At 49.6% G+C, this 140,608-nt stretch overlaps 4 protein-coding genes, 1 long non-coding RNA gene and 1 other non-coding gene across 17 annotated transcripts in view; 4 read left to right on the forward strand and 2 right to left on the reverse strand.

Moving 5' to 3' along the window:
• Positions 1–699: 699 nt before the first annotated feature.
• TAF12 (TATA-box binding protein associated factor 12) lies at positions 700–12,181 on the reverse strand. Of its 3 annotated transcripts, XM_044997669.1 has the most exons (7): positions 12,043–12,181; positions 8,794–8,876; positions 5,957–6,208; positions 4,194–4,271; positions 3,690–3,804; positions 2,973–3,061; positions 700–1,176 (listed from the first exon to the last, which is right to left on the reverse strand). In XM_044997669.1, exons 2-7 carry the CDS (start codon positions 8,860–8,862, stop codon positions 1,141–1,143), a joined length of 639 nt encoding a protein of 212 aa, XP_044853604.1. In that variant the 5' UTR covers positions 8,863–8,876; positions 12,043–12,181; the 3' UTR covers positions 700–1,140. The 3 variants fall into 3 exon arrangements, with proteins under 3 accessions (XP_044853604.1, XP_044853603.1, XP_044853602.1); XM_044997668.1 differs by lacking the exon at positions 8,794–8,876; XM_044997667.1 differs by lacking the exons at positions 8,794–8,876; positions 12,043–12,181 and adding an exon at positions 11,213–11,376.
• Positions 12,182–12,364: 183 nt separating this feature from the next.
• Positions 12,365–15,776, forward strand: LOC123355322. Its single transcript, XR_006575062.1, has 4 exons — positions 12,365–12,512; positions 12,982–13,264; positions 14,143–14,197; positions 15,259–15,776. It is a non-coding gene; the product is annotated as an uncharacterized LOC123355322 (long non-coding RNA).
• On the forward strand, positions 13,780–13,921 carry LOC123355612. The gene has a single exon (XR_006575160.1). It is a non-coding gene; the product is annotated as a U11 spliceosomal RNA (small nuclear RNA).
• A 3,313-nt stretch (positions 15,777–19,089) lies between the features above and the next one.
• On the reverse strand, positions 19,090–82,533 carry LOC123355320 (discoidin, CUB and LCCL domain-containing protein 1-like). Of its 2 annotated transcripts, none has more exons than XM_044997664.1 (15): positions 82,388–82,533; positions 67,049–67,270; positions 47,890–48,021; positions 42,391–42,442; positions 41,077–41,149; positions 40,304–40,437; positions 38,566–38,603; positions 37,626–37,820; positions 34,925–35,046; positions 30,496–30,664; positions 29,530–29,622; positions 27,814–27,904; positions 26,288–26,325; positions 24,130–24,252; positions 19,090–20,089 (listed from the first exon to the last, which is right to left on the reverse strand). In XM_044997664.1, exons 1-15 carry the CDS (start codon positions 82,473–82,475, stop codon positions 19,590–19,592), a joined length of 2,070 nt encoding a protein of 689 aa, XP_044853599.1. In that variant the 5' UTR covers positions 82,476–82,533; the 3' UTR covers positions 19,090–19,589. The 2 variants fall into 2 exon arrangements, with proteins under 2 accessions (XP_044853599.1, XP_044853600.1); XM_044997665.1 differs by lacking the exon at positions 82,388–82,533 and adding an exon at positions 71,248–71,351 and having other exon boundaries at positions 19,091–20,089.
• An 8,041-nt stretch (positions 82,534–90,574) lies between these two features.
• GMEB1 (glucocorticoid modulatory element binding protein 1) lies at positions 90,575–108,473 on the forward strand. Of its 9 annotated transcripts, none has more exons than XM_044998016.1 (11): positions 90,575–90,609; positions 94,048–94,212; positions 95,930–96,042; positions 97,057–97,181; positions 100,880–100,983; positions 101,507–101,664; positions 103,042–103,170; positions 104,019–104,156; positions 104,763–104,885; positions 105,940–106,607; positions 106,766–108,473. In XM_044998016.1, the coding sequence occupies exons 2-11, from the start codon at positions 94,085–94,087 to the stop codon at positions 107,393–107,395; spliced, it is 2,316 nt and encodes a 771-aa protein (XP_044853951.1). In that variant the 5' UTR covers positions 90,575–90,609; positions 94,048–94,084; the 3' UTR covers positions 107,396–108,473. The 9 variants fall into 9 exon arrangements, with proteins under 9 accessions (XP_044853951.1, XP_044853948.1, XP_044853947.1 ...); XM_044998013.1 differs by lacking the exon at positions 90,575–90,609 and adding an exon at positions 91,227–91,243 and having other exon boundaries at positions 92,756–94,212; XM_044998012.1 differs by lacking the exon at positions 90,575–90,609 and adding an exon at positions 91,332–93,896.
• Positions 108,474–116,342: 7,869 nt separating this feature from the next.
• YTHDF2 (YTH N6-methyladenosine RNA binding protein 2) overlaps positions 116,343–140,608 on the forward strand; it is a 28,113-nt gene continuing 3,847 nt past the window's right edge. The window contains exons 1-4 of the mRNA XM_044998055.1: positions 116,343–116,723; positions 117,105–117,129; positions 117,751–117,830; positions 123,144–124,730. Of these exons, the coding sequence (XP_044853990.1) occupies positions 116,697–116,723; positions 117,105–117,129; positions 117,751–117,830; positions 123,144–124,730 (1,719 nt within the window). The 5' untranslated portion in view covers positions 116,343–116,696. The remainder of the gene's footprint in view (positions 116,724–117,104; positions 117,130–117,750; positions 117,831–123,143; positions 124,731–140,608) is intronic.

The raw sequence follows: 140,608 nt of genomic DNA on the forward strand, positions 1-140,608 counted from the left end.
ATTTCATCCCTGTCAACCCAAAACTCAAGAGGTACAGATTTAGGAACACCCCTCCCCTTTCCTGTTTGCAATTTGAAGAACCTTTCCCACCTGATTAGCAGAGTTACTAGGGTCAAATTTGTGGCCTAAGCTTCAATTTCTTTTCTAAACAGTATTAAAGTGAGCTATGTGCTGGTGAAATGTGCTCAATTGACAGCCCTGGAGACTGAAGACTTCCATTTTCCATGGAATAGTACATGCTTCCATCCCACCATCCCTGATCCGCAGGGAGCCAGAAGGAAGTCCGGTCCCCATGACTCACCAAGTTTTTGGCCTCTCTGCTGCAGCTGTCAGCCAGGGCTCCAGTCGGTCTTAATGTGAACCTTTGTGCACTAGGAACTGGACAGATACCATTAGTTTATTTCAAATAGGCCAAACAGCCAAAAGATGGTAGGACTTGTGGTCACTACTCACCTCGGCCGGATTTCAACTGGCTTAGAGGCAAAATGGTCTGTGTTGTCCCTTACCAGTGCAAGAGCAATCCCCTCCGTTTTGAACCTAAACCTGGCATGTCCTTTGAACACCGCTGCAGCAAGCAGCCCCTCTCTCCTACTGCCTATAGTTTTAAATTTTAAAACTATAGGCAGTAGGAGAGAGGGGCTGCTTGCTGCAGGGGTGTTCAAAGGACATCAAATGCAGAAGCACGAGACTATGCCCAGCTTTAGATTAATAATTTCTTTATTAATGTAAAACAAATGCAAGTATTTATATAAACACTGACATTACAAAGTACTTGAACTGGCAGGAGGGAAGGGGGAAAAAACGAAAACCTCTACAGATGCTTCTAATACTGTCCCAAACAAGACCAAAATGCTCTGTTCCTTGGACAATCAATCACTTATACAATAAACCACTTTAATGGTCACAAATAAAGTCTTTGTTTCAAGATACAATGCGCTCTGATGGGGTGCTGGGGAAGGGGGCATATAATGGTTTTTGGCCGATCTCCTCAAAGTCATAGATATTGCTGCACTGTTAATAAAAAATATATGCTTCTCTGTAAAGCATTAAAAAAAATATCCCATGGATGGTGTCATGGAGGCTTCAGCTTAGAGGCAGATATCCCAAAACGCACAGTTGTCTCCCTGCTATTCCTTGGGGTTATTTCTTGGTTGTTTTGCGGATCAGTGCCATCCTCTGAAACGATAAAGGGAAAATACAGGGAACTGAGAGTCTGGAACATGGTTATTTCCAAATCAAGCTGGGAACATGGCTATATAGGAATGAGATTGAAAAAACACAGGGTCCACAACAGGTTGCTTATGCAATACCATATGTTGAAAGTCAGCTCTGGTGAACAGTGGTGATGTATCAAGAACTACAGACACAAGCCCTGTTTACAATGGCCTTTAAACACTTTGGGAACCACATTTTAACAGTTAAGATGGGCTCTACCTAAATCCATTTGTAACTTGATTTGTCTAACTTGTGGGAGAGGCCAGACTATAAGCCATGCTGAGAAATGTTCCAGCCTGGATCCTTCTCAGGCTTGTACATGCCTGTAGGCAACGTTCTACCATGAATTAGCCCGACCTGTGTTTAAACATTGTTCTTTAAGTCTATCTGAATCCTAGCTTGGATAGATCCATAGCCAGAATGTTTAAAAAAAAAGGTTTTCAGAGTCTGTGCTTCTCTCCTTGGGAGAAATTCTGTCCGGAGTCGTCATTTCAGTTTGGTGATTCTACCTTAACTCTAATTTCACTCAATCATTAGCACATTTTAAAGATTTTACTTGCATTGTGCAGTGAATCAAAATCCACTTTAAGGCCCTCTGTCCACACCCGCACAACATTTTATCCCCAGTGTCAGAAATGGAGCTGTCACATTACCATGCTGGCGTGTTTCACGGGGGTAGAGATTTTTATTGATGGCTTTGGCCTTTGACTTAAAAAACCCCAGCAACTTCCAAACTAGGAGCAAGGCAGAAACCAGTACTGAACAAGTAACTAACAGCTGAAATTCCAGGACAAGCACAAGTGCTCTTCCAAGAGGAGCCCCAGCCAGATATTTAAGGTCGGAGAGGAAACAATTTTCAGCTGCCCCTATATACAATGGCAACAAGTCACTTGTTGCCACGTTGTGCGGTAACCGTTTGTTTCCAGTGGAAAGGACTCTGCAGCTGTCCTGCAGTATTTCAGTAAGACCTGGGTCACTGCTGAATACACGCATAGCTGCTGCCATTAGCTGACAGAGCCATCAGCCATACATTTTAATGCAGCGTTTAACAGCAAGACTTGCAGTCCTAGTCACTCTTGATCATAGTATGCAAACGGTAACCCTGGACTCCTGCGGTTTTACAGACAGGGATTCCCTCCAGTCAACATGGATTTTTAAACTCTTCTGGAGAGAGAGCTTTCTGGCTATTCACATGTATGTTGGCTCCATGCAGAACGGACCATGAAAAACCAGTCATGCAGCATTGTCTCATGGTCATGGTTGTGTTTTGGCTCCTGAACTGAGTGCCTTCTCCCTGACCTCTTAACTGCCTGTGGATGAAGGGTTGTTTTGGGCTCCTCCTTGGAGCGTCAGAGGCTAGGTGAGAATTGCTCTCCAGCACTGTCATCACTAACTGCAAGGTCCACTGTGCAGGGAGCCAGTATGACAAACTAGCAATGTCTCCTATGGAGTCTCCCAACAACTGAGTCTCTACCACAACCTGAAGGGTGTGGCCACCAGTTAGAAGCGAGAACCTAGCAGCAGCCATGAATCTCCCTGGCTTAGATTGTCGCAGCCCTGGGAACACACTGCAGGGGGAGTCTAAATGAATATCCAAGGTCCACACACTCATCAGGATTCCCTTCTTCTTGGTCGCAATACAAGAGTGGAGATGAACAAGAGCAGCCCTGGCACATGTGGTGGGAGTTGGACAAGGACTCTGCTTGTATTGACCCCCCGACATTTGGCTTTTAGTGCATTCGCAAGGGGCTCCTCACCTGTTTGTGAGCTTCTGTAGTGCAGGCTTTTTTGTATGGCCGGATTTCTTCAGAACCAAAACCTGGGATCCACATGTTCCACTGGCGCTCTGGAACAGAAAGCACAGATCACTGCCTAAGAAAGCTGTGCAGAATGCCCAACACAGGGAAGCCCTCAACGTACCATAACAAGAAGAACTAGTTAGAAATAGAGTAAGAACTATTCAGTGAACCCCCCTGGTGCCAGGGCTGCAGATATTTCGTGAGAAATGGGGGTGCTGGGGAATCCGGACTCCAGTGACTAAAGGCATTTAAAGGTTATTTATTGTTTGTACTGTGCTTGCATCTAAGGACTTGAGTCAGGGTCCCGCTGGGCAAGATACTATATACACCTATTATAAACAGCCCCTACACCAGAGATCTTACAATCCAGGTTGCAGAATGGTACAAAATGGCATAACCATGCGTAGGAATAGGAGAGTTTGGAGGAAGAGAAACATTTAACGTGTCCCTGATTCCCAGCAGGACGCCTAGACAGCCATCCTAGGCTCAAGCTTCCATGTCTCTGCTTCCACACGTTTCAGTTAGACTATTTCCCTCAAATGTCCCTATTCAGGGTTTGCCCTAGTTGTGTAGTGTATCCAGATCGCTACTCCAAGGCCTAGCACGGACAATCCCCTTTCAGGTACTTCTATCCCTCAGTTCTGTCTCCTCACTGACAAGATACAAATCTCTTACCGAGATGCAGCTGGACGTCCTTCACTTCCAGAGTGTTTGATTTGCGATGCCGGGCGAGCTGGCAGGCAGCTGTCACCACGCTCTCAATGAAATCATCAGCAATCTGCAACAGCATCTGTGGGGGGAGTAGGGGGTTGAAGAAAGCAGCACCTCAAACCCCTTCACATTATTTTTCGATGACTGTTACAGTCAAACAATGTAGTGACCACTATGAAATTCAGCCCTCAGGAGCCACTGCTTGCTGAAAACAGTACACACTACAGAAAATCCCCTGGGACGTCTGGGAGAGTCACCAGCAAGAGCTGGTTAGTAAATTAGAATAAATACCTCTGAGCACCAGCAATGTATATGGACCTTCAGCACCATGTCTGATGCTGACCAGAGCTTGTGTAACAGCACCATTGTATGAACCAATCCTCCCTGTATTGGGTAAGGGGCTATGACAGCTCTGGACTGGCTCTGCATGGCCCGTTTTACTGGTACGGGTGGTCACACATGGCCTACCTCCTCCACATCCTCATCCAGCTGCTCATTGGGATCCACCTCTCGCACCAGGTCCTGCAACTTCTTCTTGGTTAAAACCTGCGGGGAAAAGGGGGATGATTTCCCACACTGCATTAGCAATCTGACTGGCAATACGCAGCACAGCAGCAAAAAATAATAAAAAAAATTCACTCAAACTGCCCCCAAAACTGTCATCAAAGGTCCAGGCTATGCACAGTACTGACAAAATGGAATGGCACAGAAACACTGGGCAATAACTAGGCGTTCTCAAACCTACTTGGCAGCTACAAACAAAGCAATGGCCAACGGGCCGGAATAATGAATACGGCCGTCCTCCCACGTGAGACAACATTTGCTACCATCTCTTTCAGACCAAAATACTGTTGATTAAAGTGTGCTGGCAAGAGAAAACAATTGCGTAACGAGAACTCTTGAAGGGTGGACTGTAAGTACAAGGATAATTTCAGTAACTGCAGGGTTATATTATGGGCGAAAGATAATATTTTACATTTCTATGGTGCCTGTCATTCAGAAGTGCTTCAAACAAGCTACATACACCACAGCTGGGCGGAGGACAGCGGCCAATTAGCACAGAGCATGCTGCACAACAGCAAGGAAGGGAGGGAGGATTTTATTAGTTATTGAGCATCAGCAGCATGCTGATTGCTGCAGGATATAGAGGGACAGTGATCACCCTGTCCCAAAAGTCTTACAAGGTAAACTAGATACATTTGGTTCAATGACACTGAGGCAAACCCCTTCTCTTTTGAGAAGTGCCAAGGAGTCGAATGTCCACAAAGCCTGAGTTTAAAAAGCACCAGAAAATCTACACACAAACTGTGCGGCAGTCAGTCTGTTTCCCAGGGTAGAATGAAAGGCGAAGTCAAAGCTACTGGGATCTGATCTGTGATTCCCACAAGATTAGGGAGTTCAGACATGATTATGCTGTTGAGCTACCCCCCTCCAGGGGAGCACGACCTTCTTTCCATCTCAGCTTCTCTCTTGGTTCTTCTGAAGCGGAGCAACAGCCTCCATTCCAGCCCCAGCATTGCCACAAGAATGGGACCGCACGGGGTGGGGGATATTTCTGCAGGAGAAGGCATGGTGTTGGAGAAGACTGAAATCAGATACCTTCCTTTTCCGGAATATGTCCCATTTTGTTGCCAGAATGCATCCAATGCGTGTGTGCGTGTGCGTGTGTTAAAAACTGAAAACAAGTGTTGCATTATATGCGTAAAATGGCAGCTGTTTGACTGTGGTGCTGCTTCCTCATTGTCCCGAGCAGGTATAGGTTACCTACATACACAGTAGGTTGGAGCCAGCAATCTGACTTCAAAAGCCAGGTTTAAACTGACCTTTTGACTGTTTTGACCTATTTCAGGGAGGCCGAGGAGGGGACTCTAGCACACTGCCCTACACTTGTTATGATGACCTACAGCATTGGAAGACAGATTTTCACTGTAGTCAGTATTTTGTTTTTCATACAAGCCACACTTTGAATGGGATTTTCTGATCTCTCCCTGATGTGCATCACTAGGAGACTAGATGCAACCTGCAGCTGATCCATACAGCCTGTATCTGATTCAGATTGTAAGCTCAACAGAGGCAGGAACCGAATCTCTGTGTAGTGCTGGGTGAACCGTGGGTACTCAACTGATCAGTTTAATTAATGTAAAACATTTCCAGGTCATTTAAGGGAGAGTAATCAAACTATGGGAGGGTCTGAACAACTCCCTGCTTGGCAAGATCTCAAGTGAAATTACCTGGTTGCTTTCAGGACTTAGGCGTCCCCCTCCACTAGGAGTCCCTGGCATCTTTGCCACGGTGGTACTGTTTGCCATGGAGCTCTGTGGTGGCGTGTTGGCTGGTTCCGGCTTTATCGAGGAGAAACTGGATAGGTTGATCAAGGTAGATGGGCCAAACTGGTTCATAATCTGCTGGGCTTTAGTCTTTAAATCATACAGCTTGTCAAGATCCTGCTTCTTTTTGGGGTTGTGAGGACCCAGACCAATCAGCTGGAGAAGGAAAGGAACACCAAAATTAACAATGGGGTAAAGGTGTGAATTTAGAGACTGGATTTCACTCCCTAAACTCCCCCTCGCTATCTGTACTAAGACCATATCCCATAGGCAGTGCCTGGAGGCTTTCAACTTAATCCGATACTTCTAAACACACTTTGAGGGGAGGAAGGACGTGGGTGGGAAAAGGAAAATATTTTTGTACATTAAAAATAAAACTTTAAGGGAAGGCAATATGGTTGCACAGATTTCACTGAATGGCGAACCGATGATGGGTGTGAAGTCTGACTGAGCCAGCCTGAGTATATCCTGAGAACGTTGCATTCCCTCTTCCAGTCTAACACCAAAATTCAACCCAGGCCTGAATCCTCCAGACCTGTGAAAGGTCTATTCCCTCTTCTCCACCTGTGCCTCTTTGGAGGTCTCCATACTTACTCCTAACTGGCAGATTAATGACAACCTCCTGAGGTATAGTTGGGAAGATTTCACTAAAGAGGAAAAAATCAGATTATAAAAACTCCTCAGGGCAGGGACTGTCTTTTTGTTCTATGTACAGCGGGGCCTGGTCTATGATTGGGGTCTCTAGGCACTATCACCATATGAGACTCTCCATTTTTCCATTTCAGACATCTGCTTAGTTGGGAAGAGGGGAAAGCCGAGTACAAGCTCCTTATGTAGCTGCACTGGTTAGATCCTAACGCAGAGCAGGAAGGCACAGTTCTAGCATCTGCCACACAACACCCACAATGCATTTCAAGTCTGACTGGTAATTATTCCGGAACCAAGATATTTCCAACAGCAGGGCAGTTTTGCAATGAGAACAGATATTGAAAGGCTGGCGTAAGCCCTAGAATTCAATTTCACCTATAAATCTTGTCAGCATTAAACCAGGTCTCCTAAAGTGACATGACAGTAGAAAACCCTCCTTTGCCTCTAATTCCATTGATTTACTTGATTCCTCACTTCAGTTGAGGCTTTCAGCTACACAACATGGAATTTAGTGGACTGTCAAGCAAAGGCCAGGACTAATTTCATACGCCTAACTAACGGCCTGCTCTTTCCAGATTAGCCATAAGCTTCTCGGATTAACTCATGTCATAGGCCACTAAACACCAGATAACTTTTGGACTGAATCCAAACTGGCAACCTAGGTTAGTAAATAAGGTGTAGAACCTTGAGACATCTACTCTTCCTAGCACACTACTACAGACCCGCCACTTGGCTTCCTTGCAGTCAGATCCATAATAGCATGGCTGTGTCCAAACTTGTGTTCTTCAGTTATCACCAACAACGGTTAAGAAAAACTGCAGTGATTAGTACTAATGCACAAATATTTATTAAATTGTTCGAACTATCAGAGTAAGAGATTTCAGATGCTTTTACAATCTTTCACTGTTCTACTATCTCAGTTCAATGAATGCAGTTGTCAATGGGATTCCTGTTTCTGCCACTATTTTGCTGATAGTTCAGACCAATAAGTAGGTGGTTACATAGAACATGCATCTCACTATTTGAAAGGACAGATATTAAGCCATGAAGTGACTTCTAAGTGGAAACTTTAATAGCAGCCTATATTAACTCTGAAAAATCTTATTGCCCGTGCATTGAGGCAAATGCATTTTCTGTGTCTGAACATAAAACTGGTTGTGATGACAATTTTTGTATTTCTGACTTTTATTTTAAGTGATTTATTTTCCATAATTAGATTTTGGAGTCTCAAATTCTCTTATACTGCAGTTTTCCTCAAACTTTTCTACAAAACAGCACCCTCTGGAAATGTCTCTTCTCACGGTGACACAAGTGATGCAAGCTGAAAACAGGCTACCAGGAAAAAACAAAACCAAAACAGATCAAGGACATTTATATATAAATGAAGGGAAATAATATTTTCTACCTTTAGTAGAAAATGTGATTTTCCCCTATAACTGCATTAAATTCTTTGTTAGTTTGTATTAATTCACACAGAAAAAAATCACTCAAAAATAATCACACAAGAACACTTAGCCAGTTGATATTTTAGTGTTTCATTCCAATGCTCAAAGTCATGCACCGCTGTAAATATATTACGTATATTTTTCTTTTTAAAAACAAACATAAATGCAAGTCACTTAATGTAGCTCTGATATCAGTTTCTAGCCCAATGTTAACAGATTTTAAAATAATGCAAAATCGCTGTGTTCGTGCCTTGGGATGTTTTTCAATCGTACAGAGCCCTATAAGCTCTTTGTTGGCATTTCTGGTGTGAGGCCCCTAGAGCATAGTGCAAGAAACAGACAAAAGGATTCCAGGATTTCTGCTTCTGACACTAGCTGGCTGGGTGATCTTGGGCCAGTCACTTAGCCCCGTGCCTCAGTTTACAAGGTAGGAAATCTTACCTACCACGGAGGGGTCAGAAGACGTGAAATGCTTTGAAATCCTTGGGCAAAAAGCACTATATTAATGCAGAGCAATTTTTACCCTCACCTCTAATTTCAACCTTTGGGCATAATCAAATCATCAGAACACAAACAAGATGTGGATGCACAGGTTTCAACGTCAAGTCCTACATGCCACTTCATGGCAAGCTCAAGCAATTTACTCACAGCTATCTGAGTGTCTAGATCTTTAATTACATCAGCAACTGCTGTGGGCCCAGTGAATGGAGCGGCCATTTTCCAAAAGCTTCCTGTAAGTAAATAGCCAGTGTTAACCTCGTCTCCCCTCCTACTGTGCTACGTACTTCTCATTCCCACAAAGATACCAGTTGTTTTGCATGTCACCTACCGTATCATAGGAAGATCAAAAGGAAACAAGCTTCAGGAGACAATACACACCACAACACAGGTATGCCTTGTCCTTATTAAAATGATTAAATGTAATTTTTCTGGGTGTTTAATATGAAGCCTTACTTTAAGTAGTAATTGTGAAGCTAGCATACCTTGTCTTCTGAAGTGGCAAGGTATTTCCCAGGATCCTCAAGGGTGAAGGGAAGTCTACGTTTATGTCAAATCTTTGTTTTTAGGTTAAAAGTTTAAGTACAGGGCTAGTTGGTATTGGAGTAGAGGGCACAAGAGTACAGATTTTTGCAACAATAGCTTTCTTCCACAGCAGGACTATGCCCCATGGCTTGTACTGATGCCACTGGCACCTGAGTAATCTGTATTGCAACTGAGTAAGTATCACTACTGCAGCATTAGACTAGAAGATGCAAAGTTACTTATAGTCTACACAACAAGATAACTTGTCGAATCATTCACCTCCAGCTCCCATTTCCAGGGAGAAAAGACATTAAGCAAAGAAATCTGTACAGAGAAATTAAAAGTAATCGGCAAAGGATTTTTTAGGAAATTTGGATGTACTTTTTTTTTGGCTTCTTTATGACGGATAAAAGCTTAAAAAGTTTTCTTAATAGCTTGCTTTTTAATTTAGAAATACAGGACTGTCAAGTCTGGTCATCCCTTGTTTTGCTAGAGGACCTCTTTGGAAGCGGTGGGTATCTCAGGAGAAGTATATTGCAAGTATTTATACATTAATTGTAAGGGCAGAATTGGCTGAATCTTTAAGAGATCTCCTTTCTACTAAGCGTTCATTAGGCATTGGAGTGATTTATGTATTAAAGTTTTTAACTGTGGCTAAAAACCTTCCTCCCTCTCAACTGTTCTGCTTTCAGCCTTGCAAAGTCGTAATTTCATTATTTCTCAAGTTATCACAGAATCTTCCAGGATAATGAAAAACAGAATTTCTAGTGTTAAAAATTAAGCAGACAGGACCCATTCCAGCCTCTCATGCTCATCAGACCAAAGAAAAGTTACAAATTCAGTTGTTTTCCCCTTTGTAGGTCACCTTTAAGGGTTTGATTCAAACCTTAACATGTGGAGAAAAATATGTCAGCACACTTTGTAAAAGAAGCCACTGAACACCGGCACTATGGCTGATTATATAGATGGTCATGGATCTTATACTAATTAATCAATATAATAATCAATCAGGTTCAAAAACCTAAATATGAACACAGAGGCCACCTATCTTTACTTTAAAAAAAAAAATCAGTTCCACCACTTCTGAAATGAAGAGCCCATTTTTTAACCAGTTTAATACATTGGACATCAGGAGAACACATTATACAATGCATCCACAGCCCTACTCAGGTTTGTATGAACAAGCTAAAAAACAGAACTGTAGAAATACATTCTGTACCCTAACATAGTTCCATAAGGTTCTTCTTTGTGTTTGAGTCAGGAATAAATCATCTCTCTCAACTCTAGGAAAATGTATACTGTTTTCTTGCGTATCACAGCAGACGTTAACTCATTTAAAAAACTTATACAGTGGGGTTCTCTGTGGCTATACTCCATTAACAAAGGTTGAAAAATTAATCTCATATCACAGACTTCTAAAACAGTCTCTGAATGCTCAACTACAGTATAATTAAGTTTTCACAGACATTTAGTCAAATCTCAGTAAATTCTGCAAGCTTCCTGCATTGAACATGCACTCCTAGGCGCAATAATAACGCACTAATTATGACTGGATAGTGTGCAATATATATTCTCAACAACTAACAAGTTCTATTTTCCAAGATAACATCTGTGGATTTGGCAGAATATAAATGCTGCATTTAACTAAGGGAAAATGTGTAGAGCCCTGTGTGAATACCAAATTTGTATCTGAATTCAATCAGCAAACATGGTCCGCTGATATCCACAGATTTGCGGGGTTCTAAAAATGTGTTTTTACTTCACATTTCCAGGTCCAAAGTCTTCTAAACAAAACACTGCAGGATTTAACATGGTCTAAGTATTTGCTTATTCAACATGTGTCACTTTGGACAGAGTAGGCCATTTTTTCCCCTTTAGAGATTTTTTTAAAAGCATACTTCCCTTGCACTTCAGGTTTTTCTCTTAGCTACCAAAAATATAATATGGCATCTCCAATGATATGCAAGGAAAAGGAACATGCATACATTTTCTAAATGTGAGAACACAGAGGGAAATTTCAGTTTCTCCTAAAATATAGTTGTACCCGCTGTCTGAAGTAGTTTTTCACTGCATGAACAACTGAATACTCCATGGGAGCTTACAGATATTCCAGTCATAGGGTAAGAGTTCAGAGCTTTCTCTTTCACTTTATAAACTCCAGTACACCACGAGTGAAGTCATTGGGCAATTCAATGGATCTGCCATCTATTTTCAAATCTCATTTGAAACCAACTTTTTATCCTTAGAGCTTTGAGGTTTTCCTTCTGTTATTTTTCCCCTCTAAGGCATTTAAGAGCTAGAGTTTGGATTGAAGATGCGATACAAAATAAAATTAGACTGCACTTCGCATTTGAATTTAGGACCCCGGGACAGGGTGACCAGATGTCCCGGTTTTATAGGGACAGTCCCGATTTTTCACAGCTGCTGTCTGGTCTCTCTACCCCAGGATGAATTGAAGATTTGGTATCCCTGACATCCCCTTGCTCTTGGCCGCACTGTACCCACCTAGACAGGGAAGAAGGGCGCCCTGCTGGGCTGGAACAGAATCCTCCAGCAATGACTTAAAGTCTGTGTCCTTCCCATGGCGTTTCACTCCCAGTTCGTGCACCCCAGGCTCTGCAAGGGGATGCTGGAGATTAACCCCTCCCGTCCCCCGCCCCCCATGCTGGAGGCGCCTCTCTGGTGATGCCGGGAGCGCGGGACCGCTCCCTAGAGAGTCTCCCAGGGCTTAGCCCGCCCGGGAGCACGGGGGGGGGAGCCCTGAATCCCCTGCTGGGGTCCTGCCTGGGAGCCCCTAACCCCCGCTGGGGCGGCTGCTCCCCCCGTCTCTCCCCCGTCTCGAGGAGCCCAGCCCCGGGCGGGGCCCGCACTCACCGGCGCCCCCGCCTATCGCCCCATGTTCCGCGGCCGGATCCCCCGGCTGAGCTGCTGCTGCCGGCTCTGCGCTGCGCTGCTCGCCCCGACCCTCCCGCAGCAGCAGCAGCAGCAGCGTCCTTCCGCCGCCGCCCGGAAGCGCTCACCCCGCGCCCAACCAGCGCCTCCCTGGCACAGCTGGCACGGAAACGACGCTGGGCATGCGCACCACGAGCAAGCATCCCAAAAGGCGCATGCGTCAACTCCCCCCCCCTCGAGAGGGCGCCTCTGCTAGTTGTTTCCCGTCATCGACTGCGCATGCCCCAGGGCTCTCGACCTCTGCGCAAACTCCCCTAGCCGGAGGTGTTTCCATGGCAACGCAACGGGTTCCCCATCTGGCCTTGCGCAGCCCCCCTCCCCGCGGACACCTAGGCCCCTTGGCGGCCCCACCGTGAATCCCGCTGGGGGTCCCGCTGCCGTCCCGCGTGCGGGTAACAGCCACCCGGGGGCGAAGGGGAGTGTGTGTGTGTGTGGGGGGGGGGTCAGGTAGATTCCCGCCCCCTCCCCCGGTCCCGCGGGAAAGGGCGGTGCGTTGGGTGTTTAATGAAAGGTTGGACGCGGCCAGTGAGATGGCTCAGGAGGCGGCGGCCGCTTCGCTTGTAGGCGCGCTAGAGCCATGTACAGCGCCGAGCACCGGGGGGGGGGCAGGTCTGTGACTGCCCCGCCTGCCTGGGTGCTACCCTATGACGCGTTCCTATGGCGCGGTGAATAATAGCGACCCATTACGAAATGTTAAGCAGAAAAAAGGCGAATCGTAGCGGGGGAGGGGCGGGGGAAGAGGTGTGGGGCAGAGCTGGGCCCGAATTCGGTTTACGTTGGGCTGGTGGGGGTCAGAGCTTGGGGCAGCAGCTGATAGCTTGGCTGGGTTCACGTTGTGCTCCCCTTGTCCCATCCGTGCAGGCAGCGAACAGACAGTGAAGAAAGGAGCTAGCGAGCTTGAGGAGAGACCCCTGGCCAAGCGCAAGAGAGATGGTGAGCGGCAGTGTCAGGGGGTAGCCAGGTTAGGCTGTAGCCACAAAAACAACAAGGCGTCCGGCGCCACCTTAAAGACTAACTGAGAGTTACTTGGGCATCAGCTTTCGTGGGTAAAAACCTCACTTCTTCAGATGCACGGAGAGAAAGCTGCTGGGGGAGAAAGCAACACACACAGGAGAGGGTCACAGCCCCACACCCGTGCAGCAAGGTGAGCAGGCTTTATGGGGAGGGAGGGTATCGCTCAGTGGTAACACACTTAACTGCAGATCAAATGGTCCCTGGTTCAAATCCAGGTACCTACTTCAAACTGCTACTTCTCCCCCCCTGCCTTGTTAGTTCCCATCTCTTACCCAGGGGCGGCAGCAGCCTCGCCAGCCTGGGGCTTGGCTGGCGCTTTTACCTTGTTTGGAAGCTGCTGCGGATTCTCCGCCTTCCCCTCACCCTGGCCCCGCCCCTCCTCCCGCTCCGCTCTGCCTGGTCTATGGTGCAGTCCCAGCGTGCCATGCGCCTTATTTGCATCTCCTCCCGGCCCGCTCTTGTGCGCACATTTGAACGATTTCTGGGTAAAGTACAGTAAAGTAAACGAAAAAGCCGCGATGGGACTCAATGGGGGTGGTTGTGGGATGTGACGAGTCGCTTCTGTGAAGGGGGCCGACCGGCATCTCGCCCTGACCTTTAAAGCGGAGTCACAGCCTGGGGAGGCGGGGCTGCCTGCTGTTCGTTAAAAAGGGCTTCTGCTGTGTATGGCACATGGAGTGGGGCGGCTGCGGCCTTACCCTGCCTCGTGCGGAATCGACATCAAGAGATTTCGGAAGCACAATTTTTGCTCCTGGGGCAGCTGGTAATCGTTGGTTCCGGCGCCCCGAACTGCGTTGTTAAAATCAGAACGAGTTTTGAAAGCTCTGTTAAAAGCTGTGTTAGAATTAGCTCTTTATGTCTTCAGTGTTTCCGTCTACCTTGCTTGGGTGTTTGGAAGTTTTGTAACTGAGAATGGACAGAGTGTGCAGGGGAAGGGATTTTCCACACCCTAAACTGTGTTTCCATAACTCCTTTAGTTTAAATGGGACTGTTTCCTTCTCTCTCAAGGGTATGACTGACTGCTCCCAGACTGTTGTCCTTCCCACTAAGGGGGTGAGTGGGTGTAAGTAATAAATACTTGAAATATATTTCTAAATTCCTAGTACTGAGAATTATTTCTACTCCAAATACAAATATCGTTGTCACCCTTGCTTTGAAGTCTTTCATAATTTTCCAGACAGGAAGTACATTTATCCTGTAGAATTTCATTTGCTTGATATAATTATTAACTACCTAGAACAGAATATGTGCATTTTCTCTTCCCCTCGCTCTGTTTTTCTGTGTTTGGCCTTGCTGTTTGCTAAATACTTAATGCTGCATTATTTATCCCTTCCTGCAGTTAGATTATATTGAAGCATTAATTACATGGGGGGGGGGCGGGGGGAAGAAAGAAGCAAGACACCATTTGTATGCTTGCAGTTATTTTAACAGAGGGCCATCTAGCCAAGTGAAATTAAAGTTGCTCCCTGCTTGAGTTTAACCCCCCACACCCACCTGCACAAGGGTAAAAATCAGATTTCCCCAAATCTTGCTGCAATCTGCAAAATATTGTTCCTGAAAGTGATCTTGTGGCTGGCAGCATTTGAATCAGAGAGAGGGAGTGGATAGGTTGCCGGGGGGTGCTGGTGAGGTAATTCTTTGGGTGCTGGGATCATTCCAGATTAATACTGGTTATCAAGAACAGGGGCTCAGCCCACCTCCCAGTGCAGACTAACACAGACATCATGCTGGGCACAGTACTATGGTTTATTAATGTATGTATTCACTGTCTGTATGTGTGTATGTAGCCAAGTGTACTGAGTTTTGCCATAGATAGATTAGATAAATAAAGGATGTCTATGAGGATTAGATAGATAGATTAGATAAAGGGTGTTTTGGGGATAGATAGCTAAGGGGGGTGTATGGGGCTGGATGAATGGATAGATAGCTAAGGGGGGTGTATGGGGCTGGATGAATGGATAGATAGCTAAGGGGAGTGTATGGGGATGGATGGTTAGATAGCTAAGGGGAGTGTATGGGGATGGATGGTTAGATAGCTAAGGGGGTGTATGGGGATGGAGAGATTCTATAAAGATTTTCTCTTTCAAATATGAATCTTTAAAATATTAAATGTCTCCCACTCAGTTGAAATGGCACAAAGTGCAAATGACAAGGACAAGCACTGACTGGATACAGAAACTAGCCCAGCAGAAACATCCTGCTATGAGGAACTGTGCACTGCCTAATGATGCTCAAGGACCCTGTCAATGTGTTCTTGGGAAAGGGGAGTTTATGTTAGAGACGTGCAAACAATTCCCAGGGAATACTGGGTTTGCTCTGCTTGCAAAACATTCAGATTGTGAAATTTCCTGGGTATTTGGTTCTCTGATATTGTTCACAAAGTTTTGCCATGGATGTCAATGGGAGTTTTGCCATTCACTTCAATGGAGACAGGATATCACCCCAGCAGTTTTCGGTTAATTTTTTTTTTTTTGGCTGAAACAAAACTGAATGTTTTTCCAGTTTTCAAAAAGCAAAACAGGTTTGTTTTTCTGTTTTTTGTTGTTGTTTCCCCTTTGTCTTTCCATTAACCCTCCCTTTTTTCCACTAAGAAAGAAAGAAAAAGCCCCCCCCAAACTGAAAAATAAAAAAGGTTCAGGTTTTTGACTGAACCAAACCCCTTCATTTTGGTTGAAAATTGATTTTTAAAAAACCCAAACATTTAGACATGTTTTCCTGCTAGTCCAAATAACTTTTATTCCCAGCTCTTAGGTAACCTACCTCCGCAGGCCAAGAATGCTGATGGCTTTGGGTGGGAGCACTAGGAAGAAAGTCATTGTAGCCAAGTGCATGGATCCTGAAACCCAGCACGTTTTGTAGCCAAGAGGGAGGAGTTGTAAAATGGCTGGCTGTTGCCTCCCACCTTTCTGCCCTCCTGGGTGGAAGTATAGGAGGTCTAGTGGTAATACAAAGGTCTGGGCATCAGGAGGTTTGTGGGTTCTTGGGATGCAATGTAATCCAGAGGAATGAACAGACAGGAGACAGGAACAACTGAGTTATATCCCTAGTTCTCTAGTCGCTGAGTGGGTGTGGGGAATTCACTTTGCCTCCCTGTTCCTCAGTTTCCCCACATGTAAAACGGGAATAATGATTCCTAGCTTCCACCCGGAGTGTTGCAAAGATTAAGGAATGAATGCTCATACAGTGCTTTGAACATGTACCGTGCAATGAAAAGGCCATGGATTAATCCCATCCGAACTTCATGGCTAAACCACAGGAATGTCACTTGTGTCTCAGTCAAATAATGTAGCAAGGTAAAAGGCACAAATCTAACTGGAAGCCAGAACTGGATGCAGCCAGCCATTGGGGAGGAGGTTTCCAAATGGAAATACATAGCTCTGACTGATCCATTCAGATCCGATCTTTCACTAGTGTGAAGCAGCATCACTCCACTGAGCAATGTTGATTTCCACCAGCCAAGGATATGGCCCATTCATCTTCAAGGGACTGGAGCCGGGCAATTAGGTGAATGGGGCTTTTATTTGGAATCAGTCAATTGCCCTTTGGGGAGATCCAGGTACTGTGACACACGAACCCTCAGGTGAGGCCTCCAGAGCAGCATCACCCAAACCTGGGGAGCTGCAATACTGGCATTTACTTAGTACCCAGTCCAAACCCCACTGTAGTCAGTGGGAGTATTTCTGTTGATTATAATGGGAGCCGGAGCAGTGCCAGTGGCTCTGCCTCTCAAGCACCAAGCATCGCAACGCTGTGGGGAAGATGGCTGTTCCCCACACTGAAAGTAAACGGGGTAGGCAACGACTTGGGGTTGGTCATGGGGTTTCAAATACAAGGGGGCTCCTCCTACGCCGTAGTATTGAACTTGCTAAGAGTCTCTCACACAGGAGTCTCTTGCAGAGCCTGGACTAGCTGCATCATTCTGTGCATGTGCGTGAGGAGTGCTGCGCCAGATGGATCTGCAGCAAAAGGCAACTAGACACACGTGCCCTGAGATGCTTGGAGTCCATGTGCTGAATATTAAAGAACCCCCTAATGGTCCTGGGGCTGCTGCCAAAGCGACAGGGCTTTATCCATGCTGTGAGGTGCTGCCAGGAGCTGTGCGTGCCTCTACAGAAGTATTTCGGAATCAATGGGGGAGTGCGTATAGGAAAGGTTGCACAGCAATCTGTGTATGAGGGTGTGTGCATCTCTGGAGGCATGTACCCGTGTGGTTCTGTACAGGGTGAGTGCAGACCATGGGTGGAGGAGAATGGCCTAGTGCAGTGGTTCTCAAACTTTAGCAACCCGAGGACCCCAATTTTGATTTAAAAATTTTCAAGGACCCCGAAGCCAGCTTCTAATTTTCCCGGGGGGGGGGGGGTACTCAACCCCTGCTCAGCCCCAGGCCCTGCCCCCACTCCACCTCTTCCCCCAAGGTCCACCCCCACACCGCTTCCTGCCCCCACTCCAACTCTGCCCCTCCACTTCCTCGCCTCTTTCTGCCCCCTCCCCCAAGCGCGCCCTGTCCCTACTCCGCTCTCTCCCTCCCAGCACTCCTGCATGCTGCTGAACAGCTGTTCTGCGGTGTGCAGTTGGCACTGGGAGGGAGGGGGAGGAGTTGATCAGCGGTTGATCAGTACTCTCGCAGACTCTCAGGGGTTCGGACTGTGGTCCCCAGTTTGAGAACCGCTGGCCTAGTGGATAGGGCACTGAACTAGGACTCAGGAGATCTGAGTGTTTTTCTTGGCTCTGCCGCTGCTTTGCTGGGTGACCCTGGACAAGTCAATGCCCGCGCTGTGCCTCAGTCTCCCCATCTGTAAAATGGGGATAAGGATACTGCCCTCATTTGTAAAGTGCTTTGAGAGCTACTAATGAAAAGCACTATTAGAAGAGGTAGGTGTGATTATTACTGTTGTTCATTCTTCTCTCCTTGGGAGCATAGGACCCAGATTTGAGGCTCCATTCCCCATCCACTGGAGGAATTGACAGCCAGAGATGCTGGAAGGATGGGGTCGGCCAAGAATGAGCAGTTCTGACAATGCAAAATGGGTCTTTTCCATTCATCTGGCTGCTGTTAGAGAAACACAGTTATTGATCAAATTCCCCCTGGGAAACATTACTGTCCCCGAGCAACACCATGGAGCTGGGCCTGCAATGGTACTTGCTTAAGAAGAGCACCACGCTCCCCATCCTCAGAGCTGTCTCGGCACTGCAGGTACTGTCTAGGATCACTATGCAGCTGTGTCCCTTTCCAAGGATCTCAGATGAAGTGCTTGTTGCAGGGGCAGAGGCAGCAAAATCACAGGAAACAGGTGCAATTCTCTAACAGATAGAAATGAGTGGCCACCACCCTTTGCAACCAGTGTCCTCTTATCCCATTACAAGCATTGCCTGCTTGATCAGCCAAGAAGCCATAGAGAGAGAGCATAGAATTGCAATTCCTCTGCTTGATTCCAGTTTCCCCTGATGTGTCCTACCATGCAAGTGCAGAATACCTGTCGCTTCATAGCTGATTTAAAAGAGCGACTTAGTTCCAGATCTTCAAAGGTATTTAGGTGCCAAGCACTTACATGTGTGTCTGCAGAAAGATATTTAAGTAATTTCACTCCTTAAAACCGACAGGACTGCGCAGGTGAGTAATGTGATTTGCCTGCATAGCATTGCTGTTTGCTGGACTGAGCCCCCGGTCAGTGAAGCGCAGGTGTAAAAAACATAGTTTGTGGGTTTTTTAAAAAACATTTTACAAGCCCTAATTTATCTGTACATATTTTCCTGCCCTTTTAATTTTATACCTCAAGGAAGAGCAGCCTTTGTTTGGGGATTTAAACACCCCCCCACCAGCTTGCGCTGGAAAGGTACCTATCTGCCAGTGACAGGAGACAAACACAGGAACTGAAACCAACTAGAAACAAAATGTGAAACCGGCCTGCCTGCTTTCACCAGGAAAGGCAGAAGAACAAACAAACCAACAGCCTTGGTGCTGACAAGTTGATGAGGTTTGTAAAATTCCATTCAAGTTTTAATACCAGAGTGAGGCGTTAGTGAGCTCATAGGGCAGCAGGGGGCGCTCTTTCACTTTATGTATAACCCATGGCACAGTATAAACGATGGTTATTAAGAAAACAGTAATAGTGATGCAGATAAAGGAGACAGATAGATATATTTATATTTCTATATGATCATTGATCCTGACACTGTCCCTGCGAATCCAAAAGGAAGGTGAAGATGATCTGGGGTATCTATTAAGTTCAAGGGAAAAAACCCAAACAAAACAAACGAATCAGGTAGTTAGAAGGATCAGCCTCTTCCACACGGATCAGTGCTATAAACCCCATGGCTATTTCATTTCCCTTTGCTGGTGATAGACAGGGCTGGTGCTTCTTGCTCTATAGGCTCAGAGCAGATTCCCCAGTGCAGCCAGATGCCCTTCTCCAGCTGCCTGGCGTGTGCCTGATGTGAATCCCCTTTCCACAGCCTCACAAAGGTTCGTGGTAAATGTGGGTGAGAGGGAAGTCTCGGAGCTGTAAGCAGTGCCCTTCTGGGGAGGTGGTGACGTCACCCCACGGGGTGGAAGTCCGCTCAGTCTGGGGCTCTGTGTACACGATGCTGGCTTGGTGGGATCCCTCCCCTCTTGTGCTGTTCGGTGTCTCGCCAAGCTGCTGAGCTGGGAAGTCATACTGTGGCAGGATCCCAGGGGACATCGGGGACCCTGCCCGGCCTTGGGTGGTGGGGACTACTTTGACACAGGTGTTCTTCTTGGCAGCAGCTCCTGCGGCCTCCAGGGCCTGCTCCGTGAAGGGGGTGGCGTACTCGGGCTCGGGTGGCAGGGGCTCTGCGTACTCGTGGTACTTGCCCGGCACGTCATAGTGGTTCACTACCAGCGGGAGCGTGTAGCCTTCATCCAGGGCAGGTTTGAAGGTGGATGGGGCTGTCTGACTGCTGGGGCTCACCTGGACCACATCGGGCTCAGCGTATTCTGCAAAGGAAAAGCAGCACAAGCCCTTAGAAAGGCACCCGAGCCCCTGAGCCAGCTGGTCCCATGCAATGGGCACAGATTTGCCAGCCTGAGCCTGGAAAGGATTCCATCACTGGCTGCTCGGGAATCCAGCTCCCAGAGCTGGGGGAGGAGAGGGGCGTGACTTGTTCCTTCAGGCCTCCCTCTCTGCCGTGAGGGATCACGGACATCTTTCTGCCAGCCCTGGTCAAGCTCCTACCCGGATCGGGAATCATTGCAGCTCCCTGTAGCTGATCCACCCTCAGCAAAGCAGCCGATTGCTCTCTCTGCCAGGCTTTCACCAGCTGGTGCAGATGCTGGCGAGATGCCCAGACAGCACCAACAATACACTCAGGGCCCCAGATCCCTGCCCTGTTTCCAGCTGACAGGCTCCTTTGTACGGATGGCACTGTTATCAGCTGCTCAAGCGTCCAGATGTTTGCTGCTGGACTGAGGCCCATTTCCCCTCCCCCTCCAGGCCAGCGCTGCTTGTTCCCCCATCACAACCTTTGAGGATGGGAAGTCCGTGGGCCAAGTGTCTCAGCCCCCCTGTGCAGGGAGGGAAGCAACTCCCTCCCCTGTGATGGTAATTGATGGGCATCTTCCCTCCCTGGTTAGCTTCACATCTGGACAATGGGAAGCCCTGCCCTGAACAAATGTCTGGGTAAACAAACCCAACTGCTGAGCCTGGGCTCCCCGAGGGGGGAGGACATCAGCTGAGATAAAACAGGGTTATGCTCCTCCCCCCCCCTTCATTTTGGTTGAAAACTGAGAGAATGACACAGCCAGGTAGACAGAGACAAGAGGAGGAGACTCTGTGATAGGATGTATAAACCCTACTCCAGCAGTGATAGTATTAAAGGGAGCTGGAGAGGCCAATTAGCCCATTGTGACACCTGGAGGGGAGACTGGCAGGTAATTAAGGATTTGATCCAGCTGGGGAGAACCAGGGTGGCTATTGGCAATAGGACTGAGACAAGAGGGTGGCTGTAAAGTCTGGGATTGGCCCTGAATAGAGCAAGGGTGACTGTCAGGGCCTTCAGCAACGGATGGGAGAGAAGATGTCTGAGAATCCAGACCTCCAAGAGGAGAGGATCCCAGAAGCTGAGTCTGAGAAATGACCTGTGGTAGGAAGCTGGGCAAGGAACCAGTAAGGGGCTGATTCCAGCCACTTCCTCTGGGGCTCTGATCTGGAACCCAGCGGTGAGTGTGGGTCTGGGGTTCCCTATTTTCCCTAGCACCGGGGGAGGAAAGCCTCCCTGAGGTCAAGGACACAAGAACTACAGAGCCCAGGCTGGGGCTGTTAATCTGATACTGGCCTGTGGGACCCTTTATTGCCCAAGAAGGGGTGAGATCACGAGGGGCCTGGCCGGAGGGCCAGAATCATGAGACAAGACCCACTGCTGCAGTGCCAAACAGCTGACACGGGGGTGGGGACTGAGGAGCATTTGCTGTAATACTGCCTGGCTGGTGAGTTTGCTTGGACATCCTTCCTCTGCCACCTACCTACCTGCAGCTGCTTTATAGCCCCTATGTTGATGTATGTCAGGTAACTATCAAGGCACCAGTGGGGACCCCAGAGACTCCCCTGACAGAGAGGGGTCCCCCAGCAGAGGCAGGGCAGCTGGTGATAACCCCCTTGGCAGGGCAGGTCCTGGTGCAGAAGGAGGTGTTGGGGAAATGTTCCTGTCTACACCGAGCTGCTGGCACCCTTGGCAACTGGCATGAGGAAGGGCTGCTGGGACCTGTACTGATGGCTGAGGTAATCCTGAGCTGACCCAGCATGGGGAAGAAGGGGCTGCCCCCCACCCCCCGATCCATACACTGAGCTGAGCTCCAATGCAGGGAGGAACCTGAACCAGAGAGATCTAAGATCTTAACCCACCCCCCATCGCTGCAGCATGTGGGGCCCAGCTCCCCAGCTGTAACGAGTGCCACAGTCCCACTGAAATCAACGGGAGCTCGGCACCTATATACCTTGGAGGAGCTGAGCCCAGCCCTGCCTGCAGCTGGGGTTTGCTCCAGGTACAGGCGCCAGGGTAGCGGCACTGGGTGTGATCCCCTCATGTAGAGAGGAAAACCCTCCCTTTGGATCGGGCTCTGCCTGCTGGGCGGGCGATTAGTGCCAGCGCCTGTCTGCAGGAAGGGCGCGTGCCATGCAGCGACTCCAATGGCCAGCTGAAATTAGGGCAAATCCACAGGAGAGGCAAGTCCTGGAACGTGCAGAGACAGGCAGAGCCCTGCGCGCACACAGGCAGGACAACAGAAGGGCAGAGAGACCCGATCAGGCACTGGGAGTGGGATCGGCTTGGGCCAAGGGCTGAGAGGAAGCCAGGCCAAGGTTTCCAGGGAGAGAGAGAGACAGGAGCTGTTCTTTGCAGCTGCGCTGGGTTGTTTCAGTGAGACCTGACCGGTGGAGCCTGGCTCAGCCATCTGGCCTGCTCTGGCTCGGGAGCTGGAGTCTGTTCAGCGCTAGGCTGGATGAAATCTGGCCCAGAGCACCAGTGGCCATGGCGGGGGAGTGAGTTTAATGGATCTCGGCCCAGGCTGCAGCAAAGCAGCAGCCCACGCTGGAGAATCCACCACCTCCAATGGCCCCCTTGCTGTTGGGGGTTGGAGGGCAGGGCTAACTGGCCGTGGAGACTGAACTCCATCCTTTCCTGCCCAGCTGGTTCTTCCAGATCAGGGTTGGCAGGGAGCTCATGGGGGGAGGTGAGAACTGGGGGTAAACAGAGATCTTTGGTCTCCAGGGCTGTCAAGCCCCAGCCCTTCCCCACCAGGGGAGCTGTCGGGAGGGTGGCCACAGAAGCCCTGCATGGCAGTATCATCCGCTTCAGCTCTGTCCCCAAGGCTGCCCACTCTCAGCCCATGCCAGGAGAGGGCTCCCTATCCCAGGCAGTGGCTTAGGGCATGCACCCTCCGGGAGATGCGCTATAGAGGTTCCCCCTCACTGGCACGGCAGGCTCCTGTGTCAACAGCAGAGATTTCCCCCTTGCTCCTCCCACCCCCTTAGTTAGCCAGTTCACTGCTGTCTGTGACTGTGGAGCGGGTCTTTCCTGAGCCCCATGGCTGAGCTGGGCTGGCTGGTGTAGGTAGTACCAGCACCCTCTGCTGGCAGGTGCAGCATTGCATTGTCTGTGCGCCCATCTTTTCTGTTTGCTGGGTCGCAAGTTCCATTCTTGGGTGGTGCACGTGTCTAGGTAGCAGACCATGGAGGCTGGTGACAGGCGCTAGTGCAGGAGCAGGGGTGGATCTGGGGGCGGGCAAGCAGGGCAGCTGACTTGGGTGCCAAGTTCCAGGGGGCTCTGTAACACTTGACTTTTTTGCTGCTCTGGGGGTGGGTGCGGGGGATGTTTTCTGCCTTGGTCAGCAAAACACCTAGGGCTGCTCTTGCCCAAGAGAATGGGAGTCACACTCGAGTTCTGTTCCTGGCAGCAGGAGGGAGCGTTGTCTAGTGGTTAGAGCAGGTGGTAACTAGGACTCCTGGGTTCTGTTTTCAGCATAGCCACTGATCTGTTGAGTGACTTTGGCCAAATCACGTCACCTTGCCGGGCCTCAGTTTCCCCAGCTGTAAAGTGGGGATACCGATACCCCTGGGAGGTGAAGCTGTTAGCATTTGTAAAGTGCTGAGGGATCCTTGAATCAAAGGTGCCACTGATCGTCAAAGTGGCCTGCCTTGCCCCACGCTTAGGGAGAGGGGTTGGTACATCAGCGCAAACATGCTGGTGCTAATGTGTGGGGGTGAGGGCTCCCCTGGGAATCTTGGTGGGTCTAGTTTGGCCTGATCAGACTGATTCTGGTAAAACAGGTCCCATTTCTGGAGGCTGAGCATTCTTGGACTGTCCAATCATCTCTCAAGGAAACCCTATTGCTTGAGTTATTTGAAAACTGGTGTGGACGATGCCTTGGAGAACGCGCTGCAGGGAACAATCCTGAGCTGTGGAGCAGGGGTAAGGGAGGGGTAGGCGATGCTCTCTGTGAGTGGCCCCCATGCTCGAATGGAACACCCAGCTCCCCGTTACCTGGCGAATGAGCCCCCCTGAGCTCGACCGGGGTCCCAGCCATGGGGAACGAGGTCAGTTCAGAGCTGGCCGGTTGCAGGCTCTCACTGGCGCACACCTGGCTAGATTCCAATTTCGGGTACCCTAAGGAGAGAGGTGGAACCCCCCCAAGCCTCTATTAGTCGGGTGGCTTTTCTTCTCTTCCCTAAGGCTGGGCCCGCGCACGGTGCAGCTGCAGCGTTAGGGCTGGCAAGCAGGGAAACAGACTGCCGAGGAGTTCTGGTAGTCGGGTGGCCCAGAAAACCAATGGGTGCAAAATGAGAGGCCGCTTCTCAAACCAGGCCATAGAAGAGCAAAAGGGGGTCAGCAAAGTACCTGGAGGAAGGACAGGCCTGGGCGTCAGGACTCCTGGGTTCTATACGCTAACTTGGCTTAATACCAATAACTCGCCCTTACAGGGCACTTTCCAGCAGTAGCAATTGAAGGGCCATACACAAAGGAGCCCAGTATCGCTAATGCCATTTTACAGATGGAGAAACTGAGGCAGAGAGGGGAAATGGGTTCCCCAAGGTCACCCACCGGGCCCATGGCAAAGCCAGGAATAGAACCTAGGTCTCTTGGTTTTATCCACTAGGCAACACTGCCTTGCAGTCAGGCAGTGTGTGTGGGGTTTTCCACATGGGGACTTAGTGTGTGGCACCCCCGGGGGACTGTTCAGGGCTCTGGCCTGCTGCTTGCTAACAGCAGTGGGTCAAAGCACACGATGGAACCCGTAAGGTGCCCCGTGCACCCCTTACACCCTCTGCCAGTTGGTCCCAGGGTCACACGAGTGCATGAAGAATTACAGCCTGGTTCGCCACAACTAGCTGGCTGTGCAGCCCTTGCGCCAGTGTTCCCAGGTGGATTTTTAAATGCAGCTGTTTACATCAGAACAGCTTTTCCAATAGAGACAACTCCCATGTGGGAATAGTAAGAGACTGGGGACGGGAAGGCAGCTAAGAGCGGACACGTCAGCGTTCGAGCTGCTTCTCCCCTGCCCTGCGCCTTTTCCCCCCATGCAGAGTGAGCATGGCCCACCGCTCGAGCAGGACGCTCTCTGCAGAGGTGTAAATGGCGTAGGAGGCAGTGAGGAATCGGGCTCCGTGGAGGCAGGTGAATTCATGTGGCGCTCATTGTCTGTGACACAAAGCAGCCATGTGCCAGGAAAGGCACCTGCCCGTCCCCCAGATAATCCCCAGCAATATCAGTGCTGGCAGAGAAGTGGGTGTGAGTGACACCTGGGTGGGGGAGGAGGGTTTCGACAAGAGCTCCGTCACAAGCTTGTAATCAAAGATTTAGGCCAACATTTGTCATTGTGGTGCCCAACATGAGACACCTTGGGACTGAGGAGGAGGCTGGCCCAGTGGTTACCTTGCCAGCCTAGGCTGTGCAAGACCTGGGTTTGAGTCCTTGCTCTGCCATAGATTTCCAGTGTGACCCTGGGCACGTCCCTTAGCTGTGCTCTGTGCCTCAGTTCCCCATCTGCCCAACAGGGATACCAGCACTGCCCTGCCTCCCAGGGGTATCTGAGGATAAATACAGGGAAGAGGCTGAGATGGGGGGACATTGTAAGCACCTAAGATGGAGAGCGAGAACCTATGACCCCAGCTGAAGTCAGGAGGAGTTGTGGGTGCTCAATGGCTCTGAAAATAGGGCCCAAGGACTCAGATCCTCCAAGGTATTTAGGTGCCTCTCCTGTTGATTTCAAGGGGAGTTAGGTGCCTAAATACCTTTGATCTGGGCCAGGGTGGCTCAAAGGAGACACCCGGAATGAGCAGCTGCATCTGAACATTGTGGCTTTTATGCATTTGTGGGGGAGTGAAATGCCTCCTAAGCAGGAGGCCAGCGCACGGCCCGAGCCCCACTGGAGCCCATGCAATATCCCCCTTAAGCGAGGAGCAGCCCGGCTGAGGGTCTGAGCTCAGAGGGGCTTGGGAAGCGCTGATCTGTCTGCGGAGGAGCCTGCCAACAGGACAGACTGAGAAACGCTAACCCAGAGTGACTCATTTCTCTGCTAATGTGGAAATAACCCGCTCTCGGAGTCCAGCCCTTCCTGACTCTCAGGGAAGCCCGGGGCAGTTTGCCAGCTGGCTACCATCCCACCCGGTTACTCCAATCCTGTGCTTCAGGGGGCACTTACCTTTCATGAGGCTGCAGTTCAGCTCAGCTGCTGTCTTCCTGCCAAAAGAGAGAGAGGAAACAAGGCAAGTCCACAACAGCACCGCACAGTCTGAGCTCCCGTGAAGCCAGCGCCTGGTGCAGGTGCTAGTGAGGAGGTTAGAGCAGCCCATTTGCTCCAAACTAGCCCAAGGCAGAATCTATCTTTGCAGGCTAATGCAGAGCATTGTTCGTGGACAGCTTCCCAGGGTGTCACATAATTGGAACTCCCAGTTACTCGAGGGTCTCAGGGGACACCCCAAATCTCAGGGGCCTGGTAAGCGTGTGCTTCAGGGGTACAGAGCTCCTAAGCTCACCAGAGAGCTCCACGCTCCTGATCTGTTCCTGCAGAGCTTGTGAGCACTGGAAGGCTGAAGCCAGCAGTTCCGCACCTGCCACCTCGTGCAACATAAGCCCTGGAGCCCAAGGAGTCAGGGTTCACCTGAACATACCGCTCAAACCCCAGTGAATTCACCAGCTGTGGATCAGCTTTGCTTTTGCCCCGTGGTTACCAGCTGAGAGGTGCCCAGGGCAGCAGTGCAGGACGCAGAGGGCCAGCTTGGCTTTGGGCATCTGTGCAAATACTGTTGCTGCCATTGTGAAGGGGGAAGAAATGGGAGAATCCGGAGGCACAGGCGTGAATGCAACTGCATGGCGTAGTAGTGAGTGCAGGGCAGTGGGAACCAGTGGCGAATTAGCCACTGGGCCAACAGGGCCTGTGCCCAGGGCCCCCAGCCAATTGGGGGGGGAGAAACATGGGCACCCCCGCACCCTGACCCACTCCCCAGCAGGAGCACCAGGTGGGCAGGGGGGACTGCAGGCGGAAGGAGTGGGGAAGGGCCCCCACTTGTTCTAGCCATGGCCCCACAACCCCCTAATCCGCCTCTGGCGGGAGCCAGGACTCCTGGGTCCTATTCTTGGCCCTCTCACTGGTTTATATGGCTGTGGGTAGCTCACTTTGCCTCGCTGAGCGTCAGTATCCCCCATCGATGAGATGGGGATCGCGATTCAGGCCCAGAGCGGAGGAACTGTGAGGAGCCCCTCATTTAGGGGCTGGGGGTGTGAGTCACTGAAGCCCACAGAGCCCCAGTAGGGGGATGCTGGTGAGCGGCTTGTGCATCTAGCATGCTGGCTACCAGGGCTCAGGAGCACAAGTCCCAGCAACCATTACGGTCGAGCGCTTTTCCCTTCGGTGCAGCCTTCGGGGCTCCAGAAGGTTGGCGCTGAGCTTTGCAAAGGGTGAGCTGCCTCCTGCTGTGGCTGGGCCTCTCGGAGGCATGTTCAGTGGGGCCTGCCGGGTGCCAGCCCAGCCTTGGGGGGTGCTGACCCTGCAGCCTGTGTGCCCAGCCCTGGCTTCTGTCAGGAGCAGGTTCGATGTCAGGAGAAACTCCACCCTGGTGTCCTTGGTGAGGGACAAGTCTGATCCCGGGGGAGAGCACCCTGCTCTGGGAGCCTCTGCAGGGGGATGATGGAGGGAAAGGGGGAGAGGGCAGGAAGGGTGTTACCCACCTCTTCTTACGGCAGAGGAGAGCCAGCAGCAAGAGGCCAGACGAGAGCAGCACAAAGCCCCCGATCAGCAGCATCACCAGTAACATGGAGCCTGGGGAAGGAAGCAGGGACTCAGCAAAGGGCTCCTCTGTCCCTCCCTCCCTCCCGGTGTCAGGGGGAGCTGGTTATACACCCCCCCCCACTGAGGATGCACGGTTCCAGACCCCTGTTACAGAGGGTCCAAGCTGTGCCATTGCAGCCCTGACTCCCAACAGGAGCCTGGTAGGTAAAGGAAAATACAGAATCTGATTTTTTGCTTCTATGCCCGTGTCACTCCATTGGGTGCAGGTCAGTGACGCCTGATTTACCCCACTGTGACTCGACTGGCTTCAGGGGCATGAGTGCCGGTTAGACCTGTCAAGAATCACAGCCCTGGACAGTATTTTTAAAAAGGCAGATTGACCAAAACCACAGAGAAAAATTCCTGAAAACTTTTAATAGTGGCTGGATGTTTTTTTAAAAAAGCTCTGTTATTTAATCCTTCTCCTTTTGATGACAATACAGACCTCATGAAACAGGCTTCAGGTCACCACATGTTCCCCTGCATTTTTGCAATCAATGGGCAGGCGAACAGCTTGCAAACTAAACGCAAGAGGCCAAATTCTGGTTAAAGGAGATTGAAAGGGGAGTGGTAGCTCCTACTGCACTAGCTGAGGAGGGGAAGGGGAGATCCCTGCTGCTTTAGCAGGGGAAGAGGAGCTGAATTCTCCATTACTTCCACCCCTTCCTTTAACCCCTGACCTCAGCTGCACCTATGTAAATCCGGAGTCACTCCAGATTGATACCACTATTAGTGCAAGCAGAGTTTGGGCAGATCTTCCTTATTGAAATAAAGGGCCTGATTCCCAGCTACGTCACTGCTGGTTTGCTCTGGCATCACTGCACTGCAGAGGATGGAGTTTTGCTGGGTCAAGCTGAAGTGATGCAGCACAAGGGCATTGGATCATGCTCAGAGTTCCTCCAACTCATTTCAGTCCATCCCTTTCCCGCCCATGTGAGTCAAGCGGCCCCCACCTCCCATCCACATCCCTGCCTAACTTTGCAGGAGTTCCAGGCAGTGGGCGAGAAGACCTATCACAGTCGGAAACAAGACCAAATAGATGCTGATAGCGCTGTAAGGGGCTAACATGCTACTTAACAAGGGGGGATTCTAAAAGGAACAGAGGGGAGTTAGGGATCCAATTCCCACTGATTGCACAGGGGGAGTTGGATGTCGAGCTGCGCTTTGAAAATTTCTTATCCTGCATGGCTCCACTGTCAAGAGAGCATTATTATCCCCACATTCTGGGTGGGGAAATTGCGGCAGAAAGGTTAACACCCTGACTTGTTTAAAAAATGTATATCCAATTGCATGAGCTAACCTGCATGTGCAATCAGGAGCCTAATTTGCATGTACAACTGCCTCTGTAGTGTGCACAGCTCAGGTGTCTGCACATGCCAGTAGCTGACCACAGGTCTAACTGGCCACTTGGGTTTGCACATCCTGGATTTGCATGCCCAGATTCATCCCAGGGTTGCCTGTTTACTGGTTCACGTGAGTAAGTTTTAAAAATTGGTCCTGAAATGACTGATTTTCTGAGTCGCACAGTGAGTGAGTGGCAGAGTCGAAGATAAGTCTTCCCCCCCCCAGCTTGGACCACTAGACCATGCTATCCCTCTGCTCTGAGCTGCACTTACCTGCTTTCTCTGGATTTATGGCGACTCCAGGGATCGGGGTGCGATCAGTGGGGATGCTGGTCAGGATGGGAACCTCCTTTGGGGCACTGGGTACTGCAAACCGCACAGTTTAATAAGCACCATTAGCAAGTAATGAACAATCAACTACTCCTCTCCAGCAAAGAATCTGGCCTGTGTCCACCTGAACCTGCCCTGCTCCCTAGACAGCAGCACAGGGCAGGACAGAGGGGGCAGAAGTGGCTGTTTTCCAGCGGAAGCCTGACTGTTCCAAGCTGATGGTAACACTATCTGACTCCATGGCAACACTCTTTGTTGTATACGGTGCTTTTCATCCCTCTGCTGCAATGCAGCTACCTCGGGAGTGGAAGGCAGCTTGTCTAACACTTTGCTGTAATGCTACACAGCAGTTGAGGACAGAAGGGAAAGAAAATTCAGTTGAAACTGCAGGGGGAATGTAGAGTGGCAGGATGCACTAGCTAAGGAGGATCTAGCCAGGCTAACCTGCCTTAGGATCTTTAATGGACACATGGAAAGGAGCCCAGCCCTTACCTGGGGGAGTGGCTCACTTCCAACCCCTCTGCACACTCTGTGTAAGTCTCCCAATTGAGGTACGAGGCAGCCCAACCCTGCTTAGCTTACAAGAGAGAAGCACAGCACAAGCAGAGACAGCTGCCGCTTGGCTCCGTCCCTTGGATGAAGTTCATCTCCAACTGCCTCAGCCCTGGCTGCAAAGCGGGCGCTTTAATCCTTAGCTAACCGGTGCAGAGCAGTCTTGGGATTCAGGCTCATCTCCTCAGCGCCCAGGGAGCCACTGGAGAGGAGGGCAGCCGCCTGCACCCAGAGCCATGCAGCAATGACGCCAACACGGGTCCATGCTGGAGGACGCTGTCGCTGGCTAGTGGTAACCACCTCTGTCTGACTGGGCAGCCCCCACTGCTCCCAATCGGCCCCCGCGGAGCCTCTCACCGTAGGGCCGGGGCGCCTTCAGACGAGCCACTTGGCAGCCTTGCAGTGCCACCTTCAGGGCGATCCTCTGGTTCCAGCTCCGGGGCACGATGCGGAGGTAGCGGGCCAGGATGGGGGGGATGAACGTGTTGGAGACCTCTTGGAGGCTGTCGGCGTTTCCCTCAAAGACCTGGGGAATGAGAGGAAGATAGCGGGGGGGGGTCATTAAAGCAGAGCGGGGTCATGCAGAGCGTCACGCCCCCGCTGTCTGAGCCCGTCGTTCCCATCCTCGAGCAATGCCGCCCTGGACACCGGCGGAACCAGTTTAAAACCACCTGCCTTGGGCCCGCCTCTGAGCTGTCACATCAGCATTGATCCACACTAGCGCCACTGAAGTCAGTGGAGTCACGGCAGGTTTACACGGGGGCGACAAGAGCAGAATTCAACCCAGGATCTGGTCTGTTCTTCTGCCACTTCCTCATCTCGCCCACAACCCGCCTCCCTCTACTCCCTCCAGGAGAGCCGGCTGTATTTTACAGAATCCTTATTGAGGCTGCAGGAACAAACCATCCCGATGTGTAGAAAGAATAGTAAATATGGCAGGCAACCAGCTTGGCTTAACAGTGAAATCCTTGCTGATCTTAAACACAAAAAAGAAGCTTACAAGAAGTGGAAATGACCAGGGAGGAGTATAAAAATATTGCTCAGGCATGCAGGAGTGAAATCAGGAAGGCCAAATCACACTTGGAGTTGCAGCTAGCAAGAGATGTTAAGGGTAATAAGAAGGGTTTCTACAGGTATGTTAGCAACAAGAAGGTCAAGGAGCGTGTGGGCCCCTTAGTGAACGTGGGAGGCAACCTAGTGACAGAGGATGTGGTAAAGCTAATGCACTCAATGCTTTTTTTGCCTCTGTCTTCACAGACAAGGTCCGCTCCCAGACTGCTGCACTGGGCAGCACAGTATGGGGAGGAGGTGACCAACCCTCTGTGGAGACAGAAGTGGTTCAGGACTATTTAGAAAAGCTGGACCAGCACAAGTCCATGAGGCCGGATGTGCTGCTTCCGACGGTGCTAAAGGAGTTGGCGGATGTGATTGCAGAGCCATTGGCCATTATCTTTGAAAACTCATGGTGATCGGGGAAGGTCCCAGATGACTGGAAAAAGGCTAATGTAGTGCCCATCTTTAAAAAAGGGAAGAAGAAGGATCAAGGGAACTACAGGTCAATCAGCCTCACCTCAGTCCCTGGAAAAATCATGGAGCAGGTCCTCAAGGAATCAATTTTGAAGCACTTAGAAGAGAGGAAAGTGATCAGGAACAGTCAGCATGGATTCACCAAGGGCAAGTCATGCCTGACTAACCTAATTGCTTTCTATAATGAGATAACTGGCTCTGTGGATGAGGGGAAAGCAGTGGATGTGTTATTCCTTGACTTTAGCAAAGCTTTTGATATGCTCTCTCACTGTATTCTTGGCGGCAAGCTAAAGAAGTATGGGCTGGATGAATGGATATAAGGCGGATAGAAAGCTGGCTAGATCATCGGGCTCAATGGGTAGTGATCAATGGCTCTATGTCTAGTTGGCAGCCGGTATCAAGTGGAGTGCCCCAAGGGTCGGTCCTGGGGCCGGTTTTGTTCAATATCTTCATTAATGATCTGGAGGATGGCGTGGACTGCACCCTCAGCAAGTTTGCAGATGACACTAAACTGGGAGGAGAGGTAGATAGGATACAGAGGGACCTAGACAATCTGATGAGGTTCAATAAGGACAAGTGCAGAGTCCTGCACTTAGGACGGAAGAATCCCATGCACAGCTACAGACTAGGGACCCAGTGGCTAGGCAGCAGTTCTGCAGAAAAGGACCTAGGGGTTACAGTGGACGAGAAGCTGGATATGAGTCGACAGTGTGCCCTTGTTGCCAAGAAGGCTAACGGCATTTTGGGCTGTATAAGTAGGAGCATTGCCAGCAGATCGAGGGACGTGATCATTCCCCTCTATTCGGCATTGGTGAGGTCTCATCTGGAGTACTGTGTCCAGTTTTAGGCCCCACACTACACGAAGGATGTGGAAAAATTGGAAAAAGTCTAGCAGAGGGCAGCAAAAATGATTAGGGGGCTGGAGTACATGATTTATGAGGAGAGGCTGAGGGAACTGGGATTATTTAGTCCGCAGAAGAGAAGAATGAGCGGGGTTTGATAGCTGCTTTCAACTACCTGAAAGGGAGTTCCAAAGAGGATGGATCTAGACTGTTCTCAGTGGTACCAGATGACAGAACAAGGAGTAATGGTCTCAAGTTGCCGGTGGGGGGGAGGGGTTAGGTTGGATCTTAGGAAAAACTTTTTCACTAGGAGGGTGGTGAAGCACTGGAATGGGTTCCCTAGGGAGGTGGTGGAATCTCCTTCCTTAGAGGTTTTTAAGGTCAGGCTTGATAAAGCCTTGGCTGGGATGATTTAGTTGGGGTTGGTCCTGCTTTGAGCAGGGGGTTGGACTAGATACCTCCTGAGGTCCCGATTCTATGATCTCACTGCCCTTGGTGCAGGAGCCTTCTCCTCTGCAGCTCTTGCCACCAAGAGCAGCCTTCCTGTGTAACCACTCCCCATCTCATGTCAGATCTCAGCTGGCAATGCCCCTTTTCTCCCTTGCCTTCCCCTCTCACTTCCTCAGCAAGGATCTGTTCCAGGGATCGGCAACCTTTCAGAAGTGCTGTGCCGCGTCTTCATTTATTTACTCTAATTTAAGGTTTTGTGTGCCCGTAATACATTTTAACCTTTTTAGAAGGTCTCTTTCTATAAGTCTATAATATATAACTAAACTATTGTTGTATGTAAAGTAAATAATGTTTAAGAAGCTTCATTTAAAATTAAATTAAAATGCAGAGCCCCCCGGACCGGTGGCCAGGACCTTGACAGTGTGAGTGCCACTGAAAATCAGCTTGCGTGCCGTCTTCGGCACCCGTGCCATAGGTTGCCTACCCCTGCTCTATTCTTTAACCCTATACTTTGGGATCTATATGGGGTAGGGGGAGGAGGGAAAGGACCCAGATGCTTTGGAGTGGATCCTTCTCTTCTACATATGCTCACATAATGGGGGAGGACACTTCCTTCCCCCAAAGTGACTCTGTGCAGGTGTCTCTCCTTATGTGCTGGTGGGGGAGGGGGTTTGCTAGGGATTTAGACCTATATGTGTGTCGGGGAGGCGGGTGCCTACATCGAAATAGACAGGCAGGCAAGTGACAGGAAGAGAACGGAGCTGGTTGAAAATTTCCCTTAAAAATGTTTTTTCACATTTCTGACCACATGGACGTTTTCATGAAGAAGTCAGTTTTTGGAAACAAAGCAAAACAAAACAGAAACCCTTCAAGTTTTCATGGGAAAATTTCAGTTCTGAGGGTTCAAAAGTTACCCCTCGCCCTGAAAATTTTCAAAGAAAAATGTTGGTGAAAATTTGCAAACCAACATTGCTGTCTACGTTTTCCTGGCGGGGGGTGAGGGGAGGGAGGAATCCTTTCCCAATCAGCTCGAGAAGGGAACACAGCCCAGAGACAGGAAGACGCTTGGAACACCTGAAAACTGTCCCTACTTTATTTTAAAACCATGTTCTCTTTAAAGCACTCTCAGGGCTTTGTATGTTTTGTAATGTCAATTTTTCTTCCCTGTTTTGGCTTCCCCTCCATGTCCCCCCAAAATTTAATTTCATGCAAATGTGACACCTCAGTAACTGGGAGGCAACGTTGTTTCGGATGCTTGGATTCTAGCCTCATCTCTGCTACTGACCTGTTGTGGGACCTTGGGCAAAACACCTAATCTCTTTGTACCTCTGTATCTGTAAAATGGGGATAACAACTGTAAGGAATGGGCTAGTGTGTATGTGCCCCACTGCCTTCCGCTGCGTGGAATCCAAACCATAGGTCATAGTTCCCATACGCCTAACAACCAAAAGGGATTCTTCTTCAGCTCCGGCGGTAGGGGGATGTGCTTTTTGGAGCAGGAAAATCCAGTTCTGTCCTTGCTGTCATTGTTAAATTCCAAGTGGCTGTGATATGCTGGATAAGGACAGCTATAAAGTCCTAACGGCAGCGATTGCTTACAACACTGACCTAGCTACCAGGAGGTGTAGAGAGGATTAATTAATGTTTGAGAACTATAGTAATGGAAAGCATCGCCAAAGGCCAGCCTCTGATCTATGTTACACCAGTGGAAGCCCACAACTCCACGGATTTAATGCTGTGGCGTTCCAGTTTTACAATGGAATAACAGAGACCAGAATCTATTTCTAAGCATCTGTATCCTGACTCCAGAGAGAAATACCCCAGCTCCTGTTGCAGGTTCTGCAACCAGACCAACCCAATAGGCTAATTTTAGAAAGATTCAGTAAAATTTCCCTTTGTAGAATTCCCACCATGCTCTCTGCTCTCGCCACCACCTGACCTCCTTTTGTCAGGCCACATAGTCTCACCGTCTCCTCCTGCCCGCTGCTGGATCTGTAGGCTTTCCAATTCTTTCCATCTCTGCTGGAGAAAACCTGGTAGGATTTCACGTAGAAGTTGTATCTATCTGAGGATCCCTTGGTGATAATTCCTGGAACATGTACAATGAAATCAGGAAATGGTAACCCCGGAACAGGATGTAGGACTCATGTGAAGGCAGCCATTGGCGGTTGGGGTCTTGAAATAGTCTTGGGGTTGGTGTCTGATAGAGACATAGACGTATGGGGCAGAGATCCCGCCCGGAGGGTGGGTCTGATCCAACTCCCATTGACGTCAATGGACCGACTCCCACTGCCCTAAGCAGGTGTTGGAATTTGGCCCCTGACACCAGGCAACGAAGAGCTCTCTCACTTTAATGGCAGAATCCCCCCATGTCTTTGGTACTGCGGCTCTTGTTATATAGCGGTTGGAACAGGAAAACAAGACTCCTGGGTTCCTTCCCAGACAGAAGCAAGAGGACGGGTCTGGCCATCAAGAGTTCTGGCCAGTGACTCACTGCGTGATGTCCCCCTCTGTGCCTCAGTTTCCCCATCTGCAAAATGGGGGCGATGCTACTGCCTGAAGGGTGTGTGTGTTGGGGAATTAATGGCTCCCCTGAGAGCCCCTGAAGAGAAGACCCAGAGAGGGGCCTAGTCATTATTAGGTTCTCTCTCTCCCTCCAGTTGTCTCCTGCTAGGAATTTCATAAGAACCTGCCATCGCCCCACATCTCAGCTCCTTTTCCGTTCTTGTCTGAATCCCTCCTTTCTGTTCCCCCCACCTGCTTTCCAGCATCTCCCACCGCAAACTGCTGAGATGCCGCCGGGTTTGAATGTCTAACCTCTGTGGAAACTGGCTCCTCTCACCCCGCCTGAGATGAACAGATAACCCCTCAACTGCCCTCCCGGCCTGCATTCCACTCAGCCTCCAGCCGCCCGCCTCACAATGCCTCCATTTTGCTCCTTCCAATTAACACAGGCATTCTGGGCCCGCCACACAAAAGCCCCAATTTTGGTCGGGGCTCTCGAAACAAAGGGCATTTGCTGGCCGCTGATGCACAAGCAAAACATTAACTTGTTCAGCCCCGAGGTGGCCAGTCCTACCCCTGAGACAGTGGGGGGAGAGAGGCGAGGAGGGGGAGAAAAGATACAGACAAACAAGGCTGCTACTGTGAAGCCAGAAAAAAGAGAAAGGAGGAAAAAATCAAGAGTGAGAAAAGGGAGACAGTGAAAAAGGAGAAAAGGCCAGAGTGAATGAGAGAGCTAGAGAGAGGAATCATATGGTCTGTGACCCTGTGCACACAAGGCCAACAACCCCCCCAGGGAGGAAATTGTGTGGGTGGGGAGGGATCTAGAAGGGACGAAAGGGGAAGGCTCTAATTCTGCTCCCTGTTAAATGGAGCAAATCTGGAGTGGCGCCACTGACTTCAGTGACGTTTTTCCAGATTTACACCAGGGTCACTTAATCCAGCATGAGTCCATTGGCTTTGCCTGGTTTACACCAGTATGAGATCAGAATCAAACCCAGTCTCTCCCCATAACTTTGTTTCTTATAACGCTGTTCATTTCTTTTCCTTTAAACAGGGCGTCCTTATGTGAAAAGCACCTGCACCCCAGAAATGTGGGTACCCCCAGGCCGTGGGCTGCCACTTGGCCAGAGAGCACCCCAAATCTATCCTCAATCATATCTCCTGGCGCGGGGTGGGGAGAAGCTGGGACAATGGAAGAAGGAGGATGAGCCAAGATTTCCCAAGAAGCGGCGCTCTGGTGCCTGGAGGCAGGGGTGAGTTACCGCATGGCCTCTGAGCCCAGCTGCGAGTGACAACCAAGGGAGCAGCCCGAGAGCCATGGCTGGACAAGGAGCTGGGGCTGATTCTGCTCTCGCTGACGCCAGGGTGAATCGGCAGGAACTCCACCGGCGGCGGCGGTACAAACCCGGCACGAGGAGAGACGCGGGTTCTCCGCGGAGGGGTTGGGTACAGCAGATCCTCTCCGCCCGCTTTAACTGACCCCGGACCTGCCTCTGTCACTCCCACCCCAATCCGGTGGGACCCACTGAACAGCAGTTACACCTCGCGTGGGCCTGGGCCAATGCCCACTGACTCCCCTCCACTTCTATGGGCTTCAGCTCCACCTACAGCTGACGTGAGGCTCACAGCTGCTGCACCGGGCACAGGGTAGGAAGCGGGAGGGGTCTGAGGCTATAGGACTATTTGACAAGGCCTCAGGCCAGCAGCACACGTGGGCCAGGTCCTCAGCTGGTGTCAATCAGCTTAGCTCCGCTGAAGTAAAGGGAGCGACACCGATTTACACCATTTGAGGCTCTAGCTCCGAATAGTCCATCAAAGGCGCACGGAGCTCGATTCTCCTAGGGAGTGCAACCGCCCCTGCGTCAGTGGAGTTACTCCTGATTTACTCCGGTGCTAGTGGGCTCAGGATGAGGCCCATGATATGACTGTGAGACAGATTCTGGAGGGACTTCGCTGGGACTCACGGGACAGCCTGTAAACTGCCACAGCTACATGGAAGCAATGGGGCTACAGTGATTTACACCCCTACATTGACAGAGCTGAGGATCCGGCCTCAAACAGACGTCGCTCTACTGGAGTGACTGGGGCTGAGCTGGTTTACACAGCTGAGGAGCTGCTCCTGTCTGCGGTAGTACAGTCCTGGAGGAAGAGATACTTACTGACCTGTGATGTTCTTCCTTCCGCCCAGATCGATCTCCAGCCATTCGGTCCCTGAGCTGGGATCGGCAGCCCACGAGCTCCCGTGGGCGCTGAACGCCGCCTGCTCCGCTGTCCAGGGCGTGTACTGCCCCATGGCGTTCACCTCGTGCCAGGAGGAGGAGGCGTTGAAGCCGGCTGCTTCGAGGGCGTGGTCACAGGCTGCAAAAGGAGGTGTAAAACTGAAAGGCAAGCGGAAGAACCGGCCGAGGTGGGACGTCACGGGGTGGTGGGGGCTTAGCCACAGAGGGAATGTGCTAGGGGGAGTCTGATGGGTCTTAATGAAAAATTCCTCTGTCTGTGGCCCAGGCCAGTGTACGGTGCAGCCCCAGCAAACAGCCGGCAGCTCCACCTGACTCAGCATTAGCCCCTGACGGTAGCTGCCTTTCTCTGGCCGTCTCCTCCTTTGATCCTCATCCCTCGTGACAAAGCTTGCCCCGCTTAGCAGAGGGGTAGCAGGGCTTCATTTCCATGCAGCAGCAGGGCTGGGTTTCGCCCATTCATCTTCCCCAGCTGGGAGCCTCTCTGTCAAGCTATTCGCTCATCGCCTGCAGCCAAAGGTCAGCGCAGCTGGCAGAGCGCAGCCCGCAGTGCAGGGTCATCACAAGCCGGGCATTACACTTGCACCTGCCTGCTGGCCCGCCTCTCCGCCCCCCTTTTAACCTGGTGTAGCTCTGCTGGGCCAGGTGCTCCGCTGGAGTAAATTGGAATAGGTCCCTCAACTGCAGCTGAAGAGCTGTCTCGTTGACTTCGCTAGAGTTCATTCTGATTCACTCCGGTGTAAGTGAGAGGAGAATCCACCCCGGGGAATCTCCCCTTATTCCCACTGAAGCTGCCAGGAGCTTTGCTATTCATTTCACCGGCAGCCGGGTTGGGCTTATTCTAGGAGAAATGGAAAAGGACGTACCTTTGTGAAAAATGAGGCGCTTTTCAGATAAGGACCCCCTGTTTAAAGAAAAATGGGTGGAAAGCATTACAAAACAGGCGGACAGAGATGGCCTGATTCTGATCTCATGCTGGCGTAGCTCAGATGTAACTCCACTGAGGTCAATGCCGTGGTAAGTTACATCAGTGTGAATCTGGAGTAACTTCCCCAACGTCAGTAGAGTTACCCCAAATTTGCCCCAGTGTAATTCAGAGCAAAATTCAGTTGTCAGGCTTCACTCTCCTTCCTGACGGTTACATTCGCTGATTTCAGCGGAGTCACTCCTGATTCACTCCGGTATGAGCGAGAGGAGAACCAGGCCACTTGCAAGAAGGAATAACCATCGCAGAGCACATTTTCCCTGCTGTGACACCTCGAGCTGATGGAAACGAAACCATGTTTGACACCCTTGGCAAAAATCAGAGTGGGTGTAAATGGGTGCTGCTCCCCAATTCAGTGGCGTTACATCTAGTCTCTGATTACGACCCCTGCCCTGATGTCAAACGCTCCCGACCCCCACAACCTCAGCCATTGCCGATTACAGTTTGGCTGCTGCTGCGGACAGCACCACATCTAACTCCCTAGGAAGGAAGACCGGTTCCTCATTCCACACGCCGACCAAGCGCTCTGCATCAGCCATGGGGGGGGGTTGGCCCTGTACACGCCAGCTGCCAGACTGGTCAAGCAGGGCTGCTGGCGAGAGGAGATTGACAGAACGCTGCTGACGCAAGTCACTGTTTCGGGAAAGCAGCAGCTAGATTGTATTGTTGGAATTGAATCAGAATTGGCTTCTATTCCCTGATTACTAATGATCTGCATTTCTATGGCCCTTTTCATCTAAGGAGCTCAAAGGGCTTTACAAACATTCATGAACATATTGAGCCTCACCCACCCCATGAACTGGACAAGTCTCATTGCAGCTCGGGAAACAGCCGCCCAGAGAGATAAGGGCCCAGGGGTTTAAGCGTTGCTGCACGCCATGGTGCTCTGCCTAGCTGAGTCAGGGGCAGGGACATGTGCGGGGGCTGGGGGAAGGAGAAGCAGGGGCACCCCCCCGATCAGTGGGGTCACAGAACTCCTCTGGGGCTGGGGCAGGGAGAGTGAGTTCCTCCGGCCTGGCTGGGGGGGGAGGTGACAGCTCCTCCAGCCCTGGGGCTGCGGTGGGGAGAGATCCAGCTCCTCTGGCTGCGGGAGGGGCAGGAGGAGGAGAGCCGGCTCCACCACCCCGGGGTACAGAAAGCGCCCCTCCAAAAGTGGACACATTTTTATTCCTGTGCACGTCCCTGGTTAGGTGCCTGAATCCCACTGGGAGATGGGCTCCTAAATCGGTTAGATATTGCAGCATTGAACGCAGTAACTCCTAAAGACCTTTCCAAATCTGGGCGTAAGCGACTTGCAGGTCAGTATCAGAGCTGGAAACAGAACCCAGGTCTCTCCGATGCCCCATTCATCGGCTCTTGAAAAGAAAATCCGGGCCAAATTCTGCAGCCGTCACTCAGGTAAAACTTCAATGGACTTTTGCTTGAGTAAACATTGCTCGATTTGGTCCTCTCTGATTCTGAGCTACACATTGTGCCTCTAAAAACAGCGGGTCCAGGTCTCAGGCTGCTATAAATCAACCTAATTCCATTGCAGTCTGAGGATCTGGGCCAGTCGTCCTCTGGAGGGGCCCGGACCCCACGGAAGGTCGGCCCAGCCATCCAGTGTGTTGGCTACTCACCTTTTTGAGTGGAGTCCATTGGCGAAGGCTGATTCATAGAGCGTGATCCCCTTCTCCCGAGACAGAGTCAGCTGCCCTCCCAGCTCATCCAAGATCACTCCAGCGTGGATGGCCGCCTTGCAGAGAACCGAGGTCTGGAGCAGCAAATGAAGGGAGGTAGAGAGAAAACCCCAATAAGAACACCCAGCCTGGGCTCCAGTCCAGAATGGGGCAATTCCATGGGACAGAGAGCGTCTGGCCTCACTCGCAGTGGTGTAAACCCGAAGTGACCCTACTGATTTTGGGGGAGCTTTTCCAGATTGACAAGACCAGAGTCTGGCTCACACAGACTGTGATCTCTGCTTTGCGAAGACTTTGGCCCGATTCTGATCTCACACCGCTGCCATCAGGAGTAGCCGCGCTGGAGCGAGACCAGGATCAGGCTCTTTATTTTCTGAAGTGAATTTCGCTCTGGCGCAAAGAGTGGTGGAAACGGCAGCCTGGGACTCTGCAGAGCGCCGCGTGCCCATGGCTCAGACCCAGCATGGCCATGCTGGCCCACATTGCCCCTGGAACGGGCTTATCCTGGGGGACCCTGGGGAATTCACCTTCCAGGAGCCCGTTCAACTCTTGGCTTCCCTGCTGAGACTGCCAACAAGAGACGGATTAAGGCAGCCGTGCCCGTGGCGGCCCCTGTGACGTGTCCCCTCTCCCCTGGGAAGGGGACTCACTTTCCCTACAGCCGCCCGCTCAGGGCCGGTCACTTTGCAAGGAGCACTGAGGTTGGTACTCACGTCTCGGTAGCCCTGCTTCGCGTTTCCCCATATGTCACCCGTGACTCCCTTGCAGCCCGCCGGGCAGAAAACGCTGAAACAAAGGAGAACCCTGGATGAGGTTCTCACCTCTCAGCTCTTCTCCAGCGCAGCTGGGCTTCCCCAATGACCCTGGGGCCTGGAGATTTATTCCTCCCCCGTTATTTTCATTTAGCAAAGTCGGATCTGATGGAAGCTGCTGGACCAACCCTCTATGCTCAGAACAGACAGAGCAGGGCAAGTTTGTCCAACCAGCCTCTGAGATATTCGGTGTCCTCAGCCCAGTCATTCTTGCCCAGTTCACTGAGGCTACCGGGAAGGGGGAGCATGGTGGTGGATTGTGTGATGTACGTGGGGAAGTCACGTCAGAGACCCATCAGGTTCATCCCATGAGCAGCATCCCCTGGTCCTGGAAAGAGCTGGGCCAAACCCGCAAACTGTTTCCCCTCAAATTCCATTCAGACCAATGGGCTTTTAATCTGTTTGTGCCAATTGGGGCTCACTCCCCGCAAACATCCTAATGCTCAAGTTCCCCGGCAGGAACGGGCACCGCCCGAGTGAATGTCAATGGACTGTGCCCAGAAAGCGAATGGTGAAGTTGTAATTGTGAGTATTCGCACCAGAAACCTGACTCTGTTACGCTCCTACTGTTAGGTCACAGACAGGCCAGCATGGGACCCGTGTATCCAATCCAAAGGAGTTTGGGTTCTGAATATCAAATATACTCCCAATGGGCTGCTCACAAAAGAGCTGCCGATAGAGAATTATTGGCAGCTATTTTTTGGCAGAGCATCTCCAATAATTGGAGGAAATCATGACCAGTTCATGGGCAGTTTGTGAATAGGAAAGGAGGTAACATTTGTCGGATAAATTACTACAAATTATTCACCTGTGCAATGAATCCACTGGTGGGTGGCTAATAACCATGAATAATCTGCACTAATGGCACCTTTTATTGGATGATCTCATAGTGCTTTATAACCAGTGATTACAAAGCCTGACAATCCCCCTGGGAGGCAGATACTACCCCGATTTAGGGGGGAAACTGAGGCACAGACAGGGGATGTGACTTGCCCAAGGCCATTCAGTAAGTCAGTGGCAGAGAACCCCGGAATCTGGCTTCTTAGGGGCTATCTATATTATGGAAATGTGCATCAGTGTAGGCGCATCGGTGCAGTTACACTGGTGCAAATTATCACATTTTCCAGATGTCCCGTGCCTGATGTCAGTGGAGTTACTCTGTGGATGAGTTTGGTTTATTCTCAGATAATAGACTCCCCGTCGGAAACCGCTCACCTGATTTGTTCCTGGTGGTAATGGGTCCCCTTATCCAAACAGGAAATCAGATCTAAAAGACAGACAGACAGAGAATTCCAGTGGCCTCCCCCATCTCACATACCCAGAGGCAGACTGCTTTGCTGTTTGTTTCTTGACACTGATGAAATTCTAGGGAGTGCAGTGAGTCACTCTTGATTTACACTCGTCTGAGCGACAGCAGATTCACTCCCATCAATAAAGCCCTTGTTTGTATTATAAACCCCTCTTGCTCAGCAATGCTCTCACAGTGGCCTGTGCTGCACCCGGCCCATGTTACACCCACACGGTAATGCAGTGTTATACCACCCTTATCACCCCAACAGTCATTCACAAAGGGCCATGTTCTAACTTCCCATTGACTTCAAAATGGTCTCAGCTTCGGGCACCTTAGGCTGGAGTTTATCTGCCTACTTAGACTGTCAGCTCTCTGGGGCAGCAATTTGGTTCTCTGTTTGTACTGCACCTAGAGCCTGTCTGGGTCCACGACAGGGGCTCTGTATGTGGCGTTCAGTGGTCGCTCAGGCCCAGATCCTCAAAGGTTCTTACGCGCCTCACTCCCATCAAAAGTGTCTCCGCAAATGAAAAATGAATCAAGCCTCATAACCCCTCAGGTGAGTATCGTTATTCCCATATTAGAGATGGGGAAACTGAGGCACCGATCGGTGACTAGCCAAAACTCACACAGCTAATCTGTGGCAGAGCTGGAGCTAGAAGGGAGGAGTCCTGACCCACAGGCCCTGCTCTAACCATCAACGGACACTGCCTTCCACAGGTATTGGCAATGTTTAGCTGCCAAACTGCTAGCTTACGAATGGGACCATGCTGAATAATGCAAGGAACTGTGGCGTATTCCCTAGGGAAGCCACAGGGATACCCAAGCTGTTATTCTTTGGCTCTTCTAAAGGAAATTACACACCGCAATCCAATGTCGGTGGATTCCCGGCAGCCCGGCCCAACCCACCCACTCTCACCATTCCTCCAGAAACCACAGAGGACAAAGGAAAACAGAAGGTGACTCATGGATGTTTGTGGCGTACACCCAGCAACTGATGTGCAAGTCCCTCCGGATCAGACGCCAGCGGCGCGTCTGGAAGGGTCAGAATGTAGAGCCCCGAATCTCTTTGCACTAAGGCCCCGTCGCACCACTCAGGGCAGCACGAGAGGGGTCGTGAAATGAGACCACAGATTCTCGGTGCCCACTTTACAGCCCCTGTATACTGCCAGCATGGAGCTTAGGGGCTTTAGTGTACATAAGCATCAGGCGCTCTGTGTGTGTGTGTGTGTGTGTGTGTGTACACACACCATATGCACGCACCTACACACTCACATGCATCAAATCCACAGAGCGTGGCAGGGTAGAAAGGATTAGCCAGCATTGACTTTGGGATGGCTGCATTATTCACAAGTGACAAAGATATGAATCACGCTCAGCATCCCAAATGACAGCTGATAAAACCTTGTCACCACACCCCACCTGCTGGATTCTGCACATGATCCCTAGGTTACAGCAAAGGTTGGGGGGGAGGGAGGGGGGTTCCATAGGCCACTGGCGGACTGCGGGGCATTTCCTGATGGGTTGTCTGGTTACATGGCACTGCCTTTCTTACTTCCGGCTACTAAATGGCATGGAGAGATGGAGCCGTTCAGTATTTTCCTAAACCGACTTTGTCATGGAAGCAGCCGGCAAGTCTGAGATCCCCGAAGGGAGGGGAAGCGACCTGCCTGTATGTGAATGGAAGGGGAGGTGGGTGTCCCATTTGGAAACATCCCTGCGCTCTGTGCAAAATCTGGAGAATCCCTGGGGCACAGAAAATCCACATTAGCATTTGTGTCCCGAACATTGTTTTTACTGCTCTCTAGTGGGCGATCCGGGCCCTGCCTGGGGCAGTTGTGATGTTTTGGGGGCAAATTCCATATCTGGAAGGGAAGGAGATTTTCCTGTGACTCAGGGGTGTTTTTACAGCGGCTGTTTGAGGCTGTTAAGGGCTGGGATAGTAGAACAGAAGTCCCAGGGAGATGGACCAGTGGGCAAGTGCAGGGGAGGTGGTCAAAAGTGAATAATCACCTGGAGAACCCCACCATATATGTGGTCGTGATGGGGTGGGCCCCTCTTACTGTCCCTCCACTGGCAGCCAAATGGCTAAAGGGAGGCTGAAGGCGTAATTAGCCCACAGGATGGCACCTGGAGGGTGGGCGAACCAATTGCTTATCAGGCCCAGCTGGGTCTCTACAAAGGGCGGAGCTCAGCACAGAGTCAGAGGCTAGGGAGGAAATCCCTCTGCCCAGCCCAGGGGAAGAGCCCCTCTTGGGATCCACTCCTGAGATGGACACACCGACACCAGGCCAGGAGAGATCTGGTGAAGCCAGAGGCAAGGAGTGAACCCCAGCAGGGAGCCTGGATAAAAGGGCAGGACCCGGGAGGAATTGCTTGCTCCATGAGCTGGACAGGACTCGTCTGGAGCCCAGAAAGGGGCTGAGGAAAAGGGCCTGAAGGCAGGCCCAGGTCGGAAGAAGCCCCGGGAAGCAGCAAGGATGCGGCAGGAGCAGATCTTGACTGGAGCCGCTCCAGAGGAAGCTACAAGGGATAAGGACTATTGGAAGCCCTGAGACCCGGGGCCCAGAGTCAGGGGCTGCTGACACAAGTTTATTGAACTATTTATTTGTGGGACTTTGTCCCCCTGGAAGAGGGGGGGCGGGAAAGGTGTCCTGGCTGGAGGATTGAGTCACAGGAAGCAGCCCGCCGCAGGGCCGGAGTGGCTGTCCGCTGGGGCGCCAGGAGTGGAGAGCCAGCTACACCAGGAGCCAGAGGGGGCATGCAAGCGGTGAGTCCCCTCTTCCAGTGGTATTTTCTATGGCATTATCCATGTGATAAAGTGCAAACCACCAGCAGTTAACAGATCCCAACTGGAGTTTTAAATCCACCTACTGCAGACATGTTTCCTCCTCTCCTAAATGTGGAATCCCCCCCCCCCCTTTCTCCACCCCTGCCCCCTCCAAATTACACCGGCTCAAGGCCCAGGCTGGGTGAGAGTCAGTCCTGAGCCAGGTTTAAGGTCTGTCACAGCCCTGCAGTGCTGGGACTGGGAGTTTTGTATCTGTGACATTCCGGTCCCTATTCCTTATGAAAACATGCTTATGATATGGTTATGACATAACTGAGATGGCTCATGTAAGGTGTCATTGGAAAGGTTATGACTTACTGAATGTGATTATCCAATTTGTATGCATGTATCATTCCTGTATCTAAGTTAGGAATATGGACTATGTAACAATTACAACTGGATGTGTATTGGGAAGACACCCACCAGAGAAGGGGTCGGCAACCTTTCAGAAGTGGTGTGCCGAGTCTTCATTTATTCACTCTAATTTAAGGTGTCGCGTGCCAGTCATACATTTTAACATTTTTAGGTCTCTTTCTATGTCTATAATATATAACTAAACTATTGTTGTATGTAAAGTAAATAAGGCTTTTAAAATGTTTAAGAAGCTTCATTTAAAATTAAATTAAAATGCAGAGCCCCCCGGACCGGTGGCCAGGACCTTGGCAGTGTGAGTGCCACTGAAAACCAGCTCACGTGTTGCCCTCGGCACACGTGCCATAGGTTGCCTACCCCTGGCACAGGCCATCAGATTTGATGGGCCATTAGGAGGAACAACAAGACTGTGAAGATACTAATCTCTCTCCATCCTGGGAGGCGTCCTGGGATGTTAATTGTGACACTACTAGGTCATAGAATCTCAGGGTTGGAAGGGACCTCAGGAGGTATCTAGTCCAACCCCCAGGTGGTCAGGTGGTCTTGTCACCTGATACTGAACATTATCTTGGATTTCTTGTAATTTTCCACTGAAAGGGAAGAGGGATCAAATTTGGGAAACAAAGGATTCCCGCTTTGTGTAAATCTTATTTAAGGGTGGGGAGGAAGACAAATGAGACTCTCCTCTTTGGCCTACCCAAGAAGACTGTTGAACATACCTGAAGGGACAAAGAAACCGACCTGAAGGGAAAGGCAGGGGTGAGTCCAGACTGAGACAGGGGTCTAGTCTGTAAGAAGAAATAACTGGAGCTCAGAGCTACAGAAACGCTGCAGCCTGCCTAAATTCAAGATTCAGGGTGAGAAATTACTATTTGTAACCAATTTCTTTAGTGAAACAAGTTTAGTCTGCGCGTTTGGTTTTATTTGCTTAGTAATCTGCTTTGTTCTGTCTGTTATCACTTAACATCCACCTTTTGTTGTTAAACAAGAAAAAACGTTTATTATAATATAACCCAGTTTGTGCAATTCATAATTGGGGGGTGGGAGGAGGAGGAGGCTGGGCACACCTTCCTCCACACTGAGGGAGGAGGTAGGTTTCATAATATACTCCAAGGGAGGTGGGCACCTGAGTGCTGGGGCAAGTCCCGTTAGCGGAGTCTTCCCAGAGCTGATCTCCGTGTCTGTGTTGTTCTGCAGCTGGGTGTGGCCCTGCCTGTGTCTGCGTTGGAGGAGGCGTAATAGCCTGGCTCAGCAAGACAGGTTAAAGGGGGCCTGGGCTGGCAGAACTGGCAGAATCAACGGTATCCCAGTACATCAGGTGGCATCTTATGGGGGGGAATCTGGCACAGCACCATCCGAAAGGATTCACAAGGGGAGATTCGCATGGGGCCCCAGCACTCAGTTTTAGCCCTGGGAGGGCCTGAAGTTCCATATTTTTAAATGGTCACATTATTGTGTCTCGAAAAGTGACTGAACGTCCTTTTCTGTCGAGGTCTGTTTACTGTAACTGTTCTCTCCCCCTGAACCCTGCCCTGCTTAACGGATGGTAACGAAGACGCCTGGCTTTGAGGGTGGAAATTGAGGTGTAGCCCAATATCATTTTGCAAAGCTCTTTATGTGAGATCCCTGCAATATTTTTTTCTGTAACGTGTGTGGCGGATACAGAACTCATGCTGGTGGGGGCGGAGGGGTGGTATAAAGGGTTAATTGGCATGAGCCCGGACCGACTTGCACAGCTCGGTCACAGGGTCAGCGTGCATGTGTCCGGGGGGGGCTGTGTGAATAAGGGGAGTTTTGATTTGCTGGCAAGTCTGAACAATGAGGGGTGGGGAATAGTTTTGGGTCCAGCCACATTTGGGCTGACAGCAGGATTTGTAACAGCAACACGAATGCCCTGTGGAGAGGGAGACAGCGTCATTTGTGGACCTCTGAGTCCTTTGTCCCTGATTATCCCGCTCAGGAGAAGGACTAGAGCATAGCTGCAGTGAGGGATCCTCTTGGCCGACCCACCCCAGCTTTGCCAGGAACATCCACACAGAGCTGGGCTGGGTGGTGTGCTGGGGGGTGGGGGTGGGGAGGATCCGCCAGCACGGACTCCTGGCTGGGGGCCTTCTGAGCCCACGGAGAGGGGGCTGGACCTTTGCTGTGCAACTTGTGTCCTGTCCCTTCCCCCGCTCCCCAGGAGCAGCTTCACCCCATCCTGTGGCTGCAGGGTGTCTTGTACCTGGGTGCTGGCTGGTAGCGTAGGAGAGCAGGAAGCCGCGCCCTGAGCGGTGAGTGGTGCTGTTGAACTGGATGGTCACGGAGCTGGAGTTCAGCACCAGAGGCGTGGGGTTTGAATTCCCGCAGTACGGACCTGTCGAGGGAGAAGAGGCCCCTGAGTGACATACACAGAAACATGGGGGAATTTCCTTCTCCGCTGGTGCTAACAGGAGAGATGGGCAGAGACCAGGGCCGTCTCCTAGGGCAAAGGGCTCTGCCGCCCCTGTTTTGACCATGACCATGATCCGTCAGGTGTCTGCTTCACCTCCCCATCCCCACCATCCACGAGCCAAAATCTGAATCACCAGCCTGCACCCACCACGCCGACCTTTTGGGGGAGGGTGGATATAACGGGGCCCAGATCAGACGTAGCCACGGCTATGCAAGAGGAGAGAGGAAGGTGCTCCAAGCACGGGAGGAGAAGGCAACAGAGTGGGCGAAGGAAACTGGCCTACAGGTGGGACTGGGCAAAGCACGCGAGAAGAAATGAGGAGATGCAAACGGGAAAGGGAGCCGTGCAGGTGATGCAGACAATGCGTGGGAGGCAGAGGAGGGATCAGACAATGACGTGGTCCAGGTGAAAAGAACAGGAGATTATTTTGGCAGCGGGACTGGAGGGGAGCAAGGGGTGGGTATGTGTCACCGGCAGATAAAGAGTAGAAGAGGGAAGGATTTAGAGGTGTTCCGAAGCAGCCACAGATTTTTCTCCTGGCATTTCAGCTCAGGGTTGGAGTAACCGGTAGGAGGAGAGCAGATCTGTTATTACAACTGCTCTGCAAAGGCTCCAAAAACCCACAGCACCTCCCCAAAGATCCCTGCCAAGCTGGTCCCTATTCCCTGTACTTCAAACCCAATTCTGCTGCCCCCAAAGACCATCACAGATCTCCCCTGGCGTTGAGTGGGAACAGGGATGAGCCCTTAACAAAAAGACCGACCGGCTGATTTGAGCCAGGACACGCTCTAGAAGAATGTCTCCCCTGCAGGACACTGCCCACATTCAGTGGGGAAATGCTGGCTCGCTCTCCGCGTGGGAGGCAGGCTGCAGTGTCACTGCTGAGCAATACGAACTGGCCCAGATGGCCAGACGCTTTCTGCAGCGCTGAGTCTGCTTCCGAAGGGCCGGCCAAGCCCAGCAACAAAGTGAGCAGACACCCAGCAGAGTCATCTCTGCTACGGATTATTGTAGGGCACCCTATGCACCCCGTTCCCCCTCCCTACATCCACTTTTCACCCCACTCCATCCTCAAGGCCCCTTCCGCTGAGAGACTGAACAGATCTTACACCTTCCTCTGCAGCAGCTGGTGCTCGGCTACTGTCAGACCCTGGATCCTGGACAAAATGGAGCTGCCAGATTCAATCAAACCCGATGTCTCATTTTAGAGTCCTTCAGCATCATAGACCCCAGGGGGTGCTGTGAGTCACGTACAATGCTACTCAGGGGCACCCTGCTGCAGCCACACGTCAGCTGGAAGTGAAGGCTCCTTCTTGCCAGTGCGCAGCTATAACAGTATCACTAGTGATAGGACCTTTCCTCCTGTAGGATCCCAGAGGGCTTCGTGTGGTGCTTATGTCCAGGAATCACTTTGCCCACCACTGAAATGCAGCCACCTCTGGGGTGGAAGATGGCAGCTCTTTAACAGTGCACAGGAGTGCTAAGCAGTTTAGGATGGTGCTGCTCCTGGCAGCCTAGGGCCTGTACTGCAAGGGGTCAGGGGAGAATCCCCCCCAGAGCAGGAGCACAGTATGGAGGATATCAATGGCCCTACACTGCCCATTTCTCATGTGACACTGGGGTGGGGCCTGGGGCAGGATGGGAGTACCCATCCTACGGAGAAGGACACTGCAAACTATGGAGATTCTAGGCTGTGGCCTGTGTTGTTTGAGGAACCTCGTGCCCTACTGAGAGGAAAGGGGTGTTTACACCTCTCACTGAACTCTCGTTTCAAGCCAAGGGAACGTTTACACCAGGGATAGTTGTACTGCTGGTAGGCACGGCTGCTTCAGCTTTAATCCAGCTAGTGTGGGTAACAATAGCAGAGAAGACTAGAGTGGCTAGTGAACGTTGATACCTCGGACAAGCCCACCAGGGACTCTGGGTGGGTACTTGGGTGCTGGCCAAGGCTTGGTCTGTCCAATTGCATCTACACTGCTAATTGTTATGTGCTAGATTAAAGCCAGTGTGGCTATGCCCAACAACTCCTGCTACACATACACCTTCATTTGGGGTGTAGACGGTCCCTTTCCAGACGACTGTACCTTTCGGGAGACTGAGTTGTCTTGCATACCCCAAGTTTCACCTCCACTTAAACTACTTGCTTACAAAACTGGACATAAAAATACAGAAGTGTCACAGCCACACTATTACTGACACATTGCTGACTTTCTCATTTTTACCATATAATTATAAAATAAGTCAATTGGCATATAAATATTGTACTTACATTTCAGCGTATAGTATATAGAGCATATATACAGTGCAGTTTCCTTCACAACCATAAGGGCTAGAAATTTAGAGCCAGACCCTGAGCTGGTGTAAATCAGTGTAGCGGCTTTGACATCAGTGAAACTAGACTGGTTGACACCTGCTGAAGATCTGGCCCCCTTTTTTTTAACTGAAACCTTAAACTGTGCATAATTTGAATCGGGGGGGAGGTCAACACGGCAAGGGGGCTGGACCAGCAGAGCAGGAGTTTGTCACCTCTGTCCTGAACTAAACAGAAGACCCCAAATTCACTTTGCTTCTGACCTGGCTGGAGCCTCCCCATCTCTGAGCTCAATGGCTGGTGCCACTGAGTTCTGCATCAGTGGGGAAAATGCCATTGCACTGGCAATCCCTTCCAAGTGTGCGCTGACTCAGGCCAGCTCCCGGGCCATCTAACCAGGCCAGGAGAATGGCAGGTTCCAGATCTCTCTCCAAGCAGCTTGGGGCCTGCTCGCTCCCGGAGCCGGAAAAATATCTGCACTCCTTCGGGCTTCTGGTATGCAAGGCAGCGGCAGGACAAGACTCCCACAGTGGCAAGACTCCCACAGCGTTCCCAGAATAATGTCTAATGAGGGCCTCTTCAAATTACGTCATGTCTGGGGATCGGGAGACAGGCGATCCTAACCCTCTGCGCTTATCAGGCAGCCGGAATCGCTCACTCCACGTACTGCATGGACACACGCACTGGCTAGGCTGCCCTAGTGTGAACTACCCTTCTTCACTGGAAGGAAAGTCCACCTCACAAATGCAAGCACAGCCAGTGGCTGTTAATTCGTCTGATGGCCCTGGAGGATGGGGACAAGACTAAGGGGGCATTTGTTTAGGCTCCCTGTCTCCACCTTCCTCTTTGCACAAACCAGACCCAGCAAATAAACCCTTCAGGCCTCGAACCATTTAATCCCAGTGAATTTGCCAGTACGTCTCTCTGATTAAAACCCTATGGGAAGAATCTGTCCTGTCCCTTTGGTTCCTAGTGGGGCAGGTTCCCACATCCTCAAAGCACCGGCTCTGTTCTTCCCTTCACCTCTTTTGCAAAGTCTCGGTAGAGAGGCCAGGGGCTGGATGGGCTATTCTGCTCTATTGTATCACCCGTCACCGTGGTATCTGGGCACTGTCCAGAAATGCATGGAGCCTCAGGACTAGCAGCGTGCCATGGTCCGTGAACTCCCTCTGGCCTCTAGGGATGGTCTCCCAAGGGCGGGGTGGAGGAGGCCCCGTGGCAGGGCGTTTGTGCAGGCTTCTCCTGCCCCAGCCTGCCCTGCCCCTGGCCTGCAGATGGAGGATGTCACTCCCCCAACTTGTCCCAGCCCTGTGTTCAGTGACCAGCACAACGCAGGGCCCCGTTCTCCTCTCCCGGCCGCCAGGCGGGAGCGTGAACCAGGAGTGGCTCTGTGGAAGTCCCTGGGCTTGACTCTGACCTCACACAGTCTTTCTACCAGAGTAACTCCGTTTAGCTTGGTGAGTGGTTCCTGATTCACTGCAGTGCAAGAGCAGAGCAGAATCAGGCCCATTACAGGGACAGTTTGTTTAAATATTGCCTTTCCGCCGAGGTCCAGCCCACGCTCATGCGGGACTCTCCTGTTCTGCCTTCTGGGCTTGCTTCCCGCAAGAGCCTCCAACATGCCGACAATGCACAAAACCTTTTAAAGTGACAGCGCCCTGATAAATATCTTAGGCCCAGATCGCAAGACTGGCCTGAGCACCCTGGCTCATTGCAGTGAGTGGGGGTAAAAGCCCAGGTGGCTTTCTGCCACTTTCCCACCTCTCCCCTGATCCTTGAGACTGCTGGAGGCCAAACCGCACTCGGGGCAAGTTGGAGCAGCCTCGTGGCTGCTCTAACTCTCACTGGTGGGTAAGTGTTTTGCTGGCCAGGGCTCATGGAGCACATCATACTCTGGCCCCCTCCCTAACCCCAGCCCCACCTGTAACACCTCCAACACCAGGAAACCAAAGCAATCTCTGCACCAGCTGCAGATTCCTATACAGATCAGGCGTTACTTTAAATCTCCTTTATGCTGCTGGACTGGTGCAAAGGAGGGGTCAAAGATCCGTCCCTTGCATTTTAAATCCCTGGCCTCTCCTGTATTGCCAATAACAGCTTCAGGAGACTGACCACGGAGCCAGTTGAAATAGCGAGGGTCAGAGCCACAGAGGTGTAAGTGGGCCCGGCTCCAGTGACTTCACTTTCGCTAGCTGAGGATCTGGGCTGAAGTCTGGAGGAAAGGCTGGGCAGGTCCGTGGCGAATTTGAGGCGATCTGAGAGGATTTGCAGCTGATGAAAGGGAACCATAAAGCTGGCAGACACTTCCCACACGGGGGAGGGGTCCAACAATAAGACGTTATTCTCTAAAAAGGAGGTTAGTGGGACTCAGGCAGGACTACTTGATGCTGAATAAAGAGCCAGGAAAGGTGATCCAGGCTTAAACGTAGAGGTGGGTCCAAGCTGTTCAGATCAGGCTCTGTTCTGGTTCAAACCCATTACAGTGGACAGTGACCTCGTATAAGTCACTTTACTGCTCTGTGCCTCAGTTTCCCCATCTATAAAAGAGGGAGATTAATATTGCTCAGTGGTGGACACGGCTTAGTTCACATTTAGAAAGTGGTTGGAGGTCCTAGTGGAATGCGAAGGGTGGTTCTCTTCACAGCCTGTGTAACTGGCGATAAGTTTTCTGTGGCTAGACAATTTTTAACTCCATTTACATATCTCCTCGGCTGATGAAAGGCTGAAGCCCAAGGGAAGCAAGACAAATTTAAACCAAAGCACCTGACTCTCTCTCTCTAGCCTGATTGGTCACTTCCTGCTGTATCTTCCCCCCCTCCCTTTCTTGCTGTGTTTAAGAGCTCTGTGTAAGCGCGAAAGCTGGTCTCTCTCATCAACAGAGGTTGGTCCAATAAAAGAGATTCCCTCACCCGCCTTGGGAACCAAACCAGCTACAACACGGCATGTGCTACTCAAGAGACGCTCGGGAACTGTTCCAGGAACGGTGGGAGGAATTCTCTGTGACGTGCTGCCCGGGCACTTCAACAAACCCTGGCAGCGCTCACATGGACAGAGGGTCCTTCAGCAAGGCACGTGTCACCTCTCCAATACCGCGGTGCTCATTCCAGGCATTGGCCCTTATAGCACTGAGGACAACAGGAAGGACAAAAGAGGAAGAATACGCTCAAGGACAGTGCAATGGGTTGAGTCAGGACTCCTGGGTTCTAGTCCAAGCTCTGACACTGATTCACTGTGGGAGCTTGGGCAAGTCACATCCCCTCTTTGTGCCTCAGTTTCCCTGTCTGTACAATGAGGATGGCATTTATTTTCCCACTCCTTCCAAGATTGACGCTCTTCTCCATGAGGTCCACAAGCCTTCGTCCTTACCTCAAAGAAGCTATTCATAATTGCTCATTTAAAGGCAACTTGAGAGGGATTTTTTTTTTAAATGTGCTTGTGTCAAGTCTGGTTGTGCTGGAGGACCTGCTGGATGTCTCAGGGATGTTTACAGTGAGAACGTGCATCGTAAATGAAATGGTGTCAGTGTTTAACTCAGAATTCCTTACTCTGAAGAGTTCATTAGGCATTTGAGTTAAATAAGAATGACCCAAAACAAACTATGGGATGTGTCCTGAGAGGATAGGAGTGAGGAGAGCACCACTGAAGTCAGAGTTCTATTAATTTTACATCCGGTGAGGATCTCGCCCAAAGTTTTAAACAATCTGGCTAAAAATCCCTTCCCCTCCAAATGGCTCAGCGTCCTCGATCCTGGCTCTTGTGAGGTTGTCATTTGACGAGTTCTGCGGTCACCACGGAGTCCCAAAGGGCAGCTAAGATTGGAATTTAATATCTCAAGCAAAGGGAATGGAGGCAGGGCCGGGAGTAACATGCTGTTCAGGACACCCAGAACTTTGAGCCACCGTGTTCTGTCTCTGCCTCAGCAAGAGAGCGCTTTGTTGGAGATTCGAGTGTGTGTCAGCTCCCTGCCATGCCAGCCTGCCTTCCTCATCGGCAAACTCCTCGAGACTCTGCCAGTCTTCACCTGGCCTTGCAGGCAATCTGCAGTGCGCTCAAGTTCCCCAGAGATTCGTCTGTGGCATCCAGCCCTCTCCTGCAACACTCCCAGAAGTTACTAAGGTTTCTTGCTCCTTTCAAGGGACAACGCCTGCAACTTGCTAATACAACAGAGGGTTTGGCAAACACTCTTCTTTCAGTCACAGCACTGGGTTGGTTGCTATTCAAAGTAAAACAAGTTTATTAAACAAAAGCCAGGTAACGATGTCAAGGAGAAGACATAACAATAGTACTGTGTCGGGCCTGAAAAGCGTTGGTGACACAACGTAGTGTGTAGCCTGTGTCCCAGCGGGGAGGAAATGAGACCCTGAAAATCTTCCAGGCCTGCATCGCAGAGAAGCAAAAAAAAAAAAAAAAAGTGACCCCCAACTCCAATGCTGACTTCTTTGTGGGTCACCTTTCAGGGACCCCATCCCCAATGGAGACAGATGCTCTGAGCACTAAGATCACCAACGGCTTCTCATAACCTCTCTTCTTCTCCAGCAGCCTCCGATGCTCCAATTCCAGAGCACACGCCTCCCGTCTACTCTCGTGCCCCACAGCCGTCCCTTCCAAACGGATTTCAACACCCCCTCTGCCCACCTGACTCTCTTCTCACAGGCTCCGCTTTCCTGCTGAAAGGGTCACATGCCTCAATGGCAACTGTGCTTGGATTTTGAAACTACCACTGGGGTGGGGGGTGGGGGGGGGTTGAGAAAAAAAGTCCTGTTGAGTTATTGCTTCCGTCGCCACGGCGGTCAGGGATACAAGAGGCTAACGCACAGCTCCCCGGCACTGTTAGCAGAACCAGCCGCGCTGCAAATAATCTGTGTCTGCACCTCTGTTCCCCACCCCGACAGAGAGAGCACCACGTGTTGTAACCCATTGGTTCACTGTGTTACGTCTTGCTCTGCTAGTGGCTGGTGTCCACACAGGAAGATAAGAGCCTACTACTGCTACCAGCTAATAGTTACCACTTTAGCGCAAGTGGTAGATGCCTGTTCCAGGATCAGTCCCTGCTGGTGCCCTGTAGTGTGTGTGTGGGGAGTCATTGTATCAGCACCAGGCCAGTAGTCTACGCAGGATTTATGGCAGCTGTTTATAAGAATTTAGGGCAGGCCAAAGGGACTCCAGTGAGCAAGGGACACACCCACCGTTGGTCTGTTCAGGCTGTAGTTCAGAAGTGCTGTGGATTCCTCGCCAAGGCTAAGTTCTCGCCTAGCAGTATCCCTGAGCAATGCTTTCCAGCCTCTCTGGTTGGCTAGCAAACTCCGTCCCATCCTGCTGGATGATGACCTGGCTTTGATTATACAGGCCTTCGTCCCCCCTGGGTAGACTACAGCAATGCAGTTAGTTGGGCTGGCAGCCATCAGCCCCTGGGGAAACTCCACTCCAACTAGTACAGACCACTGCAGCGTGTCTCCTCCGCAACACTGGCTCCTGCCTGCACATCAGACCCGGCCTCTGCTCTCTGCACTGGGGAGTAGGGTTGGGGCATGGGGGCACCCAATTGGCCGGAGCCCCTGGGGATGGGCCCCGTTGACCCAGTGGCTAATCCATGAGCGAGAGAACGAACCACCCACGAGATAGATGTTAGTCCTGTCGCTTAATGCAGGACTGGAAGATGCTCAGATACTACAGGGATGAGGCTGGGAAAAGGACCCGACAAGAAGGAAAACCTAGGCTGCCCATCAAACAAAGTGTCCTAGGGGTGTGAGCTGCTAGATTGTGGAACAGGCTGTTATTGGGTAGCAGGTGCAAGGGCCATTGCTTGAGTCACTTAAGCCTCAGGACCGCGCATCGGCCAGTGCATTGCAGGGAACCACCCTGCCCCGTCTAGGCGGACGGGCGTGACGTGATGTGGCCTGGAAGTGGGATGCGAACGTTAGGGATGCCTGACATGGAGACATAATGAGCCAGCGTAAGTCCAATCAGCGTCTCTGGGCCCCTCGGTGGTGGTGGTGGACGGTGTCAGAGCAGAAGCCCGACTGGCAGACGTACTGAGCACCACGAACCACACCTGAAATCAGCACCTCTGAAACCAGGCCTGTACCGCGAAAGGAAAACCCTGAGACAAGTCAATCCGACTCAATGGATCTGCACCTGGGATGGATTTGGCCCCTCCTGCTTTGGGCTGCATGAACCCCGGCAGTGGCTAAGTTTACTGGGGGAAGAGACCAAAGCTCAGCCCCCCACAGACACGGGAGGAATTCTGATTAAAAGCCCGTGGGTGGGATAGAAAGGAACCCTGTAACCTTCCCCTCCCCCCCAAGCCCTCCCGGGCTACAGATGAGTCACCCCAAATTTGTGCATCATTAAGACCTTGTGTCCCAAGGCGAGAGAGGAGCCTCCAGCTGTGCTCTCTGTGAATGGTGGGGGGTGGGGTGGTCCTGTCTGGGGGAAAGATTCCCCTCTCCTCCACTGTTCGGCCAGCCCCGTATTACTGCCAGATGGCGGCATATGACACATGCTGTACCAGATGTTCCGCCGTTACTGACGTGTTTGGTATGTGCCGATTCAGGCTAGAAACTCCGAGCGGCCCCAATACACAGGGCTGCTCCCTCCAGGCTGTCAATGCAGCAGAGTCAGCGAACGCCCCCTGCTCTCCCCTGCGTTACATTCCGTTCTGCTGCAACAAGCAACCGGCAAGGTCCTGCCACGGGGTCAGTAAATCAGACCCAGGAAGTTTCACCCTGCCCAGAGCTGGCACCAAGCACTTTGTGTGTCGAGCCGGGGCCAGGAGGGCACCGTAGCTAGATTGGGGTTTGTGCCACACAAGACCAGGAACATTTAGCACGGCTATTATAGCACGTCTCCTGGCAGGATCACAAACGGCTCTGCCAACGTTAATCTATCGGGGACCTGTCTATCTTATGGTTTTCTCTCTCTATCGCAAGGGTTCTCAAACTGGGGGTCGGGACCCCTCAGGGGGTCGCAAGGTTATTACAGGGGGTGTCACGAGCTGTCAGCCTCCACCCCAAACCCCGCTTTGCCTCCAGCATTTATAATGGTGTTAAATATATATATTAAAAAAGTGTTTTTTAATTTATAAGGGTGGTCGCACTCAGAGGCTTGCTATGCGAAAGGGGTCACCAGTACAAAAGTTTGAGAACCACTGCTCTATCGAGCCGGTTGCTCTAGTAACTAGTGACTTTCTCCAGCCCTCCTGGGACACAGGTGAATATTATCTTCCCAGTTATGCAGGTGGAGAAACTGAGGCACAGAGTGGAGCAGTGACTTGCCCCAAATGAGTCAGTGCAAGAGCTGGGAATAGACCCCAGGAACAACTGTTATAATCGCTAAACATCAGAGGGCCCAATCCTTCAACCAGCTCAGGTTGTACGCTACCTACGTCCGCTTTTGACCGACCACCCCCGCTCCAAATGCCCTTCCTTCAAGCTCTGGGGGCGTTTGTGGCTCAGACTCCACTCACAAGGCAACACGTCACAAAACATGAGGCTGCAACATCCAGTCTAGCCAAGCTGCACTGAGCACAACACCAGAGATGGGATGGGGACAGAGGGATGTTCGGTCACCTTTGCAGCCCCCAGATCCGGGAGCCAAACTATGAGGACTCAGACCACGAGCGTAAATCAGAGCAGCCTTAAGGCTGCTCTAATTTAGTCGGGTGCTCATGGCCCCGGGTCTCTCCCAGCAGCAGGGGATTGCCAGCTATAGGCACCTTCTAGCCTTGCCCACTTCTCCTGGACGTGCTGCCTGCTCTGCTACGGTGCAGCGGTTGGAGTTGGGCTGGGGGTCTGGCTTGCTATGTATATGTTGCTGTGATTCATCCGAAGTGGTGCCGATCACTAGCCAGAAGCGACATCTGAGTCAGAGTGAGTGAATCCCACATCCTCATCCTGCTCAAACAGCACTTCCAAGAGGCCTGTTTTCCCAAGGCCAGTGCCAGTGAGTAGAGCAGCGGGAGGGACTGGAAGCCCCTCTTCCAACCACAACACTGACCTCGTCCTGTCCTCGGCCCCTCTCCCACTTTAAACCAACTTTTCCTCAGAACTTCCCAATCTGCTGAGCCCCGAGGGGCCCTCCCAGCTGTGCCTGCAGAGGAAGGGAGCAGACTATTGAGTTTAACCCTCTACAGTTCAGTGAGCGATAACAACAGTGATTTCTGGGCCTGCTCCAGCATGTTGGGATGTACGAGAGTATCAAAATGCACGAATCAGGGCCCAAATCCTGCCAGGTGCTGAGTGCTCCCAGCTCCTGCCCAAGTCAATGGGAATTCATTGGTATTAATGTGGCATCCTGGCTCCGTGTGTTGTATCCCCCTCTGGTGGCTGGTACACAGGTAGGAGAAGAGTCTACTACTGCTAGTAGCTAGGCAGAAGCTAATCCCTGCATAGGCACCGACTTCCCCTCTGCCCGGTGGGTGCTCGACACCTCCCCCCTGGCCCTGGCTCTGCCCTGCCTCTTCTCCGCCTCCTCCCCTGCCCTCCCAGAAAGTCCACAGCGCCGCCAAACAGCTGTTAGGTGGCTGGGGAGCGGGAAGCGGTGGGAGGGAGGGGGAGGAACAGGGATGCGCCACACTCGCCGGAGGGGGGAGAAGGAGGCAAGGAGGGGGGAGCTTGGCTGCCAGCCCCGGAGCACCCACGAGTCGGCGCCTATGAATCCCTTAGTTCAAGTGGCAGCAGCTCAGGCCTCGGGTGAGGCGTCCCAGGTTCTATCCCCGTTGCTCAGCCTCAGCCCCTGAACCTTCTGGGGCAGAGAGAGAGAGAGAGTGTGTGTGTGTGTGTGTGCGCGCACGAGCAAGTGGGGGGTGTATGTCTGAGTGTGGGTAGACGGACGGGAGGCGGGTGGGGATGCACGTCTCCCGCACGCTCCAGGATGAATGGCTGGCGCAGCAAGCCTGGACCAATTCTAAATAAACAGTTTCCGCTGCTTGCAGTGGCCGGGCAGACAAACTGCTAATCCTCCCTCCGCACAGAAACTTCGCTCAGGAGTCAAGCAAGGGTTGTCGACTCCCCCGGCTTCCTCACCCCCATCCCTTCCTCTGGCCAAGGGGAAACGGGGTTGGCTGCTGTTCTTATGAAGAGACAGTCACGTGACAGCCCTCTTACTGGAATCTACAGCCACACACGGTGTCTGGGAACTCGCCTGAGATGTAGCGTTAGCTGCCTCCTAGGCGGAGCCCCTAGGACCACCTTGTGTGGCAGCACCAGGGCGCGGGCTGGGCTGAGAACAGAAAAGGAGGCCGGTGGAGCTTTAGGAATGGCAGCAGCGGTGGCTGCAGCAGCTGTAACCCACACACCTCCTGGGTGTGATGTTCTGTCCCCTCTCGTGGCACCAAGACCACTTGGAGATGAAGGAGTCGGCTCTACAGCCTGAGCTAGGGGTCACAAGGCTTTTGGCTCACGCAGTAGAGGCGGCTCATGCATTTAGCTCCGGAGGCCCCAGGTTCGATCCCGCCCGCCGATGACCAGGGTCTGTCAGTGTTACACAGCTTTAAGGTCTGGAGTGCTCTGGCTGGCAGGCTGGCCAGCCGGAGGCAGGATCATTGGAGGGGCTCTCTCTGGTCTGTTCTTCATTGCGTGGGGCCAGATGTCCAAAGGAACCCAGGACACCACAGCTACACTCTTCAGATCTGCTAGATGGTTCCCAATGGGGGCTGCCGGATGCTGAGGTCTAATGAAAACCCTGGCCCTCATAGCAGTGGTTATCTGCGGCTGGTGGGTAAGATCTACTGATGGATTATTCCGGTGGGAGCCCAATGAATTGCCAAGTGAGTTCACCAAGGAATGTCCCTCTGTGGCCAGTGATCACGTGGTCGCCAAGAGCTTTGGTGGTGGGATAAGATGGCCAGTGACAGACATAAACTGAATATCCAACCAGAGCACCTCAACGACCTAGCCAGAGATGGATTCGGGTTGCTCTCCATCTGCAGAAGAGGCTACCTCCCTTTGGGACTTGCCAGGCTGGAGGATGGTTCAGCACTGGCGGTGGGGAAGGCTGACTCAGCTAGATCTTCTCTAGCCCGTGGGACAACCCAAGTTGGATCCTAGCTTGCCCTGCTGTTGGCGTCACGACTCTTGCAAAGACCGGCTGCTCCCCGGGGCCGGAGCACGGTGGCGTGAAATCTCTCATTCCACACCGCTTGCCTCAGCTGTGTGGAGTTTGCCAGCTGTGTAATTTCCCACAGCAAACAAAACCCAACCATGCTGAGGAGACTGGAGCCAGGAGCTGCTCTCCTGTCCCAGCAGCCCGCATCCTGCCGCTCCAAGCCCCAGCTCCGGCAGAGCTTCCGCAATCGGAAACCCTCTGCAACCCAGTGAACACAACACGCAGCCAGGAAAGCTTTGCTCCAGGCTAAAACTGGGCACAAAAGTCCCCGCCTGGGAGCAAGGATCTGTTTATAGTGTTTGTGCCAGTTGGGAACAAGAGCCAGTGTGGGGTGAGCTAGATGGGCAAAAAAATCCAAGCAAAACTTACTCTTGTAGCCAAAAAATGGCTTCAGTGGAAAGGCTGCACCGGTCACAAGCTGACCTACTGGGCCAAATTCTTTGTTGGTGTAAATTAGTGCCTCTCCAGCTCTATTTAGAGGGAACCAGTGACTGTAACCCAGCGTTCCTGAGCAACCCTACAATAACAAACCGCAGCCTGGTGCGGCCTCGGCCTTCCTGAGCAACCCTACAATAACAAACCACAGCGTGGTGCGGCCTCGGCCTTCCTGAGCAACCCTACAATAACAAACCACAGCGTGGTGCAGCCTCAAGGCTCCTGAGCAACCCTACAATAACAAACCACAGCGTGGTGCAGCCTCAAGGCTCCTGAGCAACCCTACAATAACAAACCAGTGTGCACATGCATGAAAGAAAGGGAATTTTTAAAAGTATCACAAAGGAGACCAAATTCCATTTCAAGACATTATCAACAGATAGAAACAACTCATGTCCAACGGAGCACCCGCCCCCCGCCAAGGCACCCCCCACCCCACTCCAGAAAGAGGCCCTTGGAGAGCGATCGCTGCCCTGTGGCCCAATCCCTTTTGTCGAGTAGCTAGATCAGGCCTTGCAAGACGCATTTAAAAATATACCGGCCACAACCCACATGCAGCAAATGGCTCCCTGATTTGTTACCATATATAGGCGGGGGGGAAAGGGGGGGATGACACTGGAGCCCAGGGAGGCTCCATCCCAGGGGTGTTGCAAACAGCCTGTGAAATGTCAGGAAAATGGCAAGATCTCGCTGATGGTTTAAAAAAATAAATAAATCTGTCTTCCTCCTGCTGCTGTGAGCGTGTGAATCCACGGCCAGAGCCGCCCTTGGCTGCACGCAGTCTGCTGCCCTTGTAGCTGGGGGACAGCACGTGCGACTTTCTGCCACCTCGTTGCTCTCCCAATCAGTGGGGTCCCGCAGCTGCTTTAACTCATGTCCGCCTGCAATGGCCCCCAAGGCCCGTTGCAAAGGCTGGGGATTGCTGGAGCACAGCCGGCTCCAGCCCTGCTCTCCTTCTGGCAGGGCCCTGTGCTGGTGGCAGTGGGGTATGCAGCTTACAGCTGGATCCATGCCACCAGGCGAATCCCCCCTTCATCAGAGGAATGCCCACTGGCCAGGGCTCGAAGCAGCCTGGCCCACGGCCATGAATCTAGCCCACCGACCTTAAAGAGAAGCTTGTGCCTCCCTCCCGTGCTGGAATTTGGTGCTCTCGAAAGGGAGACCAGGGCCTTGTGGGGCTGACTGTCCCCTTGCACTGCACCGTGTGTCGTCATTTACACCTGGGCAATCTGAGTGCACCTGCCCCGGTCAGCTTTATACTCACTTAGGACAGGTGGGGAAAAAACCTCATAATGGACAGTTAAGAAATAACCTACCTGGAGCAGAAAACGCTTCCCAACCTCGAGCCACTGATGACTGGCTTTGCCCTGAAGCAGCAGGGTTTACGCCCGGTACACGCTGTTTTGTCTTTCGAAGGCAGCTGTGGATTTCACATTTCTGCTCCCCATTCTTGGCCTCGGTGAGATCTAGTGGCAGGGAGTTCCACTGGCCAATCACACACAGCATGAGAAGAGTACTCCTTTGAAATGTGTTTTTTGTATTTTCATTATCACCGCGTCCTCTATACAAATGTGGGGGCTGGGAAGTGATGATCCCCAGCTCCCCGAGTACATCACGGGCCAGGTTTACAGCATGTCGGGCGTGGAGCTCCACTTAAAATCGGCCCTGAAGTGTCACAGTGGGAGCACTTGAAAATCTGGCCCTTATTTTGGTGCCTAAAGGGGCACTGAGCTTGAAGTCTGTCTCTAAGGTGACACACGGACTCCTGTTCTTTTTATGCTACTTATGTGACTCTCTGTTACCCTAATAGCTGTGAATCTCACAGTCTTCAATGTATTTGCCCTCCTACCGCCCCTAGGAGGCAGGGCAGAATTACTGGCCCCATTGCACAGCTGGCAAACTGAGGCCCAGAGAGACCTGGCCCAGGTCACACAAGAAGCCCATGGAAAAGCAAGGGCTCCAAGTCATAGTCTAGTCCCCTAACCACTGAACCATCCTGCCTATCCTCACACCTGGTACTATTGCCCTTTCAATGAGGAGAGCAGGCCGGCCCTGACGGTCGGGTCACGAGTCTGGGACTTGGGAGACGTGGGCACAGTCCCCACTCTGCTACAGACTCCCCGTGTGGCCTTGGGTTAGTTACTTAACCTTTCAGTGCCCGCTCTGGGCAATGGGGATGATCGCGTTGCCCTAGGCGCAGCGGTGAGGAGAAGCCATTCAGGACTGGAATACTAGGCATGGGAGGGCGTAGAAGTACTGGGGGGGGGGCGGGGGTGGAGGAGACCGAACACAAGGGGTTTTTAAAAGAGCCAGAGCCAGGAGAGGCAAAGCTTTAACTCCCACGTGGGCTGTGCCCGGTAACGCCGGGAGCTCTGCAGCGCCCTGGGACACCCGGGGCGGCTTTAAGCGCAGGCCGGGGTATTTCGGAGTCGGAAAGAACCCAGGCGGAATGGACTCTTTTGGCAGCCACACGTGGTTCTGGCTCCTAAACATTTACTCAGCAGTTCACACGGAGTGAACTGCGCCTGCCACGAGAAACGGAGCGGCAGAGGTGACCTGCCAGGGGAGAGAAGTGGAGTTTTTGTGCCCTGCTTTGCTCCTCTGGGCTGGAGAAAGGGCTGAAAGGGGGTCACCCCCACCCCCACCCCTGCTTGTTCTTTACCTTGGAAATACTAATGGCTTAGAGCAGAGGTGGGCAAACTACGGCCCGCGGGCCCGTCCTGCCCAGCCCCGAGCTCCTGGCCTGGGAGGTTCGTCCCCGGCCGCTCCCCTGCTGTTCCCCCTCGCCCCCAGCCTCAGCTCACTGCACCGCCAGCAATGCTCTGGGCTGCGAGGCTGCGAGCTCCTGGGGCAGCACCGCTGCAGAGCCGGGGCCTGACCTGGTGCTCTGAGCTGCGTGGTGGCGGCAGCAGTGTGGCCCGGCTGTAAGGGGGCAGGGAGCGGGGCTGTGGATAGAGGCAGGAGAGTTCGGGGTGCTGGTTAGGAGGCAGGGGGAAAACGGGGGATTGAATGGGGGCAGAGGTCCCGGGGGCAGTCAGGAAGGAGGGTGGGGGGTTGGATGGGGCAGGTGTCTGGGGTTGGGGTCTGTCAGGAATGAGAGGAGGGGTTGGATGGGGCAGTGGGGATCTGGGGGCGGTCAGGGGACAGGGAGTGAGGGGGGGTTGGATGGGACAGGGGTCGGTGGGGGGTGTCTGTCAGGAATGAGAGGAGGGGTTGGATGGGGCGGTGGGGATCTGGGGGCGGTCAGGGGACAGGGAGAAGGGGGGGTTGGATGGGGCAGGGGTCGGCGGGGGGTGTCTGTCAGGAATGAGAGGAGGGGTTGGATGGGGCAGTGGGAATCTGGGGGCGGTCAGGGGACAGGGAGTGAGGGGGGGTTGGATGGGGCAGTGAGGATCTGGGGGCGGTCAGGGGACAGGGAGTGAGGGGTGGTTGGATGGGGCAGTGGGGATCTGGGGGCGGTCAGGGGACAGGGAGTGAGGGGGGGTTGGATGGGGCAGTGGGGATCTGGGGACGGTCAGGGGACAGGGAGTGAGGGGGGGTGGGCAGGAGTCCCAGAGAGGCCATCAGGGAACAGGGTGGGTTGGATGGGGCAACAGTCCCAGGAGGGGGGGGGGCAGATAGGAGGTGGGGGCCGGGCCACAACCCCCTCCCCTAACTGGCCCTCCATACAATTTACGAAACCCGATGCGTTCCTCGGGCCACAAAGTTCGCCCACCCCTGGCTTAGAGGGATTTCATGTGCAGGCCCTGGGACTAACCTGTCCCTGCCCGGCTGGCTTCATCCCACGGCAGGAGCTGCTGTGTTCATGGCACTTCCTAGCAGGGAGCTCCAGCGCCAGGGGCGTCCGAGTCGCACAAAATGCAGCTCGGCGTTAATGACCCCTGCCAAAGTGGGGAGCTGCCAGTACGAACGGGCATCTCCAGTCCCTCTCCAGGCAGGGGAGCGGCATGCGGCCCCCGCACGAGGCGCTGGAGGAGATGGGCGCGTGAGGTGAGGACCACGTACGTGGGGTGCGTCCCGTGGTGTTGCGTGGGCCGGGGGGAGGCGGGGCAAGGCCGAAATATCGACGGCTGCAGGGCTCCTCCTATCCGACCCCATGGAGTCCACCCACCAATGGAGCTGCAGCAGCCTGCACAGCGCAGCTCCAACGCTGGGCTGCTAAACTCGGCGCCAGATCCCCCACGTCCAACGTCACAGCTGCCGTCAAGGTCGCTGGGGGGGTTGCCCGAAGGGGGGTGTGACCCGGGGCAGCAAAGCCAATGGGTTGCATTCTCTCCTGGGGTAAACTGGAGCAGTTCCATGGAGGCCAATGAAGCTGCCCTGATTTCCCCCAGTGGAGGACTGAGCCCCAAGCCCTAACAAGGGAGCCTAAATTACTGGCTACCAAATATTGAGTAAAATACCATCCCGGGGATTTGTCCTTCCTCTGAACTCTCCCCGCCAGGGCTAACTACACTGCGGGGGGAGAGCCCTAGAGAATAGACTGTAGGCACAGTCCCGGCCCTCGGGGATGGACTCAGTGATTTAATAGGCATTTTCCGTCTCCAATTTCTATGGTTATTCAGAGACGCATTTGATTTCCCTGCAGCGACCCTCTCCTGTGTCCCTTTGACTGAGCACAATGGGGCCCTCTCTTCGCTGTGCACTGAGCTTCCTGGCTGCTTGTCACTCTGTGCCTCTTTGTCGGGCAATTCCCTTCCTGCTTCAGGCTGTGCCACGCCGCGGTTAGCTCCGTTTCCTCTTGGCTCGGGGCTGGTCGCCTCCCCCTCCTGTGGCCTGGGCAGCCTGTTGTGTGAGTGATCGGATTCTGGGAAGACATCTCCCTGGCAGAGATTTCCAAAGGTTGTTTCTCCCTCCCTCCACAAGGATTTCTCTGCAGGCAGCCGCTGCTCTGCCTGGCCGGTCAAATCCCTCTTACGTCCATTAACTCTCCCCCCGAAAATCCTTGCAATATTTGGGCAATTTCTCAGCAAAGTTAATTAATTTGCAGACACATCTGTTCCCATCCCTGCACCCTTTCCCCTCTGTCATGACCCCCCACGTCCCATATAGCTCCTCTGTCAAAAGATTTTCTGGAGCTTCTCCTTATCTAGGATGTTGCGTAACCCTGGTTACAATCCTTCAGCCGGATCTGAGCCCCACTGGGCCGGGGAGGGGTCTGTTCCCAGTTGCAGGCTTGAGACCTGGTAGCTCAGGCCTTTGATTGCTGGATCGTGCTGGAGATGCCTCGGTCCCACTGGGGGCTCCTGAACGCCGAAAGGCAGCAGAACTGGCAGAACGGCACCGGCCGGTGGGGCTCAGAGGTCAAGCCACAGCCAGTGGGTCCATACTCCGTGTGTCACTGGGTGCCAGTCCCAGGCCATCACCCGCTGGGAGTTCTGGCCAGGGTCAGTGGAGAAGGGCACCAGAGGGCGACACTCTTTCAGTCCATGGGCTCCACCCCAAGCCTGGGTGATTCCTTTGGACAAAGCTGGTGGCTCGGTGGGAATCGCAACAAGGGTTCTCGGAGCTGGGCCGCTGGGAGCAGGACTGGCCGTACCCTAGCGGAGCATCGGGCGCTGAGACCCCTGGAGTTTGGCGTCTTGCCAAACACCTGCTCAGGCAGAACCCCTTTGAAATGAACAGGTGGCGCTGGGAGCTGGTGGGACAGGGACTGGGTCTCCCTCCCTGTTTGCCCAGCACCGAGCACCCCGATAATGGATCAAGAGCCTGGAGAGCAGGCTGCAGCCCGGCGTACCACTGTGATTCTCCCCTGTGCGGGCTAACTCACCCCTAAGGGCTTCCAGTTCTCCTCCAGCCGTGCTGCATGCAGCCAAGGGGTCCACACAGCACAAGATCCCCGGCTCACCCCCGCACTCCTCTCCGTCCAGTCCTGCTCCCTGCATGGATCCCTGCTGACGCTGTGCTCTGGGCACACAAGGGTGTCCATGGCCTACCCAAACCCCGCCCTCCCTGGTACTGCACTGGTCCCACTTCGCCTGCGGCGCTCTATGCCCACCGAGGGAGGCAAGGAAAAATCCCCCCCGTACGCCCTGCAACGTCGTGCTTTGGTGGCTGCCTCTGCCTGTGCGGCGAAGGCTGTGCCAGGGAAGTCCTTACCGCGGCTGGTGCCATCGGAAGGGGATGAGAGCAGCAAGAAGCTGGATGCGCAGCGTTGGGAGGATTCGATGTCCATGTCCCCGAAGGCCAGGAGAACAGAGCTCCCTTCGGCTGCCTGGATCCTCCACTCGCAGGCTGTGTGATTGGGATACGTGCCAGGGTAGTTCTTGGAGGTCAGCGTCCCGCTGCGAGGCGTCAGCACGGTGTGACCACATCCGTCCCCTGGAACACAAGGAGGCAGGGTGAGAGGCGGCTGGACGCATTTCAGACACCAGCGGCGCACGTGCCTCTCTCAGCTGACACATGGGCCGTGATGCAGCTCAACCAGAAATGGCCCCTGCGGTCCAGGCACTAACTGACCCCTCAGAGTCAAGGAGCACCCAGAGTGGGGTTTCAGAGGGGTAGCTGTGTTAGTCTGTATCCGCAAAAACAACGAGGAGTCCTTGGGGCACCTTAGAGACTAACAGCCTCTACATCACTAAGAGTCTCTAAGGTGCCCCAAGGACTCCTCATCGTTTTTGAAAAAGTAGGGGAAAATGCTGGTCTTAATTTCTCCATGTCTCAGTTTTCCCACCTGTAAAATGGGGGAAGTAACATCCCCCAACCTTGCAGGATTGTTGGCAGCATCAATTCAGCAGTATCTGTAATGTGCTCTGGTAGCTTTGGTGGAAGGTGCTACAAAAGATCAAAATCTGTATGATTTATTAGAATGATTAATAACCACTAACCTCTAAGGACTTGTCTACACGGGGAAATAGCCCAGAGTAGCTAATATGTAGAGTTGTTGCAGCTGTGTTGGTCCCAGGGGATTAGAGAGACAAGGTGGGGGAGGGAATATCTTTTAATGGACCAACTTCTTTTGATGAGCGAGATGAGCTTCCGAGCTACACACAGATCTTCTTCAGGCCTGGGAAAGGTACTTAGGCCGTGTCTACACGAGCGAGCTTACCTGGCATGGCTGTACCAATGCAGGTGAGTCGCTGGAAGGTCACTCATATGCTGCTCACTGCTGACAGGAGAGAGCTCCCCACTGACACAGCGCTGGGCACGTACCACTTATGCCGGCGAAACGTATGTCGCTCCGGGGGTTGTTTTTTTCCACACCCCTGAGCGACATAAGTTTTGCTGGCATAAGTGGTCGTGTAGACATGGCCTACAGGTAGAAGGGCTCTAAGGAATACAAGCAAAAGTGTCATCTACCTTTCTCCTCTCCAGATGCGTTCAGCTACAGATTTCAGGGCTTTTAAAATCAGCTTTAAAAAAAAAAAGTTGTTGGAAACGAATGCGTGTGGATGATAAAACAATCCAGTGACCTCACTCCTGCCATATCTATTTGGACGTGTGTCTCTCTAATAAGTGGGTTGTCTACAAATGTTATTTCTTGTTCCAAAAGACAATGTATTGCTTCATTTCTCACCACACGTGTGAGACCATTGCATCTGCTGTTTTCCCAATAGGTTTTAATGTAGAATCGTGCCAGTGATACAGTTTAACGTTTTTAGAAGGTCTCTTTCTATAAGTCTATAATGTATAACTAAACTACTGTTGTACATAAAGTGAATACGGTTTTTAAAATGTTTAAGAAGCTTCATTTAAAATTAAATTAAAATGCAGAGCCCTCCGGACCGGTGGCCAGGACCCGGGCACTGTGAGTGCCACTGAAAATCAGCTTGTGTGCTGCCTTTGGCACGTGTGCCATAGATTGGCTACCCCTGTGATAGACAAAGGATAGGAGGGGAAACTGAGGCACGGAGAAGCAAAGTGATTTGCCTGGCAGAGGCAGGAATAGAACCAGTCTCTCCTGACTCCTAGTCCACTAAACTGCACTGCCCCTTCTCCCATACCTTCAGGGGCGGCTCCAGGCCCCAGCATGCCAAGCGCGTGCTTGGGGCAGCATGCCGCGGGGGGCGCTCTGCCGGTCGCCGGGAGGGCGGCAGGCAGGGCTCCGGTGGACCTCCCACAGGCGTGCCTGCGGAGGGTCAGCTGGTCCCGCGGCTTCGGTGGAGCATCCGCAGGCACGCCTGCATGAGGTCCACCGAAGCCGTGGGACCAGCGGACCCTCTGCAGGCACGTCGGCGGGAGATCCACCAGAGCCATGGGACCGGCGACCGGCAGAGCGCCCCCCACGGCGTGCCGCCATGCTTGGGGTGGCGAAATGTCTAGAGCCGCTCCTGCATACCTTTCACCCAAAAGTACACTACAAACTTCAGTTGCTATGGAAATGCAGCCTTCTTCGAGGTGGGACCATACTTGCCTGACCTCAGGCGTTTGGTGTCATTTGGACGGATTCACCGCCACATTACTCCAGTATTACACCCCAGCCGAACTCCCCTGAAACCAATGGACACCCCCTCTGTCTCGGCCATAGAATTTAATGGAGTTACACTGGCTCTAAAGACGAGTAACAGAGTGAAGAATTGGGCCCACTGTGTAAAACAGAGGAGGACTACGGAGAGGGGTCTGGATTAGACCAGCTGGAAAGCGAACGCTCCTTGAACTCCCAACTCCCACCATTCTCTAGAGTCACTTAAAATATTTTCCTCATGAAACATCCTTTTCTGGGTAATTTTTCGGGCCGTAGGGCCAAGAAACATCTTGGGAACTGGAGTGCGGGGAGCAGCCAGCCTTAAAATCCCAGATTTTTCAGTTCCCCGCTGTGGCCAGCCACGGATGAGATAAAGAAGTTGGATGATCTTATAGCCAAGGGACTGGGGCTGGGCTGCGACACGAGGGCCCTAAACTCCATCCCAGAGTCCCTGTGCGGCTTTGGGTAAGTCACTTAGGGCGAGATTTTTAGAGCTATTCACTCCTCTCTGCCCGTTTCCCCACCCACCCTTTGTCTGCCTTGTCTAGTGAGACTGTGAACTCTTCGAGGCAGGGACTGTCTCCCCCTCCTTGTCTGTCCCGTGTCCAGCACAATGGGGCCTCTGGGGCCTATTGCAATGCAAATAACACACAGTGAAAAGACGTCCCTTTGGCTTGGCATGTGATCTAAACGGGAGGGCACGCAACTGGGAGTCTGGACACTGGGGCCAGTTCCTGGCTGTGCCAATGAGCTGCTGGCCACATAGGCGCCGACTCTGTGGGTGCTCCGGGGCTGGAGCACCCACGGGGAAAAATGAGTGGGTGCTCTGCACCCACCAGCAGCCAAGCTCCCCTCACCCCCCCCCTCCTGAGTGCACTGCATCCCTGCTCCTCTGCCTACCTCTCAGCACTTCCCACCCGGCCGCCGCCAAACAGCTGTTTGGCAGCGTTAGCACACTGCAGGAGGGAGCGGGAACACGTCGCACTCAGAGGAGGAGGCGGGCCGGGGATTTGGGAAAGAAGTTGGAATATTGGCGGGGAGGGGGCGGAGTTGGGGCGGGGACTTTGGGGAAGGGGTTGCAATGGGATTGGGGCTGGAGGCAGGGGGTCGAGCACCCATGGGAAAGTGGGGAAGTCGGCGCCTATGGCTGGCCAGCCACTTCGCTGCTCTGTGCCTCTGTTTCTCCTCCCACCCTTTGTCTGTAAATTCTCCAGGGCAGGGCCTGGCTCTCGCTCTGTGTACATACAGCACCGAGCACAGTGGGGCTCTGATTTTGATTGGTGCCTGTCGCTGCTACTGTGATACAACGATAAAGCTGGACCTGGCAGCTGTTTGTTTTTGCCGCCGCCTGAAAAACTTCAAACCACACTGCCCTGCCTCCTTCCAGCTTTCTCTCCGGCAGCACTGACATGTGGTTAACCAAAATCAGGAATTCTATCCCTTCATACATTACAGCTCTGCCACCAGCCGCTGATCACAGAAGAGATGCCATGGGCATAGGAGAAGGTTAACAACACTATCAGGGAAAGCAAGTTGGCTCCCTCTTGATCTTTGCAAACTGAGTCTGGCCCAATGAAACCAGACCGATCACTTTCACGTCCCATTCCCGGTCAGTTTCACATTCCCAGTCTCCTGCACTACCAAGCTGTTGTGCTTGCCTGGTTTCCCACCCCGACAGAGAAATGCTTCCACGTAGGGAGAAAAAACTTGATTTGGTTTAAATAATAACAATGTCTAACAGCCCACAGCAGGGAAAACCTCTCTTCATATTCACTTTCACGGCCTGATCCAAAGTCACTGGAAGCCTTTCCATTGATTTCAGGGGACATTGGATCAGGTCCTTGTCCCTTTAAAAAGAGGAAATAAACAATGACATAAACAATTTGGGGCTTACACTAAATTGACAGTGCCCCTTAAAAGCAAAACTTGAAGAAGGAGGGAGGTGACCAGGGTTCTGCCAAGATGTTCTATTCGGGGGGAGTCTTTTCATCAACCACAGACTGGTCCTGGCCAATGGAGGCTGAGTGTGGTCTCTGGAGCTCATTCCAAGTGCTTCTGATCAGGAGGAGAAAAGACTCCATTATCCTCACGCAAACGGGTTCATTGTTTATTTCCGGTAACGCTGAGGCTGCTGGGAGCTCATGAGCCAGGCTGCTGTCCCCGCCAGCACACCTGCTTTTCAGCCCCATAAAGCCCCCAGTTTTGCCAGCCACCCCCTTGGCAGCCCATGGTCCGGAGTTGCTATAGCACACGCTGGCTGGGGCAAAGCCTTTAACAGAGGAGCCACTGTGTGGCCAAAAATCAATTAGGTCCCTTCTCTTGCTTGTCAGCTATTGTGCAGCCTGCATTTCAAATGAAAGCAGCCGCGTCCAAAACCAACCATCCCCATCTATTGGCAGCAGGACAAAACGGAGACATGGAAGGCGTCCCTTTGCTCGCTTGCTGTTCCCTTTGCTTTTCTCGGCCTCTCACAGGGAGATGAGACCCCAGCGTGCACAGCTTGAGAAAACCCTTCCCGCAAGAGCCGCTTGTGGGAGGCCAAACTATTATTCTTCGCACATCGGCTCTTGAATGCTAAAGCAGGAAGCTCCCGTGGTCCGGGGCAACCTCCGGCAGCCCTCGCAACACCATCCTGCTGCGAAGGAGGCTGGCCAGAGGGAGAGGGGCGGGCAGCTGTGTTCTGGACAGCGCTGCATTCACAAGCAGACGTAGGGCTTGATTCTATTGTCATGGAGTTCGGGTGACAGACCCGTCCCTCGTTTCATTGATCCGTCTTCGGGTGACCACCTGTCCCTTATTTTAAATGGTGTCCCTTGACCATTTTTAAACATTAGCTGAAGCTTATGACAATTGCACTGTACACTAGAGGACAGTGGAAATATATAGAAATGAGAGAAAAATCCATGATATGCTAAAGGAAATAGCGTTTCCCTAAAATGTCCCTTAAAATAAAGTGGTGTCCCTTATTTTTCATGTGGGTTTCCCTTATTTCCATCCAACCCAGGTGGTCGTCCTACATGGCATAAATCAGGAGTCACGCCGCTGACCCGATCTCTCCAAACCTGGCACTTCCCGGGTAGAGTAAGGCAGGAGAATAACATCAATTCTAGGGGAGTCAATGCCGCCGCTCCAAGCTCAGATGCCCGGAGTGGATTCCCACAGCTGCTAGAAGCAGGCCCTACCTGTCGATCCCAGGGAGAGGGGAGGAAAGGGGTGTGTTTTCCCTTAGGAAAAAATATCTTGCAGAGGTTTACAGTGAATTTCCCCACAGAACAGGGAAAGTCTGGACGGTTACAGGAGGCAAGCTCTCTCCTCCTGCCTTGCTGATGAGCCCTCACCTCCCCCGGTCGCTAGGCCCGGCAATCGCTAGGCAGTGTTCAGCCTCCTCCATGATTTACTGAGTCCCTCTCTGTGAGGCGGTGCCAGTGACCCCGGTTTGTGTGCGATGGACACCTGCCCACGAGGCGCTGAGCTCAAACCACCATCTCCTTTCACGGAAGCCTGCGAACGGCTGCCAGATGGGAACAACTGCTGGCCACGTCCAATCCCGCAAGGCACTGCCAGCGCTGTAACCAGGGGCTCCTCCAAAATGGCCATCTCTCGCCTTAGCCTTTGAAATGCCCTGGATGGATGCCAGGGGTGTGCGTAATGCAGAGCAAGGCGGATGAGGAACTGGGGAATCCAGTTTAAAATGCTCTCGCCCCACCCAAGGGCGAAGGCAGCATCCCCAGGCAGACTCCTCCAGGAGCTTGTGCTTTGCTGGCTACATTTATACCGGAAAAAAAAACAACCCACAAATCCTGGGCCAGATCCTTGACAGGTGTTAGCCAGTACAACTCCCCTGATGTCGGCAGGGCTGCACTGATTTACACTGCCTGAGGATCTGGCTCAAGCTGCATTGCTGATCATGTCAGCTGGCCTGTTTTGCAGTGAAGGGGCACCGTGGGGGAATCCTACAGTGACAGATCTGGCAATTTCCTGCACTATCTTTGGGAGATCTCACTGTATTAAGATGGTGGATCATTGGGGGCTGTAATTCCATGGGGGAGGAAGTACAGTGTGGGGTAATGCAGACAATTTCACTCAGGTTCTAACACTGCTACGGAGGCACCCTCACCTGGAGAGACCGGCATATATTGGTTCAGACTGGATTCTCCAGAGACCAACGGACAAAGAAAGGACTTTTGGATGAACAGCCTGAGTTTAAACGGACGCTGGGCCTTCTTTTTGATGCAGCAAATGGACAGATCCTTCTGTCTAAGAGGGCCCCCCATCCTTAGGGAAGGGTTGGAAGGACTGACACCTGCCAGAGCTTAAGGCTGGAGTTGGGCGTGATCTCTGGTAAGCTTATTAGCATGCATGTCGTTTCTTTGATTGTTTTTATATGTTTTCTCTGTCATGCTTTTACCTTAAGAATAAATGTGCTTGCTTAGAAAGAGGTGTGGGGTAACAGAGCTCTGGGCAATTACCTGGTCATTGCCTTTGGAGAAAGCAGAATGCAGATGCAGGCCTTTTAGGCAGTCTGGCTTGCTGGGGATATCACAGTGCAGGCAGGGAGCTGTGAAGCCTGGAAAAATCCCAGTGCAGAGGGAGAGACGCGGGTCCCTGTCCAAGAGGGGTGAAAGCTGGGGAGCCAAGAGCCTAGAGTGGTTGTCTTTGTTGGACCACAGAGAGTGTAGCCCTTAACTTTGATGCTTCCCCAGGAGAAACATTGGTTGAGCTTTTCAAAACCAATGGCGGGATGTCCCCACATGACCCCCCATTTGCCAGCAAGCGGGGGGTCGCTGAATCCCCTTGCGGGCTTTGCAAATCTCAATCACTGGGCCTGATTCCCCTCTGCGTTGCACCCTGCGTTACCACCGACACCTGTGCTCAGAGGGGTAAGTCGCAACCACCAACGCATTCTGATTGAGCAGCGTTCTACACCCATGCGGATCAAACGTCACAGATTAGCACATGGTGCAGGGTGGTGGCCAGCCAGGCTCTTTCTGTGCACTCTTGGCCAATTCGGTGGCACGGAATTTGCTCCTTAGCAGTAGATTTCTGGATAAGGGGGAAAAGCAGGCGGTGCCGTGACATTCTCACCACCCATCTGGTATTTGTACGGGAAAGTCCTCTCTAGCAAGGAGGGCTTAACGGAAGCCAGAGGTTTGGAGAGGAAGTGGGGATAACAATTCCATCAGCGCAAGGGAGGTGACCTCCATCATCCCTTTATTTGGGGCAGGGGTTGGCAACCTTTCAGAAGTGCTGTGCCGAGTCTTCATTTATTCACTCTAATTTAAGGTTTCGCGTGCCAGTCATACATTTTAACGGTTTTAGAAGGTCTCTTTCTATAAGTCTATAATATATAACTAAACTATTGTTGTATGTAAAGTAAATAAGGTTTTAAAAACTTTAAGAAGCTTCATTTAAAATTAAATTACAATGCAGAGCCCCCCGGACCGGTGGCCAGGACCCAGGCAGTGTGAGCGCCACTGAAAATCAGCTCGCGTGCCGCCTTCGGCAGACGTGCCATAGGTTGCCTACCCCTGATTTAGGGGGTGGAAATGTTACCAGGGAGTTAGTTATAACTGGAACTAGGCTGAATCAGACCCAGTGCCCTAAAGGGGAAAGTCTCCCTGGTCCATTCCCAACCTCAGCTGTCAGGTCACCCCGTCAATTTCTTTTTGAGTTAACTGGAAAAAAAATCAATGTAATTTTCTCCTGACGGGGAGCATGGCACTTCCGGGAATTGCTGACCTGCTGCACAGATTGAAGAGGCAGATGAATGGGATTAATGTCATAGGGTTAGAGTTTAATCAAGACTCAGGGAGCAGGCGAGGGTAATCTGCTTGGCCAGCGTGATGCCAAAGTACATCCAAAGCGCGCCGCAGATTCTGGCCGTGCGCCGCTGTGGCTGTGTTATCTGCTGCCTTCCAACTCCCACGGCAGGAAGCATTTTTGTTCCAGAGCAAAATGCCTGGAGCGTATTTATAATCCAATAAAGAGAATGGGGAGGTGGGGGCGGAGAGACAGCAAAGGAACGGTGGCAAGAGATGGCCGGTTTGTGGGCACCCGCGTGGGGGCTGCCCGGCCACTGGCTTTGAGAAGTCAGAACAAGCTAATGGGGATTCACCGGTGTTGGAGAGGACCTGGCCGGCAGGGGTTGAACAAACCCACTTCAGCAGAAGACCAGAGACAGGCCAAGGGGAAGCAACTTCACACTTCTTTTTTCATCCCCTTAACCAGGCCCTCCTCAGATACCAGGGCCGCCCTATGGACTGCAGCTCCGTCACTGGCAGATTTAGGAACAGAACCCCGGAGCCCTCGCTGTGCCTTAAGCCAGGGATCCGGCTTCCCCTTTGCTGCCCGTGTTCAGACAGCAGAGTAGGCAGCTCCTAATCTGGGGGGAGTTTCTCCCTCGCCTGGCTTGGCTGCAGAGGTGCAGGGTTGCTTTTGGAAGAGCGGTGGTGGGATGGGAGATGGAGGTAAGGGTTAGAAGAGCCGCCATCACCCCTCCCTCTCCGCCCCTGCCCCCCGAAGATCCTGCTGCTGCAGCTCAGAGGAAGATGGAGAGAGAGGGCCAGGAGGAGATTGGCCTGGGAAATGAAGCCCTCTGTAGAAACATCCAAACCCTCCCTAACGCACATGCCAAGCGCACATGCCAGAGATAAGCCGAGCTCCACACTTGCGGCCGGGGATTTAATTTCAGGACTCTGCTGCTTATGAAGATGCTATCGGGTGTCTGATAACTGAAAAATGAAAACTAATAAGGCATTTAACACTTGGTGCCTGGGGAGCCCTGCTGATTAATTACACCCCACTCTCCTTGGGGCTCCAGGCCTGTTGTAACTGGAGCAGGGAGAACGCTGCTGAACAGTGATCATGAATAGTCCTTCCCCTTTGAACAGCTGGTTAGTTCCCTTCCCTTTCAGTGGTGCGGGCTAGTGAAAAGAACCCTAAACTGGGGGAGTTGGGAGACCAGCTTTCTGTTCCTGGTTCTACTACCGACCTGCTCAGTGACCTTGGGCAAGTCCCTTCATCTTCCTATCCCTCTGTTTCTTGTCCCGCTCTTTGTCTGTTTCGACCATGAGCTCTTTGAGGCAGGGGCTGCGTCTCTCTATGTGTATGTACAGCTCCTAGCACAATGGGTAGAGCTCTGCATAGCCACGGACCATTTTTGCGGATAGTGGATCAGATGCAGATACAACCACGCAGGGCTCTACTCACTGGCGGCGCCTGGCCCGTGGTGTCCAGATTGGGCAGCCCGGGGGCCACAGCGTGCTCGGGGCCAGCAGCCAGTGGCTGGGGCTGGGCAGCAGGTCGGAGTCAGGGCTGTTCAGCACCCGCTCGCCACGCTGCTTCCTGTCCAGCAGCTCGGGCCCCTCGGGCAGCACCAGCATCCCCACCATGGCCTGGGCTCGGCGGTATCTGAATTCTCGAGGACTAGATGGCTCAGGAGACAGGCTCATAAGCCATTACTGTTCCCCTATAAGATACCAGATGCAGCCACTGTTAGCCAGGAGTGAAAGCTTCCACGAGAGCTCATCTCTGACATGAGTTTGGTGGGTCTCAGCCCAATTCTTCGAGAGTGAGTGTCCGCGTCACACAAACCCACTGCCACTGAGTGACAGAGAGACCACAGTCCAAATGGGCCCTGGAGACTGAACTCTCCTCTTATGCCTACAGGTTAGGGATTAATGGATATTGGTGGGGTAGGTTGGGGACTGGCAGCCTCAGCGGGGGAGTATATCCCAGTGCCCTTGTTGTGCTGATACCTCGGCTCCTTGCTTCCTGCTGTAACTGGGCCACTAGAAATTACACACAAACGTTCTTCTCCCAACAAAGAGGGGATTTGCGGGAAAGGCTCTTTGTATTAATCATTTCCTGCTCCTCTCACCTGCCCTAGTCACCCATTTACCTGCTGCCTCTGGAATGCAAATTTCCTTGATCAGCCTCGTGGGGTTTGCAAGGGAGCAAACCAGTGAAAAGAGTCCGTCAGCTGTTATCCAACAAAGGAAAGGAGCAATTGTCTTTCAAAGCATCCAGTCATCTTCATCCTTTCCCCCTTCCATGGGGGCTTCCACCCAAGGATTCAGACAAGGGATCCAACCCTCCCAGCTCCTGTCAAACCTTCTTGCAAGCCCGCCTTTTCATAAGGAACATGTGCACCCCCGACTTCCCACCTGCTGGACCTGCCTGCAACACCCCCTGATGATCCCGTCTCATACCTTCCCAAACTGCAAAAGCTGTGGAGCTATGGAGGAAGCCGGCAGAATTCCCAGTTTCTGCAGAATCCCGATTCCCACGGTCTGGGGGTTATTTTTTCCTGATATGTAAAAAACTCTAATTGAACTTTTTTGCTTTCCCGGCACCCTTGCATCTTCCTGGGTATATTCAGCAGGAAAACACTTTCATCGTGTTCAGCAGATTCCTGCCAGGATATTTGCTACAGGATGCAGGAAAGACAAAACACAACACTGCATCTCACTTCCTTTTGGTTCCAAGCTACAGCATCAAAACCAGGCAGCACTTGCATTCTGTAAGGCCAATGCTAGATGCCTATTGCCTCGGTGTGTGTATGTGTATCAATAGGTTAATGTCTAATTTATTTACTTCCAAAGGCTTCCTTTCTAGGAATCAGTTAGCGCCACAAATATTTAACCCAGAAATCAGCTTACAGCTTTAAAAAAGAAAACCAAATGCAATTTACATGGAAATCTACAAGAGAAAATGCCCTGTTCCCTTAATCTGATCCTGTTCAGAGGACTACAGCGGACTCTTAACTAGTGCTGGGCAAACTGATTTTGGCCAAAAACAAAACAAACAAAAAAAGCAGGTGTGGAGACCCTGAACTATTTTGCAACTTTATGTCAATTTCACCAAACTGTTTGGCGGGGGGAGGGGGAATACCCCCAAAATTGAAATTTCATTTTCACATTTTCTAAATTTTTTCCATTTTTTGGTTTGAAATGAGTTTTTGTTTAAAAATGTCCTTTAATTTTATTTTTAAAACCGTCAAAACTGTCTTAAAATGCTCCGCATGTAAACCGAATGTGTCATTTGACCACAAGTGAGTTTTTGTTTTTGACTTTTCAGCGGAACAGAAGTTTTGCAAAATTTTGGTTCATCCCAAAACTAATTCCCTGCTCTCCCCGATTTTTTCTGAATTGATGGTGAACCTAAAAATCTATTACTTGCCGATCTCTACCCTTAATCCATGCACAAGATGCCATGGACAGCCGAAATCTCCTACTTGGCTCATGTGTTTCATACCAAACTCCAACCAGGCTAAATGAGATTTGCAAACCTTTTCATGATTATGGGAGACCAAGCTGTGGTCTAGTGAACTGATCACAGCACAGAGTCAGGAGACCTGAGCTCTCATCCCACCTCTGCTACCGATTCTCTGTGCAACCTTGGGCAAGTCGCCATTCTTCTCTAACTTTCCCACTCTGCAAAATGAGATGATGATACCCATCTATGTGAAGGGCTTTAATATCTATGAATGAGAAATACTATAAAGTGCAAATTGTTATCAGCATGGTTGTAGGCGTGAAATCACATAAAATTCACTCGCTTCACACAGTTACCAGATGAATTTCACTGGAAGTATTTTTGGGCTCATCCAACTCCCAAACTCAACAGTCAGCAAATCCTGTGTGAACTGATGCAAACAGCGGGGAAAGGATTTGTACGAATTGCTGCAAACTGGAATCAGGAGCTTTGGATCAGGATCTAAGATTTGCCCAGCTGTTAACCATAAGCTGTATATATCCTCTTAGCGCTGAATTCAGAATCAGGCCTCATAACACTACCAGTCCACAGTCATGGCTCCATAGCAAAGTCTGCAAGATCCACATCTTGCTTCCCCGAGGCCCTGGGGTCAGAGATGATACCGTTTTACTACAAGGCATTAATGTGCAACATGATCATTGTAATGTGGGATGCCCAGTCTAAAAGAGCAGATAACAGCACTGAGCAGCTGCAGCGCTCGCAGTATATGTGGGTAGGGGATATCGCTGTTTGATACTGACGAGCTTTCATGGTAGGGACCTGAAAGGGTAAGAGATTGGGGTGGGGAGAAGAGATCATTGCATCTGTCCAATGGAGGGGGCAGAAAAGCACATTTTCTAGCTAATTCATTCATTTCTCCCTTACACGTTCCCTTCACACGTGTGTTTTCCCACCATTCCATCCAGTCTGTTCCCAGTTTCCCCACTGGCTTCTTATAGTAACATCATGACAGCCCCTGACTTGAGATTTGGACTGGAATAATTGACAGTTGCTGTGGTTTAATTATCTGAGTATATAAATGCTAAGTCTCATGAACTTTCTTATTATTCGGCTAAGCTAAATCAGTTCCCCTCCCGCAGAAAAAAGAAGCCACCCAGCTTTTATGCTGCTCCCTTCTATGTAACCGTGTGGCCTGCTCCTGTTTCCACTGAAGTCAAAGGGAATGTAGGGCCTGATCCATGCCAATGGAAAGCCTCCCACTGACTTCTATGAGCTTTGGATCAGGCTCTGAGCCACTGACTGGAGCAGACGGGTACCCATGCCTACCAGTGCCAGGCCAGATCCTGAAAACCCTTACCCATGACAGCAGTCCTGATTCACAGGAGGATCTATCCTGAAAGATGCTCAGCACCCCTCAAAGACTTAGTGTGAGTTGGGAAGCACTCAGTACATCACCGGATCAGGCCCACAAGCAAGGAGCAGCTGCTCACAAGATCAGTCCGTGGGTGCTAAGGGGAACAGAAAGGGGCTTATGCAACGGCCGCCAAGTTGGCCGGCACCCTTGGGATCGAACCGGGGAGCAGTGAACACACACACTGAGCAAAGGCGCCTGCCGCCCGGCTGCAACAAACTCGTCTCCTCAGTGGGTCGGCACAACACACTCACCAGTGGGTTACACTTGTTCCCCTTTCAGGGAAGGGTTACAGGGCCCCCTGGCAGACTGTTCCCCATGGCATTTACGCTCCACTCCTCCTCCGACTTGCAGCTCTCAAAACCCTTCACAACCGCTTCTTGCACTGAATGAAGCTTGGACAACGTGCTCGGGCCGTACAAGGCACAAAGCTGAGCTGGTCCTTGCCCCAAGGAACGTGGTATCCAAGAGACAACCCCCGAGGAGACAGGACACGCTGGGAGGTCCAGGGAGGGTGTTCACTTTGCGGTTTGCTCCCCTTGTGTGTGTTGATGTCTTTTGGGCAGTTTCAGAAGAAGTGAGGTTTTAGGAGGTGGCTGAATGAGGAGAGTGTGAGGCCTGGTTCCTGGGCTTTGGAGGTTGATCCCATCCGAAGGGGCCGTGCAACATTTAAGCTATGTCTACACTGCAGAGCTGTGCCGGATACACCCCAGTGTAGACAAGACGTGCACCGACAGAAGGAATTTTTCTGTTGATATAGGAACACTGCCCCCCTGAACAACAACTGCTATGCCAAATCGGCAGACCTGCGTCTGCACTGGGCACTTTCTCAGCATAGCTATGGTGGCAGGGGACTGGGGGGGGGGGTGTTCACGCCACTGACTGATAGAACTAGGCTGGTATGTTTCAAGTGTAGACCAAGCCTGAATCTGGCCAACTTCTGCTGTACAATTCAGTCACTATGGGGTATACATACTGGTCACATGTTTCATTCCTATGTGTCCTTCTATAGCAGTGGTTTTCAAACTTTTGTACTGGTGACCCCTTTCGCATAGCAAGCTTCTGAGTGCCACCCCCCCTTATAAATTAAAAACACTTATTTATCTATTTAACACCATTACAAATGCTGGAGGCAAAGCAGGGTTTGGGGTGGGAAGGCTGACAGCTCATGACCTCCCCATGTAATACCCTCACGACCCCCTGAGGGGTCCCGACCCCCAGTTTGAGATCCTGTGTTCTGTAGCTTTTCATTCATACAACACACCGAGGAGCCTCTGGAAATATCCACATCTTAAAAACCAATCAATGTAGACTGAGAAAGAGGCATTAATACGCAACCAGCGTATAAACAGCCAGTCAAGTCCTATATGTGCATGACAATGGACAGCAACACACACACTATGGACTTCAGCGTGAGTTGCCAAAACTCCCCTTGATGCCAATGGGAGAGTTTTGGAGGACCAATCATGCAAAAGCCAGAGACGGGTATTCTGACCTCCTACTCCATATACCCCATGTATATACACAGGCACAAGCGCACACATCTGTGGGGTAACAGTTACGATCCACTGAAATTCACAGCTTACTGGGTTTTGCCTGGTCAGCAACGACCCCCCACTTGGTAAGGCAACTCCCATCCTTTTCATGTGCTGTAATAGTCATACGGCTCTTTGTATTTTTCACTCCATGCATCTGATGAAGTGGGTTTTAGCCCACAAAAGCTTATGCCCAAATAAATGTGTTAGTCTCTAAGGTGCCACAAGGACTCCTCCGTGTTTTTGCTGATACAGACTAACACAGCTACCCCTCTGAAACCAGATTTTGTTAGTCATTCAGTTTCCAAACAGTGCAGATACAAGGAGACCCGCCACGCCAAAGATTGGGGTGATTCGCCTGGAAAAAGCACACTCTACATCAGAGACGCTGACTCCATGGGTGCTCCGGGGCTGGAGCACCCAAGGGAGAAAATAGGGGGTGCTCAGCACCCACGGGGGCGATCAGCTGTCAGCCTACCTGCCTGTGACAGTCCAGCGTGGACTGGCCACCCATTTGATTCCTGCAGGCGCTTTAAAAGAGGCCATAGCGCGCACGTTATAGTTCTGTTATGGGTGGCCCCGCGGAGCCCAGCGTGGAGCCGGGTCAGTGGAAGCAGCTGGAGGGAGGGGGGCTATTCTGTGCAGCAGAGCCGGTGCATTTCCCTGCCGCGATGGGTCCGATGCGGGGAGTGGGCTCTCCCCCTTTCGCCCGAAGGGGGCTCTGCGATCCCTGCCCCGCCCCACCGCTCTTGCTGGGCAGAGCCCGGACCCAGCGGCCCCTGGCGGGGGTCGCTTCGCCCCACCCCGCCTGCCACTCGCAAACTTTTCCTCGGCAGCCGAGAACTTCTCCCCCACCCCGCGCGGGGACTCACCGCTCTGGGCGCCGGCCGGCGAGACGTCCAGCGGCCGCAGCAGCTGGAACAGCTGGAGCAGCAGCGGCGCCCGCAGCCGGGAGCGCATCGCAGCGGCAGCAGCAGCCCGCCCCCGAGTGACTCCGGCCCCGCAGCGCTGCAGCCCCCGGGCCGCTGCATCCCGGCGCGCGGGAGTCTCCCCGCCCCTCCCGGGCCATTGGCTGCCGCCGCCGGCCGGGCCCGGGCCACTGGCCTCTCCCCGCTGCCAATCAGCAGGGAGCGGGTCCCGGGCTCTCCCCGGCCGTGCCCTATTATGGAAGCGGGGCGAAGGCGCGGGCAGGGGCCGGGGCAGGTGCGGGAGCTCGGCTCTGCCCGCGCCGGGACGCGTCACGCGGGGAGTGGGACGTGGGAGCCAGTCCAGAGCGGCTGGCGAGGAGGGGGAGGCGGCGATCTGCCGGGCTGGGCTATAAAGTCAGGCAGAAACCTCAGCTCCCTGCACCCTAGAGCAGTGGGTCTCCGCCAGGGACCCCCGGAGGTGCCTCCCACACCCACACACCTAGATCAGGGTTCAGAGTGGCAGCCCTGTTAGTCTGTATCAGCAAAAAGAAGGAGGAGACCTTGGGGCACTTTAGAGACTAACAGGTTTATATATATCGTCCGACTGTATTTTCCACTGCATGCAGCCGATGAAGTGGGTTTAGTCCATGAAAGCTTATGCCCAAATGTGTTAGTCTCTAAGGTGCCACAAGGACTCCTTGTTCTTTTTACCTAGATCAGTATTTCTCACCAGGGGAGCCATTACCCCTGGGGGCTGCGGGACGGGGTTAGGGGGGACTTGGGCCTCCGAGTCCGGAAAGGGGGATAGTAGCCGGGAAAGGTTGAGAACCGCAGCAGGCGAGCAGCCCATCAGTGATGGAGTTTGAAAGGAGAGGGGCCCCTTCCCCAAACCGATCTCTCCCCCCAGCTTTGGGAGAGGATCAGAATCCAAACCAGGATCTGCACCCAAAGGTCACAACTGAAACCACTCTCTCTATAAGAGTGGGACACCCCTTCCTCCCCCCCACACCCGCTCCATCTAGAAGCCCCCAAACATGAACAGAGATCTGGGATGGGATGGGGGAGCGTCTCTACCAAACAATATTTACATGTTGGCATTAAGTGTTTTTTAAATGCAGCTGCTGTGACCGCATTTGACAGCCATCAGGGGTTTTTCTTGTGTCCACAACTGCCTGGACAGTGATTGGGGTTAGGGCAAAGTAGCAGCCCTACCCTCTCATCCTTCCTGTTGTTCCTGGATGCAACCCGCAGCAGGGGTTGGGCCCTGTCCCCCTCTGGAGACACCTGGGGCACAACTGCTGGAGGAGCAGGCAGCCAGTGAGTTCCCCACCTTCCCTGGGGCAGTGGGGATCAGGCTTGGGCTTCAGCCCTGGGGTGGGGGCTTTGGGCTCTGATCGTGGGGGCTTCGGGCTCTGACCACCTCCCCTGGACTCCTATCCAGGGCTTAATTTGCCCCCAGGCTTGCCAGGGCTGAGTAAGTCTGCTGTGAAAAGTGATACTTGTATGTGTGTTAATATCATTTTTCACACAGACTTACTTCCTAGCTAGCAATAAATAAATTACAAGGATTTGTACGTGTCTATGTGCATATTTATTTGTTTTTCCTAAAGCAAAGTAAGTATTTTAGGGGAATGTGTGAGAGTGGCCACCAGCAAGAGTTGGTGGCCGCACTCTGAGGCCACCAGACAATTTGTCCTGAGAACCCAGAGTCACCATGGCCTGGAGGAAGGAGCAGATTACAAGCCCAGAAGGGACCAGTGTGATCCTCTATCTGACCTCCTGTATAACACAGGCCAGACAGCCTCCCCACAGTAATTCCTCCAGCAGATCTTTTAGAAAAACAGCCCATCTTGATTTTAAAATGGTCAGTGATGGAAAATCCACCTCGACCCTGGATAAATTGTTCTAATTGTTAGTTATTCTCACCGTTAGAAATGGATGAATTACTTCCAGTCTGAATTTGTCTAACTTCAGCTGTCAGCCGTTGGATGTTTTATACCTTTGTGCACTAGATTGAAGAGCCCATTATAAAATATTCGTTCCCTGTGTAGACGCTTCTAGACTGTGATCAATCCATCCCTTAACCTTCTCTCTGGTAAGTTAAATAGACTGAGATCTTCGAGTCTATCACTATGAGGCAGGTTTTCCCATTCTTTAATCATTCTGGTGGCTCTTCTCTGTAGAGCCCTGCACAGATACAAAAATGTGTATCCACATCTGATCTGCGATCTGCAAAAATTGTCTGTGGCTATCCACGGATTTGCAGGGCTCTGCTTACCATAGCCAGGCTGAGGTTCTGAGGCATCCCCCTGCCAGAGCCTGGTCGAAGAGAGAGCGTGGGCAGCCGTTGGCAGGTGGAGGGACCCAGGCTCCCCACAGCTGCCAGCGCAGCAGTCCCCAACCCGGCTCTGGCTGAGGGGGGCAGATTTCCTGGTTACAATGACCATTTACCTGCTGATTTTAGAAAGTCTAACTGTAGTCATTTCTGTTTAACATCCTCCTAGTGAATATTAGCAGAATGGAAAGAGTGTTCTTACCATCAGATGAGACTATGTCAGGACTGGGAGCCAGGCAGCTCTGAATTTGGATCCTGGCTCTACAATTCGCTATGTGGCCTTGAACAAGGCACTATGGGAAAAAGTTTCCACTCGTGCAGGATAGTTCTGGTTTTGGGAGCTGTGTCTGAGACCCCTTGAACCTGGGTTTCAGAGGTGCTGAACACCCACACTTATTTTAAGGTAATAGGCACAGTGGGTGCTCAGTGTCTATGAAAACCAGGCCTAAAGAGTCTCAGATTGGGCATCCAAAGTCACTGGCCGAGTGACTTGCCTGAGGTCACACACAGAGTCTGTGGCACAGCTAGGGCTCTAGAACCCAACTTTGTGTCAATGGGAACACCACCGGGGGTGGGGGGTCGGTGGTACAGTGTGGCCCTAGGCTGGTCCTACAGCAGTGATTACTTAGTGATTCATTACTTAGATGAATGAATGAATGAATGAATGAATGAATGCACTACTGGCCTGCGTCCCCTTCAGCCAGTGTTTATCCCAGTAACCAACTAGCAGATTCCAGTTATTTGCTGCTTCAGGGACTCCTGGGTTTTGTTTCTAGATTTGCCGCGGGTGCATTATGGGTAAAATGCACATCACCCTCATAAACCCAAGTAATTGCTGCAGCGGAAGAGAGTGTGTGTGCTGTAACAGTAAACTGAAACTCACCGCCCGCCACCCAGCCCTGCCCCCCTCCCGCGGCTCCACTTCTGTGCCAGGAGCCGGGTGGGTGTCTCTGAATCTATGTAAACGTGGATTGGGCGGCCCCTCCCTTGACCAGCCATCTCCTTTGTCCTACGCGGGGTCAGCACTGGTATCTCTGTCCCGGCACAACTGATTTACCTACGGCCCTTCCCTAGTACAGCCCCAGTGTAGGGCGAAGTGAGGCACCAGTCCTCTGAATTTCTTCCTCTGTGTCTCATTTTAACCTGCCTCTGCCTCAGTTTGCTGATCCACCCATGGGGACATGATAGCACAAAGGAGCAGACAGTAAAATATCAATCAGAATAAATGCCTCTATACCCATCACTTTACAATAACAATAATCAGGAGTGGGGCAGTCAGGTTCCAGGGAAACCCTTTCTGATTTAATGTTTAGTGCCTGATGCCTATTGAAGCAGCAGCTCTTGTTAATTAGCTATTCACTGCAGGCTTCTTTATATCTTCCGCAGATGCTTGGCATGAGCGCGACACACATTGGCACAGATGCCCCTTGGCGCCATCGTGTGGTCACGATAAGTTTTACGCTGACCTAGGTAAGTTGGTACAAATTTACTGGCTTCCAGAGCCTGCCTGGGCCCGAGGGTGGGGCACTGGCCTTTACCATGTGTGACGCCTCCACCGAAAGGAGGCGACACAACGCAAAATCAAAGAGAACGTTGCGCTCAAGTCTTAGAGTTCGTCAAACCATAAACCCACTTAGCAAAGGTTTCCCATGATATTTGTAAACACAGGTAGGATCCAGTTGAAACAAGGGGTTTTAAACAAATAAACCTGCCCCTGCAGTGTCTGCAACCCAGAGGGGGCAGCACTGAGCCCCATCTGAACTTGAAAACAAGCGTGAGCAAAGTGAAACTAACGTTCATGGGTTTTCTTTCTCCCAGCTGGGGGCCGGATGCCAGGTGTATAATGCTGACAGTGTGGAGCAGGTTGGTATTATTGTGTTTTCTCTTCTTGCTGAGTGAGAAGGGCTGTGAGGGGATTAAAAGACAAGAGGGCTTGATTCCGATGTTGGCTGAGATGCACCTAGATGCTCTTTAAATTAACTTTGCACCTGCCAGTGTTCTGGGCCAGGCCAGACCCTGCCTGCTTCAAGGGGTAAATTAGAGCAGCCTCAGGGACCCAGAGTCCTCTATGCCACAGGCAGCTGAGACTAGTCAGAGCCCAGGGCACTCCAGTCACCCCCCTCCCCTGACACGCCAGCACCCACACTAGGGGCTGCAAGAGGCCCTGGCACAGAGACATTCTGTCCACTTCATGCTGTCTGGGAAACCCAGTCTCTCAAGGGCAGGACTGAAGGATGTTGGTGCAACAAGCAGCAGCTACCCCAGCTACTGACTTCAGTTCTGGGCCAGATTTTCAAAAGTGCTCAGCCGCCCACCTGCAGAGTGCGCCTTTAGAAACATCCCCACTTATTTTGGTGCCTAAAGGAGCTGTTTTGAAAACCTGGCTCTAAAGCACTCCTGATTTACACTGGCCTGAAAGGAGAACCAGGTCCGCTGTGTGCTATGAAATCCATGTCAGGGCCTTGCATACTTCCAAGCCTCATTTCCATACACTGGGCGTTTTTAAAAACAGGCCCTCCAACCTCCTGTCTCCTTGTCATTCCTTACTGAACCCAATCTTGGGTCAAAATCTCAGCATATTTGGGGGGTGTGGGCAGGGGCGGCTCTAGGAATCCTGCCGCCCCAAGCAGGGCAGCGCGGCGCGGGGCGCGCTCTGGCGGTCGCCGGTCCCGCGGCTCCGGGGGACCTCTGGCAGACGTGCCTGCGGAGGGTGCGCTGTTCCCGTGGCTCTGGTGGAGCATCTGCTGGCATGCCTGCGGGAGGTCCACTGGTCCCGCGGCTCTGGTGGACCTCCCGCAGGCATGACTGCGGAAGGTCCGCCGGAGCCGGCTGCCGCCCTGCCGGCAAAATGCCGCCCCAAGCGCGCGCTTTGCGCGCTGGGGTCTGGAGCCGGCCCTGGGTGTGGGCAGGCCCCTGATCTACATCTTTCCTTCTGCAATTGGAAGACTCAGCTCCAGTTTTGAAACTCTTAAACTCCTGGGCAACACTGGGCAGGTTGACTCAGCCCTTTATCCTTGTCCACATCAGGCCCTGTGCCGTTTGCTGCATGTGGCTCTTTCAGATGAGACCTTACAACCTAAGGTCTTTCCTGCTCTGTGCAGGCAATAAGGAGTGGGTGACGGTGCTTCTCATAAGAGCAGGAGGCACTCTCGCTGTCAGGCAGGGCGCTGTGGGACAGGCGGCTACTGCTCTCCACCCCAAAGGTAGCTGCTTTTCAGTTGTGCTGTACATGGCTGATGAGGCACTTTGGGAGAAAAGGCGTCACAGAAATGTGAAGTGTTATTAGGCTCCTGTTTCTAATCAAGCCTGTGCTCAGCTGTCTGCCAAACATGAAACAGGCATATTCTTCTGGGAGGGGTCATTAATGCCTTAATATATAAGGAAACGGTATCCAGGGCCAGCTCCCGGCACCAGCTAAAGAAGCAGGTGCTTGGGGCGTCCAATATCAAGGGGCGGCACGTCCGGGTCTTCGGCAGCAATTTGGTGGCTCAGTCCCTCTCGGAGCGAAGGACGCGCCGCTGAATTGCTGCCGGAGTAGAGCGGCGCGATTGCGCTGCCGCAGCTTTTTTTTTTTCTGCTTGGAGCGGCAGAAAACCTGGAGCCGGCCCTGATGGTATCTGGAGCTAAGTGGAAGTCTGCGGCGGCAACCAGCCATTAGGCTGACATCTATGCCCCATTTGCATCAAATGGAGCAGCCCACAGAGCCTCTGGGGACCAGCACGCAATGCGCCCCATCGTGATTTGAAAGACTTAAGTACAAAGGCTACAAGTCCTAGCATGCAACCCTCCAGCTCATGCAAAAGTCCGGTGTGTGTTAGGAAATCGAGCCAGGGCTGAAAACTGCTCAGCAGTGGGTCTCCTTAAATGGAAAACAGCTGAACTGCTAGTACAGACTGGGCTGAACCATTTGCAGCAGTTACTGAAAGTGTGATTGAGACTCAACAGCAAAGGGGTAATTTCCTAGTGTGGACATGATTTAAGTGGCCTCGGCCCAGGCCACAAATCCGAAAGTCCTAGTGTGCAATTCTCCTTGATCCAAGGAGCAGGGGTGAGGTGAGGCTACAGAGACTTAAGGTTTATCTTGATTGGAGTGGATGGCATCTGGATCAAGATGAAGTATTTTGGCCTGGAACATGGAGCCAACCCAAGGCTACCTAGATGGAGCATTGCATTGCTGGCACCTTTATCCCAGGGCAGGGTTAGGATGCCAAATCAACATCTAGGGAGGCGGCCACATGGTGCAGCTGACCAGCTGGTTGGTGTATTTGATCCGTCACTCAGGCGATTTTTTTTTTGCTCAGCTGCTCAAGGCAGCAAACCATGTAGGGGTGGCCCTGCCCGCAATTATATAAAGGCTGAAAGGAAGTATGCCTGGATTGCGTGAAACTGCAGTCTGTGTGGCTCCCATCTTCCTCTACATTCATCTGAGCCTCTTGTCCTCATCTAAAGCCCGTGTTTAGGCAGAATAGCCAGGATCCCCTTCTTATAGTCCTATGGGGGGGGCAGGTGGGGACAGACAGCAGACATGGCGGAGTGAGGGGCAGAGCTGCCCACGTTGGATAACTGGCTCTCAGCTGAGCAGTCTCCCACCCCAGTTTGGTTTTCCTGGTGGGTGGGAATGTGACTAAAGAACAGATGAGACACATTAATTATTTTTAAACCAGGAAAACAATTCATTCCCAGCCCCAGGCGAATCCAGACCAGAGCTGCTTCTCCAACGCCTATGGGGCCTCTGCCCTCATCCTCCGTTCAGTGCCACTCTCAGATGGTTGCAATGATGAGTTTGAGTGGCAGCCCTGAGAAATCCCCGGGAAGCCAGAGTCTCAAGCCAAAAGCCTTAGAGGAACAGGTTGGCCGTAGTGAGGACATCCCCATGGACAACACCTGTTTTGGTGTCTGAACCCCCTACAAGTGCAGGCTGGCTGAGCACATGGGCACCAGGCCAGTGTCATGCTGACACCTGCCTCCTCCCCATCCTCTCCCTGAGAGACCTTGAACCAGCAACCCATGCGTGCAGAGTCACATGGCGGGGACAGGGAAGGGGAGATGCTCTGCTGAGGAGAACAGGGAGGCAGCACCTTTGCTCACAGCCTCCCTGATGCCTCCCAAGGGCAGGGGTCCCGGGCCATCCCCCTAGAGGCAAGAACAGGTCTCAGGGGTGGGTGACCCCCAGGATGATGGGGATGACCCCGTGGAAGGATGAGATGGAGCCCCAAGGCAGGGTTCCCACGTGATCGCCCTAGAGGCAAGGTGTGGGGGGAAGGTGGGCCCCCAGGGGGTTGCCCCCCCAAGGCACAGTTCCCACGTGATTACCCTAGGGGCAAGGTGTGGGGTGAGGGTGGCCCCCCAAGGTAGGGTTCCCACGTGATTGCCCTAGGGGCAAGGTGTGGGGTGAGGGTGGCCCCCCAAGGTAGGGTTCCCACGTGATTGCCCTAGGGCAAGGTGTGGGGTGAGGGGGCCCTCAGGGGAGCTGCACCCCCCCAAGCAGGGTTCCCACCTGATCACCTTAGGGGCAAGGTAGGGGGTGAGGGTGGCCCCCCAGGGGTTGGCTCCCCCCAGCAGGGTTCCCACATGATCGCCCTAGGGGCAAGGTAGGGGGTGAGGGTGGCCCCCGCACTGTGCACAGGGCCCTGGCTGGAGGGGGCCGCACCCCAGGGACCCGGCGCCTTTCGGGGAAGGGGTGGGGGCGCAGCACAGCCGGCTTAGGCAGTAGACTGGAGTAAATGGTCCGCGGCCCCTTTAAGGAAGGCGGCGGCCGGAAGTGCTGGCGACCGAGTGCTGTCGCGAGCGCGCCTGCTGCGCATGCTCATTCCTCCCCTCCCCCAGCCCCTGACTCGGCCGTTCGGAGACGGTAAGGGACGGAGAGCGCCGCGCTACGGGAGCCGGGAGGGGCCAGGCCCGGACGCGGAGTGCGGGGGGGGGTTCGGCCGCAGGGGGAGGGGAAGCCCCAGAGCGCGCCGCCGCCGTACGTGCCGCCGCCGGGAGAGGGACGTCGCGCCGCCGCGGGGGGGGGAAAGGGGGGCTGAGTGGCTGCGTCCGCTCGGCGCCCGCCCGCCTGCCTGGGGCGGGAGGTGGGGAGGCCACACCCCCTCCCCAGGGGAGCCACGCCCCTGGCCCCTGCGCGGGGGCACAGGAGGGCGGGGGGCGCTGGGCCCCGACCCCCGTGTGGGGCGGGGGGGCCTTGGGCCCTCCCCCCCGGGGTCTCATAGGTAAAGGGGGTTGGTGACCTCTGACCCCTCCCATCCCCATCTTTTCAGGGGAAGAGGGCTGGTGACCTCTGACCCTTTCTGACCTTTGGGGGGGAGCTGGTGCCCTCTGGCACGTGCCCTCCCCACTCAGTTGTCCAAGGCCACAGGTGGCACGGGGCGGGGGGGAGTTTGTGCTGCCTGAGCTCTGCCCCACTAGCCGGGGGGGTTGGTGGGGCAATCCTGAGAAAGCTCCTGCCCCCTTCTCTGTTACTACACAAGGTGGAGAGGAAATCTGGGGTGTGTATGGCCGGCCAATACCTTCTGCTCCTGCTTCCCAGCCAGCATGCCATAGCGGGTCCCCCCCCCCCCCCCCCAGCCCCGCTGACTAGGGGTCAGCGCAGCTCGGCCCTTTGGACACCTGACTTTGAAGGTGGCATCCCACTTTCTCCAGTCCCTATGGGATGATGGGGACACAGGGGTGGAGGGAGGGTCTCATGCTTTCTGAGTTCCTGACAGCCAGGTAAGGGGTTGTTACGGTGGAGGCTTGCCCCATCTGATCTTCAGTTTTGGGGGACAGCCATGTGCCTGTTGTCTACTGGCCGTGCAGGTGTGAAGGGGGCTGGGCATCGTCAGACCACCTGTGTGTTTAGATTATTGAGGCCTTGGGGGAGGTGGGGGGTTGGGCCTTTTGAATCCCTGGTGGTTACACCAGACTGGAGAGTGAAAGGTATGTGTATAGTGGGTGAATGTAGCGCTCTGTTCATCCCAGACATGGGTGTTACCTTTAGGACCTTGACTACAGATGGATGAGTGGTGTTTCGCTGGGTGGGTTGAGTCCTGTGTTGTCCTGATGCTGAAAAGGTGACTGGTCTCATGTTCTGGGACCCTGACTGAGGATAAAAAGTGTGAGTATGTCCTCCCTACCCAGGACAGGTGAAGGATCTTGCACCATGTTATCTTAACAGCCAAAAAATGAAAGGAATGTGGGGGTCTCACCCTCCAAAGCCTGACTACTGAAAGGTGAATATTTTAGGGCTTGTGCACCTCCATATGGAAGGGTGAAGGATGAGACTTTTCTAATACTGTGACCTTGGCTGCAGTGGGATGTGTGAACACTTAATGAGGGAATGTTATGCTGAGTTTCATAAATCCAACCCTAGATGCCACTAAACATTGGACCCAAGAATATACAGCCTCTGATGTGTAGTAAGTGAACTACAGAGAGTTGTATTGTTCCCATGGGACCAAATCTGCCTGTGTTTCAGGCACACAAGTTGCGGGAGAACAGATGTCAGGTATAGGACTCTGCCATTCCTAGGGCATTTACAATGCTGAATGGGGACTGCAGATGCAGTTCAATTGTACATATGCAGAATGAGTCCAGAAGCAACTGAACTCCACCGTCTCAGGAGACTCCACAGCAGATTTGTCTGAGCCCAAGTGACTCATCTTCCTGGTAACATCTGACACTAGGTGCTTTGATATGCTATGAAGCTCCCAGAGTTCCCTCTGACAGAGACTGCAGATCCTATTCCCCCTAGACACAGACAAGACCCACCTAAGCCAAGGAAATCTTGAAAACAAAGGAGAACTGATTTGATAGCTAGATCCTGCCATATTCTCCTTGAGCAATTCTGGGTTGTGCATCCCATGCAGCCACAACCTTACTGGGCCACATCATGTTTCTATTCCTTGCTTCCTTCTGGGTCGCTTCTCTGCCATGTTCGGATTGGTCCCAAAACACACTGCAAATCTGAACCAGGGTAACTAGTCTAGCTGTCTGAAGCAGGGTCGTGTGCTTCTTTTTAGGTCAGCGCATAAGCAAAGGTTTTCTTGGTAAGCTGTGCCTTACATTTGGTCCTAAACAGAATCAGGCTTAGACTCAGCCTGATCTCATCTGGCAAGGAATGCCACAGCTGGAGGTCTGCCACTGAGAACACTGCCTCCAGCAACCCAATAATGTAAACGTGGGTCTCTCTGTACACATACATGGAGGCTATTCCAGATGGTAGGAGGTGAAGAGGAGAAGGCTCTCATGTCAAGGTCAGTGAGACTGGAGAAGAGCAGAGAGGAGGCCAGCTAGACAAGACAAGGTAGAGAAATAGACATGGTTTCTGAAACAGACTGGTGCAAATCTGTGGAGGGTTTTAAAACCAAGGAGAACAATCTTGAACTGGAGCCTGGATTACTTCAAACAAATTACATAACGTGTTATCCTCTCTCCATGCTTTTTAGGCAAGGATAATAAAAAAAAGCAATTAACTCCTCCGGTAATAAAATTACATATGTATTTTTCCATGTGAGCACTAGAGAATATTCCAGCAAAGCACAACAAATACTCAAGGTGCTTTCAGTAAAACACTCTAAAGACCTTTAGTCCCCTCCTCAACTCATCTTTGACGCTAGAATCACAGTCTTACATTTATGCTTGAATGCACTGGGGAAAGATCTGGCCGATGCATTTGTCTGGTAATAAAAGATTATGGCATCAGATTGCCTGCTAGGAATCTTGCAACTAAGGAAAGGAGGAAATTAGCCCCATCTTAGAAACCCGTCTCCCAGCACACTCATGTCTGCTGCCAAGACCAAGCATGTGGGTTAGTGCTGACACTGACCTGGCTGGCACTGATTTTGCAATGTTTAGTTCTTAAACTACACTGTACAGGTAATTCCACTCTGCATTCTGTCTGCTGTTAAAATGTTTGTGAATATGGTACTGTGGGGTTCCGTGGTTTTTGTGTTTCACTGATACTAGATCTGAATGGTCTCAACTGCCTGCTATGCAAGCTGAGAGGTACGCTCTCTGGCTTATACTTGCCCATCATCAGAAGCCCAATATCCCCTTCTCTTTCATGGCAGCTGTTGCACTTCAGTTTGCTTCTGCAGCATGGAGTTTTATCAACAACTAGTGCTCCCCTTCACCTGCTCAGAGATTGAGAATCGTTCTTCTGTAAGTGTCTCAGCTCCCACTAGTCCAATATCATTTTGTTAACTGCGGCAGGACTGCTGGCGACAGTTGCTCGTCCATTTTGACACCATAGAGCATTCTTGTTCTTCCCCTGAGACCAGGGTAAATAGCTGCCTCTGCTTGTCTGCTACAGCACACTGGCCACCCAGCCCTTTGACTGCATGTGAGAAATGGCAAATGCCGAAGTGAGTGTCCCTGTGGGGGATGTGGTGGTTGTACCAAGCGAAGGAAATGAAGGGGAGAACCCGGAAGATACCAAAACCCAAGTGATACTGCAGCTACAGCCAGTGCAGCAAGGGTGAGTGATCCTTGTAGCTTTGCCTATTCTAGAATATTGACACGCATGTGGGTGCACAGGTGTGGGAAGGGGGTATGTTTGCAATGTGGTTAATCTCATGTATGTGATCCAAGGCATGTCCATTTTCAGCATGCTCTTTAAGGGGTACTTCTGAAAGGGTTATACTTTGATTCTGTTCTGCAAGCCTTAGCGGAAAAGAGGAATTATAACTGATTAAAATGTTAACCTCTAACAATGACCTAAAGTAGTTCACATCCATAATAAGGTAGTGACTTTAAGATTCAATATCTTGGGAATTCCCAAGCTAGAAGCAAGCCCTGGGTGTCTCAGAGGGGAGCTGAGAATCCCTCCCCTTTGCAATGGTTAGGAATTGCCATACTGGATCAGATTTGTGGTCAGATCTACTCCAGTATCCTGTGTAACAATGGCTAGTACCAAGTATTTCAGCAGAAGGTACAAGAAATCTCCATAATGAACAATTCCCAAATAGCCTGTCCTTAGGGGAAGCCTTTTCCTAACCCCAAGCAGAGATTGGTTTATGCCATGAATCATGATGGTCTATATCCCTTATTTTGTAATCCTATCCTATGAAATTGGATTTTCTCATTAGCCATATATAGATGTTTGATCCTTTTTTGAATCCTGCTCAGCTCTCAGATTGAATGTCTTGTAGCCATGAGTTCCACAGATTAATTTATGTTGTGTTTAAAATAAAAAGTTATAATACTTTTGCTTCTAGCCCCAATGGGTCATGAGATATTAGACCTTAAACTTGTCATTGTTTGAGGACTAAATACTGCTCCTTCTATTTTAGTTTGTTCTATTTGGGGTCACATACTGGGCCCGCCACTATGGTATCTGAGCTTTGGGCCAGTGTAATTATAGGACAGGGGAATTCCACGTTCCCTAGTAGTTTGGGTTTTTTTAATGGCTGCTCAGGGATATGAATGTTAAAACAATGCCTGGGGAGATGGATTAATGAGCCGCATGCAGTTGAGCCAGGCAAAGGGGCATGATGAGTGCAGTTGATCACGTGGAAACCATTACCTATGTGATAATGTAACTTTATCGACATACACAAACATCTGTCCCTGCTTTGGCATCCCCTACTGTGAAATATAATAAAGCCAGGGTGCTAAATGTTGGCAGTGTATTATGGTACCCTGCATTGGCAGTCTCTTTCTAGGGGTAGATGACTTCCACCAGTTACATGCCTTTTAATCAATAAATATATTGCAAAACACATTTGTTCAACATGAACTGGGATTTTACGTGCATAAAACTCATAACATGAAAAGTGCAGATTTATAAACAAGTAACTCTGTCCCTTTGCCTGTCGGCATGACAACTGAATCTTTCAGTCTGTGATCACAAGGAGGATATACAGTGATGCAAAATGCCACATGTGTATATCTGAGGTGGTAGGCAAAGTTGCAGTACAAACGTAAAGCAGAGAATTTACAGTTTTACTGGTGGAGCAGTGTGGGGGTGGGGAGCGTAGCATTGGTAACAGCTATGCATGTTTCAATCCCTGGTGACGATTACTCAGTTTTTATATCTGAACTCCCCCCTCCCCTTTTCCCTTCCCGCCCTTCCCCCCCCCCCCAAAAAAAGTGTGTAAAACAAAAGATTTTGTCCCTAAGGGACAAGTAAGCAAAAATGAAATGAGGTTTTTAACCCTGTGCTATGAATCTTAATTTTTCCGTGATTTATATAGTTTGTTTATCGATGGACACTTTTACAACAGGATTTACGAAGAGGGCTCTGAGACCAGTGCCGCTGTGGTGGCTGTAGAAACACATACCATACACAAACTAGAAGAAGGGATTGGTAAGTTTCTCTTTGGTGTGGGCATAAACATGTCTCCTGCAGAATTACTCGCAGTTTGGTTTGCACCTTTAATACACTGGGATTCTCTCACTACTGGGATCGACAGTTGGGGATGTTGTTTCCCCAGGACGTGGAGTGCATTGTCTTGGGGTGTTCCCACCTGGATCACCAGTACTAGGACTCTAGATACTGGGGGTGAAATCCTGGCTCCAGTGAAGTCAATGGCAAAACTTGCATTGGTTTCAGTGGAGCCAGGAATTCACCTTGGAGGCCTTCTTGATACACGGGTGCTAGCGTCTGTGTACCAGAATGGCAGTTGTACAGTGTTTGTGTGAGCAGGGAATCCAGCAGGAACTGTTTGAGCATCCACGCCAGTCCCTGTCAAACAGCTGGCTTCTTGCTTTGTATGGATTGATACAGGTTAGGGTTACATAGAATGAGCTGAGCATGCTGGCTCTGCAGTGCTCCCTGCCAGCCCACGGAGCAAGAGCCTAGAGGGAAGTTCTTTCAGAATCACACAGTGGATCTTGACTCTAGTATTCTGCCCCTTCTCTGTGTGTGGATCTCCCATTGACATTAGTAGAAGATCAGCACCTGCACGGAACAGGCTTTTGGAGCAGAGACCCACTGCTTAGACACTAGAGCAGAACATTCTCCTATGTCTTAAATTTAAACTGAGATTTCCCACGTGACAGGATGTCGTTCTACTTACTGACCCTTGGTGACCTTTCTTAGTGTTTGTGTTGGATGCATTTTGCTAGCATTGGTGATCACTTCAAAAAGATTCTGCTAAAGAAAAACGTAGATATTGGGTGTTGCCATTTAGAAGGAAGTCACCTGCTGCAAGAAAATGGACCCTTTAGCTGCAATGGCTTTATAGGGCTGGGAAGGATAAGAGGGGTATTGCTGAATTAGAAAGTGTCCTACTCGCGAAACTGGACGTTCACACTTCTGCCTTTGTGGTTTGAGCTCCCAATAATGAAAATCTCATGTTATCCATGCTTCTGCCTGCAGACCCCAGCACCATTGAAACCAACGAGGAAATTGAGATTGCCTACCCCATCACCTGTGGGGAGAGCAAAGCCATTCTCCTCTGGAAGAAGTTTGTCTGTCCAGGAATTAATGTCAAGTGCGTCAAGGTAACTTGTTTGCTATAGAGTAGCCCGATTTCCTTTGCAGATCCCCTCTCTGAAGCTGGGACTGTGGCAGGTCATCTTCTTTCTTCCAGTGTACGTTTTTCCCTCTCTCTCTCTCTCTCAATTTCATCAGTCTCTCCACACTGGAGTTTGTTAAATTTGCTTAGGCAGCATGCAGGGCCACAAACATGGGCGTTGGTTTTGTCTCTGTCAGAGGCAAGACTATGAGCAGATTTTCAGGGAGAATCTCAGGGTGGAGGGTTCTCAGCCCCATTTTCTTTCTGAGTCGCTATTGATCCCTGTTTAAAGTCCTGCTTTTTCTTTTCTTCCATCACATTCCCTTAGAGCCATGTTGTGATGGTTTCTAGGGGTGCGCAGGACTGTGTGTGTGAGAGAGACTTGCTGGTGCTTAACTGGACATCAGCTCCTTGATACCAAGAGTCTGTTAGCTGCCCAAACAATCTCCTCAGGCTCTGCCAGCCCTCACTTTGCCTTGCAGGTTAACAATAGGTGTATCTGAGCCCCTCTGAAACCATGTCCTATAGTATCCAGCCCCTGCCTATGGATACTCACAGAAAATACCAGGTAATCTGGCCCCTGAGGAACAGGGTTCAGACCAGTTTGATTCAGCTGCGGATCAGCTCCAATATAACATCACAGCACTGAGATATATTTATAGAGAAAAAAGTCAGTGTGTTATCAAAGGCTGAGATTTAGGAGATAGTGAGTAAGGATAATGGAAACAGAACTAATTACATATAAAACAAAATAATAAAATGCAGTCTGGGTCTACTCTTGTTAATGGTTCCCTTTTCTATATAATCAAGTCGATTTCCCCCCAGCGGGTCAGTCTTTTGCAGCGCTAGCTAGTTTAAGACAAACCAGGAGGCAAATATTCATGAAGCCCTCTCTGCCAGGGGTTTTCCTTAGTGAATGGATAACAAAATGCCTTTTTGCCTCTCCTTATATTTCCCAAAATTCATTGTTTTTTTGCCCCGGAATCAGGACGACCCCTGTGGTTCCTTTCCTGGTGTACTGGCTCCAAGTTGCCTTCATATCCTTGTGTTGACTCCATGTGCAAAACGTGTGTCCATTGTCTTGGCTTAATCTACATATGAACCAAGGCAGATAGGTGAATACACACCCTTTTGTCTGGCAAAACCTGTGTCTCAACACTGCCTGGGACAAAGGCTCTAAAACGTATTTTAGGTACATATACACAACTCCTTAAATATGATCAGTACATACATCTCACAGTGCTTATGATGATCAGTATGTTATAAGCTTTTATTAGAGACCTCCATGACCCTTTTGGGATACATACTATGACAGCCATGTGTTAGGTATAGTAAGGTTGTCAGGTCTGATAGGAGTTGCTGTTACAGAACAGTGGACCCTTTGCCGCTTGGCTTTGAAGGGTTCTTAGCGTCACGCCTGTCATTGGGGAATAGTCCTGAAGTAGTGCAGGCCCCCCCGCAAGCATCCCATTCCTGACATGCTGGCTGGGGAAAGGGAACCCTGCCATCGGGTCCCCCAGCTGGCAATGTGATAAGCTATTGAGGTTAATGCCAGTGTGCGCGTCTGTATGTTCACGCAAGTCCTGCAGGCCAGAAACGCTGAGTGCAGAGCTTCTTGGTTCCTGCAGCTGATGTGCACTTTGTGGCTTCAATGTTTTACTGCTTGGCTTTTAGGAGGGCATGTCTCAATTACTGGTGGGAGGTAAAGTTGAGGGTATTTCCCAAGCAAAATGCTCACGTCACACGGATGGTGGGGTGTCATTTGACACATAGAGCTAATTCAGCCTAGTGTAAATCAGATGTGTGCATCACTTTAAACTGCCATGTATTTAATTAAGGGAGTTAAAGGATTAGAAGTATGATTTAAGGGTGGCAAAAAGGGTAATTTTTTTAAACGTTTTTTAAACGTTTTAAAGCACATCACTTTTTATAACTAGGAGGATGAAGGAATTAATGGAAGCAGGTGAGAAGATGGGCCAAAAGTCAAACAAACGATTAAATCGGGTTTTATTGACACTGACCATTTTAGTGTTTTAATTTGCATGTTGAATAGATACCTTAATTTTAAAGAGAGGCAAGTCCTCTGATTCCAGATACTGAATCCAGATCCAGGTTGGCTTGGATCTTTATTACAGGTAGATCCAAGTCTAAATATTCTTGAACTTGGGGTGTAAACTTTTCCAAAGTTCCAGGTGTTTAGGTTTGTTGTTCTGATACAGGCCACTACAGATTGAGATTTCTGCTGCAAACTCAGATCTAAACCTATATCTGCATCTGAAGTTTGTTTATGGAGCTTTGGTTGTGGTTCATCTCTCAAATATATTGTTAGTTATTAACCCAGTGCTGCTTCATTGAATTCAATGGTAGCACTTTCAGTGACTTCAGTGTGTGCAAGGACAGGCCTTATTACCATACAGCATATGCCAAACCGAATTCTTTGTTGCATGCAACCCAGAAAAGCCAGTGAGTTAGCCCAAGGTGTATGTCAGCGCAAAATATGACCGACATCTGAGTTCTCTGATTTTGGTATGAAAGGTTATTTTGTTCAATCTCGCAGAGGAAGGTCTAACATGATCCAATGGCTGGAAGTTGAAGCTAGACAAATTCATAGTGGAAATAAGGTGTAAATGTTTAACTGTGAGGGTAATTAGCCAGTGGAGCAATTTACCAAAGGTCATGGTGGATTCTTCATCACTGTCAATTTTTTAAAATCAAGATTGGATGTTTTTCTAAAAGCTCTGCTCTAGGAATTATTTCGGGGAAGTTCTATGGCCTGCGTTAGACAGGAAGTCAAATTAGATGATCACATTGGTCCATTCTGGCCATGGAATCTGTGAATCTATGAGTAAATGACAGGTTTCAGAGTAGCAGCCGTGTTAGTCTGTATCCGCAAAAAAAAACAGGAGTACTTGTGGCACCTTAAAGACTAACAAATTTATTTTAGCATGAGCTTTCGTGAGCTAAAGCTCACTTCTTCGGATGCATAGAATGGAACACACAGACAGGAGATATTTATACATACAGAGAACATGAAAAGTATGCATACTTCCACCTTTTCATGTTCTCTGTATGTATAAATATCTCCTGTCTGTGTGTTCCATTCTATGCATCCGAAGAAGTGAGCTTTAGCTCACGAAAGCTCATGCTAAAATAAATTTGTTAGTCTTTAAGGTGCCACAAGTACTCCTGTTTTTTTATGAGTAAATGGGAGCAACTACCACTGGCTTCAAAGGTAATTGCACCTGTTTATGGTAGGAATATTGTTCATGGACTGTAAAACTACCTTTAAGGCAGCATTGAAAAGTGCTAGGGAAAGTGCTTTGGGCTTGATCTGTTTGGCCCACGTGCTGAAAAGTCATAGAACATCCCTGTAAATGTGCTAGATTTTCTTCTACGTTTGTATCAAATCACATGCTTCAGGGTGTAAAATGATCTCCAGGAAGGGGTTCAGGAAGGAACCGCTCCCAATAGCCACCCACTGTTGCAGTGCCGGTTAAGTACATTATTGGGAGGTGGCGGTTTCCTTCAGCTGAAGCTACTGCTAGAGACAGGATATTGGGCTAGAAGAACTGACCAATGGTTTCTGGTTGTGGAGTGTCCTAATGTAAAGTAACGTTCACTCCTGGTTTTGTTGATCTATCCTTCTGCCTGGCTGAATTCTTTGTTGTTGTTGTTGTTTTTTAGTTTAATGACCAGTTGATCAGCCCTAAGCACTTTGTTCACTTGGCTGGCAAGTCTACCCTGAAGGACTGGAAGAGAGCCATTCGCCTTGGAGGAATCATGTTGAGGTATGACTGTGCACCATGGTAGCCAGCTTCAGCACTTCCTCAGTGCAGCGACAGAATCCTATGCAGACATTTCATCTGCCTCTGTGTCTTCAATACATGCCAGTCAAATCTCTTATCAAGAAAAAGTGGATGGAACAGCAAATCACTTTTAATATGGATGGCCAGCAGCTTGCAGGACCTTTAGGGTGAAATCCTGGCCCCACTTGAAGTCAATGGGAGTTTTGTCACTGGCACCAGGATTTCACCTTACGTCCCAGAGATTATGTGGTGAACATATACAGGTAGGGTTGTATGGTATTTAATGGGGTATAAGGATACTGTCACAGGGCCAGAACCGTGTACACAAAGTTGGGGAATGGAGAAATGAGGGGCACTGTTTTTCAGTTAAGATCTTCTGGGGGAGTCATGGGTTTCTTGTTCCTCCTCCTCCCCATGCAGTCATAGCTGTCCCTCTGACCTCTCTCTGCCCCTCTGAGATCCAAGCTGAGTTCATTGCATAGTTCTCTCCCCATTCTGTGCACAGGAAGATGATGGACTCTGGGCAAATCGACTTCTACCAGCACGACAAGGTTTGCACCAACACCTGTCGAAGCACCAAATTTGATCTCCTGATCAGCAGTGCCAGAGCACCGGTGCCAGGGCAACAGACAAGTGTGGTGCAGACGCCCACATCAGCTGATGGTAGGGGACAAAGCCAGCTAGAAATGCTGTGTGTTACCCTGTAGCACTTCCCTCCTCCTCCTGTTCCCTGAGACTGTCCAGTTGTCTGTTTGTTTTCTGTGTGCAGTGTCCTAATGCAGTGCACCACCACCTTTCCATTTTGCAGTCCCACATCTCAGATTACTTTTTACTTGCACCCAAGGTGTTTCAAAAGATTCCTGGGAGGGGTGAAGCTTCCTGTTGCGTCGGCTGGAAGTGGGGATCAGTGGGATCTAGCAATGAACTGTACATGGGGTGGGGAGCAGCCAGCAATGCACTGGTGGTGCTTTGGGACCCAACGGAAAACTGCTGGTAACTGACCTCTTGGCAATCTCTGTTCTAAAGTACTTGGGTGTGGAACACAAAACAGCTCATGAAAAAACAGTTGAAAGATACCTGCTTGCAGCGGTTTTCCGGAGCGTGTCCTATTGGCAGGCCTAGTAGAGGGTCACGTGAAAGGGAGTATATTGGATTTCTGGTGGGTTTTTTTACTCTGAAAAATAAACAAATGGAATATTAAAACCCCAGCCAGCCGGGATCTGGCTCCCACTTCTACCTCTGGCAGCGTATTTCCACCTGCAGCCTTACCAGTTTGCCCAGTTTTCCACATGCTGTAGTTGGTAACCCTACAGCTTGGCGTTTGGTACCATTTACATACATGATGCATGGCTTCTGCAGTGGTGCTGCCGTTTCAGGCTGCTACTCAGAATAAAAATGAAAAACAAAAGTGCTTCCAAGTTTAATGTTGTTTAGAAAGTCAACGAAGCAATTACTCTGGGTGGAGACTTTGAATGACCAATAGCAGCATTTTAACTATGAATGCTGAAATAAGGCTGATCAAATCTCATACTTCGGGACATAAGCCAATCTTTTGCAGAGGTCAGGAAGGAGATTGCCTCCCCTTGTACATTATCATACAATTGGTTAAGTTACTTTCCTCTAAGTCTGAAGTGACAGCCAGTGTGTGAGTTATGATGCCAGTCGGGATAGACCAGTGCTCTGATCTGATATGGACAGTCCTATGTTCCCAATGTGACAAGGCAGGGAAATGACCAACCAATTTGCTCCTTAAGTTCCCTTAAGTTTATTCCGTTCCCTTCTGCTACTTTTACACCAGGATGGATCTCTGTTTAACTCTTTGGACAGGGAGCGGTTTTCCATCCACAAACCCTAGCGCATTTCATAGATATGGTTCCACGGACGACAAGCAAGATCTGCTTTTTGCTAGTTTGGTTTATAGATACAAATAACCTGACAGAGAGTGAAAAACACTGGGGGAGTGGAAAGTAAAACTGCTGATTGGAGCGTGAAATTCCTGGTGCTGTCGAGAGAGCTGAAGCCTCCTGGATTCTTTTGCAGGGAGCATCACCCAAATCGCATTGTCGGAGGAGAGCATGGAGGAGGGGATTGAATGGAACTCTGCTCTGACGGCTGCTGTCACCATGGCCACTGAGGAGGGCATCAAGAAGGACACAGAGGAGATTTCGGGTAAGTTCATACTGTCTTTAAGCTAGTCTCTGCCACCTGTCCACATTTTCTGAGTGAATTTAAGGCTGATGAAAGGTTCCAGATTTACTGCCTGGGAGACTAATGTCCTCAGAACAGGTATGACATAGGCAGCAGTAGTGCAAGTTTCCCCTCTCCCCTGCAAACACACCTGGTGCCCCCAACTGTAAGTAAGGGTGAGTTCAGTCTCTAAAGCCCATTCAGTCATCTCAGCCTCTCTGCTGAGATGACCAAGCAGGTCAGTTAGTGCCTGTTACGATATGGTGACTCTTTATGAAATAGACACCAGCCTACCAGGAACTGGGCAGAGACCACCCACTCATTTTCCACAGGCCAGTGAACAACTTCACGTTCAGTCCCTATTGGCCATGGCTGGATTCAAACTGCTGACCTAGAGGCAAAGCCCTCCATAGCTTATTACCAGTTCTCTGAGCCATCCACTTTCCCCCAGCACTATTGTTACAGGTGCTTCACTGGCCCTCTTCATACCTGTCCAGAAGCTTAGGCAGAGTTCCCCAGGCCAGCAGGTGAAGACCATAGACTCTGTATCTTGTGCAGACAGGCAGAGGTAGTGAAGTACTGCTCTTAAAGTCGTAAGCTGTATGAAAGACCTCACTAGTGATGTTTACTTCCCAGATCCATTTTTTTTTGTTTGTTTCTGTTTTTTGCATGTCATGTCCGCCCTGATGGCCAGATTAGAAGCCGGCTTCCAAAGTTACTGCTGCATGACAGCGCGCTGCTCTTGGAACGGTTTTAATGTAGCCTTGCGGGAAAATGCCAAATGCTTGTACGTGTCGAATTCTTCTCCCTCCTGTCTCTTCCTGTGCCAGAGGACACGCTGATGTTCTGGAAAGGAATAGCCGACGTGGGGCTGATGGAAGAGGTCGTCTGCAACATCCAGAAAGAGATAGAAGAGGTGCTGAAAGGTGTCCAGCAGAGGCTCGGCCAGTCTCCCTTCCAGATCACAGGTGGGTGGGAGGCCAGCAGCCTCTGTGTTGATATTAAAGGATTACTGAAAAAGGGTCTATATTCAGAGACAGGAAGGGAAAATTGGCCCTTGCCTACTCACAAAATCCTCTCCTGGCATCAAATCCTCTTTTTACTTACACTCGTGTTTTGTTTTGGTCTTTTTCATTCACCTTTGGGCAGATGGATGACAGTTTCAGAAAGTCGTATGTTATAGAAAAACTTGTGCAACCTTCACTATTGCTGGAGCGCTAATGACACTGCCAACATTATGGGCAGAAAAATTGTAGGGGGTGGTCTAACAGCATATTTGCATATACAGATGATGCTATAATTTGCAGCTATTCAGAGCTGCTTGAGCGATGGGTCTTTGTTTTATTTATTTTGATATGAATAGAGTTTTTCCATCATTGGATGTCCATGGGGGTGGGAATGCCCTCCCCAGCCAGCACTCCTGGAATTGCACTCTGGAAAAATTAAGAACTTTTAACAGACAGCACTAGAGGATTTTAGGCATAAATAAATAAATCTCACCTGCCTGGCTCCTTGACTGGAAGCTCAGGCTGTCTAAGGAATTTTAAGCACTCACATGTGGGGTTTCCTTGCAGATGCTGCAGTCCTGAATAATGTGGCCCACACTTTTGGCTTGATGGACACAGTCAAGAAAGTTTTGGACAACAGAAAAAGCCAAACAGAGCAGGGAGAAGAGCAGTTTCTTTATACTTTAGCAGGTATGGTCAATGCCTGGGAAATTCTTTGTTAGTGAAACCTGGTGTCCCATCACAGCTCTCTAGAGCTGATGTGATTCATGCGCTTTCCTATTTGACATTGAACAAATGCAAAGCAATATGTTACTCCCTTTATTTAAAACCTAAATTTGCCTTTTTTTCCATACACCAGCACGCAACTGGTGTATTATCCTGTGTCACTGCAAATTATTGACATACTACATCATGAAACACATGTACTTGAATCTCCATCCATTCTAGGGATCAGGTAGGACTCCCCCAAAGTCCCTTGTGTAGCAATGAACCGTTGGCCAGGATGTTAGGGAGTGTGTAGTATTAGGTATGCCCTCTGCTGAGGGAAGGATGCTGGACTTCTGATCTGCTCCACTATGGCTGATGCTTCCTCTTCTTATTTTCAGTTATATCCCCCAAAGATCCTTATCTGAGCTCTGTTTGTGCTGGAGACCCAGCTTCGGGAGTGGCCTCGGGACTCCCAGTCTCTGCGACAGCTCATGAATGCCATCCATCCTGAGATGGCACCCAACCGAGCTCAGGAGATGGCACTCGCTGCCGCCGTCTCTCCTAGCTGGAACAGGCATGTGCAGCAATGGCACCCATCTTCTCAGCAGTGAAAACAAGACTGTGAGCAGATAAGTAGAGGTAGATAACCACTCCAGAATGAGGAGACAGGGGGAATCCCAAGGACCTTGGTCCTTAATTCTCCATTGTGTTGCACCTTGTGCAGCCATTTACACAAATGCAGTGTGGGTGTAAAAAGCTACCAGATCAGAAAGGCAGTGTTCTGCCTCCACTCTGCACAGGTGTGAATGGTTGCTGAAGCTGCAGGGCCATAGTCAGTCCGGCCCCAGTCTTGAACAAAGTTTTGTCCGAAGTGGATTGAGGAGAAACACCTGATTGGACATCTGAGATGCCTCGCTGCAAAATAAATATGTGGCACCAGATGTTGCTGATTCTATGGAGTCCCTTTTAGTATCTCCCTCTGTTTTCAGTGACTCAAGATTTATCTGAATATGCTGCATTGTGATTCTTCTTGCAGACCTGGAACGCCAGCTGGAGGAGCAGAAGAAGCTCGCCAGAGATCAGAAGATAAAGTCTCAGACGATCCAGAACGTGGTGCTGATGCCAGTCAGTGCTCCAAAACCCCCTAAGAGACCTCGTCTGCAGCGCCCGGCCTCAGCCACAGTCTTGAGTTCTTCCACCCCCGTCCAGCAGCCTCAGTTCACAGTCATCTCACCCATTGCCATTGCCCCTATGGGACAGCAGTTCTCAGTGGGCAACATTCCAGTGGCAACCATCAGTCAGGGATCCAGCCCAGTGACTCTCCACACCTTGCCATCCTCACAGCTCTTCCGATATGCCACCGTGGTGTCTTCCTCTAAGTCCAGTTCATCTGACACCGTAACCCTTCATCCGTCCTCGAGCTTGGCCCTGCTGAGCTCAGCTGCTATGCAGGACAGCGGTGGCCTGGCTAACATGGCCACAGTGGTGAACCCTGTGGAACTGGTGGCCATGGAGTCTGGCCTGACCTCTACCATCCAAGCTGTTGAGGGCACCTCAGAAGATGGACAGACCATCATAGAGATAGACCCAGCACCAGATCCTGAAGCAGAGACTGAGGAATCGGAGGGCAAAGCTGTGATTCTGGAAACTGAGCTGAGGACAGAGGAGAAAGTGATGGCAGAGGTTGAGGACCATCAGCACCAGGTGCACAATGTAGAGATTGTTGTCTTGGAGGATTAGCAAGGAAGGCAAATCTCATTGGTGGGATGGGTTGTTGGTTTCTTTTTTTTTTTTTTTTGGTAAAACTTTTTTATTTTGACAGTCATCCTGTTCATTGCCGTGGATCTTTTTCATTTTTACAGTCCAAAAACGGAAAAAGCTGGAGAAACATGGAGAGGCCCAAGAAAAGGCTCCATCTCCATGGAGTGATGGACAAAATCAACCGTTTCTGCAGGGAGGAAGGAGGAGTGATTCTGCAGACCAGAAGGGGAGAGCACCTCTCCTTCCTGAGAGCACACAGTGATACAGTCCATAGTCTCGTTTTTGCCCAGGCCTGGTCATTGCTAGGACTATTTTATTTGAGAGAGACTCTCTGGCCAGTAACTGGAGCATTGATCTTACTGCTGGAAGGGGTTGATTATTGCTTTGGGGGAAACAGGTACCTCATTTTTTATTTTTTCCCAGGGAAGGGAATTCTGTCCAACTCCTCATTATCAACTATGCTGGTATTTTGCTTTTGGCAAGGAAACAGCAACCCTGACTGTAGCGTTCATTGTCCCCTTTCCCACACCCTGTGGTTTTTGTTGTTTGTTTTTGTTTTTGTTTTGCTTTGCTCTCCCTTCCCCTTTCCAGATCTGCTGGCTGCTAAAGTGCTTAAGCTGCTTTTGGATTCTGTCACCCAAATCCTGCTTCTTTCCTTCCTGGCCTTCTCCCTCCCAGGCCTTGTAAGTTTCTTTGCCGCAGGACACTGTTACAAGACACTGCTCGCTTAAGCCTGGTGCCTAAAGGAGAAGAATCAACCCACTGGTAAAAACACAGCCCTCCCTTTAGCATAGCGCTGACCTCCTGGATGTATAAAGCGTGTGTTGTGCTGTTGCTTCCTGGGAGAGCTGGACTCCACGGGGCAGGAGCCCATCTGTTTATGCCGCACGCTGGAAACTGTACTTGCTAGTTGCTACATGTTGGTGTGTGAGTTTTTTCTTTTTTTCCCTTAATCTATTTGCAGGATTAGAACAGGCATATTATTTTAGCGTTGTGACTGCCTCAGCATTCCCCCCCCCCCGCCACTTCTTTAGTGGGGGGGCTCTTTTGTTTCTTTGTGGGGCGAGGAAGGGAAGGAGGGAAACTATTTTTAGTTCAACTGTTGAATTGTGGGGAATTGGGAGGGCTGGGGGAAATCTGCTTGGTTGAAATATATTAAGCAAAACAGTAACAACAGAAGTAGACCCGGAGTGGGAGGAGGAGGAGGTGTGTGGTTATTTTATTTTATTTTTAAATTTTTTTTTGCATTAAAAGGAAAAATCTAAATGCATCTAGATTATTAATGGGAAGGACGACCGGTGACTTTGTTGTTTGTATTTTAATAGCACCTCAATCCAGATTGGGGCCCTGTTTTGACAGGCACTGCGCCTCCTGCACATAGGAAATAGTCCATGAATATAGCACTTATACTGTAAACAAAGGAAGGGAGAAAGGAAATATTTATTAAAAGACAGACATTAAAGGCCTGATTTTCCACTCGACTGTAGCTTGTCAGTGGGCAAAGGGGGTGTATGATGCTACCATTCTGGGTTGGTAGCTTTTTATACCCACTTTGCACGGATATAAATAATGCAAGGTGCAAGGCAGGGAGAATGGGCCTTTGACTTGCCCCTATTTGCACAGGTGTTCTTAGGAAGAGCTGGTAATTGAACCAGGGCTTTGGAGCGGAGCCCGGAGCTGGAGCGTGGAGCAGCTCTGGAGCAGTGGAGCTGCAGGTTTTTGCCTGGAGCTGGAGCAGAGCCGGAGCACAGCTCCAAAGCCCTGAATTAAACCCACATCTCTTGAGTGCCAGACCACAGCTTTAACCACCAGATCATCTTGTCACAGTTTCAGGGTTAACCCTGCCCCTCCCCCCTTGGGTCTTAAAGGTTTCAGGCTTCCCAGCCATTACCTCTCTCGGGCAGAGATCCAGTCTCTCTCCCTCCATATCTGGGGGTTTAGGCTTGAAGTCGGTCGGCACTTCTCTGTGTTTTTCCCAGCAGTAGTGCCGACTAGGGTCCAGCGCCTGTGATTAATCTTTCCCCAGGGGCTACAACAGTGTATACCAGTTAATAGCCAACGTTCACAAAACAAAATACATTTATTCTGAGGGAGAAAGAATTGCAGAAAAAACGTATAAAAAAGCCCAAAAGTTCCTAACCACATGCTAAAATCTCACCAGAGCTCACCGATCCGTTTAGTGGGCTCTAGCAAGCCAAAGTCCTTCCAATCCTTCTGCAAGATGATAGAATCATAGAATATCAGGGTTGGAAGGGACCTCAGGAGGTCATCTAGTCCAACCCCCTGCTCAAAGCAGGACCAATCCCCAACTAAATCATCCCAGCCAGGGCTTTGTCAAGCCTGACCTTAAAAACCTCCAAGGAAGGAGATTCTACCACCTCCCTAGGGAACCCATTCCAGTGCTTCACCGCCCTCCTAGTGAAAAAGTTTTCCCTAATATCCAACCTAAACCTCCCCCACCGCAACTTGAGACCATTGCTCCTTGTTCTGTCATCTGGTACCACTGAGAACAGTCTAGATCCATCCTCTTTCAGGTTGTTGAAAGCAGCTATCAAATCCTTCCTCATTCTTCTCTTCTCCAGGCTAAATGATCCCAGTTCCGTCAGCCTCTCCTCATAAGTCATGTGCTCCAGCCCCCTAATCATTTTTGTTGTCCTTCGCTGGACTCTTTCCAATTTTTCCACATCCTTCTTGTAGCGTGGGGCCCAAAACTGGACACAGTGCTCCAGATGAGGCCTCACCAATGTCAAATAGAAGGGAATGATCACGTCCCTCGATCTGCTGGCAGTGCCCCTACTTATACAGCCCAAAATACCATTAGCCTTCTTGGCAACAAGGGCACACTGTCGACTCATATCCAGCTTCTCGTCCACTGTAACCCCTAAGTCTGCAGAACTGCTGCCTAGCCAGTTGGTCCCTAGTCTGTAGCAGTGCATGGGATTCTTCCGTCCTAAGTGCAAGATGTGCCCCTCCTCCCCCCAGACAAAAGCTCCTGTCCGTTTTTCTGAATAAAAAATAAGGTCCTGTTGTGCCACTTTAAACTCAGCCTTATTATACCAAAAGCCCTTCCTTTGTCTGTTGTCCTCTGGAAACCCCACTTTTAACCAGTCCATACAAACTACCCCAGAGCATGGTTGTTCTCTGCAGTTATGTACAGTTGCAGCTACTAGCCTTAATCAGCCTCCCATCACCAGTTTTTAGTTCCTGGAGGAACCATGGGAACCCCTCACTCCCATCCATACAATTCCTGGCCCACAGTGATACATCAAAAACCCACAGGTAAGCATTAAAAAGACAACTTGAAGAGAGAGCTAGATGTTGTGGGTAGCCTGGAAGATTACAATAGGATCCTAGGAGCAATGAGAGGGAAATCAGGGGTGGAATCTGCTCAACATCTTAGCTGTCTGTGAAAAAATGCAAGTAGTATGGGGAATAAACGAAGAACTGGAAGTTTTAGTACATATGCTAAATTGTGACTTAATTGGCATCACAGAACTTGGTGGGATAAGTCTCATGACTGGAAGATTGGTGTAGAGCTGTAGAGTTTGATCAGGAAGCACAAGCAATGAGAAAGGAAGGAGGTGTTGCATTACACATCAAAATATCTGCATTTGTTCTGAGGTCCAGAAGGAGGTGGGAGGCAGACCAATTAAAAGTCTCTAGGTAAAGAGAAGAGATTAAAAAAATATAGGGATGACCACATGGTAGGGGTCTACTACAGACCATCAAATCAGGAAGACAAGGAAGTGGATGAGGAATTTCTAGAACAAATATCAGAAATATCCAAAACACAAGACCTGGTGGTAATGGAGAACTTTAACTACCCAGACATCTGTTGGAAAAAAATAATACCACAAAACACAAAATTTCCAATAAGTTATTGGAATGTATTCGGGACAACTTTTTGTTTCTGAAAATGGAGGAAGTCACCAGGGACACAGCCATTTTAGACTCGATTCGAGGAAGGAATTGGTAGCAAATCTGAAGGGGGAAGGTAATTTGGGTGAAAGTGATCATGAAATGACAGATTTCATGATTCTAAGGAAAGGAAGGAGTGAGAGCTACAGAATAAGGGCCATAAACTTAGGGAAAGGAGAGCTAATAACTGATGACATCAAGAAGGCTGAGCCATTTAATGTCTATTTTGCTTCAGTCTTATCTGAAAAGATTAATGGTGACCAGATACTCAATAAATATTAACAACAAGGGGGAAGGAATGCAAGCCAACATAGGGAAAGAACAGGTTAAAAATATTGAGATAAGTTAAATGTATTAAAGTAAACAGGTCCTGGTGAAATCAATTCTAGGGTACTTCAGGAACTAGCTGAAGCCATCTTGGAACCAATAGCAATTATCTTTGAGAACTCTTGGAGGACAGATGAGGTCCCAGAGGACTAGAGAAGGGCAAACATAGAACCTGGGGAATCGTAGACCAGTCAGCCTAAATTCAATACCTGGACACATACTGGAACAAACTATTAATCAATTTGTAAGAACCTAGGGGGATAATGGAGTTATAAGGAATAGCCAGCATGGATTTTTCAAGAATAAACAATGCCAAACCAACCTAATTTCCCTCTTTGACAGAGTTACTGGCCTTGGGGATAGAGGAGAAACAGTAGACATGACATATCTTGGTTTCCCATTCTCCATAAGCAAACTAGGAAAATGTGGTTAGAAGAAATTACTATAGTGTGGGTGCAGAAGTGGTTGAAAGACCATAAAGTGATCAAACTGGGAGTGCGTATCTAGTGGGGGTCCTGGAGGGGTCAGTCCGGGGTCCAGCACTCTTCAATATTTTCATTAATAATTTGGATAATGGATGGAGGGCATGCTTATAAAATTTGCAGATGACTCCAAGCTGAGAGGGGCTGAAAACACTCTGGAGGCCAGGATTAGAATTCAAAATGACCTTGACAAATTGGAGAGTTGGTCTGAATTCAACAAAATGAAATTCAGTGAAGACAAGTGCAAAGTAATACATTTAGGAAGGAAAAATCAAATGCACAATTACAAAATGGGGACTGTCTACATGGTAGTTGTCAAGGTTTCGTCAAACAAGTGAATGTATGTCAAACAAGTCTGTCAAGGTTCCTTCCCCCACTCTGAACTTTAGGGTACAGATGTGGAGACCTGCATGGACCCTTCTAAGCTTAATTTCTAGCTTACTTCTGGTAACGCTGCCACCAGCCAGAAATCAGTGTCTGGCACACTTTCTGTCTCCCCCAAAACCTTCTCTGGGGAACACAGATTCAAACCCCATGGATCTTAAAACAAGGAGAAATTAACCATCCCCCCTCACCAATCCCTGGTGAGTTCAGACCCAATCCCCTTGGATCTTAAAACAAGGAAAAATTAATCAGGTTCTTAAAAAAAGAAAGCTTTTAATTAAAGGAAGAAAAAGTAAAAATTATCTCTGTAAAATCAGGATGGAAAATGCTTTACAGGGTACTTAGATTCAGATAGCCCAGAGGAAACCCCCTCTAGCCTCAGGTTCAAAGTTACAGCAAACAGAGGTAAAAATCCTTCCAGCAAAAAGAAACATTTACAGGTTGAGAAAATAAACATAAGACTAACACGCCTTGCCTGGCTAGTTACTTACAAGTTTTAAACATGAGAGACTGATTCAGAAAGATTTGGAGAGCCTGGATTGACGTCTGGTCCCTCTCAGTCCCGAGAACGAACAACCCCCAAAACAAAGAACACAAAACAAAGACTTCCCTCCACCAAGATTTGAAAGTATCTTGTCCCCTTATTGGTCCTCTGGTCAGGAGTCAGCCAGGTTGACTGAGCTTCTTAACCCTTTACAGGTAAGAGAGACACTAACCCTTAACTATCTGTTTATGACAGTAGTACTGCTGAAAAAGACACTGGGAGTTATAGTGGATCACAAATTGAATGTGAGTCATCAACATGATGCAGCTGCAAAAAAGGCTAATATTCTGGGGTGCATTAACAGGAATGTTGTATGTAAGACATGGGAGATAACAATTCAGCTTTACTCAGCGCTGGTGAGGCTTCAGCTGGAAAACTGTCCAGTTCTGAGCATCACACTTTAGGGAGGATGTGGACAAGCTGGAGAGAGTCCAGAGGAGAGCAACAGAAAGTGATAAAAGGTTTAGAAGTCCTGCCCTATGAGGAAATGTTTTAAAAAACCAGAATGTCTAGTCTGGAGAAAAGAAGAATGAGGGGGACTTGATAGTCTTCAGCTATGTTAAGGGCTGCTATAAAGAGGACAGTGATCAATTGTTCACTGTGTTTACTGAGGGCAGGACAAGAAGCAATGGGCTTAATCTGCAGCAAGGGAGGTTTAGATTAGATACTAGAAAAACTTTCTAACTATAATGGTAATTAAGCTCTGGAACAGGCTTCCAGGGGAGGTTGTGGAATCTCCTTCATTGCAGGTTTTTAAGAACATGTTGGACAAACACCTGTCAGGGTTGGTCTAGAGAGAAGGTGGGTGAGGAATATCTTCTATTGGACCAACTTTTGTTGGTGAGGAAAACAAAATTTTGATCTTACACAGAGCTCTTCTTCGAGGATGGTCTAGGTTTATTTGGTCCTGCCTCAGTGCAGGGGCTGAGTTGACTTCTGGAGGTCCCTTCCATCCCTACAGTTCTATGATTCTATAAACCATTCCTAAATGTAATACCATATAGACCCCAAATGTACTGCATGCTGTTGCAATATCTATCACATTTCCTTTCTCTCTCATGCTGCTTTTCCCTCCTTCTATAGACCCTTTCCTGTCCAGGAGTCTTAACTGGATTTCCCCTTCTCCCCTGGGAATGTGCAAGCAGGCCACCATTGGCTTTGAAAGGTGGACTTAGGTCCTTTTTCCCAGAATTCTCTGCCTCCCTGGGAGAACAGCTGGATGCAGATCGCTGCTCACACCAGGGACCTTTCTGACTTTCAGATTGTTCAAAAAAAATGTTCCCTTTCCCCCACCCAGGGCTTGGGGATGGAAAATTGATGACTAAGGTGACATCCATGCTTTTGGAAGGTGGCCAATGAGGAGAGGCCAGGCTGGGCCATGCTGTGCTCCACTCCTGAAGCCCCACCCAGGAAAACCAGCATCTGCTCTGCTAGGTCAAGGAGCAGGGCCCAGGCAAGCTTTGCTCTCTTCTCAACAAAGTTTGAAACCTCCTCAAGATCCATTGTGTCTAGCTTCCCTTGGCCAGTCAGCTCTTCGGATGGTGTGGTGCTGGATCAGCGTGACGGGCACACTGCGGGTTTGTTGTAAAAGGTTGTGTCTGACCTGCCCTGTGCACTTGGGATGCTCACTTCAGAGCTATTCTGAGCCTAGGGTCTCTGGATTTGTTTCTCTGCAGGGAATTAACTGCTCTTCCACGACACTGCGTCACACAAGGGAAAACCACAGAACAACGCTCCCCCCGAGACCTTTCTAGCTACTCTAAATTTCTCTTCTGTGAACCAGGCCTATCCGTTTACCAGCCTAAAGCCTTGTTTTTACCAGATCTAACTCCAGTGGAGAATGGGGCCTGCTGCATTACCACTGCAGTCAATGGCAAAAGTTTCCATTGACATTACTGGGAACTAGAACAAGTGAGTGGTAAGCAGAGTGAGTTGAGGCATGAGAGAGGGGGGGATTTGGAGCTGCCCAGCACCATTGTGAGCTACAGTGCCCCCCATTTGAATGGGAAGTAGGAACGGCGGCAGTAGAGTTTAGCAGGGCAGCTGGACTCAAATCTTATCATTCATATAGAAAAGCGGACGGGGGACTGGCAGGCAGTGGGGTGGAGGGGCAGCCAGTGATCACTGGCAAAAGCCTGAAGTAGCAGGGCTGTGTACAGGTACTGCCACAAAACACTAAAACTGGACGTGAGCAGCCTGACCACGAGGTGGGTTTAACCCTGCAGCCTGGGTCAGGGTCCTGCTGTGATGGAAATCCAGCCTGTTAATGGCCCGTGTCCACCTGTAATGCTGAAAACTCTGCATGCTGGTGAAGTTCATTGATCTCTCGTTTAATTATTGCAACTGTGCAGCGACCCCACCACCTTTCTCTTCCCTTGATTGTTTAACGTAGGGAACATTTGAAGGTCCGAGTGACGGTTCCAGATGGAATGGCTGGCAAATCTTCAGCTCCTTCCAGCACCATCGCAGGTTACAGTGCACACTGCTGCCTATGGGGAAGAGTAGGTGGCAACTGGCAATGCCAGGATCTCAGGCTAGTAAAGTTGGATGGCTTCCCCAACAGGTTTGGCAGCCGCTGACAGAGTGCATCTCTGCCTGTTTTTCATTCTCTGTGGCGGCACTTCAACCACCACAAGGCCTGTGCTGTCTTGTGGGAAGTAAATGCAAGCAACCACCCTGAGCGCACAGAGCATGGTGCTGGTGGAGTTGGCATCCCAGCTATAGGGGGGCACCAATACACGCTCCTCTGGGATCTTGCTTGAGTTATGGTTTGCAGGTAAGTGGCAGGAGAAACTCCTCAGATCAGCAGCAGGCTACAGCCCATCTCTGGGTGGGAGAAACTCCAAGGTATAGACGTTGTTTTTGAAGGTTAATGGGAACTTGGCAGATCAATGAACGATGAGCACGGACTACAAAGCCTGAGATCCATTGAGAGAATTATAAGATATTTAATAGTGAAGTTTGGTAACACCTGTTACTAGCTGAATAAATGGAAAACTTCCAACTACACACAGATGCTTCCTGGCTCGATCCCCTGCAATCCATACTCCCTCCACCTCCAAACTGCTAGGGCTCTTCCAGGGGGTGAGGAATCTGGCTGATTCATGATGTTTAGGGTTTGAGGTGGGAGGAAAACAATCTGTACCTTTAGGAAGCCCTTATTTGCCATCTTCCTCCAACCCACTCCTCCCCACACACACCATATGCTGGCCTCATGTCAGCACAATTATGTTCTGCAGAAAGGAGGCTCAACTGAAGATCCCTTCAGCTTTATTAGGACCTCATTGCAAGAGGTGCCAGATACCTACAACTCCCATCAAAATCAACAGTGCAAGGCTGTGATATTGCAAACAGCCATGTTTGCTCCCTTGGGAAATGCTGTAGTCTCTGTGATGGAGGCTCATTTGTAATACTCAGTTTTATTAACAATACCTGTGCATTAAACATTAAGGGCCAGATCTTGCAAACACAGAAGCCCCCATCCAGCAAACCTCGGGGCGGAGGTGTGCAGGTGGACCTTCAGGGTTGCAGGATTATTCCCATCTGCGTGGGTCGGACTGCAGGATTGGGGCTTACATTATTCCATTTAAAAGTGACAATAGTTTTGCAATTAAACATTGTTTATTAAAATTGTAATTCACTAAAATGTCATGATTTTACTTTTATTGGACCAGCATCTCTGAGTACGTTTCCCAGACCTGAAGCGGAGCTCTGTAGGGCTCAAAAGCTCATCTCTCTCACCAACAGAAGTCGATCCAATAAAGGATTTTACCTTGCCCACCTTGTCACTCTAATAGCCTGGGACCGACATGGCTACACCAATGCTGCATTCAGTGATTTTACTTAACAGTTTAAATTATTTTTCAGTTAAAGATAAAACAAGTGTAAGTGCTAAAAGTTAATTAACATGATCATCCCTGTTAATTGGAACCTGGATCTCATTAAAGGGGACCCTGTCCCTTTAAGAGATCCCAGCCACAGACACTCCTAAGTGAATTCCCCTTTTCACCTGCATTAACGAAGTACTTCCGGCAGGTGGCGCTGTCGACACCCCTAGGTCCTCCAGCGGCCCGCCATGCGCCGCGCTTCCTTTCTCGCCATTGTGCCTCGGAGGGGAGCGCGCGCTGCCCCTCGTGACGCCCGCACGGTGCCAGCTCGAGGCAGGCGGCCGCGGCCATAGACGCTGGCGGAAGGGGCGAGGAGCCGGCTAGAGCGTCGCTCGAGCAGGCAGCCGCAGCAGCCGCGGGCGGGCGAGTCAGAGTCCGCCAGGAAGCCGAGCCGCGCGGTGCCTGCGCCCCGCTCCCCGGACAAAGCCGCCGCCGCCGCCGCCCGCGAGGAGCCCGGACCGCCGCCGCCGCCAGGAGCCCGACCGGAGCCATGTCGGCCAGCAGCCTCCTGGAGCAGGTACCGGCCGCCGCGCTCGGGGGAGGGAGCCGGGAAAGGCCCCGGTTTCGGGCCTAGCCCCGGGGCGGGGGAGGGCGGCGGTTCAGGGCCGCGGCGGGCGGCTCTCGGGCCAGGGCGGGGAGGCGGCGGCCCGGCCGCGCCGGGGTCGGGTCCGGCTGGGCCTCCCCTGCCAGCCTGGCCTCGCCGCCCGGACACGGGGCGCCGCCGCCGCCGCTAGGGCCCGACCCCCGGGCCAGGCTCCATCCCGCCCGGGTCTCCCCCAGCCGGGCGCTTCCCGAGCTCCCGCCCGCTGGGGGCTGCAGCGCCCGGTGCCTCGTCCCCGCGCTCACCGCTCTCCCCTCCTCTCTTCCATGTCTGGCCGCGCCGCCGCCGCCGCTCCAGAGACCCAAGGGCCAAGGCAACAAAGGTGAGAGGCCGCCGGGCCCCCCGGGGACGCGGGTGGGAGGAGATTGGATTTGTGGGGGGTGGCGGTGATAGTAAATCGCGGGGGCTGGAGGCAGCGGGTGGGAATGTCCGGGGCTCCCTTGGTGGCCAAGCTGCAGAGGGGCAGGATTTTGCGGGGCCGGGGTGTGAGGGATGTAGCGGATTCCTCGGTGCATGGAAAATGGGGCTTTTTAAAGGATCAGGTGGGAAATAAGAGTGGGGTGGGAAACGAAGTTCTTTTGGGAGCTCAGCCTCAGGATAAAATAATTTCTCAAGGAATCTCTGTGTTGCCTCCAGGTGAGTTTATATATTGGAGCTGTCTGCAGGCCCTGTCTGGAAGCTATACAGCAGAAGTAATTGTGTCGGTGAATCAGGGAACTTAGATTAGCTGCCATTGTGAGTAAGAGGAAATTTCCTTTAGAGGACCATGCTGGTGTGTGTGAGGCCTTGCCCTTATTAATGCAGCTCAGCTGGCAACATTTGGAACCAGGGAGACATTAGTGATATCACAGCCTATGTTATAATACAAAAAGTACTTTTAGGTTAATGCGTGTACTTGTTTGAATTGTGGAGTTCTTTCTAAGGGCATGAATTTTGTTCTTAGTGCAAAATGGATCTGTGCATCAGAAGGATGGGTTAAATGATGATGACTTTGAACCCTACTTGAGTCCTCAGGCCAGGCCGGTGAGTACCACAGAACTTCTCTCTTCAGTTAAGGGGTAGGGTGTGCTACGCAATTACTTAATTTTCTGCCAGTGACTGACTAAAATGAATTTTTCTTTGGCTTTTCTTTGATGTTTTTAAGTCCTCTCCTCTATCCCAGAGATTGGGTTTTGACATTTGCTAGCTTTTTGTGGCGGTTAAAATAATACTGTTTTGTCAGTAAATAGGCAGTACTGTGAGTAGAAAACACTGTGGTAATTAGTTCTCATTAGTTGATTAAATATTTAGGTATAGGGCTGCTACAGTGAATATTGTTGTTTTTTAACAGCAATAATTTAAAAAAAAACAAACACCTTAGGATTGGGGAACAAACATAAGGGTAAAAGAAGTCGCAAAAGCGTTAAGGAGCTTATTTGGGTTGCACAGATGTAGCTTTGGGCAGAATTTGACCCCCAAAATGTTTATCCTGAACATAAAATGTTGTGCTTCTGATGAAGCTAGAAGTAGTAAAAGGAATTCATAAATCTTGTGATCATTTCTGATCTTTCAGTTTTACTGTTAAGACGTCACTTCCTTACTCATTTCTGGTTGATTATACAATATGAGTGACTGTATTGTATGGCAATGTGAAATATCTCAGCAAAATGTGGTAACATTCTAGAGGCTAGTCTTTCGCAGAGAATATTATCAGTATTCTTATCTCTTTACCAAGCAAACTGGAAAATGCATGAAGTTAGTTTTGCTCTATTTTTTACAAAAGCCAGACTAGGTGGTTTGATAAATGAAAAGGCAGTGGCAAATGAAACCTTAGAAACTGAGCTTTTAAGGCTGCAGTCAAATCTGAAATTGTCATTACCAGAGACTTCACCACTCTTTTTTTGTAATTTTTTTACTAGCTTCTTATTAAAGATAACTTATACTGTTAATCCTGTTAAACGAGTATTGTGTGACATATATAAAAGATGAAGGAATACTTCAGACTCGAGGCAGTATAGGCTCAGTTATGGTAGGTCTACATATTGTTAAACTGTATCAGTGACTTTTTCAGTTCATCCCAGTTAGCTCATCTTTTCTCAAACAGTTCAGGTATTAGTCTAAAATAGCCAGTAAGTTGTTGCATTTCTCAATTCATTTAGTTTTGTCAACCACATTTTTATAGTTGGAGTTTTTCAAACAGTGATATATATTTCATTGGCTCATGTCAAGAGAATTCTAAATAGGAAGTGTCATACTTGTTGCAAATTAAAGATAGAAGTCTAACATCTCCTTGTTTTTTTATTTAATCAGTGCCCATCCTCCCTTGCCTCTAGTGAACTTAATTGCTATTGTTAGCAGCCTACCCGGTTGGTAAGGTCATGTAAGAGTCTAGTTCTCTGGAAGAGTGTAAAACCTAGTTTTGAATCTGTGTAGACAGTGTTTGTTTAGGTTATTTCGCAGAGTCCTAGATAAAGATAGCTGTGTCCCCGCCTATTTCATTAGATGGCACTTTTTGTTGTCATAGAAGTTGATACCACTAATTCTGAAGGGTTTTTGAGCATTTAAAGAGACTTTCAATTTACAAATTGCACTTCTGTGTGAAATTATTACCTACTAACTAAACTGCTAAATTTACTATATCTGACAGTTTAGAGGAAAAGCAATATTTTTTTTTTTTTAGTTTGTTTGGAACATTTAATAAGTGCTTAGTGAATAGTCACTCACTTTTCCCTCTTTGTGAAGGTATTTCACAGAACCCAGGGGAAACTATTTTTTAAAATAGGAAAATGATTGTTGAACTACAAAAATTAGTAGGGGAATTCACTGGCTGGCATAATACTGAGAACTCTTTGAAACTGACTAAATTTCAAACTGATGTCAAGTATCAGAGGGGTAGCCGTGTTAGTCTGGTTCTGTAGAAGCAGCAAAGAATCCTGTGGCACCTTATAGACTAACAGACGTTTTGCAGCATGAGCTTTCGTGGGTGAATACCCACTTCTTCGGATGCAAGCAGTGGACAGTGCTTGCATCCGAAGAAGTGGGTATTCACCCACGAAAGCTCATGCTGCAAAACGTCTGTTAGTCTATAAGGTGCCACAGGATTCTTTGCTGCTTCAAACTGATGGTGTCCCTTGAAATATTCAGCAAGAAAAATGAAAGATGAGACAAAGCTGGTTAGCTCCAAATAAAATTAAGTCCCACTAGAATGATTTCCTTTCATTTCTCGCTATGTTGTATAGTTTGTCACCTGCTCTTGTATTTTGTCAGCTCATATAAGATAAGATGAGAGAAACAATCACAGTCAGAGTTGACACTGGTGCCCCTGAACAAATGACAGGCGGGTAAGAAAACAGTGTCAAGGTTCGTTATCGGAAGATGGGACAGAAAATGTATACAAGACACTCATGGTTGGCTAACATAGTCAATTGCTTATGAGTAGGACTCCTAGAGGTGATGGTAACACAAATGAGGGGTGGCTGCATTTTGAAACTGCATTCCAGCTAATATGTATAAAACATTAGGTAACTAGATGACACAGGTGCATACTTTTTAATTCAGGAGCAAGTGAGAGCTGCCATTTTTGGAGCCAGTATTAACTAATTTGGCAACCTGCTGAATCTCCTTAAATTTGACTAAGTTGCTTTGTATTCCGAAGCTCAAATGTACAGTTAGTGAGTCTTAAACATTAAAAAAGTCTTTAGAACTCTAATCCCTGGGGAAAGGAATGCAGAGGAAGAGTGAGACGGGGGGGGGGAGGGGGCTTTTCAAAAAGCATTAGTCATCCAGGGGAATTGAATACTGGTGGAGTTCGGTTTGCATATTAATCAGTGACACTCTGTCACTCAAGTTTGAGAGATATAGAAGCACTGGACTTCATGTTTAATAACAGTATGCACATTGCTAGGATTTCATCACTGAGCAGACAGACCTCTCTTCTCTGAATTTACTGTTCTAACCCTTATTTTAATTTGTATGCTCATAGGTTTATTGCACAAATAACTTTGTGATATAGATTTAGACAATATCAGTCTCTTCTGTAATCAAGCCCTCCCCTGAAAATTATTTGAGACAAACCATAAGAGAATGGGTGAAAAGAGAATATGTTGACTTCATTAGGGACCAAATTTGATCTGACAGTGTCACTTTTTTTGTGCACTGTACGGGAGAAATCTGTTAAGCCAAAGATCTCATCCCCAGGATAGAATGGGTCCCAGCTTTAAATGTAGTCTTCATTATATATTTTTAAGGCAACTTCCTTTTGAGTATTTTAAATTACCTCTGAAACTGGGGAGAGAGGTCTCTATCCTTTAAAGGAACAATGTATGATTTTTAGCTAACATCTTAAAAAATCCTTATTTATATTACACATTACACTGTAGGGCCCAGTCCTGCAACATCTCATTTACTTAAATAGTCCCATCAACTTTTAAAGTAAAGACTGTTCACTGAGTTAGGTTTAGCAGGATCGAGCTCTTAAATGATTAGAACTGTTCTTCCAAACACACTAACTGATAGACTCAAGGAACTCAACCTATTTAACTTAACAAAGAGAAGAAGGTTTAGGGGTGACTTGGTTAGTCTCTCAGTACCTACATAGGGAACAAATATTTAATAAGTGGCTCTTCAGATTAGCCGAGAAGGGTATAACGATCCAATGGCTGCAAGTGACAAATTCAGACATTTTTAACAAGGGTCATGGTGGATTCTCCACTGACCATTTTGAAATCATGATTGGGTGTTTTTCTAAAAGATCTGCTCTAGAATTTATTTTGGGGAAGTTCTATGGCCTGTGTTATCCAGGAGGCCAGACTAGATGATCATGATGGTCCCTTCTGGTCTTGGAATCTGTGAATTCACTTTTATTATGCTACTTATTTATCTTTTTCTTCTCAGCTGGGAAAATGAAAATAGACTAGTCAGATTTATTTTCAGTTTTCAAGCAGTAGCCCAGTGATATGATGATTATTTGAGTGACAAGAACTTCAGGAGACTTTTTTAAAACGAAACCTGTCTCCATTGGTATCTTTACAATTTTCTACTAATTTTAGATAAATTTCAGGCCAAATATAACCTGTTCTTTTAATTTTGAGTCTAGGCAGGTTACTTTCACTTAATTCAAAAAGAGATAGGGAGACAGAACTGCTGTTTCTTTAGTGTGCAGAGCTATCTTGATCCTACATAGGTTTTGATGCATATATGGCATGAAGTCCTTCAGGAACTGCTCTTGGCATAATTCAGTGAAAAATGGAGTGGTGCCTAATGTAAGCCAAGCTTTTAAACAGGAACGGAACCTGGCTTTCATCTTATCTGCATTGGATTGTCATGTAAACTATCATGTAGCACTAAGACCTGTGTGCGTACAGGTTCAAATTACTGAATGATAAAACCCATTAGTGTTACTGCAAGAACTCCCTGTGGTATGGTTTAAATATGAAATGACAGATCTTCATGTAAGCAAGTCTTAGTGATGTCTGTTAAAGTTTCCTAATTACATCCATGGTAGTAATATAGGGGCTGTTTGGATGTAAACATCTAGAGTAGAAAACTCGGCAAGTTTTTTCTTCCAAACCTGAAGTCAGTCTCTGTAGCTGAGCTGGAAAGGGCCCTCTGGAAAAGCTTTAGGTTATCCCATGTTGTTGTAGTATGTCACTAACAACATGTGGCTGGAGCTCCAGAATAGTTTGAGTTTTGAGGATGATACTGTAAATTCCATGTTGGTTTTAAAGTTCTTGGGATATTTGTGAGCACTTTATTATTAACCTTTGAAGAAATGTTTATGGATAATTGATTTTTTCAATATAAATAAATGTGGTCTTTAATAAAACTGTTTGTTGTTCATAATTTTAATAGTGCTTTTTATTGGTCCCTTCTCCTCCCCTCTTCCCCCGCCCCCCAGTATATCCCTTTCTTCCAAAACCCCACCAACCATGCAGATTATAAAATGCCCCCTATTCAAAAAAATACACCTTAAAACCCACGGCGTCAGGCAGGTATAAAATGATGAAGTTATTCTTTGTACTCTAGATAAAACGTTGAACAGCTCCAGAGCATTTTGCTTATGCTATAAAATCGGTGCCCAGTTCCACATGGTGCATCTGTAAACTTAATGCTTCTACATCTTGGAATGAATAGTGTCTTAAATCTTTACATTTAATCTTTCTGTCAAACTGTTTTAATACACATTTGACAGAGGGTACATTGGAAAGCCACGAAGCCTATTTACTGAAGGCTTTGAATATGTTTGAACAGCTGAGGTAGGGGTGGGGCACAAGAAGAGAATAAAGGGGTTTTATTCCAGGCCCCTGGATGGTTTGTGCTGCTTATTCTAACTATTCAGTGCTTATTTTTGTTTTGCAGAATAATGCATACACTGCGATGTCTGACTCCTACTTGCCCAGCTACTACAGTCCATCCATTGGATTCTCCTACTCGTTAGGCGAAGCTGCCTGGTCTACAGGAGGTGACCCACCCATGCCCTACTTAACATCCTATGGACAGCTAAGCAATGGGGAGCCTCACTTTCTCCCAGATGCAATGTTTGGGCAGCCAGGGGCCCTTGGCAGCACTCCATTTCTTGGGCAGCATGGCTTTAACTTCTTTCCAAGTGGAATTGACTTTTCAGCTTGGGGGAATAACAGTTCTCAGGGACAGTCCACTCAAAGCTCTGGATATAGTAGCAATTATGCTTATGCACCAAGCTCACTGGGTGGAGCCATGATTGATGGACAGTCTGCTTTTGCCAATGAGACTCTAAATAAGGCTCCTGGCATGAATACCATAGACCAAGGGATGGCAGCACTGAAGTTGGGCAGCACGGATGTTGCAAGCAATGTCCCAAAAGTTGTTGGTTCCGCTGTTGGTAGCGGGTCCATTACCAGTAATATCGTGGCATCTAACAGTTTGCCTCCTGCTACCATTGCTCCTCCGAAACCGACATCATGGGCTGATATTGCTAGCAAACCTGCAAAACAACAGCCCAAGCTGAAGACCAAGAATGGCATTGCAGGTTCAAGTCTTCCACCGCCTCCAATAAAACATAACATGGATATTGGAACTTGGGATAACAAAGGGCCGGTAGCAAAAACGCCTTCCCAGGCTTTAGTTCAGAATATTGGTCAGCAGCCAACCCAGGTGTCCCCTCAACCAGTGGGCCAACAGATCAATAACAGCCCACCAGTGACACAGGCTTCTCCAGGACAGCAGCCGCAGCCGCTGCCCCCACCACTACCACAGCCAGCCCAGCTACCAGTGCAGCAACAGGCAGCTCAGCCAACCCGCTGGGTTGCACCTCGTAACCGTGGCAATGGGTTTGGTCAAAACGGAGTGGATGGTAATGGAGTGGGACAGTCTCAAGCCAGCTCTGGTTCCGCTCCTTCGGAACCGCACCCAGTGTTGGAGAAATTGAGGTCCATCAACAACTACAACCCCAAGGATTTTGACTGGAACCCAAAACACGGTCGGGTTTTCATCATTAAGAGTTACTCTGAGGACGATATCCACCGTTCCATTAAATATAACATCTGGTGCAGTACAGAGCACGGCAACAAGAGACTGGATGCTGCTTATCGCTCCATGAACGGGAAAGGCCCCGTTTACTTACTGTTCAGTGTCAACGGCAGTGGTCACTTCTGCGGAGTAGCAGAAATGAAATCTGCCGTGGACTACAACACATGTGCAGGTGTGTGGTCCCAGGACAAATGGAAGGGACGTTTTGATGTCAGGTGGATTTTTGTGAAGGACGTTCCGAACAGCCAGCTGCGGCACATCCGCCTAGAGAACAACGAGAATAAACCAGTGACCAACTCCAGGGACACTCAGGAAGTGCCTCTGGAAAAGGCTAAGCAGGTGTTGAAAATCATTGCCACCTACAAGCACACCACCTCCATCTTTGATGACTTCTCACACTATGAGAAACGCCAGGAGGAGGAGGAAAATGTTAAAAAGGTAACCTGCCTACCTGTCTTCAGGAATTTTGTGGGATGGGGAAGCATAGAGAAGCTAGGTGGTACAATGGACTAATGAAGTAACCTGGAGACTTGCGCTCATAAGTGAGTTTGGGGTCTCACTTTAGTTCCTAGCTAATCACTTCCCCACATCATGAATCTACTATCTAGTCTGGCAGCTCCTGCTCTGGATGGGACCAAGAGTAGGAGGGAGTTCTAGAGAACATCAGTGCGGTTCTGGTGGAGCTGTGTGGGGAAGCTTGTGTGGCACCTGCCTGCGCTAACCTAGATGCTAGTCAGTGCTGCAAGTCAAAGTTTTTTTTTTCTGAGTATCAAATTTACCTGATTAAAAAAATAAAATTGATCAGTGTTGTCAAGACTCCTCTTTGACAAGTATACGTTCTACAATAAGAGTGGCAATCAGGTAATATATGATCATGTAACAAAGCAATGAGGAATCTTAGTGGTCAAAACATTCTTACCAGTGGAGTTAAATTACCATCCTTACTGATATTAGATGGAAATTTAGTGGCCTTAATTTTTAGTTTGCTACAAATCAGGGTGTTGAATTTGCCTGTGGATGACTCCCTCCCTTAGGGATATGACTCTTATTTGATCCAAAACACTAATTAAAAATTAGCACCAGCAGCAGCTCCTGGTTTGTTGCCAAGTTTTGTAAGGCTCCTTAGTTCCAGCAACCGGAAACCCCCCACCTGGTATTTGAAGAGCTAAAACATAAGCTGCAAACAATTCAGTGTGACAATCATTGAACAAAAAATTAAACAGTGCACACCTTTTCAAGTACAATATTTTAATGTTTGTTACTAGTATACAGCGACGGGATACCAAACATGACTAGCATTGAGCAGAAACCCTGTCAGTCTGGGTGGGAACGCATTGGAATAGTTCTATTGACATGGTGTGAACTTGGCTGGACTTGATGGCAGTTTGCAGGTTCTGGGTGGTCTCATGTCCTAAAAGCTGCCAGGTCATTTGAGGCCCAGAATGCAGCAACCAGACAAGAGCAGACTAAGTTTTAACTTGCAGCAGAGGGAGAAGTTAAGAAATCTGATCACTGAAGTGTGGGATGGAGATCTTCAGGAAGTGGGATTCCTAGTACGTTTCGCACTTGAGGTGTGCAGAGCAGCAGAATTTGCAGTGCAAGGGAAGGTCACATCTTGGGGAAGGGAGACAGCTGAAGAGTGTGAAGGGGTGTGATGAACTCAGTGGAGAACTGAGAACAAATGCAAAGGTGCAGAAAGTTCCCAGCAAACAGATTTGAAAACTTGGTAGCTTTTTAAAGTTTAGAATATTTTTTTTAAAATAGTAAAAATGTTCAATTGTACCTTAATGGTCCATACAGGAAGCATCTTAAGAAATTAAATTGGTTTAAACCTCACCTTCAGTTTTTTAAAAATGTATTTGCAGTTTCTCTCCCCTGCTTCCTTCAAAAACAGCTCCCATGAGAGTTACCAGTGAGAATGCTAAGAGCAGAAATGGCAGCTGAAAAAGATGTTTAGAACACTGGCGATTCCTTTTGGCATTACATTTCAGTTAGCTTAGTGTACCACTCAGGTAGAGAAGTGGTTAAGGAAATTTCCTCTCTCCCTGTGAGGGAACTTAAACATGCATCTCTGAAGTTCGTAGGCAAGGAATGAACTCCTGTACGTTTAGAAGTCAGTATGTTTGCTTTTTACTACGGACTCATTTTCTTTGTTATGGTATATGGAGTTCCTGGCCTATAATGTCTGGTATGGAGGAAGTGACTTAGCCTGTCATTTTCAGTACGGTACCTCAGGGGCAGCTTGACCTTTTGCATCACTTTCTGATGCAGCCTTGAAAATCTTTAGGTTTTCCTTCAGCTACTGTTTCATCACTTCAGTGAGAACCAGCAGACTTTGGTTCCTGGCTTCCAGTTTTGTTGGGCATTAATAAAATGGATACTTGTGTTTCTGCCTTGTGACTGTTGTTGGCAAAAGCAAATCTTGTGTGGGCAGCATTCTGTGAGCACCTCAGCTGGCCACCTGAAAAGGATCCACATACCAATTTAAAACACTGCCCCAGCAGCAGTTAATGACGCAGACTGCCTGTCCATGGTCTGTTAGACTTCTTTTGTACTGGAGAAAACCTACTGCTAAGGGCTCTTTATCTCTGCAGTTACTGTCAGTGGAAGATGGTGCTCTGTACATGTTCTGCATTCTTGTTCCTTGGAGCTTAAACAGCTCCAAGTTTGGCTGATGCCTAACTTTTAACAAGCTTACAACTGTTTCATTTGGTTTCAAACTTGGCCAAGGCTGTTCTATTAGTCGTTTCTCCAGAGCAGCTTGTACAAAGTGACTGATGAATGTACTCTCTCCCCTAACCCTCTCAAAATTCTGGGGACTCCCTGGGTTTTCTCTCCTGTTTCTCAGGTTATCTCTTTAAGAATATCTGCATCCAAGATATATAGGAGTGACAGATTTCTTTAGAGCACTGTGTAGCATATCTAAACAGGCATGTAAGTGGTACTTTACTTTGGTGTTCGTGCTATGCCCTTTCACTTATAAAGGGAGGTTAAAAGGCTGAGTTTGTCTAAATCTATTATGAACAGACCACTGGGCCTTCTTTGCTGCATATACATTCTTATGCTGGTCTCCACTTCTTCCCTGTCCTTAGTTAGGTTTTGTTCTGTTTTCCAATCCAGAATTAGATTTTTTTTTTTTCTTCAAACCGTTCGATGTTCTCCTATCCAAGACTGCTGAAGCTGATAGCCAACATAGTCCCTCTCAATACCCTTGACAATTGCTCCCACAGCACACTCCATCACTGACTGCTGCAGTGTGTGGACTGCTTTATTTTATATATTAAAACTAGCAGTAACTCTTTGTTTCTAGAAGGTGTTGCATTGACTTCAGTGAAGTGGTCATGCATATTTAACAGGGAAGTCTCATGAGATTCTGCTTACAGTGTAATGGCAATATCTTGTGTATTCCAGACTCAAAAGCAATGGAGGTAAAATCATGAGTGCTCTCTAAAGAATTGCACTGGATCTCAGCTTTATAGCTCTGTTCTGTTGCCTTGGCATTATGAATTGCATGTAAACAGTGCACACGTTTTGTGGACTTTAGAAAGGAGTTTGCATAAAGATTTACATTCTCCAGTTCCAGTGACAATGCTTGTTGTAGTGTGCTTCCTTCACTATTGATAAAGGTACTTTTCAGAAGGTAAGAATCAAGCTTGTATTGACTCCAAAAGAGCTGAAGAGTTGATTTGGGTTCTCAGGTGTATCTGTCAATCTCAAAACAGGGGCGTAGGATTTGCCAAATGGACCATCATTTCCTGAAGTGTATTCTCTTTTTTTCTCATTGGTTGACACCTGATGCTTTGGAGAAATATTAAATCTTTAAAATACTGAGCAGAGAGTCCTGTGGCACCTTGTAGACTAACAGACATATTGGAGTATGAGCTTTCTTGGGTGAATCTGACAAAGTGGGTATTCACCCACGAAAGCTCATGCTCCAATACGTCTATTAGTCTATAAGGTGCCACAGGACTCTTTGCTGCTTTTACAGATCTAGACTAACATGGCTCTCCCTCTGATACGAGTGGTAAATGTCACTGCCAATTTTGAGGGGTGCAACTTGTGGAAAAACAACTAAATGTTAAATCTGTATTTACTAACCTGGATTTTTTTATGGTCACTTTTAAGCACTGTTTTTTGTTTTTTGTTTAACACAGTTTGTATTTCTTTGGTTTTGTAGTTGGCTGGGGAAGCGGGAGGGGAAGTATTTTCCAAAGACTGGTGGAGATCCTCATGATTCTTCTGTTACTGTTCTCTTGCCTAATGCCTGTTGTGTTATCCTGTAGAACATGATAAAACCATTCTGAGTAAACAAAGAGCTAGAACTTCCTTCTCTGTTTGCTTGGGTATTGTAGTTCATGGTGTAAAGTAATTTTTGCTTGCACTGACATGGTTCCTTTCATCCAGGGGTCATAAGATTACCTACCATACTTGTACTAAACCCCCTGAAAAATCTGGCCAGTATAAGCTCAATTGATAGGTGTGCCAGTGCTGAATATCCTTGCTATGACCCTTTAAAGTTCTGAAATGCACATCACAGTTCCAGCCTTCTCTAAATAGTGCGCTAGTTAATACATTTGCAATGGATAAACTACTCTCCTTGTCTCAGTACCTACCTGCTGATGTGTATTTTGCATTTATTATGCCTTTTATCCAACCTCAAGGCACTTAATTGAAATTGATAAATGAGCCTCATTATATAGTCGGTGGGGTTTAAGAGGGAAATCTTATGGCTCTTTATTGTATGCTCTAATCCAGAAACATGCTTCCTCCTTTAGAAGAAGGGAGTCGTTCCTCTGCTGTAAAATAAGAATAACCAGAAGCCATCTTAGTACAAACAAAATGGAAGTTAGATTGTGAAAAGTAATCCAGTTCTAGTTACTGCAATGACACAGAGGCCTGGTCTACACCTAAAACTTAGGTTGACCTAGTTACATTGCTCAGGGCTGTGAAAAAATTTGCATCCTGCATGACATAGTTAGGTTGACCTAACCCCCACTGTGTAGACAGCTGGGTCGATGGAAAACTACTTCCATAGACCCAGCTACTGCCTCTCAAGGGGATAGATATACTGCAGCGACAGAAAAACATCTTCTGTCATTGTGGCATGGACGTTTGCTACAACAGGGTAGTTGCAGTGCTGCAGCCGTGCCACTGTAATGCTTGTAGCATAGACATACTCTGAGTTTTAGCGAGTTGTTAAAGCTCATTAAGCTACAAGATTTAATGGCTGTTAAAGTCAACTGGTAGCTTGTGAAGCTGATCCCTAGAAGTTGTCAGGATGAGAAGTTTAAAATTGTTTCTTTAGGATTGGTAATCGGATTAAGAGCCTTTCACCTCTAGGCCACCGGGTGAAATGCAGTACACGTTGTGAGTAACCAAAAGGTATTACCCTCTAGCAGGTTATGGCCTACATGCAATGAGTTAATCTCAGGCCATCTTCCAATGAGCCAATTGCTTAATCACAACTGGTACCTGGACTGGCAGCCTCATGAAGAGACCAAGGAAATTGAATGTTGTTCTGCTGGAGGTGATCTCTCCAGAACAGTGCAGGGGCACGTTGGCAAGGGACAGTTTGCAGAAGACTTGTTCTTTTCTACCTCAAAGCAAACTTGATCTGTTGATATGTCTCAGTTCCCTTAAATGATCTTATTTGGCATTTGGTTTTTTAAAAAACATTAAGCTGCATGCATCAGCTGTTAATACCACAGTGAACTAAAATGAAAGCCTTTTTAATGTGGTGGGTGTCTTTTTTTTTTTTCTCTCTCCCAATAATTCAGGTTAAAGGTGCTGCTGTCTAGGGTTTGTGTTGCTGTTCTTTGAATGTTTTTGGGGTGCTTTAGGAAGAGGATTCCCCAGAAACTTCATGAGATTTTGATACATGGAGGGGAAATGTTGTGGGGTTTTTTTTAAGGGAAATATTGGTAATTTACTAACACTGGTTGATAGCCCATTAGCAGGGTTACAGAACTCTAGGTAATTTAGCTGTAGTAATCTGAGAAGCAGCAGTTGCTCAAGGAAAGTTACTTTTCTCTGAAGCTAAATGTCAGTTGGCTATTTTGTTTTCTGAAAGCTCAATGCAATTGAGCATATGTAGTGTTCTCTTGCCTGCTTTTTCTGCCCAGTGAAGAAGTATAATTGGTCAGGTGACACTACTTAAGCTGATAAGTGTCTAGGAAGAACTAGAAAAGTATTAGTGTGTGAACACATGAACCTCCTGTATTCAGAGTTGTCATAGGTTTAGCTTTACATGAGCTGTTCGCCTCAGTGCAAGGGGATAAGTTAGATCACTGACCTCTAGGTCTACATTTCTCTTTGTTCTTAGAATGTATTCCTGCAACCTTTTTCTGTCCGGGTCACTTTTTTGCTTTGTCTCTTATATAAGGTATCTGGTGACAAGTATTAATTTAAGAGGATTCTTTTTGTACTCTTTATTTTGTCATTGTATGAGCATATTAGCTACAGTTAGTAGAACCCTGCCTTAATTTCTAAAATTTCTGTTGTACTTAGTAGTAATTCTTACAGCATTACAAGTTAATAAGCCAGTGGCACAAAACTGGACCATTGTCTTGTAAAATAGTGCAACTGCACTTTTACTGCAGTAAAGTTGTCCAAGGAAGTCTTGGTTAACAAGAATTGTGGTTATGCAAGCTGGTGACTAGACGAGGGAGTTGATTGTTGCTCTTTCCAGTGGGTAGCTGCCCAGCCTGCTGCTTTTTAATTGAAGGATAGGTCATGTAATAATGCATTTGATCAGGTTAATAATAGCATTGGGGGGGGGGGGTTGTGAGCCATTCTGTAGAGAACTCAAAATGTAGACAGCAATTCTAGTTTCATACTGTTAGAATTCCCTTATTAAAAGGGCAGTGCTGAGCAGTTTTTTGAGTTAGCTGCTTTTCTATTGTTTGTTATAGACTAGTAAGGTAGGAACTTGGGGGGGCGGGGGGGGGGGAGAGAGATAAAGAAAAGAAACTATAATTCCCTTCCCATCTGTCCTGTATGTCTAATTGAGCTTGAAATTAAAAGGCATTTGTTTCCTTTTCTCTGTGCGCATGGTGTTATTGATTGCTGTGCTCCCTGGCCTGTCTGTCATTATAAGAATGACAAAAGTACAGGCCCTATATAAAGTGGCTACCTTTAAGAATTTCTTGGCATCATAGTAGATCTTTAAGAGATTAAAGCCCTGAGGATCATTCTCTCTGGAGTCTCATGTAATAGGTCATATTTTGGCCACAAACTGTTTGATACTTGGGTTTATATATGTTTACAGTTTCATAGTGTTTGTTATCTTATAAAGAACTAAGCAGGAATTCGTATGCCCCAGCCACTGTTGCTGGGGTATAAGATTCCCTTTTAAATACCTAGGAAATAGAGATATTTGTATAAAAGTCATAGGGAATGTTGCCCTCCTTACTGGAGCTCATTAACTGAATTTTGGTATCAGCTGCTTAATGGAAGTGGGAGACAGCAAGGCCTGTTGTCTGTGACTTATCTTAAAATGAATATTAAGCTTCTCTGTCTTACAGAATGAAGTACTTGTTGTCCAGGCTCCATGGGGGTGGATGTAGAGTTGTCCAAGCTTCAATATTATTCAGACCTGGCTGTCACATTTGTATTGTATGACGATGAGTACAACCCATGCTTTATTAGCTTTGCATCAATTGAGATTCTGAATCTGGGAAGTGGGTGAACTTCCCTCTCCAGAACATCTTGTGGTTCAAATTATGTGGTGCTAACACTTACATTCTCTACTGTGTAGTCAGCCAAAGTCATTAGACCCATTTCATGTGACCCAGAGTGAGATTTGATCCCAAGCCTGCACCAAGGGTGCATTACTTCACTGTCATAATTGCAGATTAAAACTCAAGGATATACTATAATGTTGTGTTGTATTTAGATGGAATAAATGGTGTTAGACAGTAACTGGTTTATGTCCGTTAACATTAAACCGTGTTAAACAAGGTCAGGGGTTTTATTTACAAAGACTTTGCCATGGTACTAAGCAAGCTAAATACACTATTTCTAAAAATCATTTTAACCTTTAATAAAAGTTTAAAGAAGGAAAAAGTCAAAGCATTTGAAATGTAAAGTCTTAAGATTTACATTTTAACATCCTGTATCTCTCTCCCTTTAGCTGGAGAAAATTTATGGAAGGAAAAACCTCCTTGTTCAATAGTCTCTTAGATAATATTAAGATGGCAATAATTGTCCTTCTGGGGAGAAGAGAAGAAGTTAGTTGAGGTGGCTGGAGCTGTTACTCTTGAAATCTAATGCTGTTTCATCCCAGGTGGCGGTTGGGATTCAGCTAGAGTTGGTAAAGGTGGTGAGCTCATCTGAGTCCCTCTGTCTGGCCTGGTCTGGTCAGGACATGTCTCAGAATCAGGGTGGCAAAGGTCCTGGGTCCCTGGAGATGGTGGGGGTACCAGCCATCATGGTGAAGCTTCCGCCAGTAGCCAGTTCTCCCCAAAATATTTTTAAGAACCCCGGAAGGGAGTGATGGGTGGAATAGCCCATCCCCTAGTTATTTTGTTTACCAATTAAACCTTTTTCTGAGACGCCAATTTTGGTTCATTCATTTTTTAGTTCTACGATTTTCTTGTTTACCAGGCATGATCTTAGTGCAGTCCTTGAGTTATACTAGGTCTTTTTGTTTGGATTTTCTGTCTTCCATTTGGACCTTTTCACATTAACCCTTGTTTTAAGTTATGGTGAATTCTTATGAACTTTCACATACTCTTTACTGTTAAGCCCTCAATTAGAGTAAATTTGTAAGTCTGATCATTACAACAAGGTTCAAAGGAAGGTTCTTGGTAAATGCCATTGACTTTATTAAAGCTGGGATGGGAGACTTTAACTCTTTAATATGTAAGTCAATGCAGAAAGTGTGTGATCCATACTCCTTGAAGGACCCAAGCAGGGAAACAGTCAAAGTGCTGTGAAATGCACAGGGCCAGCAAATTGAAAAAATTGTCCATTATTGCCTCGTGTGTATACACAAGAATAATCTGATGAAGTAGGACTGGGGCAAGGGAAGAAGACTGGACTTGCCAGTAGAAAAAATTTTCTGGGCCTCACCAATAGCTGCAGTTTGAAACTTAGGAGAGTACAGTCAGTTTCACTGCTGTTGCCCATAGCCATCTGAGCGGCCATAAAGCTAATGAGTTTCTTGTCAGTTTTTATATTCGGCTGTTCAGGAAAGCTGTAGCACATAGTTACCAAATGGTGAGGGGAGAAGGAGGGTGTTGGGAATGTTCTTATTAACAGCTGGGTGTGTGAACAAGGAATCCTGTTTCCTTCCAGGATCTTGGAATGGAAGCTACAAATATATTTTGCCTATACACTAAAGCCAGTAGGGGATTCGGGTCCAAATACCATGCCCAAGTAGGAAGCCCATTGGTGCTTAATAGATGTCTCTGGAATCCCACTCAGAAGGCTCCCATAACTTGTATTAACTTCCAGTAATCATAGATTATTAGGGTTGGAAGGGACCTCAGGAGATCATTTAGTCAAACCCCCTGCTCAAAGCAGGACCAATCCCCAAATGGCCCCCTCAAGGATTGAGCTCATAACCCTGGGTTTAGCAGGCCAATGCTCAAACCACTGAGCTATCCCTCCCGATGGGTAAGGTGTGCTGGTAAATTTTTCAAAGCTTTTAACTACCTGTTTTTTGTAGGGGATCTAAATGTTCATATTCACTGAGTGACATGGCTTTGGGTAGTTGGTGTCCAGTAGCATGTTGTTGTTTGCTTTAGGACCACATACCATTCTGTTTCCTGTGCAAATTATATGCTTCAGGGCAGCTGGTTCCTGCAGGAAAGTTCCTCTAAGTGTTTGCAGAAATTGGACGACTTGTTGCTTCAAAATGCAGTTTTGATCTGGAGTGTGAAGACTGCCAGAGTTCATCCTTTGCACTAAATTGCATCAGTTTTGGTGCTGCCTTGAAAGCAAGTTGGGGGCGGGGGTGGGGGGGGGGGAATTTGAGCATGTCTGCCAGCCAGCTGACAACCAGGAACAACTGACAGCATGTTGCTGCTGCTGCAGAAATAGAGGCAGTCTTTCTAAGACTTCCATGAAGTCCCTCCCGACACCCTAGCTCCCAAGCTGGATGGTTGACATAGAAATGCAAGCTATGGTTTAAAATGCACAGATCATGTGGTGGTTGGTGCTCTGTAAATGCTTCCAGTAGGTTAGTCATGTTTTGGTTACAACCACTCTTGAAAGAGGACATCTTGCTGTTCCCTATTTACTCTGTATGCCTTGATAGCCCTTTGTTGATTAGATACCAGAGTGATAGGCATCTGAGACAAACATTAGGTGATGTGCTCGGTTTTTATGCTGAAGCAAGACCTTTCTAACTGCCAGGATGTGCAAACTCAGCCTGATACTGTGATTTGGCTTTTCAGTCTGTGCCGTGGACCTTTTTGAGAAAGTTCTTCTTCTCCTATATCCTGCGGATGGATGCAGTTGAGGTTTGCTGGAACACTTGAGTTGTCTGTGCCTGTAATTCAGATTTCCAGGACCGATTACATATCCTCCTTTGGCATATGATCCCACAGATGGGTCTCATTTTGCTTGCCCTCTGGTCAAGTTGTAAGGCTTTCTTGTTTAATCAAGATTTTGATTAAACTTTAATTTGCTCTCAGAGCAGGAGGAGTTCTAGCATGGGGTTATCAACATGTCTAGTATATTTACTTTTTTGAATTTTAAGGAGCTCCTTTACAAGAGTGCAAAGTGATAAATAACTAAAATTCAGCCATTGTCACAAACCAAGGAAAAATCTGCATACTGAATGGAGCAAGCATTTCTGTTGATGTGTAAGTCAGGGTAGGATGCAGCTCTTTCCTCTGCAGTTGTATTGGCTTTCCAGTGCCAACAGTAGTAAAATTTTGTGTTTTGTATATAAACTGAGCATTTTAAGACTCAGAAGCTGCATGGGGAGCAGATAAGCACAGTGACAAGGTGCTATTTTAGTAAGTTGTTTGTGCTAACCATAACCACATTTTAAGCTGATCTGGTTGGAAAGGCTGGCAGTATACAACTAGAGCAAAAACGGCGTTGGTAGAAACATCACTCTTATTTCTAGTTCAAGTCAGAAGTCAAATTGACTTGCAGCATAACTTTTGGAAGCCTTGAAACTGTATTAGTTTGGTTAGGGTTGCATATGATCTGATGTGGGAGGCCTCAAATGGTTTATTTCCCAAGTGAACAGAATGATTCCAGATTTAAGAATCCCTGTGATTCCAGCAAACGTTATTGAAGATGGGGCTGAATTCTGCTGTTGGGCAAGGCACACATCTCCCATTGATCTCAGCTGCAGTTGCATGCACATATCTAGAGGACAGAACTTAGTCATCAGTGCATATGACTGTAGAGGAAGGAGAGTGGTCTAAAGTACGGGTTTTCCAATTTCCATAATGCGGCCCACAGCCTAAAAGTTTCAGGTCTCACCACTTCTCCCACGCAGGCATACGCTACAGCAGTGCTCATTACAGCAGTTGCTTATGTGGAAAAACATTGGGAAAGTAACGTGTGTTGAAATCAGACAACACCATGCCCAGCCCACCACCAAGTGCGCCGACACACTTGGCAGTCACTGGTGTGGTGGTGAGGGCATGAAACTAGCACTTGAGTTCTGGGTTCTGTCCCTATTTGTACTTAGATAAATCTCTTTCTCCAGCCATAAAGCGGGAATAATACTTGCCTACCTCACAGCAAGTGCTGCTTGTAAATCAATGTGAGAGCCTCTGCTAGGTGCTATACAAGTGCGTAGTATTGGCATCTGTGTATCCGTCATTTCTAAGGTGCCATTCATCACAGTATGTAGGTGCTAGCTATAAACTTTCAGGTAAGTCTTTTACTCTCCTGTCAGGATTGGCTCCCAAGCTGTGTGACTGGAAACTACATCCTCTCATCAGATTACTGCACTAGACCCGTTCATTCAGTAATGTCACAAGCCAGCTTGTGACGTCACGTCTTCCTCCCTATAACTGTGGTGACATGGCTGAAATTATTTATGCAGGATAATCACAAAGGGCTTCTAATCTCACATTCTAGCGTGGTCTGGAATGGAGAATTTTGATTCAGCTCTCTAGGATATCTGTAAACACAGCATGTCCACGGCCGTGCTTGCAAAAGTGTATAGGTGTCTATTCCACCTGCTCTGAGCAAGGATACGTTTCTTGTTTTCCATCATGTTGCTTGGTACTGTGTACAGTTAGTCCTCCCATTGTATTCGCACAGTGCTCTTAGCTGTCCTTCACTGACACTTCACAGCTCTGGCTTTGCCTGGTCTGTCCTCTATCCCTTCTTCTGTTTTTTGTTATACTTGAGCCAATCTTTGTTAATCAAGGGCAACTTTAATAAAACACAATGTGTATATTTTTTGTCATCCAGGGGTTCACATGTCAAAGGGCAGAATCATGGTTAGTACCTGCAGGTACACATGTCCCAAGCCCTTTTCCTGGGATTTCACGTGGGTGTTATCTTAGCAGGATTCCCCCACACTCCTGAGATCTGAGGAAAAACAAGAATAGAGATCATGTGAGTACACAGCACTTAACCCTCACCTTTGATCCCAAAAAATCTACCCCTCTCTCTCTCATGGTCCAGCACTCACTTGTTACCTTCTATAACCCCTGGAGAGCAAGACATCTCTCCCGGGGGGGTGTCCCACTGCATTGGATGAGGGCGTGGACAATGTTGGACTGTATAGAGGGGACATAAAATCTCTAGGCCAAGGTCTCTTTCCTAGAAGGAAATGCAGGAGAAATTGCTCGTTCAGCTACAAACAAAAGCACAGAAAAAAACTACTGCCATGAATGAAGAGAATGAAATCACGCCCCGTATCTCCTTCAGCACTGAGAGCAGTGCTCACATTAGCACACTGGGGCTTTCGGACCCCAGATGGTTGCACCGGAGTAGAAGGAAACTGCTTGCTTTCCCTCCATGGCATGTGCATGGATGAGAGCATAAACCGAGATCCTTGTGCCATGTGAGGAAAAGTCACTTGCAGCGGGTAACAGAATGAGCCAAAAATCTGAACGGGGGCAAATAGACGCCCTACACCATTCCTTTATAAGAAACTCCCCCTAAATAGTCTGTGAAGCTGCAGTAGTGGGGGAAGTAACAGGATTATTCTGCGCCAGAGTGTGACACTAGTTCTTCAAGTCTCTTCAGGTTATGCTGAATATTCAGTTGAGAGAAACTTGCAGTACAATCCCCAATCCTGAAATTAAACAGTTTGTTTCTAGTCTGCTTCTTCAATCTCTGGCCTTTTTCCAGATTGTAGGAAGGATCCATTTCTGGGCCTCTTCTTGGGTTGTGTTGTCCTTTGTTCCTGCATCCTGTGGCTTTTTTTGCTCCATCTCCCTTGTGCCATTCAAAAAAGAACTAGATAAGTTCATGGAGGCTAGGTCCATCAATGGCTGTTAGCCAGGATGGGCAGGGGTGGGTGTCCCTAGCCTCTGTTTGCCAGAAGCTGGGAATGGGGGACAGGGGATGGATCACTTGATGATTCCCTGTTCTGTTCATTCCCTCTGGGGCACCTGGCACTGGCCACTGTTGGAAGACAGGATACTGGGCTAGATGGGCCTTTGGTCTGACTCAGTCTGGCCGCTCTTATGTTCTTATTCCTCTTAGACCTTGTCTTCCTTTCCTTGTACCATGCTTTGGCCTTTGGAGCCGCTTTACTTTCATGGAAGGGGAAGGAGAAAGCAACTCATTAAAGCCATGGTTTGGGATCTGTGTGGTCAGCTAATCAGTTGAAGTGGTCAGCAGGGACTGCAGCCACCATCTGCAGGACAAGATGGGACTGTCTCACTTGAAGCTGTGGTGGGGCTGGGGGTGTGTGTTCTAAGGCTGTGTATTCCTGCAGCTAGCTTAAACCCCATCTGTGCCTGAGAGGGTGGAGTTCAGTTCATGCAGTTGTGACCTCTTCCTGAGTGGGTGTGGCATGTTGCCATCTGTCCTTGGTTAGTGAACTGGGCTGGATTCAGAACCAGGAGGCAGAGGAGGAGTAAGACCTGGCAACTTCATTTCGATTTGCAGCTTCCCCCAGGCATATGGCTTTATTTATTTGTACTGTGGTGCCCAGGGATCAAAACTGCTTTGGTTATCTGTTGTGGTTCCTGATTTCTGCTGTTTTCAGTTCTGCTCCATTTGTATGGCAAATATTAATGAAGAGAATTTACTCCACCTTAAAAAAGGCAACGTGTAAGTATCCAGAGCTTTGTCTCAGGTGTCCTGTGGAGAAAGGGAAGTATGGGTTGACTAGGCCTATTGTGGGGAAGAAGCTTTAAAACTGAAGCAGCGTTCCACTCACTGTATCCTTGGTTGATGGGGGTAGGAAATGTATTGTTTCAAATTGGCGCTTAGTCCTCGCCTGCATGGAAACTTTTACTGGTTATCCAGGCAGTGTCTGCACCTACTGTGCAGACACTCTTATTCCAGTGTAAGGGTGGTTTGGTTAGCTTTAGATTAAACCTTTTTCCAAGCGACACAAACTAAATCAGAAAAGGCCCCCTTGTACCAAAATATGGCTGTCTACACACTGTGGAGGCTAGGAGACTACGCTGGCATAGTGTCGAGACAGACTATGGCAGAAGGAGGTTCTTCTGTGAGTGCAGAACACCATCTCCCCAGATGATATGAGCTACATGGATGGAAGGACTTTTGTCAACATAGCTGTGTTTTGTTGGCATAACTATGTGGGTCGGGCAGTGGTTTTTCACATGCCCAACCAATGTAACTTTTTCATTGGAGACCAAGCCTAAGCATCTTGATACAGGGAATTATACTGGGGTACAAAGGCCTGAGGCTAACCAGACACCTGTAGCTGTCATTTTCTGTTGCTGATGAATGGTAATGGCTAACTTTTTTCCCAGTGCTGAGGGTAGAAACTGGATCCAAAAATGATTTCAGTGAGGGCCAACTTTTTCAATGAACTTGAAGCAAGAGATCACGGGGAATGACTAGGTGGAGGAAAGGGGCCAATCAGTAACTGGATGTGAGCATTATTGTTCATGGAGAGCTCATCTGTTGGCAGATTTTTGGTCATCTTATTGATGTTGCATGTTAAATTGTCAGGGATGTTTAGAAAATGTTTTGAGTTAATTTAAATAAGCATCTCTCTCTCTCCAGCTTGCTTTTTTTAACCCTTTGTGGAAAGCTGGACTCAAGTTCTGTGGCAAAGCCCCTTGATTATGAAGTAGCACAGAGGGAAATTTTGCAGCAGCTGCATTTAACATTTAAAAAGTTAATGAATCCAAGATGAAAACAAATATCAGTGCAGTAGCTGCTGAGGTTTTTGTTATGAATTTCAATGTAATTTATTCTTTTCCACTCTTTCGTTTTTCGATATGCTGTCGTTTTTATCCTGACAATGCATAATTGTGGTGTAGCGGTTGTCAAGGGGAAGCTGGCGGTTTTGGCAGCTAGGTAGGGGACAGATGAGGATTTGGCACCTGGAGAACCATAGGAGGTAGTTTGGGATTTTGGAATAACTACCTGCTTCTGTTAAAATGATCAGTAGTAAAATAGTTGACATTTCTACTGTCCCAGATTGAGGTCAATAGAAGGAGATTTTGGAACAAATTGATAAATTGAACAGTAATAAGTCACCAAGACCAGATGGTATTCACCCAAGGGACTGGGAGGGGCTCAAGTATGAAATTGCAGAACTACTAACTGATGTGTAACCATCACTTTAAATCAGTTTCTGTACCAGAAGATTGGAGGGTAGCTATTGTGACACCGATTTTAAAAAAAAGACTCCAGAGGTGATCCTGGCAATTACAGGCCAGTAAGCCTAACTTCAGTACCAGACAAATGGTTTGAAACTAGAGTAAAGAGCAAAGTTATCAAACCTGTAGCTGAACACACTATGTTGGGGAAGAGTCAACACTGCATTTATAAAGGGAAATCGTGCCTTATCTATGTATTAGAATTTGCTGAGAGGGTCAGCAAACACGTGGACAAGGGTGATCCAGTCCATATGGAATACTTGAACTTTCAGAAAGCCGAGACAGGGTCCCTCACCAAAGGCTCTTAAGCAAAGTGAGCAGTTGTGGGATAAGAGGGAAAGTGCTGTCATTGCTCAGTAACTGGTTAAAATAGGAAACAACGTGTAGGAATGAATGGTCAGTGTTCACAAGGGGGAGAGAGAGAGAGAGAGTGGGGTCTCCCCAGGATCTGTACTGAGACCTGTGCTGCTCAACGTATTCACACATCTGAGAAAAGGGCAAACAATGAGGTGGCAAAACTTGTAGATGCTATTACCATATATACTTGATCATAAGTCAGTTCGTTAAGTCGATTTCACC

The sequence above is a fragment of the Mauremys mutica genome, chromosome 23 (assembly GCF_020497125.1).
Source record: "Mauremys mutica isolate MM-2020 ecotype Southern chromosome 23, ASM2049712v1, whole genome shotgun sequence".
In the NCBI taxonomy this organism is placed as follows: domain Eukaryota; kingdom Metazoa; phylum Chordata; order Testudines; family Geoemydidae; genus Mauremys; species Mauremys mutica.

Bases quoted from the DNA above. Each gene is read 5' to 3' on its own strand.
- LOC123355320 (XM_044997664.1), bottom strand. From the start codon at position 82,475: ATGCGCTCCCGGCTGCGGGCGCCGCTGCTGCTCCAGCTGTTCCAGCTG. The intron at 48,022-67,048 runs GTAAGGACTTCC...CTCCCTCGACAG, and splicing joins TTCCGATGGCACCAGCCGCG to GTCCGTACTGCGGGAATTCA. The intron at 37,821-38,565 runs GTACGTCCTTTT...CTCCTTTTGCAG, and splicing joins GCGCCTCATTTTTCACAAAG to CCTGTGACCACGCCCTCGAA.
- TAF12 (XM_044997669.1), bottom strand. From the start codon at position 8,862: ATGGCCGCTCCATTCACTGGGCCCACAGCAGTTGCTGATGTAATTAAA. The intron at 3,062-3,689 runs GTAAGAGATTTG...TTTCTGTTCCAG, and splicing joins GGACGTCCAGCTGCATCTCG to AGCGCCAGTGGAACATGTGG. The intron at 1,177-2,972 runs GTGAGGAGCCCC...TTATCGTTTCAG, and splicing joins CTACAGAAGCTCACAAACAG to AGGATGGCACTGATCCGCAA.
- GMEB1 (XM_044998016.1), top strand. From the start codon at position 94,085: ATGGCAAATGCCGAAGTGAGTGTCCCTGTGGGGGATGTGGTGGTTGTA. The intron at 94,213-95,929 runs GTGAGTGATCCT...TGATTTATATAG, and splicing joins CTACAGCCAGTGCAGCAAGG to TTTGTTTATCGATGGACACT. The intron at 106,608-106,765 runs GTGCACAATGTA...TCATTTTTACAG, and splicing joins TTGAGGACCATCAGCACCAG to TCCAAAAACGGAAAAAGCTG.